The following is a 142,809-nucleotide window of genomic DNA, read 5'->3' as shown; positions in this document are numbered from 1 at the left end:
ATTCAGGGATAGATAGTTTCCCAGTCTTTATTTCCTCATCTTAGCCATACGGATTGTGCTTCCCTCCATGTCTCGCGCTGCATGCCGTTCTGATCTGATTTGCATTGTTTGTTGTTGGTGGGCGCGCCCTTAACCTGCGTCCGCGTCCCACTTTGATTGACATGATCAAACAGCCCGCCCCGACCCCTGATGACAGCCCTCACTGCTTTCTCCAAACAGCCAGGGACGGACTGGGACCAAAAAAAGGCCCTGGACTTTTTCCCCCAAATAGGCCCACCCACCGACCGGGGTGCGCCAAGAGAATTCTAGTATATGGTTTTAAAATAATTAAAAACCCACACATACAGTTGTTTTCAGTGTTTATTTAAGAACTGTTTGAATGTATTGAGGACAGTATCAAGTATCAATGATCATTCGTTTTCAAAATTTTCAAATTAAAATCCCTCACACATTCTTTATTCTCTTCAAAAAAATAAAAGTTATAAAAAAAAATAACAATGACACTGATTAATCTTTCTGAATGTTGGATAATCAAGTTAGCTAGTGCTGGGGGAGTAGCAGTTTCTTCAAAAGATCACTGTTTTCTGCCACTCTGTCAATTACAGTGTCACTGTCCTACCGGTGTGATTGATTGACAAATGTTCGCTACAGCGCCATCTGCTGGTAGGCCGTTGTGTTACACTGCTATTACACTGACAGGGCCAGTCGACCGAAAAAAAAAAAAATCGGCCGTGAACTGGACGGCCGTTCTGGAGTTTGACAGAACGCACAGATTACCAGTCCGTCGCTGCAAACAGCGATTGGATAAATGCCAGATTATAAAACATGCATTTCAAAACTGGAGTCTGACTGTCAATAACAATGCGGGACAACGTCTCAATTTGCGGGACGTGTGAAAAGTAATGAAAATGCGGGACTGTCCCGCACAAAGCGGGACATCTGGTCACCCTAGCCACTGGTCAGTCTCATCTCACCTAGAATACCAAATTGCCCAAGGAAAAAGAACGGTTGAACTGTAATTCACTGTACGGCTTAGGTTTTGATTTTGATTTCGCCTCCTGCTGAATGCATGTGCTGTTTTAGGCCTTGCTGTGTTTAACTGATACCAGACATTTGTGAGGTACATAAATTATCCAACATGCCTTTTTTATCTGATCTGAGAAGGCCGTTTCTGTCCCCTTGGCAACATCATGGTTCTAAAAAAAAAAAATAAAAAAAACACACTTGAAGTTGAATCAACAATGTGATTATTTACAGTGCGTCTCCGACGTGTCTCAGATATCCTGCGTTTGTTGGCGCCTTTTATCTGAGATCCTGTCTTAAAAGTTGCCACAGGTTTGGCTATCCACAGTTCCTCCATGAATTGCTGCTTCCTGACAAGATGAGGCCTGGCATGTCAACAGTGCCCGGCAGGAAAACTTTGTGTCTGTTACTGTCCGGCTGTTAAGCTTTTCATTTCAAATCGAGTGCGTGTGCTTTTGTCCTATGACACAGGAGGAAGTTTACTGACGTCATCGTGTTGGACTGAGACTCAGGGCATCAAAGAGCTACTGAATGAGATTCTGAGAAGAGCAACATTGTGCTCGTGGCCTGCCGTGTACCGGAAAACACTGTTCATGATCCCATTAAAATGTTTTTGGCAGATTTATAGAGAGGCCGCACACAATGAGTCCAGGGAGGTCTTTATGGGTTATGGGTGTTCTCAGCTGTCAATGTAAATGCCACCAACTTGACTTTTCCTACTTTGCAGACAATTTGCTCAACATTAAATGCTCATGATTTATGAATGCATTCCTTAGATTATAATACAAATACAAAATATCTGTTTTTGTTCATGTCCAAGGAAAGTGAAATCTCAGGCTCAGCAAACATCTATGCTGGAGTGTGTGTGAGTAGGTGCAGGCATACTTTCAGTGTGTGTCTTGCCATGCATGGGGAGGGACAGCCAGGGACCAGGGAACTTTCCAGTGGAGGAGGAGACTGACACCAGGACCACTTCCCTTCATGGGAAATGTGTGGCCAGAGGAGGTTATAAATTCCTGCCCATGTTTATGCCTGTTCCACAGTCAATTCTCGTGTTATCAAGGCCGCAGAGAGGAAATGTCTAGGTCACATCTTGGGCTTTATTAGAGGAAAGGGCTGAAGCTTTTCAAGAAATTGACTGCGAAATCAGGAGGGTGGTCTGAAATACTTTGGCGCTGTTTCTTTGGTTTATTTTTCTTGCGGATTGTTGGTGTCTGGCCATGATATAGAGCACAGAACATTATTTGACCGTGGCAGATTGTAGTAATTCTCAAACCTCAGGCTACACTGTACTTACACCTTCTTTCCAACCATGTACAGCAGCGGTCTCTCCAAAGTTTCCAAATACGGACCACAGGCCCAAAACAAGATGTATCGCTCGAAAGGCCAGAGCTGCAGCTACTACATGCGCATCATCTTCTTCTTCTCGTCTCTCATTCAGTCTCTCATCATAGTCAGCCTCGTGCTCTTTCTGGTCTATGGTAAGACACAGGACTCGGCGTCAGAGGATCGCATCCTGGACCTGGAGCAGAGCTTCAGCCGGCTGTCCATGGAGAATGTTGCCCTAAAGCAGCAGAGGAAAAACCTGACCAACTTACTCAACGCCACCATGACTGCAAAGGCTAGCAATGATTTGGACCTGATCAAGCTGCGTCAGCTCTGCAACATGACAATTTTTTATGTCCAAGAATATGACAAGAGCCTGGTGAGAAACTGTGCTTTGGCTTATTTTTTTAATCAAAGGATGCTGTCTTTAGTATGACTGTGTTCCTGCTGTACCTGTGATTTAATTTCTAGATATTTTCAACAGCAAGAGAAAATAATCTTTTATCTTTTTTTGTTTTTTGGCAGGGCTCACTGACTAAGTAATTAGTTACAGACAAAGAGAAACAAATATCAGTATGCAATGCTTTACTAAATCATGATGAAAATGGCTATAAAAGCTTTAGTCATCTAAGGAGGTGTAATGGTCTCATGCTGGTTTCAAATACTCAATTCACACCACTGATTGCTTCAGTGCAAGTGAACTGCACTTCACCATTATTACCAGTTTTAGAACAAGAGGCAACGCAACTGGTTATTTGAATTTAAGAAAGGATTAATATATAACAATGTATGACAAATGCTTATGTTTGTGAATGATATGATGTTTTCCCAAATCACACAACTGGTCGAGAACAAATCACTGAAACAGAGATGTTTCTTTTCTTTCTGTGAACAGCAAATGTGTAAAAGCGCGTTGGACTCTTGCAATAACAGATATGTCAACAATCCCAACTGCCAAACGCCGCGTAAGTATGATATTTCTTTAGTGCTAACCCAAAAAATAATCAAACAAATCAATGAAACATTTGGGTTATTCTCCCTAATACTCACATTTGAAGCAGTTGCCTCATTTTTTTTTATTTGAAATTGTTTTTGTTTTCTTCTTTTTTCTGTGTGTGTGAAACAGAGCGATATCCACCCTGTAACTGTGGGGCTGAGGCTGAACGTCTGAAAGCCAAGCTTGACCTTGTGGAGTCCAACTTCACCCAAACAACTCAGAGGATGAGGATGGAAACGGACCAGATTGCTAAAGACAGGGACCGCCTTAACTTGGATGTCATTCAACTGAGGAGGGAGAAGTCAATACAAGAAAAGGAGTTGCAGCTCTACAAGGAAAAATCAAGAGAGGAGTTTTCCAACTCTGTGAATTCTGTCTCCAGTGTCTCCAGGGCTTTCCTACAGAAGATCGAGTCTCTCTTCCCTTCCCACTTAGCCTTCCAGCTTACTTGTTCAAAGCAGAGGGAACACCTGGAGCAGATCCGCTCCAACTGCACCAGCCTATCCAGAGAAGTGGAGGACAAGCTTCAGCATTACCTCAACACTGTGGGGAACCAGGTCTCGGACATCCAGACTGAGAACAACCGCTTGAAAGCAGAAAACTGGCGACTCTCTGAAGATTACCGCTGGTGCAGCCAGAACCGCACTGGCCTGATTGAGCAGCATAGACGGAAAATGGAAGAGCTTCAGCTGAAACATGATCAGGAAAAAGAGGGACTCCTGCTGGAAAAGATGAAACTGATTGGACAGGTAGACGTCCTGGAAAACACTGTCAAATATAAAAATAAAGAGATTGATCATCTAATGGAGAAAATTAAGCTTCTCAACATGTCATGCGTACCAAAGGTAGGAAAAACATACTCAGTTGTGTTTTCCATTCATCTTTTAATTATCAAGTGTATACGCAGATTACTCAAGATACTGATGGAAAATGCATGTGAAAAATGTTGCCAGAAAATAATGATCAAGAATCTGCTTTTTACCTTCATTAACGCTGGTCTCATTTTATTTCAGACAGCAAGTCAGTTTCCGTGGGGCTCATCCAGCTCCTCCAGTGTTGGCGGTCTTGGTAGGACAGGGCAAGGAGCGTTAGGTTCCACTGGGTCAGCATTTAATAGGCCTGCATCAACTGGAATAGGCTCCTCAAGTTCATTCTCTTCCCCTGGGTCAGGTCCAAGCCTGGGCTCAACTGGGTCAGTATTTAATAAGCCTGCATCAACTGGAATGGGCTCCTCAAGTTCCTTCTCTTCCCTTGGGTCAAGCCCAGGCCTGGGCTCCTCTGGAACAGCACTCAATAAGCCAGGATCTGGAGGAGCTTTCTCAATCTTTGGATCAACAGGGTCAAATCCAAATTTGAGCTCAGGTGGGTTAGGTTTGAATCAGCCAGCACAGAATGCAAGAGGCTCCTTTGGCCTGGGATCTTCCGATAGGTCAATAGGATCAGGTCTAAACCTTGGCTCAACCTCGTTAGGCTCAAACAAGCCAACAGGCTTTGGATTAGCCTCATCGTCTGCTGGGACAAATGGGGCAACTGGGGCAAGTGGATCAGCTGGGTCAACGAGTAAAAGTGGATCACCCAGCTCTGGATTCTCTTTGTTTGGATTTGGGAGCAGTAACTCAGGACAAAGTAAGACAGGAAGTGTACCAGGGAGAGGAACGTCAAGTGGACCTGGATCTTCATTTAGTACAGGAAGGACGAATGGAGTGGCAAATGTTCAAAGTAAGAATCAGTACATTCAGTAGTTGCAGTAGTTTGTCTGCAGTTTATCATTCTTATTCCAGGATAAAGGTTTGATATATTCTCAGATACATGTGGTGGTATCAAACCATGCAGATAATTGTAGTTTTATTTGCCCCAATTAGAGATCCCAGTGTTTTTAGAAATTGTAAAGATTCTGCAGCAACACGTCGTTCCAGAAACCATGTGTATTCTGGATAGATTTAAGAGAAGTTGGTGGATTATCTCGGGTATCTATTCGGTCACGTGGCCTTTTAAGAAAACACGAAATACAATGAGCATGAATGCATATTATAGTAATTCCTTCATCACACTTCAAATGATTGTCATGTTTTGATTTTGTGTGATTTATCAGAAAGTTGCTGCAGTTCTTTAATGACAAATCAATGTTTTCTAATGTTTAACCAACAGCGAGCTTGAGTCAGCACCTTCAAGATATGCAACGCCTGCTCAACGGCCCTGGTAAAGAGTAAGTACGCAGTCACTTTAGTCGTGGTTTTTAAATGTTTGATGTGAAGTTTTCCTGCTGTTTTTGTCATGTAAGAAGGCTTTAATCTATATTTATATCACTGAGAGAGTGAGAAAAAAGACAAGTTATATCAACCTTTGCCTCCATAGACAATATTTGTTCGTAGAATCAGATCATTTATTGATTATAGCGGTTTTGGTCCCTTAATTGGAAAAAATACTGTGTAATAATTTCTTTCTTTCTTTCTTTCTTTCTTTCTTTTTTTCTTTCTTTCTTTCTTCTGTAGGGACAAAGAAAGCCTCACAAGAATAATGGGTTAGACCTTATGGGAATGACATGTATTTTTATTTTTCAAAATATTCCATTTCATCTGTCTGTCTTAATGCAAACTTTTCTCACTGAGTTAGTGTCCAGCAATAAATGTACTGATTAACATGCACCGGCAGTTATGACAGTTAATACAGTATACCAATATGCATGTATGGAAGTAATTTGAATAACTTTTGCACTTTTGAATTTGAAATGTGAAGTTTTTGGCTCATGCATGATTTTACACTTTAATTAACCAAAGAAAAAATAAAATCTTTGTTTGAACTTGATCACACCAACTGTCCCTGTCTCTTCTTGTTCTTTATAAACAAAGCTATTTAAAATATTACTCTATTCAAACCCGGAAATAACTGTTTGTCCCTGCGTGCGTCACCTATTGTGTGGCTAATTGTCTTCAAATGACTCCTCGACCCCCCCCGAGACAATTTACTGGCAGCACGATTTAATCCGTCCAGCATGTTTATGTTTACCTCCCAACCTGTCAGTAGGCCTGCTAATGCATGTGGGAGGATCCTTTGAAAAAGCTCTTGTATGTAACAGTGAGAAAGCTCTTCACTGCTGAAAACACGGATTTCCATTGCCTAAATAAAATCTAAAAATATCTCTAATGAAGAATATGTGAAGGAAGAACAATGGAACTTGTCATGGTGTCTTATGACCGATCCCAAAGCAATACTAAAAACAACAGCCAGATCATGTCTTCAGTCTTCGCTGAATAAATACTCCAGTCTTTGAACTATTGTGAGATATGAACGACATTTCCCTTACAACATCAGTAATTAGTCAAATGTTTAGCATTGTGTTACTGACATGCAGGATCACAGCCTCACTTCAGGACAAACGACATGTCATTTTGTTTAGCTTCACACATCACGATGCCAAAATGGAACGGGGAAAATAAACCATCATGAGAACAAACATCCTGTTCATTTTTATTGTGAGCGCATGGGAACATACTGTTAATTTAAGAGTATTTGTGCTGGCGCCAATTAATAAATAGGGCACTTGAGCACTTAAGTGAAGGGGTAGCTTTCCTGTCTAAAGGATATCCTTTGTTGAGCATCAAGTGTTTTTCCACGTTTTGGATGTGCACCTCACTGCTGGAGTAGCTGTGATGGTATCAAAGGTCAAGTGCTTCTGGGAGACGTGTTATAGGATGGACTGAAACACAGGATCTGTTGAAATTGCTTTGCTGAAGATTCATCCCATTGACACTGGTCTGCACAAACACGTTTCCATGCCATCATTTTCCTGACGACTCATGTCATATCTGTATTCCCCGTGTGCACATGACACAGATCCCCACTGCTATTGTTGAAACTGGAGCAACAGACAATAGCAATAACTGCTGAATGGAGAGGGAGATGAACTTCTACACCTTCCCTTAACTTACATCTGGTTTAAAGGTTCCATATCCGTCAGTTGTGAACATTTACTTATTTACATATTATTAATACTGTTATAGAATCATCATAAATAAGCATTTAGTGATTTGTTTAGTGCTAAGAATTGGTTGGTTTTAAAGCAGTAATGTGATCCTAATATAAAATGTCTCTCATTCCAAAGTTTTGTGGCCACTAATCTTGTGCTTGATCAACTAGACCTAATGTACCCTTACGTTTCATCATATGAAACAAATAAACATGAAGTTTATATCTGAGATATTATCAATGCCACACTTTTGGGTAGAAAAGTCAAGCTTCATAAAAAAGGACTTCAACCCAAAGGGTTTGTGTTGTTTAAAAGTTATTTAGATGGTGTCTGTTTAATGAACTTTTAAACATTTAAACAGTCGTTTGTCTTTGTCTTATTTCTCTTGTGCTAATTATTCAAGCGGAAGCAAGCTCTTTCAAAGAATTGTAATGTTAAGTCTAAATGACTACCTCATGCTATTAAACTCAGTGCGGGCTGCTCTTTGGGGATCTTACCCTTCACCATAGTGGAGGGACAAATACGAAGAAGATCTGGGGCCGTTGTGCCTTAATGTACAGCCACCTCCCTCTCCCTCCGAAGGCAGGAAATAGAAAGGGAGGTTAAGATTACGACCTCCTTCCTCACCTGGGGCTGAAGCTCTATGACCTCTTTTGTCTCTGGCTGCTAATGTCCCCTCTTAACTGTGACTTCTAATTGCATTTCCTATCTGCTGGGCCTCCCTCACTGCCACATGACTGGTTAAGACATCATGGGGTGAAACTTTCGCTTATTTAAGCAGAAACTACAGTGTTGCTGCTGGAAACAGCTGGGATGGAAAATGTCCCCCAGCACTTGGCGTCCCTTTGTTTTGAAGTCCTTCAGTGTAACCCTGACCTTCACCTCGACCCCTTTTCAGAATAATTGTTTTGCAAAGGAAAACATGGATCATTTTAATTGCTTCAAGAGAATGGACTGGCTTTATTTAAACACTGCTTGAGCAGCTAATGTAAGCTCGCTTTTGCAAATAAACATACAACGTATGTCTGAGGTCAGCATCACAGTATTCTGCAGCTTCAACGTTTTTGGGTTTACTACGGTACCGAATAAACCCTGGCATATACGCGTACATATGTGTATAACCCTAAGATTGGAAAGTAACAGCCCTGGCTTGTGCTCATTCAGTATGTTTAACCCTATCCATTGCATGCAGAAAATAATATACATGATTACCAAAAACTACTACAAACTAAAAAAAATACTTTCCCGCTGCAACATGGGATGGGAAGGGACCCACTATCACAAGTACATCAATGATGGATGATTTTTTTATGTATTTGGACTACAAAACCTTTTATCATTTTGAAACAGTAACGGTGTCTTGAGATAAATGTTGTACACTGGAACAACACCATAAGGAAAATTATCCTTTTCTATCGTTTATTCAACAGAAACACCAGTAGATTTAACATTTTTATGTGGAAAATCAAATGTTTGACCATGCTTCCATCAACATTCCTTCAAAGCCAAGATGTTTGAAAGTTTTCTAATAAATTACCCCAACAGCATTTTGATAGGATTCAAGTCTGGGTTTTGATTACTGAATGCTATTAACTTCAGTTTTTGAACTATTCCAGCTACTAGTGTCATTGAAAAAAAGTTGAAATCAAACCTGTTTGTATTTTTCTGAGTATAGTGTACAGAGTGGCAATGAAACATTTTTTTATGTTGTCTGCGTACGCACAGTGAGTCAAGGTTTACGCTCTAGAAACAAGAGGCACACCCAAACCCACTTGAAACAGTGTCCTGTTTATCTGTCATTGATTATCCATCACATGCAGAGGTCCCTAATCCCACAGGCAGGGATATAGAGAAGATTACTGATGAACTAGTTTGCTAAGAGTTACAGCGCTTAAGCCACGGCAGTCATTTGATTTGATCCCTCACACCCATCAGTCATCGCACAAAGAGACGTCAGTCATTGCACAAAGCAAATCTAAAAACAAGTGGTCTGGAGACATGTGAAATGCAAGAAGTGAGCTTATCAGTTCTGTTGAACAGAAAGTAAAACCAGGAGATGTGAACTGTAGGAAACACCTTGAGCTCATGTCAAAAGACGTGATAAAGTCTTAAATGATAGAGGATCTTTTGGAAGGTCTACTGACTCTTGTAGTTTCCCCATATAAATTATTATGACAAGTTTTGGCAGAGCACTATCATATCAAACAATAAAAAAATGAGGAGGGAAATTTGGTGGATTTTATCTGCATGTATGTTTCCATTTGTCTTTTTATCTGCATTTCCTACTGACCACTTGTTATCTGTTACCTGCTCTATAATATCAAAACTATAGAATAATTGGTATTTGTTTGTTGGTGTAATTTAGAAAAACTGGAACTTTGACTATAAACCTTAGGCATCCTAATACCTCACTTCTTCCCCATTTTGAAATGACTACTGGTTTTGAAGACACAAGAATAAATACAAAGTGTACATACTCTAAAACCATCAGAGACTAATTTGTCTTTTGGGACTCATTTGGGCGATGTCTGAATAACATTTAAATAATGTATCAGTAGCTGGAGCCATCCCGAGGCATCAAACTGTCTACTGCTTCCATCTAGTGCCCATAGCCATGTATTGCTCATCTGGGATGTCTCTTGAATCTACGTCAATCGCATTTCTTTTTGATTTAATTTCTTTTTACAGGTCTGAAGGGTGCAGCAATGTAAAACGTAGGAGGTAAATATATTCTATAGAGGTAAATTTACTGGATTATTTCCTGTCCACCTACGGACAATTTAGAATCACCAATTAACCTAACCAGCATGTCTTTGGACGGTGGGAGGAAGCCAGAGTACCTGGAGAGAACCCACGCAGACACAGGGAGAACATGTAAACTCCACACAGAAAGCCCCCAGTCGCCCGTGTTTACATTCAAAGAATAAGTAATTATTTAGAAGCATATTAATTATCTCCTCTCTTGTTTTCCCTTAACTCATCTTTCCCAACTCACTGTTACTTGTGCGTCTTTCTCATTTTGCTCTGTGCAGTGAAACACAGATGCAAAACATCTTCCAAAGGGACGGAGCTGAGGGAATAATTTGTCCCGTCCACGTGTCGATACTGAGACACAGACCGATGTGCCTTTGGATGACAACACCAGCAGAAGGTGTTAATAAATAATTGATCCAAATAAATCTAATTAGTGAATCCCCGACTCTGTTGGACTGAACAATTCTATACATTTCATTTGACAATGAAAATGCACATTTAAATACAGTACCATAAGGCACTATCATGCAGTCTTACGGAACTGGCCAGACTGTTTACCTATCAGTATTTTAGGTTCAGAACAAAGCATGCTGAGTAATTCTGGTTAAAGGGCAAGGGCTCTCTGGGGTTATAAAAAATTTAAAAATATGGGTTACTGAAGCTATACTGTAAATTCCGTCCTTCTGTGAGAATTATAAGCAACCATGGATTACAAAACAGCCAAAGTACGCAGTTACCCTTGTTCACATAAAACAGTTACTTAATTAATTAATTAATTACGAATGCATTCAAGAGTTTTAAAACAATCTGCATATTATTGTTACTTCGGTTAATGGACTGATGGACTCTGGATTGTATTCAATTTATTGCCTGACAATGACATTGTGTCGCTTTTATTATATCTATAGTAAGATAATGGTGAATATGAGGTTAGCTTGAATCTGGTTACCTCAGTTTAGCACAATGACTGAAAACAACAGATAAGAGCATTTGATTTTAAAATGTTCTGTGCTGGTCCGAGGGTATTTTAGGAGATATTTCTAAGCATCTGGATGAAGATATACTTCATTCACTGCATAAAATGTTTGCTTTTTAAAGTCTGTGACGTGTCACGTGATGTGTGTCTGGGCCGCCATCTTTGTTTTAATTAGGGAAGCTGTCACTTGGGAAAAGCAATTAAGAAAGTTGTATTCTGATTTTTTTCCTCTCTCATAGGAAGGCTGTTTGAGGAAATACTTTTGAAATGTGGTAAGTCATTTTAAACACCTGTGTAAATGAATTTAATAGAAAAAAAGATAAATAAAAACAAAAACCTGTGCTTCCCGAAAGAATCTATGGTAATAGCTAGCTACCTTGTTAACCCACCTGTCAATTACAAGTATATGTAGTTACATATGTCATATGTAACAACTGATGGTTATGTATTAATTTATTTTGTATTATCGACATCAGTCACTGCGCAGCAATGCATATACAGAGAGCATTTGTGACAAAACGTATTTTAAACATTTCTGTACTAGCCTGACCTCATAAAGCTATATAAGTAATTGAAAGGACGGTGAATTTAAATATGTAAAAAGTCACGGGGGAACATGTGCAGTGAACCTTTAGCTCCGCATTTTGTGAATCTACCAAACACATGTGTAATTGTTCATGGACCTGTAGGCAGCTAGGTGTCCCCCTAAACTCTGTCGTCATCCTGTCACGACTGGTACACGTAGTGTGTAGATGCCATGATCATGTCCCTCCTCCCCCTACTCTTCCTCCTCATCTTTCTGATACACTAGGGTTTTCCTTTTACACACAGTGGCCATGCAGTAACAAGAGTCCTGAGTCCTCCGTGCAGTGCTGTCCTCCAGCCCCCTTCAGCACCTGGTGTATTTGTGCACCACCATGCAGGCGGCAGGCTCCGCAGCAGCTGATACGGACGCTACTGTAAACAGTAGCAGCAGCTCCGCAGACGTCGACGACAGAGACGGGGCAGGGGAGAGGATGGAGAGGACGGTGGCAAGCGAGCAGCAGGACAGTACCAACAACCAGCAGAAGCAAATGTCCTTAACGCCGTCCGGTGTGCTCGGTGAGTATCAGCGAAGATCCGTAAAATGTGTTCTGTCCGTGTGCAGTGGAGATCAGAGGAAGCTGGGTATTTGTACTCATTCACCGAGAAAAAAAAAAAAAAAAAAGGAGGACGATGGAGATAAGGCTACTGTGCACGGGCAATATGGTGCAGCCAGTGATGCTTGATAGACTTCACTGAATGACTCACTGGAGACATGAGGGGTCAGTTGTGATTGGGTTTTGATCTCGGTGCCTCTTTCCCGCTACCCGGTGCGCATTCCGATTGAGACAGGCCGGGGAAGAGGCAGGCTTTGTGGTCCACAGGTGCATGCCGGAGTCATATGCAGAGGAGGTGCATGTCCCGGCGGGCTCTGTCACACTATACTTTGGAGAGAAGAAAGACTGTGTTGCAGGCTCAGGTGTCAGCTGTGTCCGTTTTGTCTCAGCTCGTGAGAACGTGAGCACTGTAAATACCTACAGTGGTGAGTAAGCAAATGGTTGGTGTTGCATTATGAGGATTATTAAGCAGCACTTAATTGTAACTGTGTTCACTGGTGGTTTATGTTACTTTGGGGGCCTCTATGGATGCCTTGTTGCAGGGCCTCTTTTCATCTTTGAATATCCTACCTGCGTCTACCTGTATTTGCACAATCACTCTAAGTACAGGCTTTCAACTTAGTTATTGCACATCAATGATCATATTACCGACTGCCACATCATTTTTACCAACAGTGCCTTTTTACTGAGTTGTGTCCATTTGTTGGAAAACTGTCTGTTCACATCTAACTGCTGTGCACTTTTGTCTACACTATGCTGAGAGAAAAAACACCACAGAGCATGTTGATAATAGTAAGAATTGTCCAGAATCAATATGTGAATTGACAATTAACAGATATGTTGACCACTATCTTTTTTAAACTGTGTTTGAGCATTAAGCTGTTGTGTGATGAATATAGTGGACTGATCTATGCTGGGTGACATGACCAAAACTCCACTATCCAGACAGAGCACCAGATTTGACTTGATAACAACAATAATAATTATAACAGTATTTGTTTTACTAAGCTGTTTTCTTTCCTTTCTCATATATGTAGGTTACTAGTGTAGTCTTGTGGTGTGACCAGTGGTATTAGATGGTATGGTGACTAATAAACAGAATAAACAGTACCTGTAAATATACTGACTGACCCACATCAGGAAGCTTGAAACATGGAAGTGCACTATTTTAGGCTCACCACAAACTAAAAACACAAAGGCAAACATAGGCTGTGGTTGTTTGGTCTACATCAGCTCTGCTGCATTTTCACATGAAATGGAATTATGTCATGGTAATGTTTCTCTGAATAGTTAAAGTTGACAGAGATTTGCATGTTCGATAGAGCTACATGTCTTGTGGAAGATCCTTCATGGCTTTAATAAGTAATTACCACTGACAACCAGAGCCACTCTGAAGGACTCTGAAACAAACAGTCCATGAAGGACAAAGAAGAAGCAGCCAGTGTCAGTATGTGGACATGGACCGTATCCTTGCCCTCATCAGAAAGCCAGTCACATAGTCACACACAGATCTGATCAGTGATGTATTTATTTCATCATGTTTCTAACAAACGTATCAGAATAAACAGACTCCTTGATCAGCAGTGCTGCCTCACCTTATAATAACAGGAAACAAAATGTTTGTCTTATGGGTACAGCGAGTGTTTAATTACAGCCGCTGAGTTTGAACGTAGGCCTAAAACAAAATGTTGTAACACAGAAGTGACAGCAGAAGCGGTGAGTCTCTGTGAGAGTGATGATATTTGCTGAAAGTAGGTGATGTTGTAATTCGGAAATCCTCATAACAGACACATACTGAGGCAGTGTCACAGCATAATTCAGTGAACAATGAAGAGATCTGTCAGTCACTGCGGCTACTGTCCTTGTGTGACACAAAGTGTGAGTGTGTGAAAACCAGTGTGTTACAGAAGAGGCAACAAAAATGATGACTTCAGCTTCACTATATTGTTAAAATGCACAAATGAGATAACACTGCTGAGTAAACGCAGGCCTGTTGCTTTGTTTGCATTTAGTGGAGGCAGACTCTGTTAGTGACTATTTACCCAGTTTACAGATCATCTGTTTGTTCGGTGCTTAAAGTTGCATGACAAATGCGGCTCAGTTAACATCATGTGGGCTGTGTTTTGGATATTTTGGTCATTTTGTCAACATGACAGAGCAAAAATATGTTGGAGAAGTAATGTCAGCGCTGAGCGTCAGAGTGATACTAATGACTTACCTGTCATCTGCGTCCATGATCACCCTGATGAGAAGATATTGCCATCTGTTTCCCTTTCTCTCTCTTTGCACACACACGCTACCAAGCCCCGTTTCTATTTAAAGATTATTAACCCACATGCACATTATCCTTTCTTCCGTTTAGATAAATTGTTTGGGAAGCGACTTCTGCAGGCCCGACACTACATCATGTCTCGGAAGTCTTGGTTAAAGATGGTTCCCACCGAAAACTGTGATATCCTGATGACATTCCCAGGTATGACCTGTCGTCTTTGTTTGCTCTGTGGTGGAGACCTTGCAATAGTGCAGGAAGGAGGTAGGTTGCTTACACGAGAGCTTAATCTATTTGTCAATCCTATTTGTCGATCCTAAACAGTGTATACAGGATGCCATACTTAGGTTCTCTTGTCTTTAGTTGTCACATCTTTGGCATATGTAGTCTTAATTTTTGAGATGATTTGTTTTAGAGATGCACATTTTACAAAATATGTGCAGTAAACAAAAATGTCAAGACCAACCTTAAAGTGTAACTACCATTTTTTTTACAACCTGGACCATATTTCTGGCATATAATATGATAATTTACTCACCCATATGACTTTTGTGTCATTTTTAGTTCTTCGGAAGATATTTAGCTCCAGTGGAGCACCGCGTATATCCATATAGTTGGAGTGACTGGGGCACCGAAACGCAGCCTCTAAATAATGCATTATCTGACGTGAAACTCGTTAATTTCATCAAGTTTTTGTTACGATACGCTAATGCTGTTTCCCGTTGAGTCCGGAGTTACCTGTCATCTAGATAGACTAGTGCAGTGCCCGTCGGAAGTATGTATTCCTATAGTGGGAGCCTACAGGTGCTGTGTATGAGGATTAGTGGAAATATTAGAGCGGAGAAAACCTATTTTACCGATATATTTGACATTTCTTATCCAAACAACGTCAAACTTAGCAATGCACATCTTCGTGCCCGTAGCGAGACACCTGCCCAGTTTCAAATCAATCGGGCCAGCGGTTCGAGAGATATGCGTGCCACAGACAGACACACACACACACACACACACACACACACACACACACACACACACACACACACACACAGACGCTTCTTGATTTATAGATAGATGGCGGACTACATGCTAGTTTTCCTGCCGGAGAAGATATTGAGCCTATTAGGGTTACCAGGGCAAAATATCATTTCTCCTTGAGTTTGGTTTCTTCTAAAGCCGATTTGTAAACAGTGCTCAAGATTTGTGCGCATGCTCCGCCTCTTCCTCTCATAACATAATGTCCCATACCGTATCAGTCTCAGAAGATGATTGGGGATGAAGAACGTTTTTTGAGGAGTATCGGGATGTAGAGGACATTTTTAAAAGGCGCGGGTTATGTGAGCAGCGCTGTGTGTGGTGTCCGTCTCTAGGCAACAGTGACAGGGGGAGTGGCTACAGTCAGACGGAGCAGAAGAACGGTAAATGAGTAAATGCTTGTTTTAACGATATCTTTAGTGTTTATGGTCCAAAAACCACAAAACTTTGCACTGCACTCCCGCGAACCATTGGGAAGTTACATAGCAAATTTGAGGTGGATCGGATAAGTGGTTCGAGAGTTATGCGTGGAACAGACAAACAGAGTGACACACAGACAGACGCTCCTTGCATTATTAGATAGATTAGATTAGATAGATACTTTATTGATCCCGAAGGAAATTCAAGCATCCAGTAGCAGTAACATACATTGAACATACATTAGAGTTAACTTATAACACAGTAACCATACGCTGAAATTGACCTGAGATAAATATAAATTTAAATGTGTACAGAGAAATCAAAGAAATTAAACATAAGTAGTAAAATTAAACATTTGCATAGAATTTAAATATGTACAGAGAAATTAAATATGTGGAGGAGTTACAACTCTGAAAGTTAAAAAATGTGCAGAGGAATTAAACATTTGCATAGAAAATAAATATATAACTGTGTTAAGTTAACCCGTGCTAATCGTCTATACAAAAACTATATATAACAAATAGAAAGTAACTAGAAATAAAAATGTGTTATACAACTATAAACTATATTAAAAACGTGCAGCGGTTTGTTGTTCTTTGGCCAGCTGTTCCCCTCTCTGCCTCCGCATTCTTTGACTCAAAACGGTAAGGACGTCCATCATAAACAAAGTCGTTGTCCACAACCTCAGAATCGGAAAAATATGCAGCCATGTTGCAAAAACCTAGCAGTAGCAAATTACAGGTAAACAAGCTGTGTGGGGTGTGCGCGACACTCAGAGATGACATCATCCAGGTCAGAAGTTAGTAGGTCAATCTACAGACCCCGGATGATGATAACAGGTAACTTTGGACTCAACAGGGAATAGCACTAGCGTATCATAACAAAATATTGGTGAAATGAATGAGTTTCGCGGAAGATAATGTGTTATTTAGAGGCTGCGTTTCGGTGCCCTGATCACTTCCACTACATGAATATACGCGGCGCACTGCTGGAGCTAAATATCCTCCGAGAACGACTAAAAATGACACCAAAGTTATATAGGTGAGTAAACGATGGTATTATATGCCAGAAATAAGGTCCAGGTTGTAAAAAACAGTAGTTCCCCTTTAAAGAAGAGTTTTCACAACCATTGAAATGGAACTAAAATACCTCCCATAATGTGACCACAAAGAAGCACTCTTCAAATCCAGTTTAATTAACATGAAAAGGCATAAAAAGCTGACCTGAGAAATGTAATGTCTCATTTTTATGACTACTCAGACACAGACACTCCTTCAGTGCTTACATACAGTTCAACTGCTTAGAGGAGGAGGGGAGAAAAGATCTCATTGCAGGCTGTGTTACAGGTGGCAAAACATTTGCAGCAAGTTACTCAAGATTTTTATTATTAACATCCAGAGTGAATCCAAGTTCCTAAGGCTTACTAGTGATGTTCTGTTTTAGGTATATAAGGGTTTTATTAGTGTAAAATTAGGAATAAAAAGTGCTTAACTGAGACCCAATTTTGAAACCTGCAATCAGTCTGGAATCAGTCTGGGCTACAATCCTTTCAAGCTGCTGATTTTTTTTTCTGATATAAGTATATAGGAGTTTAATTGGAGCAACCTTTCATTTTCACCACCACCCCACAGCTCCGCAGCTTCTCTTACGGTAGCTGTGAGCAGTGGCTGAGGCTCAACATCTGCCTTTGGCAAACAGGTCACAAATCGTGCAAGAAATTCAAGTGAACGTATCCAGAGAAACATTTGGAAACATGTGTTTTGATGCTGATATTTACTGTGAATGTTTATGGTGAAAAGTATTCTGTGAAACTTAAAGTCAAACTGTGCTTTAATTCCCCCAGACACAATAGATGACCACACTCTGCTGTGGCTCCTGAATCAGATTCGTGTTGGAATCCCACAGGTCAGCATTCAGGTTCGACAGCATAAACACACCCAGGCAAATGCCTTCTTCATCACAACAACGTTTGAGAAGTAAGACTCTAAAAATCATACCGTGACTGCGTGTACTTGCATGTCTATCTTTGTGATGAGATATCTTACAGCATTTTGACATTGGTCATCATTATTTCACTGCATAATCTTCATACATCGCTAGTACGAAGTCCAACAAACTGGTTGTGAGCAAAACCCCACTTTTTCTGTTCATCTTAACCGCCTATTAGCAGTCAGTTCATTACTCAAGCTTAATGTCTGGATTTGTATAAAATGGGCTGCAATTTTTGTCAGAGAATAATATGTGTATTTGTATGAATGAACTGTATTTATTACTTAACGTACCAGATGGTTTGTTACGTAGATCCATCTGGAAAGTGCTGTATGGAAAAGGGCAGGCATTTTTTTCAAAAAATACTTGGCAAAAATACTTTAGAGGATGAACCATCTGTGTTTCACCATGACCTATATAATGTGCAGTAGGAAAGCACTGATAGCGAAACAGAAGCCACTGACTGGGGAGCTAGCATTTAGTCAGTGTAGCTAGGTAAGTCTATCAACATGTGTATGAAAATTTCTGCACCCACATATGTTTTTTTTTTTTTTCGTATAAATATTTATGGTTTTGATCTCATCTTACAACACAAATACACCAAGTCGGCACCAAAAAAAAAAAAAGGTCACACACTGTTGGACTGCCTTTAGCTTTGATCACAGCATGCATTTGCTGTGGCATTGTTCTGATAAACGTCTGCAGTGTCTCCAGATTTATTTCCATCCAGTGTGTGTTCATTTTTCACCAAGATCTTGTACTGATGATGGGAGAGTCTGACCACTGTGCAAAGCCTTCTCCTGCACATCCCAAAGATTCTCAATGGGGTTAAGGTCTGGACTCCGTGGTGGCCAATCCATGTGTGAAAATGATGTCTCATGCTCCCTGAACAAATCTGATAAATCCTGGCATTGTCATCTTGGAATATGCCCGTGCCATCACGGAAGAAAAAATCCATTGATGGAATAACCTGGTCATTCAGTATATTCAGGTAGTCAGCTGACCTCATTCTTTGGGCACATAATGTTGCTGAACCTAGATCTGAGCAACTGCTGCAACCCCAGATCATAGCACTGCCCCCACAGGCTTGTACAGTAGGCACTAGGCATGATGGGTGCATCACTTAATCTGCCTCTCTTCTTACCCTGATGCGCTGGTTCCCCACTATCCTTCCAGTTTTTAATGATACGTTGGACAGTTCTTAACCCAATTTTTGTAGTTTCTACAATCTCCTTAGATGTTTTCTCTGCTTGATGCATGCCAGTGATTTGACCCTTCTCAAACAGACTAACATCTTTTCCACGACCACAGGATCTGTCTTTCAACAAATAACTTGTTGTCAGCTGAAGGATAATCACCTATGCAGTAATTATCCAATAGGAGGCTCGTATCTATTTGCTTAGTGAAATCCAGGTGGCGACTTGTTTTTTTGGCCAGGCAGTGTAGTTTGACATTTTGGGAGTTGTCTATTTGCTTACTCTGTGACAAATAGTCTGTACATTTATCATGAAGTTAGGGAGGCAGAGCGGAAAGCTGTCCAGGCTCTGTTCAAAAACAAAAAGCGTAATTTAAAAACTACAAGTCAGTCTTATGTGCTGGCCTATTTTGGCTGGCTGCCTCCAGGAAGTGGTTGTGTACAAAGTGAAACTTAACCCAGTAAAACCACAAAGTATTGTGTCTGTTATTTTTAACAAACAAGGTAAGGCATGTTGCAAGTGAGAGTTTCAGATGTTCTGGTAAGCAAATTTATTTTAACTTCTTTTTACATCTAACCCTCTGTCCTCACCCTCAGCTTACTGCGAGGAGCGGAGCAGATGGGCATGCACAAGACCGTTAAACCACAGTTTGGTGGTGGCATGCGGCGCTTTTCCTGTGAAGAAGATAACATCTATGAGAACATAGAGAGCGAGTTCTGCTTTTTTACGTCACAGGTAAACAACTGTTGTGGGTTTAAATATGGATGAAATATTACACAGTTTGTAAATCTATAATCTAACTGTTATGTGTCACTTTTCCCCTTGTACTTGTAAATATGTTTAGGAGCGTCAGAGCATTATTAAATACTGGCTGGACAACCTGCGAGCCAAACAGGGGGAGGTGCTTCACAACATTCACTTCCTGGAAGGACAACCAATCAGTATGTTGTTACTAATACTCCTAAATGCTTCTTAAATGACTTGAATATTGCACCACTGCTTTCTGAAGTAGATTTTATATGACTTATTTTATTAATACTAGTTTAAACTGATTGCAGATGAGATGTTCATTAAGTACATCTGTTTATAAATCAGTCAACTTTAGCCCTGTTTGATTTTAATTTGACCTTTTATAGCTAATTCAGTGTAATTATTTTGATGCAGCATCATATCGGGGATGAGTCATAGTGTTTTTACGTTTTTCCAACACTGACCAAATACCACCTAGAAACCATGGGTAAGTGGTTGTGTCCTCTCTAGTTCCAGAGCTGGTGGCTCGGGGAGTGATCCAGCAAATGTTTCCTCTTCATGAACAGAGGATACTCAACCAGTTGATGACATCTTGGGTCCAAGCTGTATGTGAAAGGCAGCCCCTTGGTAGGAAATGTCCCAATTTTATTTTGAAGAACATTTGACTGGATAGTAACCAACATAATCTACCTGTATAATATGTAAATTGTTTAAAACCTGCTGCTCCTTCTCACCAAGGCTTGTCAAGGTTTGTTGTTTTTCAATTTCTTCTGATTTGTAGATGATATCTGTGACTACTTTGGAGTGAAGATCGGGATGTATTTTGCCTGGCTGGGTTTCTACACCAACTCCATGCTTTACCCTGCAGTCATTGGCTTTCTGCTCTGGATACTAGCAGAGGCTGACCAGGTACCTGATACCTTTTTGTAAACAATATATTTTTTTCTTCTTTAAAACACCCTTTAAATCTCAAAGTACTGTTTTGTGTAGTGTAGTGTAGTGATTACTGTGGGTTTGTATTTCATAGATTTTTTCATTATTTCCTTTGGTTGTTTTGACAAATGTCATTTTGCCTTTTATGTATTTCTTAAAGGGCTTAAAGAGAATGTGGAAGCAACATTCTCTGCAAAAACAAAATCAGGAGTGTTTTATGAGACAACTAAACACTGCATGGCATATTTTCAGAAGTAACAATAAATGTGTGTCTTATGCTCCTGCACAGACCAGTCAGGATATCTGCTGTGTGGTTTTTGCCCTCTTCAACGTTGTGTGGGCAACTCTGTTTCTGGAGCGCTGGAAGAGGCGAGAGGCAGAGTTGGCTTTCAGGTGGGGCACTCTGGACACCCCCGCAGAGTCCTTGGAGGAGCCCAGGCCTCAGTTCAGGGTGAGGATTGTTGCCGTAGCCTGATCTTGCACACATACTTTTTCAATCTTTGTCAAAAGATTGTTGTGTGAATCAACAATCAGATCTTGTGAGTGCTTTCTTTTTAGTGCAACAACTCAAGTAGCAAATGGATTGGCTCACACCACCAGGAAATGTGATCAACATGTGTTCCGGAGTGTGTCTTTCACACTCCACGTGCTCTCAGAGGAGTGGGGAGTCTTTCTCACTGCCTCCTGATGTAAAGACTGAATAGAGGATACAGGGGAGGGGATGTGGGGACCCCCCCTTTGCAACGCATTGGGGGAAGAGCTGTCTCATGCCCGGCTAGCTCAGTCGGTAGAGCATGAGACTCTTAATCTCAGGGTCGTGGGTTCGAGCCCCACGTTGGGCGTAACTTTTGGCGAGGAACATGAAAATACTTGCTATACAAATATCATAATATAAACAAGGATGTTGCAGGCATTATGGAGCACATTTTCATTTCCAATGTATTCCCAAGTTAAGGTGATTTAAGTCACAAAAAATTCTCTAATACTCTCTCTGACCTGCCTGTTTCCATCTTTGTCTGCTGTCTCTGCAGGGAGTGAAGCGCTGCAGCCCCATCACAGGCTGTGAGGAGTTCTACTACCCTCCCTGGAAGAGAGCTCTGTTTAGATGGCTGGTCAGCCTGCCCATCTGCATCCTCTGCCTCTGTTTTGTCTTCCTCGCTATGCTCCTCTGCCTGGAACTGCAGGTTTGAGCAAGATAATACATTGTGTGAGAAGAAATGGAATTATAGTTGTATAGTCCCTAAAAAGTCAATAATAAAACAGTTAAACTGTAAGAAAGACAGAGAAGCTTTCCATTAAATTTTTTTTTTTTGTGTGCCATGACAACAGCGTAGTCGGTATAATTTTCAATAATAAGTTAAGTAGAATTCAAATGTACTTCTTGGCAGATTCAGATTTATTCAATATCCTTCTAAAAATAGCCATGGGACTTCAGATATGAATGAATAGACCTTATTAAAAATGTATTATGCTTCTAATTCACCTGGCAGGAAGTGGTGATGGAGATTCAGGAGCTACCGAGTATTACAAGATTCATTCCTAAAATACTTCTGGCCATTACTGTAACCATATGTGATGAAGTGTATAAGAAGATTGCCTACTGGCTCAACGACATGGGTAAGAGACACAAAATGAAGGATCTGGGCAAAATAATGATTTAGTATCTCTTTGAGTGTAATAGAGGATTTAGTTTATAACAAATTACATTAAATGGAATGTCTTTGCCGATAACTGTAAGTTGGGTTTCTTATTATTATTTACTTGTCTGGGTCCTGTTTGGGTATTTTCTGTTATGGCACTATGAGACAGTTAAAGTAAAAACTGAGTAATTATTTTCTTGTTTATTATTTCTTCATCCAGAGAACTATAGACTTCAGAGTGCCTATGAGAATAATCTCATCATCAAGATGGTTTTTGTAAGTCATACTTCCTCTTCTATTTGGGCTTAAAATCAGACTGTTTATTTTGACTGAGTTCTTGTAATGTTTATTTTTTTTTTTTAATTGTTTCACAGTTTGAATTCATCAATTCTTACCTTAGCCTTTTCTACATTGGATTCTACCTCAAGGACATGGAACGGCTGAAGGAGGTAACATCAGCTTTTGATAGTATTGCAAACAAAGAGCAAAAATACTGAGTGGCAGTTTTGCCAAAAGTGACAATTGAATGTTATCTAATTCCTTTTGAGTAATTGTCAAACTTCCCATTCTTGCATGGCACATAATACCATTAATGAAGACAATTACCACATTAAATTCTTACAAAACAGTGGTATTTTCGTTTCATTTTAGCTAAAATAATCACAATGAATGTTATCAGCTTTAGCGAGCTAGCGTTAGCTCTCTAAGTTGGTCAAACTTTGCACTGCCAAAACCTAACCCATTTTTAAAGTATTAACCTAACGTAGTTAATACTGTAAAAATGTAAAGTTGTGCCTGTCTACCACGCTTGATGTCGGGAATTTCAATTTGCTGATTGAAGTCATTCAATAAGTCAGTTGCATTAATAGTCAGTGGCAGAATATTGTAGCCTTTAATTAGCAACCATTAGCTGTTGGTAATACCAGACCAAGGAGTCTTTGTATTAAAACTTTAAATTAAACTTTAAATTTGTCAGAATGTCTTTTATTTCCTATGTAAATCGTGTAAATAGATCATTTTAGAAAGTGAAGTTAATTTTTACCTTCGGTGACAATAAATATGTACATGCACTTTCAACATTCTTTTTTGCACTTCTTAAATTCAGTGCATCTTGTCTGTCTCTTTCTCCTCACAGATGCTAGCCACTCTTCTGATTTTCCGCCAGTTCCTACAGAACATCAAAGAGGTCCTCCAGCCTTACCTGTATGAGCAAAACAAGCTGGGTGTCTTCACCCCGAAGGTGCTGTGGGAGCTGCTCCAGGCCATCATGCTCAAGTACGGCCGCCTCGCTCTGGGAAAGGCCCAAGCCTCAATGACGTCCTATTCCTTTTTGGGTCCCAAAGGGATCCCTGTCAGCCACGCTGCAAACGGTAACCCAGAGCCAAAGAGAAGAGGGGATCTGAAGGCTGGGTTCAGGCTGACAGAGGAAGAGTGGGACATGAGTGACAGTGCCATGAAGCACCGTAAAGTCAGCTTCACAGAGAAGGTCGACTACCAAGATGTCACGAAAGAAACGCAGGCAGTGGATGACAGCTACCTGGAAGACAGTCCCACACTAGTAGAGGAGGGGATGGATCCTTGCAGCATTTTTGACAGCTGTGATGAGGACAGTGATTGTGAATTGCTGGTTCAAGTATGTGCTCTGCTTATTTCAGTTGTTTTTCATCCCTTACTGCAGCTTCATGGTCTTTTTTCTTCGTTCCACTGCAGAAATGTTCATCTCAACAAGCTTGTTTGTCTAAAACCACCATATCAGCTTTGCTTTCTTCATCAAGTCACAAAAATCTCTCATTATTAATTCATGCCACTTTATGAACCACGTTATATAACGTCTGCATAGATTCATTCCTCTACGTAGTACGCAGCTAAACTATCAACAACAATTAATACATCCCCTGCAATACTGCAGAATATAAGTTTTAGTAGTTACTAGTGAATGTATCGTAGTCTTGGTGTTTACTTTAGCAGGACACCAAGGAGAATGCTACTGTGTCCTCTCCAAAGGAATCTGACTCTCTCTGTCAGAGAAGAAAGAATGTAGGCGAGGGAAAAGACGACAAGAAGTCATGGATCGATCCACCAGAAGAACCCAAAACTGTCACTCTGACCCAGGCAGAGATTGAGAGCTGTATGCAGACATATGAGGTAGGACTCCTTAGAATTTATTTATTATTTATTAAATCATACTGTATGTACACAGACTCATAACAGTGTGACTGAAGGTATTGGTACAATAGTTCCGCTTCATGATATTTGATCCCAACAGGACACGCTTCAGGACTACCAGGAGATGTTCATTCAGTTTGGCTATGTGGTGCTCTTCTCCTCCGCGTTTCCCCTGGCGGCTATGTGTGCCCTTATCAACAACATCATCGAGATTCGTAGTGATGCCCTGAAGTTGTGCACCGGCCTGCAGAGACCCTTCGGACAGAGGGTGGAGAACATCGGACAATGGCAGGTCAGCGTGTTTTGTTTTGGAAAATGTCAGCAAAGCCTTGCAGCACTCCGTGTACTATGTACGTAGCAGGGGTCATCTGATGGCCTGGAAATTTATCTCGCTGTGTTTCTCTTAACAGACTGCAATGGAAGCCATGGGCTTGATAGCCATTATAGTTAACTGTTACCTGATTGGCCAGTGTGGCCAGCTCCAGCGTCTGTTCCCCTGGCTGAGTCCTGAGATGACCATCATTTCCATCGTCTTACTGGAGGTACTTGTAGTGTGTGCAAAAAAACGTACCTTTGTATTTTTTTAAGTAGAAATTCCCTAAAGGGTGCATCTTAATATTACAAAACATTTACAAATGTGCATGTCTTTGTGTTATTGTGATCGTGTAATTTCTCATTTTCAGTCCAGGTTCATTGATGAACACAAAACCTCACAAGAGTTTTTGGTATATGTATGAGATGTCATGTTGAAGTCACACAAAGGATGTGATTGTGCCTTGATGTAACTGTGTGATGAGCCTGTCCCTCTGTGGTCTTGGTGGTTTACAGCACTTTGCAATCCTCCTAAAGTACGTCATCCATGTTGCCATCCCTGATATCCCTGGCTGGGTAGCAGAAGAGATGGCCAAGCTAGAGTACCGACGAAGGGAAGCTTTCAAGGTATAGCTGTGTGATAGCTTGAAAGACCTTCTGCCAACGTAGGGCTTGCTGTTGGCTGCAGTTTTTGTAGTTTGTATCATATTTCTGTATGTCCTTTTATGTCCCTTTGTCTCCTGGTGTGTATTATCCTAAAATATACACTGGTGCTGCCTTTTCTGATTTTCAATAAGAGGTAACTATGTGTTTGTCTGTGGCCTGTAAAGAGTCACATCAGTGGCCCTTTGTGTTGATGATTTCTTAGATCAGTCTTTTTATATAGGAACAAATACAGCTATTAGCAAAGATCAGAATAGTTAGTGTAAATATCTCCAACTGATTCTTTTATTAAAGTTTAATCTTTCAGTTGCTAAATTGCTAGTACTGTATGCCCTTTGCACCAATATCCTTTTTCATTCTTTCTCTATTCACTGTATCTTTCTATGTGCCTCCATTTTAAAATGGCATCCCTTTCAGAAGCATGAGCTGCAGGCCCAACAGCACTTCCAACAGCAGCTAAGACGCCGGCGTGAAGAAGAGGAGCTTCAGCGTCAGGCTGAGCTGCAGGCTGAGGCCCGTCAGGAGAGTGACTACCATAAGGCAGACACACAGCACCAGCACCACCATGACAAAGCACAGGGGAGCAAGCAAGGGGACAAGCCCAAACGACCTAGCTCTCTTCTGGGAAACAACAATGTAATGAAGCTAAAGCAGATCATTCCTCTCCAGGGGAAGTTCTCCTCTGGTACCTCACGCTCACCAGCCCAGTCCCCAACAGGGGGTGAAGCAAAGCTCCCTGGATTTCTCAAGTTCTTGAAGTCACCTGAGGTGAAAAAAGAACCAGCAGTGGCAGCTGGGGCAACGCCGGGGTCAACAGTGACCTCTTCAGTTCCCCCTAGTGGCCAGGATAGGTCACAATCCCCCAACAGGACTTTTAGTCCTGGGAAGCTGTTCAGTTTTAGCAAGTCAGAGGGAACTGTGGTGTGTTCAAATGGGACGCAGCCACCAACCCAGGCTGCTAATGTACAACCCAACAGGTCTGACACAACCCCTGAGGAATTACCCTCTAATGAGTCAGATAAAGGAGAATCAAGACAACTGACTGATTTAGACAACTCAAAGACTTAATAAATCCTCAACCTTACCAGTATATTATTCAATGAAGATCAATGTACAGATGTTCAGGCAACACTGAAAGAAACTGAGTACGAGAACATGTAAGTCACAAGGACCACAAGTAAGGTCAGCGAGTATTGACACTATTGATGCAACTTCTCACAAAGCATTACCACTGTATCTATTAACACTTTATTATCTAGCTTTCATGTAAAAATGTACAGAAAGCCTAACTCCTTAGACAGGGCTTGGGTAACCTTTACTGAAGGTTCAACTACTGCATGACTGCCTGGTTTTCAACAAGACAAGAACAAGTTAAGTTGATGTGAAGGATCTTTTTTCTAGACCTGCTCACCAATGAGCCCTTTTATCAAAAGGACATGAACAGCAGCTTCTCATTCCAGGTTGGTTTATCTCATTTTGGTGTCTGTATTAAATGCATGTTGCGTCACGAGCATGCATTACACGTCCATCACGTCTTTTCAGTTGTGAAGCACTCCTCAAAGCCACTGTATTCTTCCGCAATAGGTCAGATATATTCACTGTGACCATAAAAAAAATAATTCTATTTTTCTTAACTTTGATTTTCTATGAATTATTTTACTACATAAATTAGTGAATGTACTTCTACAATGCAAATAATTCTCACTTAAATAAATATCCATCAAGAGATGATGCACTGGCTACGTTAATAAATATCACTGTATTAATCTGTTTGACCATGCTGCTGGGGCGATATGTTTCCTGGATTAAAAATGTAATTCCAAATTATGATCTAATATACTTATTTGCAAATACATACATAAAAAACAATATGGGAAGGGGGAATTTTCTTGACAATCAGCCAAACAAAATGTTGTAGTTTACTATGAGTTATTATCTTTACTGTATGTTACAGTTGAATGTATACAGGGACAAACCACATTTATACAATAAACTCAAAATAAACACAGTCCAAACTTCATCAGAACTAATCATATGACAAAAGTAGAAATTGCACACTCTTCTCTGAAGAGCCAGGAAAAAAAACACTTGATGTCTCTGTTTTAAAGTCACATTTGAGAAGTTTACAGTGTGTGTTTTCCTTGTTTCAACTTGGATAAGGAGCCAGTGTGAACATATGCTGAACACATAAATGGAAACTTACAATTTGTGACAAATGCACAATAATTGACTCAACTTTCATCTGGGGCAAATACAACAGCAGGTTATATTTTGTAAAGGTGCAAATATTCAGGCTTCAGCAAATTAAGTGAAAATCCTTTGATCAGACACAGAGTAGTATCCCTCCAGCATTACAAGAAAAGTTGGCTAAACAATATGGCTCACTTGGGAAAGACAAGAGCAGAATCTTTGTCTTGTTACCTGATGAAAAGGTCAGGACAATCACAATATGCACACTGTACAAATATACAAGATATGTGGAGCGTTATAAAGAGCTTCACGCTTTACATGCAGCAAACACACTGTGTGTACTCAGCTCTGTTGTCAAAAGCTTGTTAATCCAAACACACATTCCCTCAGTATGATCCAGATGGCCGACCTGCTTAGGCAAATTTGAATGGCAAATTTATAGCAAGGACTGACAGCCGTCCTTAAGTGTAGCCTGCACATTAGTACATTAGTACTAAAGTGTAAATGTACACATACCTGTTCTATAAAATATTGTGCTAACATTGCCACTACAAAAACACAATCACTGCTTATGGTATTCTGTACTGAGCATTGAACTGAGAATATGGCTACAGAATCTGCAGGTCTCTCTGTAAAAAAAAAAAAAATTTGAATTTGCATCCTCTAGTGTGAGTGTTGGCTTCGGCGAACATCCATTCAACTCAACAGTAATTCATCTTCCTGAAACAACTATGTAAACCCGGGGGCTTTCAGAGACACAGTGGAAACACTCACTTCTTTTTAAGGCAAGAAATCATTATTCATCAGGAGAAAACAAACATCTCTATGGGCACTCGTGTCTTTTTCTGTAACACAGCCCCTAACAAACCCTGAATCGATAATTCAGTCTAAGCCACAAATACAATGCAGCGTCACTGTGACAGAAATCACATAAGAAGAACATTTAACAGACCACTGTCATTACCTCAGTTAAAACTAAAAAATGGATGGAGCAAGAGCCCCAAATCATGCCACAGAACATGCATATCTCGGAGACTGTCTGAATTACTGCGAATGTAAACTCTTAAATGGGAGCAGAGGAGCAGTGGCCCTATCCGTCTTAAAAGAAAACTGTGAATGTAATCCAAAGGGACTGCGGAATAAGGAGGTAGACATACGGAGTTTTCAAGACCACAAATACTAAAAACTCTGAGGCAGAGATGTGGTTTCTTGGAAGGAAAGGAAACGCTGTGAAATCAGTAGTTAAACTGAGAGTAAAAGGTTTTTGGTTAAGGAGGAAATCTGGAGTGAAATGCAAACCTTAAGACCAGCGTGACAGCTGTGGTCTAAAATCTATCGAATCGTGCGTGCTTCAGTGCCAGGTTCTGGAAACATAAATCCCACATCGATGTGTGCATTTTTGTTTTAGTCGGTCAGTCTCTACTGGGCATACATTGATAGCACAGCAATTTATGCATCATCATTCTGCTCCCTGCGGTCTGTTCTGGCGATTTTCCGCGGTGGCGCCGTGTTCTCCCCCTCTGCTTGTTCTTGTTCTCGCTTTTTAGTTGCATTCTGATGTAGTAAGAAAGAAAGACACTTTATCAAACAAGGAACCACAACGTTTAAGATTTCTACTTATAGGCATCAACTTTCTCCTCCATTGGGTGAGCCGTCTTTAAAATTACCTTTTTGTCGCACTGTTGATGAAGATATCGCAGTAGGATGTTTGTCTTCTCTGTGACTATGACTGAAGAGAAACAAAGGCTGATTGAATCATTAAAAAACACAAAGGTAAGGGGCACAAACGTAAGAATGTAACTTAAATCCTCAACGTCAATCAAAGTTCCCACACCGATTAATAACATATTATTTAACTAGATTATACTCTACTTACTCTGCTCTGATGGATATTCTCGAGTTGGCAGATACACCGAGGGTCTGCGGTTCTAAGACAGTATAGAAAACAAATCATCACACTCAGTTGCCAGTTCATTAGGTACACTAGCGAATGCTTTCTAATATAAATCTAATATATCATTTCTAATTGAACTAAATCTCAGCTTCATGAAGGTTATGGTATTCACCACTTGTTTAAAAACTGAGCGAGCTGTTTGAGGCTGTGGTTTGTAGTACTATTAAACTGTATTATTTGTACTGACACGTTTCTTTGTTGTTTCATTCAATCCAGTTTAACAGCACACAAACTACATGCTCCAGAATGATCACAACGTTGAATTACCACCTCTGATGCTTTTTAGACAAGGAGGCTTCTGTTTGTAGTACCTCTTAGTTTAAGACACAAAGCATCTTGAGCATTTTGAGAAAAGACAGCTATGACTTACTGATGCTTTACACACGGAGTCTGAATGGAACCTGCTGAAGTTGTTTTTGTTGTACACGGGCAGCCCCTTCAGGAACTCTACCTGTGAACGAAACAGTAAAATAAGAACAGCTATTGTTGCAACACACGTAATAACGCCCCGGCTGGTAAAGTAAACACATGGCATGAGCAGCCAGTATAAACAAGCCCTACCCATTAGGTTCATCTTGATAACGCGTTAGTAATGTGGTATTAAGTGACAGAGAGCACTAATAAAACAAGCTAAAAAAAAACAACAACAGCTATTTAACTTGAAACTTTAATTAAAGGAATCAACAAAGAACCCGTTATGAACCTACCTTCTCCATTTCTGTCCGAGTCACGCTCCTTTTCGTTAACTACCGGTAGCTAAGCACCGTGAAACGAGCAGATGCTACTGTTTCTGCTAGCTAGCTAATAAGCCTTGTTGTCGCAGCCAAGATACCGGCTTGTTTATCGGCTCGACGGCCTCTTGACGCTGCTACAAAATGCGAACGACGTGCGATATGATCACATCACGTCTCTCTAATCAACCGGATAAATAACCACTCTTGTAATTACGCAGAAATTTCGAAGGTGAGCGTCCTCTCGGTGGCTAACTTGCTACTACTTCACAACTCCATTTTTGTTGTTTGTCTGTCTGGGGGCGGTTACCTTCGTATATCTCGCGTTTCTGATTGGTTGAAGGACTGTAGGCGCTTGGAGAGATGGCAAGGGCAGGACGCTGATTGGCTACAACAGGTTTACGTAACCGACCAATTCCCCCCAACGTGAGGCGGGTTGTAGCGTGAAGCCTCGTGAAAACAACGCTCGGACCTTCTACTGTGTCCATAAAGTAGGTACTTTGGATTCTCTACTGTCGTTGTCACTGTTATCAGTGGGGACATGAGCAGAAGTTACGTGCAGACTTGACACCTCTATATAAAAGTAATTAACGATTTAGCTGTTCACTAGTGTATTTTATCCAACATTAATCCTAAAATTTGTTTTCCATGCAGAGCAGAAATTAATTACACAAGGTTATTAGGATGTGGAAACAGAGCAGTTATATGAATGAAAATATTAAAGATTACTTTTAACTCATGCTGAACCACCGAACTGCTGTGTTACTGTTTCTGCATAATAATCTCAATTTTAGTCAAAACTTTTCATTTTTTTCTAACATTTTCTTGGATTATAAATGAAAGGCTGCAGGTGGATCTTTATGTTGACCTTCCTAATATAAATCATAACCACATAGACCTTCTCTCTACACTGTGTGACAAAGTAATCACAAATGGTAGTGGGCATTATTTGTTTGTCCACAAACTCTCTCTGGGATTTTTCATTGAAAGTCTTGTAATTTCTTTTACTGGTGATTGCATTTAAGAACAACCGCACTGATACTGCAAAATCCTTTCATTAGAGAAATTTTATTTTTGAAATAAATGATTTCACACTGATGAAACACATACATCTGCTGACATTTAATGATTTGGATTAAAACTTTATGGTGGGTGGGTGAAACTACCAGGCCTCATTTCTGCTCAAGACAAAATGCATCTCATCTGCCAAAGGCCACTTTTCTTTCTCCCCTCAGTATTAATAGTCTGGGCCTGCCAAACCCAAACCACACCCAGTATCACCATTAACCCAATGCACAAGTTCTTTGCTACACACTGAGGACCTCCAACATTTCTGAACCAATGTCTGTTTCTTGAAAGTCTTGTTTTCCCAACAGGAACGTTCAGTGTGACAGCGATTTCCGTCCCTTTAACATGCGACGTAGAATCACTTCGATGCCTCCTTGTGTGCTGAGCCTCTTGATCCAGCCGTGGGTTCTTTTGCGTTTTATGTTCTTGGGCTGATACTCATTGCCTCTTTTCCTGGTCCGTACCTGCTGGTATTGCCAGGGAAGCTGCTGGAACACTCCCGAACCCTCAGCTTGTGAAGAAAGCACGCATGGCGATCTGGAAATCCCAGGTCTTTCAGCAGCTCTGGGCACCATCCAGTTGCTGAATGACCTAAGGTGAGTGGTGCCACTTACTGGAAGGTTCCCCGTAGCAATGCTATAGAAAGAGCACAATTTCAGATGCAACAAACAAATGTCATGTCAACATTATGCCAACACACTGCTGTGAGTACACCCAAATTAAGACTATCTATATGAAAAATCTTGTAGTCCTTCATAAACACGAGAAATATGCACACAAACATTGAAAGTAAACTTTAAATTACAACAATGTACAGTAATATAAATTATGCTTAAATAGATTTGGTTTTATTGTGAACATTGTTGATCCCTTACAAGTTGGTCTTAGCATTAGTTTCTGTAAACCTTGTGCTTCTTTCCCTGAGGTTTGAACAGGGACAGATAATATGTGATCGAGTAGTGTAGGGATCACTCTGCTAGCTATCAGCTAATACCTCCTGCACATGTAAATCAGCACTGTTGTTTACATTATCTGCATATTCCCGTTGCGTTAATTCGCTGCCATTAGCCAAAATCATGTTATTTCCACTCATCACAATGTAGCCATCCTACCTGCATTGATAACTAGCCATGCTGCTAACGTAATGCTAAGATAGCTTCACGGTGTTAGCTAACCCAGGGTTATCCGTCCTGTGTGTCTGACATTCAAATACCTGAACTCTCTTACCTACTACGTGTTATTCCACCAAGTCTGGAAAAAGACGACAGTATAATATTCATTTTGAGATATTTAACGACATACAGTTGACATGCGAACAGTGAATGTCACACAGCTCAGCGGCCAGCCTCCCTATAAGAAGCAAAGTCATTGGTTCAGACTTCAGCCAATTGAAATGCTTCTTGCTGGAGGACTCATTTATTGTGTCCCTGACATTGGTCCCTGAGTGGCGCTTTCACCAAGAAAAAAATGTTTAATGCCAAGATTAACGACTGGTTTAGGATTAAAGGTTAAATTATGTCATCTGTCAGACGCTAAACAACCTAAAAAGACACATGTTGGGATGATTTATTTATTTTTTTATTATATTTATTACTTCTGCAATAACATGTAAATATATAATCCCTGTAATTCATGTTTACATTTGCACTTTATTCACTATACTCTTACAGTCATGTTTACATCCTGGACAGTTTTGGATAGTTAATACATTTATAGCATACTTTTTTTCTATTTTGTGTATTCTTTGTATTGTTCTATTTTTTGTTCCTTAAAAGTGTCTTGTACTTACACGTCATGCTGCTCACTTGTGCCTTAAATATGTTAATAATAATGTTTTCTGAATCTGAATCGGAAGCTGAAGTATTTGATCTACCTGATGGAAAACACTTCCGGAGAGGTTCGTTACGTGATATGTTTCATGTAATAACGTGATTACTTGCTGTCAGACTTAAGTTTTGTCAAGTTGTATAGATGCAAAGGCTCCAGGCTCAGAGTCTGAAACCACTGAGGGGCAACAGATAACTTAAATGTATGCCTTTATAATGGACTCACTAAAGAATAGGATATAACAATGAGATAAGTTCTTTATCATGGTACCGTGTTTCAAAATGTGCAAGTGTGTGTTGGTGTAGTTTTCCTTTACCAATACCAAATCATTTTATTTCTTTAACAACAGGGCTTTCAACACTATACTTAACATTTTCTAAGGAATCCAAACAGTGTGGTGTGTCTGTGTAATGGGCCATTGTGATGTCACAGAACTTGGAGTCCATCTCCACCTGAGACCAACTTATCCACCATTATAAGTTATAACGTGATAGCAAGTTATCACGTTATAACATGAAACCTATCCGGTTGTACTTATCGATAAAATGTGAAACTTATCCATTTTTTTCTGAAGTGGCAGTAATGCACTTCTGTACATTATAGACCTTTTCAGACACACATTCACCTGCCAGTTCATTAGGTAAATTAGTGAAATGTATTCTAATATAAGAATCCTGCACTAAATCTTGGCTTCATGAAGGTTATGATATTTATCATGTATTCAAAATAACTGAGAGCTGTTGATTTAACTTAGTTTTAATTCTGGTGGCTATGGTTGTACTATATATTTTTTTCTATTATTTTGACAACCCCATTTTAGTCAGTGGGCTCGGCTATATAACAGAAACACTTTAGTGTTTGATTCAATCCAGTTTAACAGCACCACAGACTGCATCCTCCAAAATGATCGTACAGCTGAATCACCGGCTTTCTACTTTAACACCCCAAGCATATTGAGCATTTTGAGAAAGCTATGACTCACTGATGCTTTACAAACGGAGTCTGAATGGAACCTGCTTAATTTAACACTGACAGTGCCATTAGGAACTCTCCTGCAAACAGTAAAACAGGAACATATTGATTAGTCCGTTTCAACATGAACTGAACATGATAACAGTGATGAAGGGGAATTTAGTGCAGGACTCTTATATTAGAAAGCATTCATATTCACTAGTGTAGCTAATGTTTTGGCAAGTAAGTGCATTGACCTGTCATAGTATTAATGATGGTTCAGTTCCATTAACGGTATAAATAAGCCACGGCACTACCAGCAATAACAAGCAGGCCAAATGGAATGCTATTGCACATACAGTATTTGCATAGTACTTTAAGCAGTGTGTAATTACTGCACAGTATGCTTCAGTTGTTTAACCATTCAAAATGAAAATAGCTGCCTGAGTGTCTGCTGTGTCTGTTGGAACTGTCATTTTTCTATCCATCAAAATCCTTACAAACAGCAAAGTGTTCAATTGTTCTTTGATTTTTGACAAATGTTACTATATACTATAATGTAATATAATATACCATCTCCTACCTCTGCACTGAGATGCACACAATAGTTTGGACACATTATTTATATTATGAGGATTTAAATGATGTGCATGTTGACAAGATAGGTAAGTCTGGGCAATCTGCAGATATCTGTGTCAGTACTTGTAGTTCAGACATTTGAATGTCAGTATGGAGACTATGTGAACGTGAGGCGTTAGAATATGAAGCCTCCTGTTTTGGAATGATGGTTGTCATTTGATGATCAGTCGATGCAGCTGCTCCTCTACTATTAAAACAATGCAAGATTGAGCTACATTTGAAAGCTGTTTGATTGCCAATAATAAAATAGTCCTTTCATGTTGACATGTTAATTGGCCCAACTGATTTTATAATGCTGGTATTTCTCATCAGACTGCTAAACAGTAACCGAAAGTTGGCTCCTAGACTGTCCACCCCATGAACGTCATGTAGGCTGTTCAGTGACTGGCACTAGGCAGAACCAGCAGCTCCAGTGAGCTGATGAGGGTTCTAACAGAGGGGGGCAACACTTCTTCATCTATTGGATTAAAAACCAAAGGTCACTTTTCCCTTGAGAGGAGCCGCAGCTGCAACAACGCGCGTCCATGTGTCAGTGATGCTGTTGAGATGGTCTAAAATCCAAATTTGAAATGGGGTCACACATGCATGTCTGATCACGGTCATGTCTCAGCCTGTCCAGATGATTAGCTGGACCATCATTTCATGTTTGTGTCACTCTCTCTGGCCGCAGGCACGGACAGGCACGCACGCGTTTTGCTTCTCTGCCAGCCTTAGCAACAAGGAAACGCGCGTCTCCCATTGGCCTCCTCCCGGTCTGAGCTGTCTTCTATTCGCCCTCCTCGCTGCCACTCAGCGGAGAAAATGCCCGAAGTTTTACTGTGGCTGCTGCGGATTCAAGGGCAGTAGGGCTGGGTAGGGTTTGGCCTGGATGCGCAGTGGATGCTGTAAGGACAAAAACACATTTGTTTGTTATCGTAATGGGTATCTTATTCAAACGCAATTGGCACACTTTTACGCATGCACGCTTTATCTCCAGCTCAAGCCCCTCTGTGTCCTGCAACGGCAGTGTAATGAGGCTAATCGGCAGCTTTTACTCTTTTGCAGCATCTCTAGCGTAGACAAATTGTTGCGCCAAATGCTACGTTTTTCTCAGTTCAGTATCTTCGGCCCTTGACTGTCTGTCTTCTGGTGCAGGTTTCATCATCACCCCTATCACCAGTAATCCTGCCGGTAAGGAGTCGATTTTTATTGCATTATATCGTCTAGTTAGATGTTGTTTACTGTGCTGCATATTGTCATCAGCGTCAATAAAGGGCTGCACGGTGATTGCATGTGTTTGTCCTGTGACAGCGCAAAAATAATACATTATCAATAATATACGCACTATAGCGCAAAAGACAGACACAGATTTAGATCTTTTGCAAAAATACAGTTTTAAAAAACGATGTTGTTATGCAACGCAGTTAATTGCACACTTGCAAATATGTTCCTATTTCTATAAATATATATGTATATATATATAAAATATGCGAGCATAAAGCCGTATGCAAGTTAAATAAAATATACAGCCTGTATTGCGGTTTGTGTCTTGATGTTTTGAAGTCACGTGCATGAAAAACCAGCTAGACCCCTTGACATTTACGCAATTGGCAGAAAGTAGGCTATAATATTCTCAGTTTGGTAAAATACGCATTTCACGTGAAGCCCATGTCAGACTGCGCCGTACTGTAAGTCCTTGTGGAGATACAGCTGCACACAGTGTACCAAATGTGTGTTACTAGAAGACTTGGCAGACATGTCAACCTATATATTCTGCAATGCAGACAAAAACACAAACATGGCTGAGTAGCCTTCAGTCTGTTTGATTATGGATTTCAAAAACCAGTACACCTGCTCTCCACCCATCCCTGTCTGGTTCATATTACTGAGATAGACAGACAGATAGATAGATAGATAGATAGATAGATAGATAGATAGATAGCCTCCGTTCTGCAGGCTGTTGTGTTCTCTTGCTTCTTGTGTTGATGCTCCGTTTCGATGTTTGTGGAAACACATGTCAGCTAGCACTGACTTGGGTCCATGCTGTAACTAGATAACACTTGATGCACTGACCTTCAGACCATCCTGCTACCAACAACAATGTGCACACGCACACAGATGCATGCACACGTGAGCCCTCCTGTGCAAGTCTTTTTCAGTAATTTACCTTAGCTGTGCTCCTTAACATCGTTTACTTTGTTTTTAACCAAATGCACAGTGACAGTATTTGAATGATAGGTACCCGAAGAATGTAAATTTGCATTTGAGGAGATTAGAAGAACAGATTTGTTTCGGTATATACACCTCATTTGACTTAATGATAGAGAAGAGTTTTACTGTCAAACAGGGAATCCACCCATCCACAGGGACAATCAATGAACATGAATAGTTGCATAGTTGCATGATATAAACTACATGTTACATAAAATATAGTGCGCAGTAGTGTCTGGCCTGTAGGCTGTAATGTGCATCTGTGCTCAGTTTCACTGTCTCTTTAACCAGGAAACAATAAAGCATTGCTATATACTCTAGATGTGACAGTCTGCGCTCTGTTTCCTGGAGATAACCAGCCTGTGTTGGTGTCAAAAGTGAAAACTAATAACGCTGTGTTTGCACTGCACTGCGACTAGATCGGAGCAGGAACATTCTATTTTTCTCTCATCTCCACTGGAAACACTGAAAAAAATACAGTGTGGAAATGTGCTGTCTTACTGTCACAACATGTACAGCTTGCAGACATGGACACAGTCATGCCTTATGACCGGTGTTTTCTATTTATAAATGTCCTGACTCTGACCACGTGAAAAGGAAGAGTTATTAATAGCAAACATTTAAGCTGGATTGTGACTGGTCAGTCTTTAATGACATTGAAGCTCTTGTGCGCAACCAGTATTGTTTTCGTGGCGTTTGCTTAAGAAGGTGGGCTCTCTGAATGTTGAGCTGCTGTGTCACACAGGTGAGTGTGTTAGTAGAGCTGTACAGCAGCTATTGGAACTAATATGCCTGGTATTAAGCTGAACGCATCCTTGTTCCTGTTGTGTTTCACTCAACACTGGCTGTGAACTGATGAAATGATAAAGAAAACCATTTCATTGTAACTCTGTTGCTAGGAAACAGCTTGGGTCCAATTATGCAGGAATCAAGCTGGGCCCACTTACTGTTAGTTGAGCAGCTCACATTGGCAAACACTGCGACTGAACCCATTTTTACTGCGTAATATGTTTGAAACTATGAGAAGAAAAATAAATGAGTGGTGAAAAATAAGATAACCCCTATAGTGTCCACACACATCTGTTTTATATTTGCTTTCAAATAAAGCACTCTTGTGATGATCCCTTTTTATCTGTGTGATGTTGTTTATGCAGGGAAGCGCCATGCTGACCAGTATCACAGAGGGAATACTGTGCTGTCTGACTGGGAAGGCTGCCAGTCTGGTTTTGCCTCTGGAGTCGTCAGAACCCTCTGATGGTTTCGAGTTTGTGGAGGTAAAACCTGGGAGAGTACTGCGAGTACGGCATATCATCCCTGAGCGTCAGCCCATAGAAACCGAAAAGCAGGTTGAAGAAAAGGAGAAGACGGATGCTGACCATGAGGATGACAGCTCTCTAGGGTATCCTAATGATCGCAGTGATGCTGGCAGCAGCGTCCACTGCAAGAGGAAGATTACAGTGTACCGCAACGGCCAGTTGGTGATTGAGAATCTCGGGGATGTTTTGCACTCTGAAATCCTGCAGTGTCAGGATGGGGATTTGGAGCCCTGTAGCACTGTAGAGGTTGAACTGGCAGACTACAAGGAAATGCCCTCTTCTCCAGACCCTAACCCTGTCTCTCCTCCAGTCCCTCCTCCTACTGGAGAACAGAAACCTGCACCGCCTCCTCGCCGCCGCCGCCGCAAGCCCAAGCGCACGGTCCTAATTGACTCAAAGAGGGTGATCTCAAGCTGTAAAGGGACACACTCGGATGTAGCGCTGTTCTTCGTGCATGGAGTGGGAGGCTCTCTGGACATTTGGGGCAGCCAGCTGGACTTCTTCTCTCGGCTGGGCTATGAGGTCATTGCGCCGGACCTTGCAGGGCATGGAGCCAGCACTGCCCCACAGATTGCAGCAGCGTATACCTTTTATGCCCTGGCGGAGGACCTTCGCGCCATCTTTAAGAGATATGCTCGCAAACGCAACATTCTCATTGGCCACTCGTATGGGTGAGTGAGGATTTATGAGATGTCTAAGTGCTATTCGACCGGTGACGATCAAAGTTACTTTGACCAACCTGATTTTAACATGCTCTACCCATTCCATTATATCTTTTCCAGAGTGTCATTTTGCACCTTCCTGGCACATGAATATCCAGATCTGGTCCATAAGGTGGTGATGATAAATGGAGGGGGGCCAACAGCTCTGGAGCCCAGCCTCTGCTCCATCTTCCAGCTGCCATCTTGCGTCCTTCACTGTCTGTCACCTTGTCTGGCCTGGAGCTTCCTCAAGTAAGAAATGCATTTGTATGATGTAAAAAGAGTGACACGCACTGTAATGCATTGTCTGATAGAAGATAAATGGAATTTCAAAACATTTGAGCCAGCCAGTAAACTGTCCTCTCTGTTTCTTACCTTTAGAGCTGGATTTGCCCGTCAGGGTGCCAAAGAAAAGCAGCTGTTGAAGCAGGGCAATGCCTTTAATGTGTCTCCATTTGTCCTGCGAGCCATGATGAGTGGTCAGTACTGGCCTGAGGGGGATGAGGTCTACCATGCAGAGCTCACTGTGCCTATCCTTCTGGTTCACGGCATGTGTGACAAGTTTGTGCCCATGGATGAGGACCAGCGCATGGCAGAGGTATAGAACGACTTCACCTATGGTCTGTTATATTTTTTTAAGTGATTTTTTTTGTAATATTAATTGTAATATTCTTTCCTTTTTGTTTCTGTTTCTAGATCCTCCTGTTTGCATTCCTAAAAGTCATTGAGGAAGGAAGTCACATGGTCATGATGGAGTGTCCTGACACCGTCAACACCCTCCTCCACGAGTTCTTTCTATGGGAGCCTGACATGTCTAGAAAAGACAGCAGCAAGACAGACACAGTTGCTGTCAGTGACACTCTTCACACACTGAGAATCAATAAGTCTGTGGACAAATAACCAACAAGGAGTCTTAGAGCTTTCCACAGAACCAAGCAGAAGGCCTTTTTCGGCAGGTGGCATGTCTTCTTAAGGCTCCCGGGCTGAGGGCTGTTATAAACAGGGCCACATCTTAAGGATGTGGACGACCACTGGTGCTTCAAGATAAAGCAGGAAAGAACATGTGTTCAGAGGAATGGATGCAAATACACAGCCAGTTTCTTCTTCGCTTTTTGATACCGGTTTGTGATCCATCGCACCGTGTTTGCAAAAATGTATGTGGTGACAAAGTAACTACTACACAATGCAAAAGGCATAAAATCCATGAAATGGTGTTGGATTTTCCTCGCGTTTATCTTAAATATTCTGTGAAGTGCTGCAGAGCTTCTGTTCTACCCTTCTAAAATGGTGAGCTTATGGTTGAGTCCATTTTTCGTTGGGAAACCGGCTAAGATGCTACATAATAAACTGAGGATTCAGAGATCTGATTTGCCAGTGACTGGCGGTCACGGACAGCTTTGAACAAAGTTCACGTCTTGATAATAAGGGTTTAATATCAGATACGGACTGGATGCTGGTGGGAAATGGGTTAAGACATTAAATATATGTACATGCAAAATATTAATAAATAACTGCATCACACGCGTACATACAATTATACTGAAGGAGAAACAAAAAAGAAAAATCATTGCAATCACTTGCAATCTGGTCACCTATTAACCTCATTAACTATTCAGCGTATTACACCATCTCAAAGATGAAGACTCACAGGCACATCTAAACTAAAATCGGTTACTAGATTTAAAAATGACAGCAATTTATTTTTCATATACTGAACTCTAATATAAAACCTAATTCAAAAAAGCTATGTGTCAGTGTTAAGCACAATGTAACCAGCTCATCAGTTCATAGTTGCATGGAAATTAAATAACATTCAGTAATAAGAGATTAATGAGAACTGGTTGCCAAAATCGGTTTACCTTCTTGATCCTTCAATACAATATATTATCCTAAGGATACAAAGTACTGAGGCCCTGCATGAGTTCAGAATATGAAAAGATATGAGGGTTGTTTCAGATAGCTGCAATATATTGTCAAATAGAAACATTCCCAGACCCCTCCTCTTAAGTGTTCCTCTCAGTGTGTATTATTTATTTTTATTTATTCCGAAATAACAGCAACTGCCAGAACAAATTGTTGTTGTATTGACCGCTTTAAGCTGTCGCGTCTCAAGCTGATAAATACAAACAAGAGTGTGTTCCTCTACTAATCCGGTCCATCCTGTTTATCTCTTTGTGTCAGCGTGAAAGAACAGCTGCAAAACATTCATTCATGGGTGTTGCTTTGTCTCATAGTGGGACAGTAAGGTGCGAGTAAAAAAGCACAGTCTGATATGCTCCCTGGCAGTGCTTATCTGTTGACTGGATAATTTACTGTTTTGAGTGGTGGAAGGGGGGAATTGTTTGGTTTGAAACTGGATATCCAGTGCTTAAAATCAAATGCGAGTCAGCCGAAGGACAAAGTAAGGGGGACATTTATGCTCGCCATGCTGGTCTGTTAAATATGCATTTTGAAACGACATGACTTGCTTTTATGCAACTGGATAGGGAGAGATAAAGTGGAAATAACCAGACCTGAGACGGCTGACGGCTCTTAAACGTTATATATTCTCTATGGACTTTCCAAAAACCAACAAGTGCTGCTGATGCAATGTACTGTATGTCTCCTTTGGTGTAAAAGGTCAGTAAAACTGTATGGACTACAGGGTGCACATGTACTTCCTACTCCTATATGCTAAGTGTGCATATACAACTCGTCAGTGCTCATATGTGCTATATCTTTTTGTGGCTAACAAAATGTGTTAATGTTATTCTTGCATTTATTCATGGGACTCATAATATATGCACTGCCTGAATGTAGATGCATATAACATTATATAGCCTATGGAAACAGTTGGATTCGGTGTATGAATGTGCCTTTCCTGGCATGAAATAAAACAGATGTTCACAGCTGAAAGGTGTTTGTGCTGGTTTGTTTGCTTGCAGACTGTTTTTCTTCAGAGAGTGCTGGATGCACTAACTTAAGAATTCATCACAAAGTAGAAAATGGAAGATAGCAACAATGACACACACATGTACACACACACACACACACACACACACACACACACACAGGTAGGAGATAGATAGATAGATAGATAGATAGATAGATAGATAGATAGATTGTATTAATCCCTATCCTCTATAGTCCAACTTTTATTATCTGCTCCTATCAGTGCAAGAGTCACTAAAATTAAATTTTAAACAGATTACGTTGTGATTTCTACCGTATTTAAATCTGAAAAAAATTAGAGTTCATAATATTGCATCAATAAAACTAGATATGTAGGTTAATCGAGTTAATATTGACTAAATGATGTTTTCATCTCTCATTAGACGCGCCAGCAGAGCCGCCCTCTGATTGGCTGAGCGTGTCCCATGCGTGTTGTGGTAAACAAAATCCGAGGTGCGTGTACATGCGTAGTGGTGGTAATGGAGGATAGTGTTGTACTCACAGGGGGTTTAGTTAGCAAGCTGGCTTTTCACTGCTGTGTTCTCAGCCCCTGTTTCGATTGATTGCGAGGTTTTTACAACACGAGGGACGACTTCTGAGACAACAGAGAGCAGGCGGTGAGTATTTACATGCCGAAGTCGCTTCTTGGCTGAATGTTAACTTGTTAACTCTCAATGCTAATCCGGTTGCTACACTGGCCGGAACTGCTCTGCAGCTGGGTCGGGTGCAGGCTATTTCCTGACATAGATATCATTGACTTGGCGAACGATAGTTTCACTGTTTGCGTTGTCTGTTTAACTCAAACAGTCGTTCAACGGCGCTTTTACGAATGCGGGCGCTGTAATGCTAATTTTATCATTTGAAATTGTACGATGAAAAAATGCTAAAGCTAGCTCTGTCCAAGTTTGCTAACAGTGCACTGTACGAATGAGCTGGATGGGATGTAACCAAGCCATGGTGGAAGCTGTGATACAGAGAATAGTCTCATTCTGGCATGGTGTAAACGTGAACTATTAGTTTATCCATTGACTGTTTGCTTTTTGTTCCCTTTTAGATTAAAAGTTTAGACTTAAAGCCCACTTCAGTTGAATACGTTGTTAAGTGTCACGGACGTGAAACTTGACAACCAGAGCTATGCTATCAGACAAGCTAATGCTAATGTCATGTTATGTGCTGCTCTATGGTCGTTACTTCCATTGGCTCTTGTATCATAGGCAAGTTAGCGATGAGCTAATGCTAGCTAGCGGTGCTAGGAGAGTCGGGCTAAATTAAAGAGACATGGGCTTTAACCAATCAGGGGCTCTTATAGCTTTCCCCAGCACTGTCCGGGCTAGCTCGTCCCGCGCCATAGTGAGAAAACAAAACTTATAAACGCGACATGATATTGAGAGTATAATACCAGTAGTGGGCGTGATCTGACTCGCAATGGTAGTAGAAATGTGTAACAGTTGTTGAGAGAAATCAGATGTGAAAGCTTTGACTGCTATGTAACCTTTTGATTCTAACATTAGATACCACAATAGTAGGGTTTGAACATATAATCACATAACAGGGAAATGGACACAGCCATCTGGCATCTAATTGACAAGAACAGCACACAGAGCCAATCAGACCATATATGGAATTGTTATGCTTTTTTAAAAATGTACAGGATATTAAGAGCGGACATAATTGTGACAAGCAGTGGATGACAATGTGTTCTACTACTGAGTTTAAGGTCTATGTCCAGAAACAGTTATTATCAGGTAAAAACCTGGTACTGCTAGACACGGTTATATCCAGAGGTGAAGGTACTGTATTTTTTGGCTGTGTCCAGCCATATATATTAATGAGGCACCAACCACTATAAAAACTGATGCGCGACGCCATTAGATCAGTCTGAACTTGCGTTGCTCCCAGAATCAGACTCGGGTTTGTATCTTTTTGAAGAATACACTCTGTCTGCATCAAACTTTGACCTTCTCCAGTGATCCTTTTGACTTTGAAGATACTCCAGATACCAGTAGACTCCAAGAACCTCGATTGCGTGTTGAAGTAAAGAGGTACAGGGCTACAGGCTATTACTTGGCCCAGCTCTGTGCCTCACATTTTTCTTCAACACAAATACAGCTCAGTTTAAGATTTATTGAGTGTTTATCACTCAGGTGCTACAGTGAAATCTTGCAACTACTTAATTTACTTAAGTATACAGTCTATATGTAAGTTATATAATTACATCTACTACAAATATGTATTATTGTTATGTCACTGAGCAGTTATTCATTTGAACAGTGCTAAGGATGCAGGGCAAATGACATGATCCAGTTAGAGGTGTTTGTCTTAAGGTAGATGATGGTATATTTTGTTTAAAATAATACTGCTTCAAAGTATCACATTTTAAAATCACAATTTCTCCACATTCTATGTCCAGGGGCTGCCACTGAGTTGGGAGATGGCATCAGACGTGGTTTCCCCAAACCGTGGTTCCAAGGGGATCATGACTTTTTACCCCACTCCTGAGGAATTCAAGAATTTCACCCGCTACATTGCATATATAGAGTCACAGGGAGCACACAGGGCTGGCCTGGCTAAAGTAAGTACGAATATAGTGTGGGTTTTCACACAGAGCACATTGACTTATAGGGTCCTATTTATTAGAAAAAAAGATAGTAAGCAAATATAAAATTAACCCAAAATCACTGCTTCCTTATAATTGTTTTTTTTATTTGTTTTTTGCCTCCACTTAAACTGTTCAAACAAATTAAGTCAGAATGCTTTTGTGTCAATAATAACCGGGAAGCCAGTCTGAACTTCCCGCCACACAAAAGTTGGTCTGCAGTTGCTCCAAACTGATTATGCCCTGTCAAAGATCTCCTGAGCCAAGCAAATCGTTATGGCAGGTTTTATGCAGCGATGGACAGAAGAGTAACAGTGACGTAATCATACACATCATCTTAGTGCTGTTGAGTTGCATTTGTTTACAACACCATGGCTCTGATTGGTTGTAGGACAATCATATTGCGTGCAGAGCTATTTTTTTCTTTGTACCGGTTGAAACATGACCCATAATGAAAACCAGTGACATGTTGCCAGACTCGTACTCTGATAAGAATTAAATCTAGCTATGCCAGGAAAGGTAAATTATTTAAGAAGAAAAAACTGTTAACCATCACTGTATGTCCACTCTCTTCCTCTCAGATTGTTCCACCAAAGGAATGGAAGCCTAGAAGTTCGTATGACGACATAGACGACTTGGTGATACCTGCACCCATTCAGCAAGTGGTGACGGGCCAGTCGGGCCTTTTCACACAGTATAACATGCAGAAGAAGTCCATGACTGTCAGAGAGTTTCGCAAGATTGCCAACAGTGACAAGTAAGAAGTGCATAAATAAATTAATTTTTTTATGTCTGTTCTGTTTTAATACCATCCAATGAATGTCTTATCTTCATGCTGTTGTTTTTGCTGCTGGTACTAATTAACCACCGTTAACACCTTTTTATAGGTTCTGTAGTCCACATTATGATGACTTTGAAGAGCTTGAAAGGAAGTACTGGAAGAACGTGACATTTAACCCTCCCATATACGGAGCAGATGTAAACGGATCCTTATATGATCCAGTGAGTTGACGTTCCCTGGATCTTGTTAATAGTGAATATTCATTGATACTGGCAATCTGTATAACTGTTGGGAAAGGATGCTGATAACCTCCTAATGACCATTTCAATTTGCTGTACTCTGGCAGGATATCAAAGAGTGGAATATTCATCACCTGAACACCATTTTGGACACTGTGGAATGTGAGAGTGGCATCACTATTGAGGGTGTTAACACACCCTACTTGTATTTTGGCATGTGGAAGACCACCTTTGCATGGCACACTGAGGACATGGACCTCTACAGTATCAATTACTTGCATTTCGGAGAGCCCAAATCATGGTAAAGACACCTGCAAATACCTTGCTGGGTCAGATGCATAGATGAAGCATAAAAATGATTCTGCATATTTAGTACATAGTAGCAGTTAACTCATGTGGCTGTTTGCAGGTACTGTGTTCCTCCAGAGCATGGGAAAAGACTTGAGCGTCTGGCTAAAGGTGAGAATCACTGTAGTATATTCTGTAGCTATACTGTCTACTTAAGTATCGTGCTGTCTAGTACTTTGTAGCTATACAGCATCATTTATTTGAATTTCTATTTATTCTCTCTTCTAGGGTTCTTTCCTGGTAGTGCTCAAAACTGTGAGGCCTTTTTAAGGCACAAGATGACCCTTATCTCGCCTTCAATACTGAAGAAATATGGCATTCCGTTTGAAAAGGTATTTGTTGATTTGTGTATTCGACAATAGCCAAATGCTTGAAATGCAGGGTTTTAAACTATTTTGTTACATTTCCCTAAGATCACTCAGGAGGCTGGTGAGTTCATGGTAACTTTCCCCTATGCCTATCATGCTGGATTCAACCACGGTTTCAACTGTGCAGAATCCACCAACTTTGCCACAGAGAGATGGATTGAGTATGGCAAGCAGGCCGTTTTGGTGAGGACTACGAATGTCTAGGAATACACACATAATTAGATAATAATTAGATTTTTACCTCATGCTATAAAACATTAACACGGAACATTGTTACGGTAATACATTGTGGTCTTATTTGTGCCTTTTTCACCCGTTAGTGTTCTTGCCGTAAAGACATGGTGAAGATCTCCATGGACGTATTTGTGAGGAAATTCCAGCCAGATCGTTACGAGCAGTGGCTGGCAGGGCGAGACGTGGTACCCATCGACCACTCACGGCCCACCCCGGAGGCTAAGGAGTTCTTGAACGAGTCCTTTAATGACATCACCAGCAGCAGTAACAGTAGCTTCATGGAGAGCAGTGGGGAGGATGGAGAGCGGAAGAGGTGGGTCATCTACTGCAGAGAAGCATATCTGAGAATTAGTTGTGTTTTTCTTTATTGTTTCTTATTATGTTCTCTTTGTTGGGATCATCTTGGGGTGTGTCTGTCATGGAAAGGCCAGCTCATTATTCCTATGAGCTTGACTGCGCATCTTTGTTGCCTGTCTTCCATTAGTGCTAGTGGAGTCTCTTATTATTTGGTACCTATAGGAATTCCTTGATGTTTTACATTTGCAACACATAGTGGGTGCACAGTTACTCTTTTCCCAGAGCAACTTTAAAGGGTTGGTCAGTATCAGTTCTGTACTGCAGTCAGATTATCAGTAAACACTAGCCCCCTTTCTATTCTTGACATTCATGAATAGTTTTCACCTTTTGGTGAACCCTCTGTGTTTGCTATTACAAAGTTGTTTTTTTTTTTAGTAGACTTTAGTAGACCTCCTGCAGAGTTATTCACTTTTTTTTTTTAACATGGAAAGAATCCTGAGATCATCCGTTTTTTTTCTTCCCTGGATGTCTAGACCTTTTTGTGTCACAGAGCTCACATAATTATTATGTCTTTCTCTGAATGTACCAGACCGTTAATGTGGCCTCTCCTAATTTTCCTACAACCTCTCTGGTGGATTTGTTTGTTTTGTTTTTGCAGCCTTAGGATGGTCTGTTTCACTTGCATTTAGAGCTCATTGAACACATGTTGTGGTGTCATAAAAACAGTTTCCAAATGCAAATGACAGACTTAAAATAGGCATGAACTTCTGCTTGCCTAACTGGTAAAGAAATAATGAAGTTTATCACACATCTGCCCACGAGACAGCTTTTGAGTTCCTGAAACCAGGTATCTGTGAAACATATTCAGCTACAACTTTCCTACAGCATTTATAAACCTGGAAGCTGAATATGTTTTGATAAGACAGCTAACATTACAATTTGTCAGTGTCCAAATATATATGGATTTATTGAGTTTAATGAGAAGATCACATTAAGACACACATTTAACACATAACGCAATATCTTAAGTGCCCTCCAACACTTTTGGTTTGGGCAAACTAGTTCATATGACTTCCCAACAGATTTGATTTGTACTTTGGAACAGTTAACTGTATTGCAGCTGCCTGTGTAAGGCAGTGCAAATCAGGACGAGTTATTGCAAAAAGGAAGAGTTACAAATCCTGTTGAATCCCTGAAATTGACTATATAAGAAATTGACTATACAAGACATTTTTACTAAGTGCTACTTGAGGATCTTGAGGAAATTTGATTTAAGATCTAATTTATTCATTCATTTTCTGTAACCGCTTGTCGTTTGGAGGGTCATCTGTGGGCTGGAGCCTACCCCGGCTGTCATTGGGCGAGAGGCAGAGTACACCCTGGACAGGTCGCCAGTCTACACAGAGAGAGACAGACAGATCTAAATCATAGTAAAGCAAACAAGAGACAAAACAAATTACTTTTCATATTTTTTAAAATATCAAGTATCACTGCTCTTTGAAACGTCCGCTAGTGCAGTTGGTGTTCCACGCTCAAGGGAACTCATCTCATGTTATATCTCATGTCGATAATGAATACATTCTCTTAGCTCAGGGTATCTGCTGATACTGATTCTTCATCTGACACCAGCAATTTTTTTTTGTTGCCAGATTTAACATCAGTATACCGCACAGAAGCTGGACTGTGGGGGTTGGAGACAGGAAGGAGAATTTTACATAGTGTTATTCATGTTTAAATAGCAGGTGCCTGATTCCCTGGAGTAAATTAACAAAAACAGAACACGGAGACAGAGCTGTCTTGAAAATAGCATTTTGTGTTAGTATCATAATAGCTTTTTTTTTTAACCTGTTGTTATGTTACTTATTTATTATATTTATTTTGCGTTTGGTTTTGAAATGCGGATTGTTTCATTTTTATTTAGTTTAGAAAATATATTGTTGTTATATGTCGTCTATAATCTGTTTAATCTGGTAAATTCTCAGCACTAAACAGAGGATAGAGACCAAGAGGCACCGGGTGTGCCTGGAAGTGCCTGAAGAGGTCGTTCCCAAGGATGAAGATGATGAAGATGTGGAGCTGTATGGAAAGCGCCCCAGGCTAAGTCTAATACCTCCACGTACAATGGCACAAGATGGCAAAAGAAATAAAGGTATCGTGATCACAACACCATTTTACTGCTTTCCCTTATGGCAGCCACGACTTAAGGTAACAATTTATTTGTGAAGATATAAAGTAAGTGTCATTTTTCTCCTCTGATTTCATTTACAGGCCCACCAAAGTTGGTTGTCACACCAACCAAGCTCACTTTAATGGATCCGTTTCACAGGGGCTTGAACCAAAGTAGCATTGACCGAGGCCGTCCTCCTCATTATACCAAGACTCGTGCACCTGCAATCTCATCTCAGTCCAGAAACGGTCATCTATCGGTTTCAGTGTCACCTACATGGACAGAAGTTACAACTCAACCTGCCCGCAAAATGGGGGTTGCCAGCCTGCTTTTCCACAAGACTCTGAGTCCAAAAGACGCGCTACAAGTTCACAGCTATAATCTAGAAAAGCAGCGGCAGCCTCACACGCAGCTACAGGTGCACAGCTATGCCAGAGAGCACCAGCCCCGTCATCTCCTGCACAAAGCCTGTACACTATCACACACGCAAGTTCAACCCTCATCCCGGACACCAATCTGTGAGACAATGGAGCCAAAGGCAGAACCTAAAACTATTCTTACCAAAGTAGCACAGAATGAACCAGAAGCACAGAAACCTGTGGTGCAGGACCAAGTGGAAAGCAAACCCCAAATGTTGATACCCATTGAGGATCAGGCTGAAACAAAGAAGGCTGAAGTCAAGAGCACCGTAAAGTCTGTTCCATCTCAGAGTGAAACACAGCCCCAAGACTTGATCAAAGTGAACATGGAGGCTTCCAAGAACAGCAAACGAAAGGTCTGTGTTTTTAATTTTAAAGACATAAAAAGATGTGTACGTACAGGTGAAGATGTAACTGCTCAGTGCATGTTTGAACACAGGTATGCTACAGTGCATGCGTTGTGATCTTTGTTAACAGCAACAGCATTAACAGCATGCGAAGTAGCTTTTAGTCACATCCTTGCTTTGTAGTACAGAAGCCTTTTCTAGAAAGCATGTTTAACGTACACTGAACCTCACCCTGAACCCTGAGCAGACTAACCCCGAGATGGAAACTTAACGGACAGTGATCATGTATCTTTAAAAGGTGTAACAGCCTCAGTGTGTGTTCCTGAGCCTCAGTGTATGTTCCTGAGTGGGACTGATAAAAAAATTATAAAAAAAAGTTAATACTAATACATTTTATGCAGCATAGCATTTATCATTTAGCAGACTTTATACTATAGATGAAGTATTTCATTATTTTTATTCAGCTGTAACCTGACGGGACAGAAAGCTTGTACTCAAAAACTATTTTAAACTATATTTAGTCATTCATGAGTCACTCATTTTATAATCTCTCACCACACTCTGAAATATTCTTATAATCCCCAGTAGGCCATTATAAAATGAGATAAATAATCCTTTAATTTATCCCACAGTGAGAAAACTAACATCCTACAAGGCTTTGTTTGTCTGCTTCATCTAATATTTACTCGTACAAGTCGATGACCTTTCAAGGTTTGGCATGTTTGGCAAAGACAGAAAGAAAACTTGGGCTAGCAGGCTAGGTTAATTCAAAGATTTTTTTCACAGTAACTGACCCCGAGTTATCAGGCATAACATTATGACCACCTGCCTAATATTGTGCAGGTCTCCCTTGTGCCTCCAAAATAGTTGTGACTCATCAGAGAACAGACATAATAATAATAATAATAATAAATTTTATTTATAATGCACTTTACATCAAAGATCTCAAAGTGCTACAGGTTAAAAAGAAGAAGAAGAAAAGGTTTAAAAAAAACATCTAAAGGGGACCAAAAGCTTTGCTAAAAAGAAATGTCTTAAGACCTTTTTTTAAAACAGTCAGTGGATTGTGGTGCCCTCAAGGTGTCAGGGAGGGCATTCCACAGACGTGGGGCAGCAGCACAGAAGGCCCTATCTCCCATGGTCCTCCGTCTGGTTCTGGGTATGTGGAGGAAGTTTGAGTGAGTGGAGCGGAGGGAGCGTGTTGTGTTTTGTGGATTGATCATTTCTTTGAGATAGGGGGGTGCGTGTCCATGGATGCATTGGTGAGTGAGGAGGGAAACCTTGTACTCAATCCTGGTGGAGACGGGAAGCCAGTGGAGTGAGTGGAGAATGGGGGTAATGTGCTCATGTTTCCGCACTCTCATCAGGATCCTAGCTGCAGAGTTTTGGACGTACTGAAGCCTCTGCAGACTCTTGCTAGGAATCCCGATGAGAAGTGCGTTACAGTAGTCCAGTCTGGAGGAGACAAAGGCATGAACCAGCTTTTCAGCATCTGAGAGGGAGAGAATGGGGCGGAGTTTGGAAATGTTACGGAGGTGGTAGAAGGAAGTCTTGCAGAGGTGATTTATATGGGCTTCAAACGTGAGTTGAGAGTCCATTTTTACACCAAGATTAGTGACTGTTGATGAAAGGGGGATGTTGGAGGGTGCCTGTGTGTCTTCTGAGGGTGTCCTGTTGGTGTCTGGTGACAGAATGTTGTTAGTGGGGACCTATGGGTTGAGGGGAGGGGCCTCTTGATCAGTTTGGGGATCTAGTGAATATGGAGGCCAGGTCAACACCCTGTGCTGCAGGTCTAGGTGGGTGGTACATGTCTAAGTAACATCCACACAAATGCCAGGTCCAAAAGTTTCCCATTGCATGGTCACAAGATGGTCAATGTTATGTTATGTTATCATAATGTTATTCCTGATCACTGTATGATCTCTGTTTCTGGACTTGAAGAACTGATTTTATTCCACATCTCAGGCCTAGAAAATTCAGAAACAACAGCAAGACCTTTTGGTGGCTCTGTACTGGGGCGTTTTCCTTGCATGATGTTTACATACTAACCTCTAAAAACTCTGCATCCCTTACTAATCCCACTAACAAAACAATTCATGTTGATTCTGCTGGCAGAGTGTACATATAACATACATTAGCCCAAACTCTGCCATGAATGTTCAATGTTATTCATCCTATTTAAACTACAGAGTAACCAATGTCCCCTTGCGGATAATGGCATTGTCATCCTGAAAGACACCATTCCTGTCAGTGAACCAAAACTCGATGAGAAGAAGGTGATTCCTCAGAATCATCACGTAAGTAGCTACTACCTGTGACCAAATTCTCAAAGCTATAGCTGGACCTGATTTTATTGGGGAAATTTATGCAAACCAGTACAGAGCTCCCAATGTACCTCATGGAAACCAGTGTTCTCTGTTGTTCATTGCAACAGGTACAATATACAGTTGTTCATCTTTCTTTCTTCGTTCATCAATTTCTGCCTTGTTATACATGTGTTTCTCCAGCAGGTGTCAGAAGAGCAGTCGTATTGCAAGTCAATGGTGGATACACAGCAGCAGGAAGCACAGCTGTGTAAGCTGCCTCGCCATCACCCTCTAATCAGAGAGCTATACAGTGATGACGGTATGTAGTTCATTGGGATCATTTAGTTGCACGCTAGCACACAACTCTGTTATTTTAAACAAATTCTGAATCCCCTAACCTCCATGAAGCTCAGATTTATTGCAAAATGTTTGTTAAAATGGATTTGGTTTTCAAGTGAGTGTATTTTATAATGATACTTTAACTACCCCGTGTCTTTATTGTCTTGTCACCCCATTTCTCTTATACCACAACCTTTCATTCGCATGACCTTTTTGTTCATCCCATCATCTTATCTACAGATTTGTATATTGATGTTGAGGTCGAGCAAGAGGAGAAGGAGGAGTGGGCAAAACCACTAACCCAGCTGTGGCAGTCTCGGCCATATAACCCCCAGGCAGAGAGGGAATACAACAAAAGCATGGGTCAGCAAGCCCCCTACTGCTGCATCTGCCTGCTCTTCCATACTTACCAACAGGTAAGAGCTAAAAATGTTTTTTCCACTTTTGCAGTTTATTGTATTACTTATTTGTCTTGTTTAACCTTTAATCAGTGCTGACAAAGTTATCTATTAAGGCATTTATGACAACAAACCATTGAAGCTTATGTGATCAAGTATCAGGATCACATATCAAGATCAATGATGGGGATGGATGGGGTCAGGGAGGTGTAGGAGTTATCTTTTATAGATAAACCAATACAGTCACTGTTTGGCCGTGCTGGGAAGGAGAAGTAAACATTACACATGGTGACCTAGTGGCTAGTGCTTGATGTTCTCTCTGAAAGTGTAAGGAGAAGTGGTTAAAAGCTTCCTTATGACCTCATGCCATCATTGCTAAAGCTGCAGCTATGGGCACGCATTCTAGCGTCACTTCAATACGGAAGTTAAAAAAATAAGTTTCGGCTGACTGGGTCTTTTTGTGTGGAGTTTGCATGTTCTCCCTGTGTCTGCGTGGGTTCTCTCCGGGTACTCTGGCTTCCTCCCACTGTCCAAAGACATGCTGGTCAGGTTCATTGGTGATTCTAAATTGGCCGTAGGTGTGAATGTGAGTGTGAATAGTTGTCTGTCTCTCTGTGTTAGCCCTGTGATAGACTGGAGACCTGTCCAGGGTGTGCCTCGCCTCTCTCCCGATGACAGCTGGGATAGGCTCCAGCAGACCCCGCGACCCTTAACAGGAATAAGCAGTTACAGAAGATGAATGAATGAATTGATGGCTTGTATCTGCTGTAGAAAGACCAGTTATATATCATTTTCAAATTAATTAAGTATATTTATAATTAACATGGTTAATTATGGAATGAACACAGTTTTGGGGGGTTTCCAGTCACCTCTGAGTGCTGGATCAGATTTTCCTCAAATAAATGTCTACACTAATACATTAACAAACCTTTCAACTTTGCTTTCTTTCAAGTCCGAGTCCAGTAACGAGAGTTCCAGTGTAACGTTGGTGAACCGTCCGGGGGGTCGTCAGTGGTCCAAACCGCTCATCCCTGAAATGTGTTTCAACACCCAGTCCAGTAAGACAAGCGACGGCGGCGAGGGACAGCTATCCAACCCTCATGTAGCAGAGGACGGGACCAGCCGGCTGGTCAGCTGTGCTCAGTGCTGCGTGCGTGTACATACAAGTAAGCCTCTCGTCTCTGATGAACCTGTGTTTATTAAAAATATGATATGAGAAAGTATGAGTGAAATCTGTTGTACACAGTAACTGTATGTCCATTTTTATTATCCTTTTGTATTCTTTGGGAAACCACCACTTACCACTTAATTCTTAAAACTCCTTTAACAAACCAGCTATAACTAAAGGCCACAAATGAACTATTGATGAATACACACACACCTCTGGGGCATAGTAAATAATTCAGACAGTACACAAAAAGCTCAGATCTCTCAGGTCAAATCTCAAATAAATATTTCTGCTGAATGAAGTTCTGGTAATGAAATCAAAATTTAGTTGAATCATAATGGATGGACCCTGTGACCCCTCACAGGACACACGGTTACAGAAGATGAATGAACATGATGGATGGATGTCATGGAAATAATGTATAACACCATACTGTCTATACTACTGACTCTTCATAGTGTGGGAGTACAGTAGTCCCTCGCTATAACGCGGTTCACCTTTCGCGGCCTCGCAGTTTCGCGGATTTTTTTAGTGCAATTTTGCATCCTTTTTCTTTTTTTTTTTTTACAGCGCATTGTTTTCTGCGTCCTGATTGGCTAAGGGAGAGCCCGCGTGTCGTCTTTTGCGTCCTGATTGGCTAAGGGACTGTAGACCATTGTCAATCAATCTCCTCCGTACGGTGTCTCTTGTACAGTACAGAATGCGTTCAGCTTGCCAAATTTACATATATAGTATCTTTGATCCCTGGCAGTGTGACTGAAGTGCAGTATGTTTGCAAGTTATTGAGAAAAGTGTATAAAGTGTGTAGTGAGGGGTTTTGCAATCTTAAAACATTTATAATCATTGTAAAAAATAAAGCTGACTACTTCGCGGATATCGCGGGTTATTTTTAGAACGTAACTCCCGCGATAAACAAGGGACTACTGTACTGTATGTAAAAAGTAAAAAATACTATTTGATGAACTTCAATAATATATAATTAATTTCATCTTTAAGGCAAGTCCCTGCTTGACTCATGTTTCATATTTTCAGTGCCAAATAACTTTCCAGTTACTCACCTTACAATACAAATAAGCAAGGTTTTGAAATGATGTCTGTGAGAAATGAATGCGTGACTATTTATTTTCTGTTCCTGTTTAGGTTGCTATGGTGTGTCTGGGGATGAAGCAGAGCTAGATGACTGGCTGTGTGCTCGCTGTGAGGCTGATGCTGTCACTGAGGTTTGTCACTTTGTCTTAAATACCTGGTAGCAGATCTGGTTTTCAAGGCAAATTATGTCATACTTATGATGTAAAAAACCCACAAGTAAAACCAGGCGCCTCTGCATTCACGATCATCACACGTCATCCACAAAGTTATGTTTTACTATAGTTTAATACAAACCAATTTTTACCACACTGACACAGACTTGGTTCCTGTTCCACCACTTCCTTTGTGTACAACAGTGAGAGGAAAGTGATCTCGCCCTGCGTGTGTTATTCTTTGTTTTTCCCCACCTTTGTTTGAATAATTTATCATTAAAGTTCCTTTGCATTCAATATTCCCGTTGGGTCAAATCAGTAGATGGCTGTGAAAACATTCTGGGAATGTGACCGATATTTATTGTGGCATGAACCCCTTTCACCACCAGTGGGCAGTGTGCCACTTTATAGCTTGTTTAGACACATAAAAGGACCTTTGATTTTATACTCTTTCAGCTTTCGCTAGAATCTCTGAGCTCAAACATTTTTCCTCATTTAATAAATTGAGTCATTTATTTTTAGGTTATTTATTAAAAGTTATGTAGCCACAGATTATATCAGTAGTGTTCCTCCACTTCATCTCATTCAGATGTCCTCTTCGAGTAGATACTATCAGCATTTTATAGGGGTGTAACAATATTCAAAATGAACGGAAAAAATCATGTTACACAGCCCATGGTACGTACCACGACTTGCATTTGTTAAGTGCGTGGGAACGTTAGAGGCCAGATATCCGCTACCGAGCCGACAACATCTGAGCCACAATGTGTTGCCTCAACTTTACAACAGATTAAAACCTAAAGTGGTGGAGGACTTGAGTAGTTCACAGTTCATTCCTTAAACTACAGACCACTGGACCTCCCCTGCAACAGAGACCTTTATTACACCACATTACATTTTAACCTCCAGACTTTTCTGTGACAGTCACAAAAGTGAACATTGGTCTGAAATGATACAGTTATTTCCTTGCTAAGCCAATTTTTATTTTAAGAGATATTTAGTTATGTCAAAGCAACACACAATATTAATAAAGTTAATCACAGCAATTATTATTATTATTAAAAGTGAAGCTAGTGTTTACATTAGTGAGGTTTTACCACAATCTCCACCCCCGTAGGAAACCAAACCGTGGGGCTGGTGTATTGTACAGCCCTAGTACTTGAGTTTCTAATTAGTCTAAACGTCGTCCTTGAAAGGGTTTCCTGGAATATTTTGTATATTATGTTTTTAAACATATACATTCATTTGCCGATTTATTTTACTAATGCATTCTAATACAGTACTGTATTATATCTTGTCTTCATGAAGGTTATGGTGTTCAGCATTCTGCCTCATCCTTTCAGTTTGGCTTTGTATTTCCAATTTACGGTTATTTGCTTGTTTAACTAGTGGCAAGTATTGGCTACTAGAGGCCAATAGTTGTCTAGCACCGATGTTCTCATGACTGATGTTACCACTTGAGTTGTTGGGTGTCTTGTGTACACAACTTCACAAGTAACGTTTGAAGACAGCAAGAGAAAATGTTGTTTTTTTTCTTAAACAGTCCAGCTGGGTTCACTCCCTGCTAGTGTCCTTGCTTATCCAGTTGGCTTCTGTTTATTTATTAGTGCCACTGGTTCACTTACTTTGAGCGTTGTATGTTAGCAGTAAGCTGTTCCCGACAGCTGCACCATCAGATGCACAATGGGTTCGTGAGAAACAAAGGATCAGCAATAGATTAAGCTTCATATAGCTGATATGCAACAATGTAATCCAGTTGCAGAGATACGTTTATCCTCAGTTTGAGTTTTAATAAAACACAATATAGTTTAGATACGAGAAGATATACCATAACACACTGTTTTATGTTTCCTCCACTAGGACTGCTGTCTGTGTTCATTAAGAGGTGGAGCTCTGCAGAGAGCCAACAATGACAAGTAAGTAGTACCAGCAGTGACTATTGTTGAGCAAAAGATAGAATGACTGAACATTTTAGACCAAGTAGTGCGGCATGGGGACACCATTGAAGGTCTACTGTTTTCCAGGAGTGCCTTGACACATTATTTCTGCTCATGAGTTCAAGATGTAGAATGTTGAAACATTTTCTTAGAAACTATCTAAGAAAACGATCGGTACAAGAAACGATCTTGTACCTTAAATTTAAATTTTTAGAGGCCACGGACATAATATTATGAAAAAAATGGGTCTGAAAAAGAACTAGTGATGGACTGAAAGCAGGTATAAGTCTGACTGTTTCTCCAGTCGGTTACTGTTGAAATCTATCTGCTGGATCAAGATAAACAAAATGTTCAAATGCAAATATTTACATAGATAGTATATGTGTTTTTTCGAAAGATTATTACAAGCCCCCGGCCTGCGCTCAGTGTCAGTTTAAATAACAGGAAATGCCTATAAATAGAGACATTTTCTTGTTAGCAGTGTCTAATGGTGGATCTCCTTGTGGCTTCTTATTATTATGGGATTCTAATGAAGCCTGTGAGATGCAGTTGAAAGCTTGAAGCATGAAGTAAATTGACTTTGAGTCAATATTAATTTTTGTCAAAATACTGTTTTAAGGATGAAGAATTGTCTTCGGTCTGAAGTTATAAACTTGTTTTTTGGTGATTTCCTGAACACGATTCAGGATCATTTCAGTAATTTCATGATTTAGTAGTTGCACTGCATCTGTAAATCTCATTGTTTGAGAACTTTAAAATAAAATGTACGTGTCCGTGCACGCTGTCATGATGTAGGAAATCCACCAGTGTTGCCTCTATTTTCTCCAGCTGCGCCCATCTGTGACTCATATTTTCATTGGCGTGGCTCCAAATCCTCCAGGTATGACGTTATGTCCGTGCAGAGCCAGACCATGAGCACGCGTCAGTGACAGTGCTGGGTGTAAATTACCTAAATTTAAAAATGTAAATTAGGGCAGTAGTAGCTTGCCCTCAGTGTTAATCTGTTAAAGTGATTAACAGGTTAACAGACCCTTTGAAGGACACAATATTTACTTATTTTACGTTGTGGTAATGTTTATTTGTACTGTTGAGAGTTAATTTCATGTTTCACTCAGGTGGGTTCATGTGCTGTGTGCCATCACTGTACTGGAAGCTCGCTTTGTCAACATCACTGAGCGGAGCCCCATTGATCTTTCTGCCATCCCACTGCCACGCTTCCGACTGGTAAGTCAGGACATGACTGTGGTGATTTTGGTAAGAGGAACTTTCTGGGTGTAAAGGCGTTTCCTGTCAATGTGTCAAAGTCTTGAAATGAAACTATTTGCCCTACCCGTATTTCTTATCTTTGTTCTTTTCTAAATGTTGTTGGTATGTGTACAGTTATTTGAGTTGTCATGATTCAGTTCCCTCTGTCTCATACACGGGTTTGATTCTTGATAAACAGAGCTGTCTTCTTGGTAGCATCCGTTTTTAAGTTCCCACACGTCAGTTTGAACTGGCGTGGCGCCACTTGTCTGTCGAACAGTCTCACTTCTCGTTCTAGGGCCTGGGTGTTTGTGTAAATTAGATGCTGCTCAACTTTGTAAAGGAAATGTGACATTCTGACAACATCTGACTGTACTGATTCAGCTAACCTTTTACCTTAACACCACAGTGCCGCTGGAGTTTTTGAATCCTTCAAAATGTACTCTCAGTCTGAATAGAAATTACTTGAAACATCAGTGCATGCTGAAAGTAGACAAATGAAACCTAATCAAACAGAAGTGTTATACTTGAGCATGTATAATTTAAGAAATAAATCATTTGTACAGCAAGAACAACAACTAAACATTGCTGATCAGTCCTCTACGGCGGCTTGGAGGAATTTTAGCCCATTCCTCACTACAGAACCGCTTCAGTTCTGAGATGTTGGTGGGTTTTCTCTCATGAACTGTTTGGTTCAGGTCTTTCCACAACATAAATACAATAAAGAAATCAGGGCACTGACAAACACCGGGGTCTCATTACATTAATTGGAAACACTTCTGAACAGATGGACTCTTATCTGGCCTTGAAATTAACTCACAGATATGGAATATTGGCTCATTTTCCTGTATAAACAAATATGCCAGTGTAATATTTCTGTTTCATTTGATTAACTAAGTTCTTTTTGTCTTCTTTCAAGAGATGAAAATCTGTTCAAGTTTTGAGTCATTTTTATGCAGAAATGTTGAAAATTCTGGAGGACACCAACACATTTAAGCTGCACAGTCACTATGGTTAGCCTTGGCCTCTTTGTTACAGGCCTTGATCTCAAAGGAACGTTTTTAAATTTTAGAAATAAAATTTGAAAAAGTTTTAAAATGAGTGATGTCAGGGCGTCATTAAATTATCGAAGGGAACTTGAGTAAATTCCCTCTAAATATCTATGTTCCAGTTTGTGTCCGGGTTTGTCTATCTTTATTTTTTATCATCCTAATGTGTGTTGTTTCCCTTCTCCTCCTTCCCTTCCCCTGTATTTCCTTTACTTTAACTTGCCACTTGTAACTTGTGACCCTTATTCAGCCTTGACACTCGTGTCTTTATCACTCCAACAGAAGTGTGCGTATTGCAGGAAACGGATGAAGAGGGAGGTGAAGGGTTGCTGTGTCCAGTGCTCCCATGGGCGTTGCTCCACGGCATTTCACCCCACTTGTGCTCAGGCAGCTGGTATCCTCATGCACCCAGACGACTGGCCGTTCATCGTCTTCATTACCTGCCACAGACATCGGGTGCCCACCATGCCTGAGGTAACCTAGTGGAATCACAGTCAGACCAGTGGTAATAAATGAGGTTACAATGGTGATATGGTTTCTGAGTATCGCTAGAAACCCAATGGTTTTGTGTGTTTTCTTATTATTATTCCTCATCTTCCGCCATGGGAGTCTATGGCAGCCCATAGAACTGTATGGTAAAAAGTTGCGAAATTTTGCACATAGCTTAAGGACAGTCTCAATATTACTTTGACTGAGTTACATGTAAGCACTAAGCACGGTCTAGCGCCACCAACTGGTCAAAGTTTGAAGTACATTTGTGCATGTAACTTTTGAACCGTATGTCAGATTTTTGAAAACAAGGTATCGTTGGAATCCTTGGATCATGACGATTTCAACGCACTCTATGACGTCATTATGCATCATAATAGATTTTTCGCAATTTACGATTTTGATGAAAAACGAAACTAATTTTCAGCGGTCACAAATTTTGTCCGATTCTCACGAAACTTGGCACAGACCGTCTTCTGAGCAATGCACACAAAAGTTACTTTAAGGCGTCTTCAGCTTTGAAACCGTTTGGCCGCTACAGCCAATCAAAATTGGCGGCGAAGGCAGCATTTTCCATTTGAGCTCATATCTTGGCAACGCTTTGGTGCAATGAAACCAAATGTGGTAGCACGCTTCCAGACGCTGTCCCAGGTGCACGAAAAAAATCTGGTGTCATGTGGCCACTAGGGGCGCTATAATTAGCAAAACATTGTTTTTGCTCATATCTCTTGATGCGTTTTTATTTGAAATGAAATTGTGATATCCGCAGATACCGTGGGTTGCCCCAGTGACAGTTCATGCCAACTTTTTGTGTTAGCCAATCACAGTCGGTGGCGAAGCCGCCAAACAGGAAGTTTGCTTATATCTCGGTGACGCTTTGACTTCCGAAGACCAAACTTGGTCACACGCTTCGACGTTCCCTTAGAAGTGCGCAATAAAAATGTGGTGTCATTCGGCCACTAGGGGGCGATGTAATTGGCAAAATTGCGTTTTTGCTTTTAACTTTTGACCCGTATGCCTGATATTCATAAACATGGTACTGTTGGACTCCTTGGATCATGCCGAGATCAACGATACGATGTTAATTTCGCCCCATTGGATTCTCCGCCATATTGGATTTTGTTGAAAGCAAAATTTTCAGCGGTAACAAATTTTGTCCGATTCTCACCAAAATCAGCACAGACCGTCTTCTGACCAATGCGCACAAAAGTTACTATCAGGCTTCTTCAGCTTCGAAACCGTTTGGCCGCTACAGCCAATCAAAATCGGCGGCGAAGGCAGCAAACGGGATACAAGCTCATATCTCGGGAACGGTGTGACGTATCAAAACTAAATTTGGAAGTATGTTCAGAGACCCCGTCCCGAGGGGACATGCCAAATTTGGTGCTGCAATTAGCGAAAGTCTCTTTTTGGCACCAAATAGTGTGTCATTCGGCCACTAGGGGGCGATTTAATTGGCAAAATTGCGTTTTTGCTTATAACTTCTGACCCGTATGCCTGATATTCAAAAACATGGTACTGTTGGACTCCTTGGATCATGCCGGTGCTATCAGTACTATTGCAGCTCTATCCCAAACGACCTGCTTGGACCCCTCATTGCTGCTTGCAGCTATATTCTTATGAAGGTTTATTATTTTGGTCTAAAGTAGAGCATTTTTTGTGAGAAGAATCTAAAAGCCAAACTCACTTGTAGCTTGTTGTCTGAAATCCCTTCTCGGCTTATGTCGTTTAGTTGGCAGAGTAACTGAAAATGCAGCACTGAATCATTTTTATACAAACACTTCCTCTTGTGAACTGGCAGGCATGTTGTGAAAAAAGAGCCAAGTTTATTCTAATCTAAATTTTCAGTGCCTTTGTCTACCAGAAGACAGCACCTCCCTTTTTAATTCTCTCTCGAATGCTTCCATCATATTTTATTTCAGCGACTTTCAAAGGTCCTTTGTAAAGAAGATTTCCTTCTGTGAATTCAGTAGACCACATCCACAAACGGCTAATGTTCAGTCAGTGTCATTATCCACCTCTTTGTGTTCCCTAGCAGTTAAAATAACCCTTTTCTGTCATAAAACACAAAACGTGATTAAAATTCTTTGCATATCAGAATATAATAAATGCATTTATCTAGCATCGTGCATGCACTTAAATGCTTCTGCCCGTTTGGGAGTAATTTGCAAGTAAACATAACACAGACAAAGCTCTGTGTGTGGCATAATAATAAAAATAAAAAAAAATAGTGTCACAGGTGACTTTATCTTGAAGTGACACTTTATTAGCCACATGATCCACCGGGCCAATAAAATCGCTTGGGTGTCGTTTGTATGGTCGTGGACAGAAGAGTAACAGCCACGTAGTTTTCATCTGAGCGCTGTGGAGTTGTATTTGTTTTCAAAAAAAAAGGCTCTGATTCGTTGGAGGACTATCCAATCGCATGCAGGGATATTTCGTTTCTCTGCGTCATTTGAAACACGGCCCTGAGTGAAATCCAAATGCCATGTTATCGAACTCATATAGCGAGAGGAATTGAGTCTAGCGAATGTTGATGTGCAACATGTGATCTAATGTCCCGCTAATGTGCCAGTATCCACATTGTACAATGAGTGCTATCACAAGCAACTCAAATGTACCTTTCAAACCTGAAATCTTAGTTCTCAGCCCTGGTTTAGTCAGCTATGCAGCACAATAATAGCTTAGAAAGTACCACTGGAGGTTATTACTTTTAGACATGTTCATGCAGCTTCGATTGACTAACTGGGGGAGCAAACATCTGTTTGGTTCTGTCAAGAAATATGCAGCAACAAAATTTCTGTCCAGTGAATGAACTAGTAAGATATCGTTGTCGTGTAAGGAGCCATGCATGTTTGTCTACATCGTCAGCTGATTTGATTAAAATCTATTTTATATAACAGAGCAGAGGGAGCAGCACCATTTCTTGGTTACACATTGATGTCAAATATTGATTTAGTGGGTGGCTAATATTTTCTGAGTCAATTTTATGAACTTCTACTGTATAGTGTTGTGAAGTGATGATCTATTGAAATGAATTATTAATTTCTCTCCTTTAGCGCAACAAAGCTTCCATGCGGGAGTTAGCAGTGGGCCAGAAGGTGATCTGTAAATACAAAAATGGACGCTACTACCACAGCGACGTGGTGGAGCTGACCACAGCTACATTCTACGAAGTGGTGTTCGACGACGGGTCATACAGCGACAACCTCTTCCCTGAGGACATTGAGGTTAAAATTTGTTGGCCTAGTGTAGCGAATAACTAATAAAGCTAATGACAGGTGCAAGCTAATAGCTATGACATCCTGTTCAGTTTCCTGATCGAGATAAGTTTCCTTATTATATTCAGAGCTGTATTTCCCTATTTGCTTTGGTGTGTTTGCAGAACCGTGACTGTGTGCGACTCGGTCCACCTTCCAAAGGTGAGGCTGTTCAAGTGCGATGGACAGATGGGTTGATATATGGAGCCAAGTTTGTCGCGTCACACTCCATCCCTATGTACCTGGTAAATATTATTTTTTTTTTGCCTCTCTTCCTGTCTGGCCCTGATCCCACCAAACTGTTTACACTCTGTTCAGACCACATGATTTCGATACAGTCCCTCAACCGCAGACTTTATTGTCAGGAATTTCCCCATCGGATGATAAGGTGTAACTGACTAATTATAAGAAAAAAGTAGGAGATACACCGTAGATAAGACACAACTATCTATAGTCTGTTATGTTGTGTTATGTTATTATATTATGACACAACTGCGTGCATAGTGTTTATTAAAAAGTGTTAAGCGCTTACTACATGCTTGTGTGTGTGTGTGGGTTTAGGTGGAGTTTGAGGATGGATCTCAAATCACAGTCAAGAGGGAAGACATCTACACTCTAGACGAGGATCTGCCCAAACGAGTCAAGTCACGAATGGTAAATTAAGAATCTGAGAAAGTGTAATGACATGTGATTGTTGTGACTTTTGATCAGTAGGTTAAGACCCATCTGACGCAGCAGGGCACGTTTGTTAACCCTATATCTGATGTGTCGTGTTCTGTCCTCAGTCGGTGGCGTCAGACATGCGCTTTGAGCTCTTCACGCAGAGCGAAGTCAAACAGAACTCCAAAAGGCAACGGGTCATCAACTCTCGATACAGAGAGGACTACATCGAGCCTGTCATCTACCGAGCCATCATGGAGTGACGTTCATTTCTTTCCGTCGCTTTCCACTTCATCAGATATCATCAAATCACCACAGAGAGCTCCAGGTCTTTATTTCTTGGCTATAGGAACGACCCCCTCCTCCTGTTCTTCCACGCCCTGTCGGGCTCCATCTTTCTAAACTACGGCTGGGACTTTAAATGACTTTTGTGTGAATAATATTCTTTGAGCTCTGTTTCCCATTACTCTCTGTAGCTCATATTTTCTTCCTCAAGTTCATTATTATTTTTTCCTTTGTCTCAGGAAGAAGCCATCAGTGAATTATTAAATCTAGAAAAGGTTGGACTGTTTTCTTTTTCTGTAACACCGCAATTACTAGCTGTCAAGTGTGAATCGTCTACAATGGACAGTTTTTCTAGTAATATTTCTCTATAAATGGAGATTCACCTTTCACTTAACGAAATTATTTCCATAAGGATAATTGGGAAGAAGGTTTTTAATGAAGCGTAACTGAGTCTGTTTTTCCACTGGTACATTTTAACAGTCATCAAGCTAGAGTCCATCCTTTGATTCATCGATTTGACTAAGACTTGTGTTGCAACCTGAAACATGAAATATCTCGACATCACTTCTTTTTAACAAATCTTTTTGATGGTACTTTTCACATCACGCTAATCATGTAACACAGTACATGATTAGGAAGTATGTTGTAGTTCTCCTGTATGGAGGTATTTCATCGTGCAACTACTGTGAAGACAGAAGACATGTTTTATAGGCCCAAGCCTTACATTTCCAAGGGCCAAGCGCAGGTTTTGGTTTTCCTTGGTTGATTATATCTATTGTAATTAATGTTATTATTACACTTTATTTATGCGAGCGCGTTATGTTTGAGAGCAAAGCTATTTTTGTCATGTCCTTTTCACAATCTGTAGAAAACCTCAGATGTATTTATATTTATTATATAGATAGGTTTTCAGACATGCTGTTTAAATTCAGAAGCTCGATTTTCATTTTTGCAGGGATTGGAAGGTGACGATGATCTGGCTCACTCATTGTTGGATATTTAGCATTTTCTAGACTCCTGTCTTCAACAAAGTTTAGATATTTTTGTGTTTTTGGTAAAAGCTAGCTCTAGAGATCCCTAAAAATGTAAAAAAGAAAAAAAAAAGACAATTTTAGGATTGTTGAGTCCTTTGTACCTGCTTTAAAAGTAGTCTTGTGTATAGTATCCTGAAAAGTTGCTGGCCTCTCTGTAGGAGGAGGTGTGCAGTTACCTTTTAGCTATGCCCATTTCATGGCTGCTGTTGTCCATTTGGTTTCTTTTGCATCTGTCTACAAGGCTGCATTAAATCTCTTCACTCTTTGTAAACATCAACTGTTTGAGTAAAGTTTTGGCTAAGAAAAAAGAACCTGGTTTAATTTGCTTTCCTGCAGTCACATGCACTCTTTTCTGTTTTGGAGCTCCTGGTTTTGGATGTGTCAGCCAGGGGGGGCTGTGCCATAGCGGGATCAGTCTTGTGAAGTGGGAGAACATGGCTGCAGTTTGATGGATGGTTCCTGGATTTTGAACTCGTCGAACTCTGTGAACTGCAGGTTGTTGGATGTGTCACATTTACCGCTTCATATTTCAGTTTTGCTGTGTTGGAGTCACACACAAGTGTTTAAACGTAATTGACTGGCGCATAATAATAAGCAGCGTCCACCCTGGAGATATACACTGATCAGCCACAACATTAAAACCAGGAGAAGTAATTAACATAAGATACAAAAAGACAATCCAATGTTCTGCTGGAAAACGTTTGGACCTGGTATTTATGTGGATGTTACTTAGACATGTACCACCCACCTAGACCAGACCAGGCACCCCCACCCCATAGCAATGACACTCCTTGATGGAACAACTAAAAAGAAAACCAAAGGCCCCCACAAACAACATCCTGTTTCCAGACACCACAGGACAGAAGGCCCATGTCCATTCTCTGATGAATCACAACTGTTTTGAAGGCACAAGGGAGACCTACACAATATTAGGAAGGTGGTCATAATTTTATGGAATATATCAGTGGGGAGATAGAGCTTTAAGTTTTATTGCCAGGCATTCAAACGTTTCAGACACTTGCATCTGGAAAAAAAAACAAAAAAAAAACAGGACACCGCAAATAAAATCACCAACTTCTCTGAAATAGCTTTCACAAACAGCTGGCTTTGTGAAAGTGGTAAAAAGTTTCACATCCGTACCGTCCAGTTATCGGTCCACAACAATATAATCATCGTTTTTAATACACCTTTCATTTAACTGGCCACAGTAAACGGTGTGGAATGTCTTTACACCCCCTTTACCTGTCTGTCAGGCCTCACGCTCCAGATGTATTAGTCTGCCTGAGGGAAGGAGGTGGAACTGAATAGCATACCATGCACAAAATGAATTATGGAGTCTGTCACTTCATTTCTTGCCCCTACCAGAAAGTCTTGCTTAATTCTATCCCCACACTTTGTTGGGATTGAACATGTTGAGTAATTTAAAAGTGTATCATGTTACATCTTAAGCAACTTGTTAAAACGTTTTGTTTCCTCAAGTGTAGTGCTTACAAGCAGTATTTAGACATACACGATCAGGTATAACATTATGACCACCTTCCTAATATTGTGTAGGTCTCCCTTGTGCCTCCAAAACAGTTGTGACTCATCAGAGAATGGACATGGGCCTTCTGAGGGTGTCCTGTGGTGTCTGGCAACAGAATGTTGTTAGTGGGGGTCTTTGGGTCCTATGGGTTGAGGGGAGGGGCCTCTGTGGATCATCCCACAGATACTTGATCAGTTTGGGATCTAGTGAATTTGGAGGCCAAGTCAACACCTTGTGCTGTTCTTCATGTTTTCTGAGTTGTTCCTAAACTGTTTTTGTGTGTGTGTCTGTGTCAGGCTGCATCCTGCTGGGGATGGCTGCTGCCATCAAGGAGTGTCATTGCTATGGGGTGGGGGTGCCTGGTCTGGTCTAGGTGGGTGCTACATGTCCAAGTAACATCCACATGAATGCCAGGTCCAAAAGTGTCCCAGCAGAACGTTGTATTGTCACAAGATGGTCAATGTTATTTACTTCTACTGTCAGTGGTTTTAATGTTGTGGCTGATTGCTGTAAAAGACTCATATAAGACTTTATTAAGTGTTTGTGACTTCTTCTAGGCTTCTAGATGCATTAATGATCCTATGAAGTCATACTTAATAATATACAATTATACATAATGGAATCCTTAGTGTGTTTAGAGAACATCGAGCACACTAACTCCAGGCCCACTCACTAGACTTCTTCCAGAGCTCTTAGATGCATCCCATGACCTTCGTTAATGGGAGGAGTTCTTTATTTGCTATAAGAGTATTAATTTTCAATTATTAAATATAATAATTTAATAAGAAGTTTATATTTCCTACTCATATAGATTAAGACCTACTTTTTTCAGTATTCATTATTGCTTTCAGAAGTTTCCCAAGAAAGGTTGTTAAAAACACATTAAACACTAATAAAAATCCTTTCTATTTTCTTGTAATGTGCCGTGACCCAGTAATTAAACTTTTATGCACTGCTTATGAATGTATTCATATCCATTTGAGCAGGAGATTTAGCTTCAAGGCTGAATACCTGCCTTGACTAGACAGGAGGCATGGTTCGGCTTACATTTCTAACCGGTTCTCTCACCTACAGGCACAGACATGCAGGTAAGTTCTATCTGATTAACATTCGTCATATTCATGACATGCAGTCACAGTGCGCCGGAGTGTCGTCAATACTTTGTGTGCCTATAGTGTGTCAGCAGTTTCATTAACCATGCCATCTGCAAGTTTCAGCTGAAGGTCTCTGGGAATTTTTCTTCTGTCTGAGAGTGCCATTTCACCTAACACTCCTGATGTTAAAGGCCAGGCGTCACGTATGATTCTGCCTAAGCTTCTGCTGGATGTGGTCATACAGGTGTAGGCTGGTACTGTGGTACTGAGAAATGAAACCAACATCCTGCATTTTCGATTTCCCTCACTGTTTTTTACCCAGTTGTGACTTCCCCAAATGAAAAAAAAAAAAAAAAAGAACCTTTGTTACGTTTCAGTTATTCCCCACCAAAAAACCATTAACTCTCACCACCATTAACTCTCACGACATGGTGAGAGTTAACGATTTTTTGGAGTCATGGTTTCAGGTGGTTCCCCTTTATCTTGTTCATTCCTGAATGCTTGGTATTTGTGCTGCCAGTTAACGGGCAGCATTGTTCTTCTGTGGAATTCATGACTCATGAGTGAATGTTATGGAAGCTCATTTATACAGAAAAAAAGTAGATGAAGAAAAGTATACTTAATGCATATTAGGATAGGGACAATATTAGGAAGGTGGTCATAATGTTACACTTGATGTTGTTGGCTTGGTGGTCTACTCAGTCTTAAGTATTTCAGCTGTTGGCACAGGTAGTTATGGTCCCCAGAGGATGAAACAAGTTTTTTTTTTTTTTTCTTGGCTTTTCCTCTTGTCTCATGAACAGGACCAAAATGTCACTTCATTTAAGAACAATAATTAATTAACTCACCAACTAGGAGGTGGATTGTCACAACGTTTGATGCAGGCTTTCATTTCCATGTTAGAATCATCTGTAATGACTTTGGTGATGCCCTCAGTTTTCATCTCATCCCACCAACAGCTCAAAATAATCCATTTTCCCCAAACTGATTCCTATCAGTGTCTAATAGACTCAGTATTTATTGCTGATTAACCAGTTTTAGTGTATTAACACTCCAAAGGACTGTATATGGAGAACATCATGAACAAACCGTCCAGCTAACATCAGCATGTTAACATTTAACTTAAAGCTCTACAGTTTAGAGCTCGGTGTTTCTTTGAGATGGCAGACGTATTGAGTCAGAACTACAACATTAATCGAACATTTTGATTCCACTATCTGTCACAATTTTGAATCTGTTGGGGCACACTGGACTTGATCACGGCCAACAGAGCTGGGCACGCTGCTCTGCTAGAAAAGTTAATTAATATTAACCATCAAATAAGGAACAAATGAAATAATGTGACACTAGTGGAAGTTATTTTGTTCAAACATCTCCCCCCTATAATTAAGGCGAGACTAGCAGCGTACAGTTAGCAATTTGGTGTTGTTGTTGATTATCTGCCTGTCTTACCAATATCTTTCTTTCTTTTCTCCTATTCCTGTTTTTTTTTTTTTTTCCCTCACTCCCAGAGGGATAACTTCTTTTTATTTTGAACTGGGTACGGTCGTACTTAACTACCTCGTATTGTCCTCCCATTGACCACTCAACCTTTGTCCTCCCTGGGTCAAAATCACATGGTCTGTTAAATAAAATGTATCGCCTAATTCTGTGTTAAAGATTTTTTGCCAACTTCTTCTCAACTAATTACTATATACTGTAAACGTCTTTTCAGAATGTATGGGCCGTGATGTAGAAACAGGTGAGATGAGTCACATTTGACCCGGAGGACAATAGGAAAGTTAAAGAGTCACGATGTGTAACGGGATTGAAAGAGCAGAGTTATGTCCGGGGGGAGCCAGTTGGGCAGTTTCTTCTGTTGTCATTAAAAACTCAACACACTGCAACCGCTTTAATTTAAAATTTGTCATCCCTTGTAGGCCCCTAAAGGTTTGTCAACAGCCTGCTTTGCCTGTTGAGAAGCTGCACGTCTGATCTTTAGAGCTCCCTGATGGAATTTGTCCAAATTTGGCACAAACGTTCATTTGGATTCGAGGACGAAATGATCAGATGTTTCTGGTCAAAGGTCACGTGTCCATTCTTATGAATGCCATTTTTCAGGAGCGCCTGGAGGTAATGTCATTCTGGTGCAACATTCACTTGGACTCATTAAACTGAGTAGAATTTGATGGTCAAAGGTCACTGTGACCTCCAGTTTTAGCTGGAGTCCGTCATCTTTACTTCCTCTCTCTGGCTGCCTCCTCTTCCTCTGGATGTCCAATACAAGCTCTGTGGTTGGTGTAATCTCCTTCTAATTATATCATTTGTAACTTCAGAATGATTTGACATACACTATATTGCCAAAAGTATTCACTCATCTTCCTTTACACGCATATGAACTTAAGTGACATCCCATTCTTAATCCATAGGGTTTAATATGACGTCGGCCCACCCTTTACAGCTAGAACAGCTTCAACTCTTCTTGGAAGCCCTGGCTCACAGTCTGCGCTCTAATTCATCTCAAAGGTGATCTATCGGGTTGAGGTCAGGACTCTGTGAAGGCCAGTCATGTTCTTCCACACCAAACTCTCTCATTTATGTCTTTATGGACCTTGCTTTGTGCACTGGTGCTCAGTCACGTTGGAACAGGAAGGGGCCATACCCAAACTGTTCCCACAAAGTTGAGAGCATGGATTTGTCCAAAGCTGAAGCATTCGCAGTTCCTTTCACCTGAACTAAGGGGCCAAGTGCAGCTCCTGAAAAACAACCCCACACCATAACCCCACCTCCACCAAACTTAACACAATGCAGTCAGACAAGTAACCGTTCTCCTGGCAACCGCCAAACCCAGATTTCCATCTGATTACCAGATGGAGAAGCGTGATTCATCACTCCAGAGATCACGTCTCCACTCCTCTAGAGTTCAGTGGTGGCGTGCTTTTACACCACTGCATCCAACACTTTGCATTGCACTTGGTGATGTATGGCTTGGATGCAGCTGCTCAGCCATGGAAACCCATTCCATGAAGCTCTCTACACTGTTCTTGAGCTAATCTGAAGGCCACATGAAGTCATTTTACATGGCCTGTCACTTCACGGCTGAGTTGCTGTCGTTACAGTCGCTTCTGCTTTGTTATAACACCACTGACAGTTGACTGTGGAATATTTAGTTGCAAGGAAATTTCATGACTGGACTTGTTGCACAGATGGCATCTATCACAGTACCACGCTGGAATTCACTGAGCTCCTTAGAGCGACACATTTTTTCACAAATGTTTGTAGAAGCAGTCTGCATGCCTAGGCGCTTGATTTATACACCTATGGACATGGAAGTGATTGGAACACATGAATTCAATTATTTATTTCAAACATTTGGATGGGCGAGTGAATACTTTTGGCAATATAGTTTCATTTCATTTGATTAATGTACATGTGCAGTGTACTCATTTAATTCAATGAAGTGAGGTAACAGGAGGACAAGTCCCACTGTCGCGAATGACGTCAGTGTAAAGATCTCATCACTAAAACGGAAATCATGGTGAAATGAGGTCGATACAGCTGCCATTCATATATACACCCACATTTAACATTATCAGGAAACCACACGCAGCAACTGCTGCCGCACATACCCAAGATGTGAAGCGTCACAGCAGCGTCTGTCTGTGAGCAGAGAGGCACCGAAGAGGTGCAATGAGGTTGCTCTAAAAAGAATGCATAAAATTCGAGATACACATGTGACGTCATAGTCCTCTTTGGAGGGAGTAAAAGAAGGTTCACATAGTAGAAACAACAGTTGTTCATGGGTTATCAAAACTCTTAAGCAAATCACTCGGCTTCCTAAACTAATGCCCCCTTATCATAGTCAAATCTGTCACTCTCAAATCAGGATTTTGAGGGTTTATCTGTATTGTACTATACAGAGTTGTTTAACCGCTTTGCATTTCCGTCTCATTACTTTCCATCACAGATTTCACAGAGACCGTGGGAGAGCAAATGCAATGAAAGAGCTTCTGTGTGGCTCACTACTGTGATGTTGATCATCACAAAGAACAGTGATTTTTATAGATTCTTATGTGGGCTAAGAGAGAAGGGCGCATCACGACTGAATACACCCTGGTCATGTGAATTCATCTGAGCCAGTTTCCATGAAACAGCCTTTTCTATTTGACTTATTAAGTAACTCAGCTCAGGGGACATAGATTGCATCTATTTGTTGTAATAATGCAAATCATGCAGATGAAAAAAACAAAAGAGCTCAGCAGTCAGTAATGAGAGCGTTTTTTTAAATTCTTTTCTCTACTATATTTTAGCTTGGGGCAATGCTTGTTTCATTTTACTTGAAAACTGTAAACTTTTTTATTTTTTCAACGGTATCTAGAGGCTGGTATCTAAAGCAAAAGTTGTTCCCAGTGAGTAACACACAGAGAAATATTACCAGCATGTGTGTTCATGGGGTGACGTGGGAGGCTAGTGTCTGGGGATCCACCTATGAAAATTTAATTCTACTTCTCAAGTAGATTCATTTCTCAGTTCCTCATCTCTTAATGTTGTTCTTCTCTGTCTGTTGGCCTATCGTTCCCATGCCGTTTCCCCCCTCCTTTCTCTCAACAGCTTCCTCCTATCCAGATTTCAGCATTTTCTTGAAAAATAAAAAAAATAAAAAATGAAGATATTTTTGAAGTGTAATATCAGTCCAAATTCTTTTGAGCTACAATAGTCAAGATGTGAAAGGGTCTGGTTAAAATTCCTGTTTCACATGAAACTGAAGGGATGAGTATCACACCTTTTTTCCCCCCTCTCAGGCAGAAACTGCATCTAAACGGAAGATTTTCTCTGCATTTCTTATGCATAATAGTGAACATATATTTTACAGTTTTGTAGTTTGAAAACCCTCCCTGTAGGACCACCCCCTGATCAACTGTCTCTTAGCTCCACAGAGCATTTTGTCTTTCAGTTCATTGACTCCTGCTTAAATATAAACCAGCTTTGATGTTTGTTCTCTGCATTCAACCCGTCCATTTGCACACACTGAGAGTAGTGAGCACACTATGGACAGTCACACAAGATGCCCAGGGAGCAGTTATTGGTAGTTAAGCCAAAGATGTAAAGAGGATTTGAAGTAGTGTGTAGTAGTCACCTTCCCTGGCCCCTTGTTCTCTCCTACTTGTGTCACTGTAGATCAGCATCCACAGTTTTTGTCCGCATCATTCTGCTATGTAAACAAAAAGATTGACTTAACTCTCGGTAAGCCAGGCACAGAACAGCCGCTAAAGTGCATTTTATTTATTGTTGCATCATTTATTTATATAACATCAATAACAATCCAGATTGTCTCCAGACGTGTTGCAGAACCAGGAGCCTGAAACTCCTGGAGCAAACACTTAGAGGATGGTGGCAAGAAAAAAACTCCCTTTTAGAAAGCTTGAGCAGAACCCAGCTCAGAGGAGAAGAGAGCAGGAGGAATGAGATGAGTTACTGCAAACACCTGGATAAAGCATACATGCAGCATACACTGATCAGGCATAACATTATGACCACCTTCCTAATATTGTGTAGGTCTCCCTTGTGCCTCCAAAACAGTTGTGACTCATCAGTGAATAGACATGGGCCTTCTGAGGGTGTCCTGAGGTGTCTGGCAACAGAATGTTTTTGGGTCCCCTGGGTTGATGGGAGGGGCCTCTGTGGACCAGGCTTGTTCCAGTGCATCCCACAGATACTTGATCAGTTTGGGATCTAGGGAACATGGAGGCCAGGTCAACACATTGTGCTGTTTTTCATGTTTTTTTAGTTGTTTGCAACGCATGAATGCATAGTGTGAGAGCGGAAATGATAAAACGTGTGCTCGGTATGAGAGAGATTATACGAGAGCATACGTGCACGGTGCATGGGAAGTCCCCCAGCAGCCTAGGCCTATAGCAGCATAACATGGTTATGGTTCAGAGTCAGCCGTTTTTAAGCCTGGCTATGTCGGCAACAAGCTAGTGAACATGGTGGAGCAGTTTTGGAGCTTCTAAAGATCCACAGCCAGATATTTGCTTCTGATTTTTTAAGGAAAGAGCTTAAAAAAGTGTCAATATTAGATTAGTGCTCATCGGCTGCCAGAAGCATTTATATAAATAAATGCTAATGATGATTCTTTATATTGGATATGTAACAGGTTTAGCATGTTAGCTTAAAAAAGGTGTGGTGTGGTGTCATGCTTACATCTTCTCCTCCACTTCCCCAGAGAGGCCCAGAATATCTACTGTTGCAACATTTATGCAAAAGTGATTTTCGTTAGCGTGCCTCCATATCATAACATCATCTCTCACTCCTGCCTGCGACTCCGCAGCAGCTGTGACTGCCTCAGGTTCCTCTCTTAGTCGGGCAGGCTATTGTCTGCAGCTGCCTCGGACCAGTCACATGGTGGTCAAGTGATAAAGCTCAAGTTACTTTGTGCTATTGATGTCTGACTAGTTTCCGTAATCTGGCACAACTATTGACAATAACTTCAGTGTGTTTTGCTGTTCACGTTTAAAGTTCACAGAGCTCACAATACTGAGATTGCACAATATGTGTCTGTTGCAGCGTGACCCTCTGAAGGTTCACAGTCATCCACGGCACGGTGAGTAGCTTCTTCAGTTCTAAAAGACTGGTGGGGAGTTGGGGTTTAAAAGGGAACATCTGTGGGTGTTTCCCAACTGAAACTGGCGTGACTAGGTTCTGTTAACGACCTGATACTTGCCTGTAATTGTAAGAATCTGTTTCGACCCCGTTTTCCTTCCTCAGTGAATGTCCCATTATGGGCCAGAGACTCTGACTTGATCATTGTACCAACAGGGACTTCACATGAACAGAGAACACGCTTAATCCTCGCACTCTTTTATGACGGAGAAAAGAATTGCTTTTTGCATTGCATCTTAACAATTAACATTATCATTGTTATTTCCCGCTAAACTGTCTGCTTTTCTGATCAGGGCTGAGGAATTAGAAACGGTGACATAAGTGACAGCTGGATTCAGGTCCTTGGGAAAAGCATTAGAGCAAAATAAATAGTGTTTGACAGTAAACATTTACTGAACTGCTTGTGCTTTAGGGCGATAAGTGAGGAAAAACTGGAGACCAGGTGACTGAGAATCTCTTCATCCGTCTTTGAAACCCCAGGAAATATCTTTTGGAGGAATGTTTGTCCGTCCCATCCAGCAAGGTTCCAGAGATTTTCAGAATCGTGCTGAAGTTAGTCGAAGCTGCTCCGACAGAGCATCGTGCACCAAAACCTTAGCTAAGACTTTTTTTTTGACTTGGATGCTGCATGTAGTGATAACTGGATCCATCCTGTGAGGTCTCATGTCTGAATGTGTGCGGACAATCGTGCCGCAACTGCGCAAGATGCGGCCACAACGCTTAAAAAGTAGCTGAAATGAAAGAGAGGGCTGACGGAGGAACCCTCCCGACCCTCCTCAGTGTGGTGTCTCCAGCTGACATTTGCACTGACTCACTGTGCTTCCATGCTGGCTTCATATTTCAGCCCCAGAGGTGGCAGCTTGGTACTCACCCATGCATGTCGACATGCTGACAGATTTTCCCTTTGTTTTTTTTGCTGATGTTTGTGAGATGTGTGCTGACAGGTAGAACTCGTTACCTGAGGCATTCTGGGGGTTTTCTTTTCTTGGTATTCCTGAAATAAATGTACAAATGTTAAGCCGTGCTTTAGAGATAAACTACTCTGTACTGACAAAGGCTCTTGATACCTTCAGGTTTTATTAAATTCCTTCCACTGGTGCCTGACCTTTAAATGACTGGGATGAAGACCACTGCTGTACAACTCCTCTACTGCTCTGTTGAAGCAAAATCAGATAAGGCCCTGTATACATAAATAGAAAAGCTCATTTTTGTGCTGATGAGTTGCTGACTTGAATAAGAAATGTTATCTTTCTTCTCTGAATCTAGTTTAAAGCGCTGATGAGTTTAGGGCATGCTCTGTTGTGTCTTTTGCTTTTAAAGTAAGCCCCTCACTATTACAAGGATCTTCCCAGAGTCATACTTCCTTCTAACAATAGCTTCTCTTCATGTTTCCCTGGAAATTATTATTTCATTTATTTTTGCGAATATTAATTGATGAGTATTTCCATCTGTTCTCTGTATATAAAATACCCACCCTCATATTAATCATTACCACGCCAGAGACGGTGGTATTTTCTACCAAAAGTCCCCCGAGAGGTGAAAGTCAGACCTAAAGCTTTTGTGTATTAGCAGATTCGTACAGTGTTCCCCACCTCTAACGCTGTTGACAACTTCCGCTCGGTTCAGGGCTGTGAGAGCGCTGTCATGGTTACACAGCCTTGCAGGTGAACCGTGGGTCAGTGCAGATTTCTGTCAACCTCACTAAGTAAAAGTACCAGTCAGAGTATTTCTTGCTTCATAATGGCTACATTTTATCTGGCCCAAATTGCATCAGGGCTGCCTTACTGGAGTGAGGGAACGGGCGCAGCCTAGCCTAATTTAATCTGTGCTTGCTTTGATGCTTTTAATGTGAAGCACTTTGTGACTTCTGTTTTGAAAGGGGCTATACTTTATACTGCATGCTGCATATATGTGCCTTAGGCTAATCACCTGTGTCTCACTGCATTGCGTGCACTTGCCACAACTTGCCTGCTAGTAAAGTGTCACTTTCCACTGCATGCACACACACACGAGGCTGCAGACCAGAGTGTGTGTGTGGTTGAATTAGTGACAGCGTCAGAAAGTCTGGATACGTGCGCATGTGAAAGCACAAGCTGAAAAATAAATTGATAGACTTCCTGTTGATTGGTTTCGTATTTGCGGCGCATGAGCTGTAAGCCGCAATGACTATGTACTGTTTATCCTAATGTTTGTTTTTGTTGTTGTTGTAAAGTACATGTTTTAAACTGTGCTACATATTTTAAGAACATTGTGCGGTCTTTATTTCTCTGCCCTACAAAGCAGCCAGTGATCTAATGCATCCTGTGTCATCATACAAACACGCTGAGATCATGTGCTGCAGTTGAGGCTATGTTCAGCAATGGTCCACTTCATTCTAAAGAGACCTTCCCGCTGTTGCCACCTCATTAAGCAGCAGACTGCAGAAATCTAAGCCTACGCTTTCCCCCAAGGCTCGACTCTGGTCCAGCTTTGTCACATGATGGATCCGAGCGTTAATCGTCTGAGCAATCTTGTGCTTGCAAGCACGCAAGCTTTCTCAATTCCACAGCCTCCAGCTCAGGTCTGGTGTGACAGGTGATGTAATCTACGGTTCCTTCCACAAATGAAATACCAACATTTTCATGTCGTGGTTGTTTGAAATTAAGGCTGAAACAATGAGCTTTCATTCAGGGATATTGAACTAAAACCAATGCAGTTAAAGGTTAGCATGACCCACAATCCTGACCTCATGCTTACTGTTGTGCTTCTGCCGTTATAGAGTCATGGCTGGGGGTAAATATTTACAGTGAAAATGTCATGTGATATTGTGGATGGGAGTACTGTCTGAATCAATGAGAATAATACTCTCATGGTTCCAGATTTATTAAAGAATCAGTAATGTGATTAGAGATGGTAAAAGTGTCTGTGCTCATATTAATGATACTGACTATTAACATTTTTACACATAAAAGCCATATATACCTAATGTATTAGGCAGAAGGATCAAATGGTAACATAGTAGAGCTCACAAAGAGCATTTTTTTATATATATATATTTGTACCTTCTTATTATATTCTCTAGTTGTTGTTTTTTCCTACAAAACCTTGTTGTTTGGACTAATATCACCGTTAGTAAAAATGTTCCAAATTCCATTGAATATCTAAATAGATTAAAACAAGCTTGCAGCAAGTATTCCAAAGGTCCTTTTTTCACTTTCTGCTATATCTGCTCTTGAAACAAATAATACTTAATACATAAAAAATAACACTTGACATCCAAAAAAGAGTTCATTCTTGTAATATTGTGTCAGACTAGTTTGCTGCACATTTAAAGTGTAACGGGCCTGTTTTTTTTTGTTTTTTTTTTAACTCGCCCTGTCATTGGTTAACAAATGTTTACAGAGACCACAACCATACTGCAGTGCTTGTGTTTCATTGGGATTATCTATGGCCCCGTGTTCTGTTATTTAAATTATGTTATCGGTTAACTAATGTTTGCAGAGAGCTGAGAGGACAGTGAGCAAATAAAATTTGACTCGTCTCTCCAGGTGTTGCCTCTCTGCTCTGTGGAAATACCTCTGTATGTGAGCATTTATTCATCAGGACGTGTCCAGTTCATGCTGGATTAAAGACTTAACAGCTGCAGCTGAGAAGGTAATGTCCCGCTCCGAATGAAAGAACATAAAACATTAGTAAAGAGGATTTTTGTCTTTTTTTTTTTTGTTTGTTTACACAACTTAAGAGTAGAGTGACGTCTCATCAACATCCCTAACTCGGAGGCACATATCGTAGCATGATATGATAGTATAGTTGTACATTTTCTCACAGGATTAAAAAAAGGGGAAGTGTGAGAACATTTCTAAGTGGTGCAGACTGTATTACTAAAAATGTCATGAATGCAGACGTCGCTTTTCGACTTGCGTGGGAACCAGAGCGGTTTCATTTTTCATTTATTTATTTTTTTCAATATAACCATCATAGCACCTTAGATAAGAGAATGAAACAAAGCCAGAATTATTTGTGGGCCAAGGCTGAGCCCTTGACCCTGGCCCAGTGGTTGGGCTTAAAATAACCTCCCTTGATAACTCTGGGAAGGTAGAATGAGACTGCAAAAAGGCATGCACATAGTTTTCTTTTTAGTCATTTTACAATTTGCAAATATTTTTTTGGTGAGATTTAGAGAAGCTGCAGATTTATAAAACTTTTTTTAAAAAAAAAACAAAAAAACATCTCATCTGAGATCACTGAGGAAAAACATGAACCATGAATAGCTGAATTTTCTCACCATCTATAAACTTCTTATTAGATCTTATTAGATCTAGTGCTGGACTTCTGGACGGGATTACAAATATAGAATGAGCTATTAGTATACCTTTCGCGAGCGCTTTTTTCCCCCCACTGTCTTCCCACTGGAGCAAAAGTCACACTATTCAGCAGACTGTTCATCTATGATTTACATTGTTATGAATTATTTATTTTGCCACAGCTAAACTTGGCTGTGCTCGTATAAGAAGTTCACTCGGAAATAACCCTTGTTGGATGAGAGGAAACACGGAAAAGATGTTTTTATGTGGCGTTTTTTTACCTTTTGGTACTCAAAGTGCTTTGCAGTCGCAAAGACATCTACCCACAACCACAACCGCACTACTGAGCCACAGCCACCATTGTTAAGTGATTTTGTTTGGAAGTGAGTCCTTGTTTATGGTGTTGCATTCGCATTCTTTGTTAGATAATGCGCGGTATGTTGTGATAATTTAGATTATCAGATTAAATTCCTTCAGAGGGATTTGGTTTTCATAGGTACCAATGGCTGAGGTTACAGTAGCAGCAGATTTTACCAAGAGGTTTTAAATCTCCAGCGAAATCCCTGAGGTTGAGCCTTTGTGTGGGTGTCATTCATTCATTCATCTTCTGTACCCGCTTATTCCTGTCAAGGGTCGCGGGGTCTGCTGGAGCCTATCCCAGCTGTCATCAGGCGAGAGACGGGGTACACCCTGGACAGGTCGCCAGTCTATCGCAGGGCTAACACAGAGAGACAGACAACCATTCACACTCACATTCACACCTACGGCCAATTTAGAATTACCAGTTAACCTAACCAGCATGTCTTTGGACGGTGGGAGGAAGCCGGAGTACCCGGAGAGAACCCACGCAGACTCAGGGAGAACATTGCGCGGGTGTCCTACTACTCTAATTTCCAATTATATTAACACCTGAATGATAGTATCTGTGGATGGACTTGGATTAGGACATAAAGGTATAAAATAAATGGTGCCACTTTAAGAACACAGCTCATTAATGGGAGACAAATGGAAGATGGTCTGTTTCCCAAAATTAGCTAGAGATTGGTACACTTTCATCCCCTTGGATTGTTCTCTCTGGTCATTGATTGTCGCCTTTTAGAAGTGTGATGTAAATGAATGATCGGTGTGCCAAAGGCAGTGAAGTGTTGAAAACTCACCGAGGAGTTCCACGCCAGCCCTGACAAAGCATGTGATCCTGGGAAGCTTTGAAAGTGTTTGTGTATTGTATGTGTGTGCATGCCTCAGTGTTTCCTTGTGTATATTATCCAACCTCCTGCTAATCTCCTGGCCCCAGATGGAGAACAGTGGGAGAGCAGATTCTATTTCCCGCTTGATTCAATATTAATAGATTGGCGTGCTACTCTGCCACACTCTTTGCATGGCAAATACGGATGTCTCCCACCCTGATGTACCTTGGCTCCCATCCCAGCGACTGCTTATGTATAATAGTAGGCCTCGCGAATGTCAGGGCACAAATAAGATGCAAGATCTGCAAGGAAAACAGAATAAACAGGGTAACCCGAGAAGCTGTGAAGGACAGGACTATGGATCGGTTGCTACATAATTATCAGCCGTGAGCAGCCACATGGTAGGGAAAAACTGGGATTTAGGATACCATAAAAAGTCTGCAAGATATTTTATGAAGTGTATAACTGGGGATGATTTGAGTTAGATAAAATGTTTTAGATATTTTAATCCTTAAAAGAATGTAGTACAGAAAATATAGAATTGTTTCAATGCTTATTTCAAGCAAACTGGATTTATATGGAGAAAAAAATGACACTGCCAAAAGAGACCAATTGGTTAAATATAAAAATGTTTACATTATGACCAGCTTCCTAATATTGTGTAGGTCTCCCTTGACGTCCAAAACAGTTGTGACTCATCAGAGAATGGACATGGGCCTTCTGAGGGTGTCCTGTGGTGTCTGGCAACAGAATGTTGTTAGTGGGGGCCTTTGGGTCCAATGGGTTGAGGGGAGGGGCCTCCGTGGATCATCCCATAGATACTGGATCAGTTTGGGATCTAGTGAATATGGAGGCATAGTCAACACATTGTGCTGTTTTTCATGTTTTTTGAGTTATTGTGTGTGTACCTGTGTCAGGCTGCATCCTGCTGGGGATGACTGCTGCCATCAAGGTGTGTCATTGCTTTGGGGTGGGGGTGCCTGGTCTGGTCTAGGTGGGTGGTACATGTCCAAGTAACATCCACATGAATGCCAGGTCCAAACGTTTCCCAGCAGAGCACTGAATTGTCACAAGATGGTCAATGTTATTTACTTCTCCTGTCAGTGGTTTTAATGTTGTAGCTGATCGGTGTATGTCCACAAAAACAAAGACAATAAAAAATGCCTTTGTTTTAGCTGTGTTTTTTGGTTTGACCAACTTCCCAAGACAGGAAGTCTGTAGAATAATACACCCACTTGCAAAGATCATTAGGAACACTAGTGAAAACAAATACATTGTAATGTCCTAGTCTAAAGTTCCAGGTCAACCATCCTGGTATCCAGGTGCATCCAAAAAACAAGCTGAAACTAGGGTTTCTTGAAGATGTTTTGCTACTCATCCATGTAGCTTCTTCAGTTGTAAAAGGCTGATGTTGGGGTTTAATAGGGAGCATCTGTGAAAGGTGGTAACTCAACTGGACGGTCATTTTGGAGGATGTAGACTGTGGTGCTGTTTAAACAGGACTGAATTAAAGTGTTTCTGTTATTTAGCCTGGCCCACGGACAAAAATGGGGTTGACGAAATTTAGAAACACTAGTTATTGCAAAACACAGTCCAACTGAAATATAGACCACAGCCTCCAAAATGAAAACACACCTAACTCAACAGTTCTCTCTGTAATTTTACACTAATGAATACCGTGAATGCAATAGTTTTAGTATAGTGTATTTAACTGAAAGACCAAAATATCCCAAATGCATAAAAGCTGAACCAATCTAGATGTCCCTTTGCTGAAAATACCTTTACACCACTAATAACCGCACTGTGGGATGTAAACATGCCTCCTACCTAGTCAATCAAATAACAGTGCTTGCCTAGCACATACCATTATAGTAGTGGGGGGCAGGCAGGTCAACAACTTCTATACATTACTGGATCTCTATTATTACTGCTGAGCGGGGACTGCTACAGCTGATTGGGGGAGTGGGGGGGTCTGTAGGCTACAAATGCCTAAAAGCGAAGCCTGGTCCGACACTTTACAGCTGACGAGCAGAGAGACGCACCACGCGAAGAGCCAGATGAAAAGGTACATTCATCATAGCTCCCCTAAACCACAAGGCATCGCAGTAGTCGAAGATCCCTCATGTGACTTGTCGGTGGCAGCCTGTGGACCTGTAGTAAAGCTGCCGCTCGTGTTGATGGAAGGGGTTGCTTTTTCTTCCTCCTGCCAGTCCTGATGCGAACTAGAGCTGCTGAGACACGAGTGGAAAGAGGCAGTCAAGCTGGTCGTCTCGCAGATTTCACCAAGATGGCTTGGAGAGGAGGAAGGACACGGTCGTTGTGTCGACCAGTTCGCTATTTATTCTAGAGCTGGTGTTGTTTCTGACCAGAGGACTCGAAGGACGAGAAAAGGTAATGTCTCCAGTTATGTTAACGCGCTGGAAATGGACATGAGACGCGCCGCTACGCCGTGTTTTAGTCGACGGTGGTGATGGTGGTGGTTAATTTGGGTAAACCAGTGGTCGACTGTTCACCCAGCAGCAACCCGATCCACCTCGGGATTATTCTCCACACTTTGGTACGCTCGCTGCTGTTTTTAATCCGTCATGTGTGGACTGTTTCGGCCACCCTACTGCGACTGCTGCGGCACTTAAGCCAGTTGTCTGGCCGCAAAATCTCCTAACCCGTGTTGTGTTGATCCGCTGCAGGCCTGCGGACGCATCAAGGCGATTTTCCCCACTATGCCAACGTAGCGTTGTTAGCATAGCGACCGGGCTAACCGATGCTAACGAAAACAGTTAGCCTCGGTTTATTCTCTACCGTCACTTCTTCTCTTATTAATCACTCTTATTGTAAATACTCAAAGCCCCTTTACATGTCTGTGGTTTTATTTAAGGTCGCCAGCGTAAATGGAGACTTAAAACTAAGACAAACCCCAGGTAAGCTGTGAGCAGGCTGCATCAACTCAGGGGTTATATTATCGAACAAGTTCCGTTATGTTTGTTTAGCTAGTTACGGAGCTCGGTGTAAAGCAGCCAGCCAGGTGTGCTGGTGAAGTAGTCCGCTTACAGGTGTGAGTAAAGACACACAACTTTAGGTATGTGACAGTCGCTGCTCCGTTACTCAGGGATGTAGTCACCACTGTGGGACTGATGCCAACCACCGCCATAACGTTTCCCGTTTTCTCTATTAATATGTGGATGTTACCAAGTCTGGACTGAAATCTCCATTCACTAGGATTTATATACACTAACTGGCCACTTCATTAGGTACACACATAAAATATATTCTAATATGACAGTCCTGAACTAATGAAGGTTATGTTTTTGTTTTAATTTTTGCTGCTTGTGGTTTGTAGTACTACGTGGTTTGTAATACTAGTTTTAACGACAACCCTGGTTTAGTCAGTGGGCAAGTCTAAAGAGACACTTTAGTGTTTAATTTAATCCAGTCTAACTGCCCTCCCCCCAAAATGAGCATACAGTTGAACTACCGCTCCGTTTCAACACTATAACAATAATGAAACTAAAATTTAGTGCAACTCCGTTGTATTATAAAGCATTTGTTTTCACTGGTGTGTTTGTTGCCATATCATGTAAATGCTCTTAAAAAAATAAAAATAAAAAATTCACTATGTGGTCGACCTGTTGTCTGGTGGATTGCTACCTCCATGTGCTCACTAATCTGTGTGTACAAATGGATTTGTTGGAATACAACAAGAATCGTCCACAAGAATACCCAACAGTATAACATCTTAAAAGTAGAATATAAAATACATGCATGTAATATAAAATAAGTAGTTCACAAATACATGTGCAGTTTAAAAATGTAGATGTTAGTCCATATATTACTGGTACAGACTGCTGCTTTCTTTTTCAACATGGAGGAGAGAGCTTCTGCCTCATGGGGATTATGAACTTTTGAAATAATGCTTTTTTCCGAGGTATTACAGTCTTATCTGAGCCGAGCTCAGCCCAGACACCTGCCTGTGCTAATGATTTACAGAATTCAGTTGGAGGAAATAACGATGCCCCAGATTGAATTTGGTACAGATAGTTTTAAGCTTGTCGCATCAGAGTAACTCTGCACAGCACATGGCATTTTAGTGAGGCTCCCTTTTAACAAAAGCCGTTGATCATGGTTAAATATCAAAATGTGCCTGGGGTTGAAAGTGGCTGCAGGATTGCTGTGTTATAGGTTGTTTGGTGGTGAGAGGATTAGCAGCGTGTGTTCAAAAGTGAAACCAAGCCACAGAGGCAGATCTCTTCTGGCTCGTGACCTCTTGACTGAATATGATCCGTTGCATGTAGTATGGCATGTTTTATGTTGTTCGATAATACAATAAACTACTGGGAAATACGGATGTCCATTTACCGTGCAGCTGCCATGCTTTGAGCTGCAGTTTGGGCGTGGTTTCCTGTAGACTAGTAACATTACTGTTTTGGGGACTGTTCAGCAGTTGCTTTGACACTAGATAAGAAGCGGGGTGTTGCTTCTCTCATCTCTTTTGTGGTTTATCCAACATGTCGCTAAAATACCTTGTTTTTACCTTCCTACTTCCACTTCCTGTGCTATTTGTCAGGGTTCCCCTCTCCCATAGAAAAAATCTGTTAATGTTTGAATAATTTTGTTCTTCTAATTATTGAATTGCCTTTGGAAACAGGACTACATTATGCTTGACAGGAAGGACAGGTTTGTGGGCAAAGATGGAGATTTGAGTTAGGCTCGGTTGAGGCTGTCTTCATATCTTGATGAACCTTGCTATCGTTTTTTTCTATGCTGTGTTTTTGTAGTCATTTTCCTCTCTTGCCACTCCCCCATTGGCTTACTGGGTTATTTACAGCTGACTGAACAAATTTCCCTTTCTGGTATTGATGTATAAATAGAACATCCCACACTGCTCTTGTCATTTTCAGGTGATGACCTGGATGGTGCCATGTGAATGACTGAAGACCATGAAGCCCACACACAAGCTGCTGTTCATCTTCTGCCCCATGCTGGTCCTGGGCTTTATTTACTACTCTTCTGGCAAGCTGCATCTACCCGTATGGGGCCAGAAGCCTCGTAAGTGACACCTCCAGTCTGACTGGCTATTTATTCTTCACATCATCATCCATCTGTCATAGTCCTTTTTAAAACAAAAAACAAACCTAGCGTGTTTTGTCTGTTTGTACTAAGAAAACCACTTTGTAATCTGTTTAGCTGTCTGCTTCTCTGTGCCAGTTACTTGTCTGTTTATTTCAGTCTGTTTTTGTTTCATTGTATAGACAATCTGCTGTGTCCATTTGTGTGTTTGTGTCTCAAAACCTGTATGTCTCTGACATGAAATTATTATTTCCATTCACACCATGGGAGTGGTGGTTGTTGTGGGGACAGTCTGACCAGATCTTCTTGAAGAGCCATTGTAGAAGCCGCAGATATAAACCGTCGCCTTGGTAGGCAGCGTTAAAAAAAAAAAAGCAAACAAAAAAAACAAAATGAATCTATTGTTTTTTTTTAGTTCCAGTTTGAAACAACCTTCTATTGTCTCATCTGCCTTGGTAGTTGGGAGGAAATGACATGAGATTTCCACGCTGCGATGATGAAAGGCCCATTACACCATACTCAGAAGGCACGTCTTCTGTTTTACATTTAGTCATACTCTTGGTTTGTCTGGGAGTGGGCCGTGCTGACCCCGTGTGAATTCCTTGTGGTGCTTCCGGGAAAATTCATGTCATTGTGTGGTCTTCCTGAAACAGCTGTCCACGTCCAGCAGAGGGGGCTAGAAGATTTCTCTTTAAAAAAATTTAAAAATCAATAATAAAAAAATGCCCATGCCTCCTACATACAGTTAAAGGAAATCAATCTAAAGCAGTCTGCGATTTGAAGCAGATTAAGATCCTAGTTAGAGGGACAACATATTGTGTAAAGTGTAAGGCTTTAAAGTGGAAAATATTAATCTCTCTCATGTTCTGTCTTTGAGATATTTGCTGTGGTGTAAATTTTGATAGTGGAATAGGTTTAGTTTATTTATTTATTTATTTTTTTTATTTTTTTTTACATTAATCTAAGGTCCCATGGTGCCCATGGTTGTGTGTGGACTAGTCGGTTCACAAATAATCTATATTCAGATGTAAACACTGATTTTATCCCTGTAACGGCACTGGATTGGAACATGGAGTTTACATTACATGAAAGGCAAAATATAATTCAGCAATTCCACTTTTGCCTGAAAGGGCTATTGACCTTCGTCTGTGATAGGGCTTTGCTGGATCTTTTCATAAAATATTAAATCTGCCAAATCACACAATTGCTTAATTTCTTGCCTTTTCCCCACCTATGTTTAGTCCCGGTCTTGCAACACCCAGCAAGCTGAAAGAGTCTTGACCTATCCAGTGTGCATGAATCGTTGTCAACCTGGGCATTTCGGTCTTTACCGTTAAACGTAACCTTGCTCTGCTGCTCTTCCTGATAGTGTGTGATATACAGTTGCAATTTACCATTTCGTGATGGCTGTGGCAAAGTGCTTGACTCCAAATGCCACTGTAAATGTCTACATATTGTCGGTTACATCAGTTATATAGGTTTTTGTCTTTGTTTTCTCGCATTACTGGATTAGCTGAAGTCAAATATTGCAAGATAACTTGTATGGTTTGTGTGTTGCATCACACTTGAGGTGAATGTCTCTGTGTAACGAGGCTCCAGTTTTCTGTTGCAACACCTCATGTATTCTTGAAATGATGAAAAGTCCCCCGGCTTTGGTGGTGCATTTAAATCTGCACAATAGCCTCCGATAATAATAATAATAAAAAAAAAAAACGCCAACGTACAGTCAGCAGTGCAACAAAGAGTAGAGAGGTTTGATTTCTGTGCACAAGGTTGGTTTTCTGCAGCACTGTGGTGCCAGATGTTAGGCTTAAAGAGGGTCAAGGGGGGAAGATGAACATGTCCTAGCCTCTGCCTAGGTTAGCTAAACTATGCTGTCTCACTGAGAAGGTCTAATCTCAATAATCTCTCCTCTTCGTTCTTGACTTTTAGTGCTGACTGCCCCAGGGACAAATATAATATAGAGGCATTTACACTGCTCATCACATACGTCATCATCATGTGCATCTGTGCGGTTATTCTCTGCATTTATTTTTTGCTTGATAACACTAGTGTACACAGACGTATCTTGAAGAAGATGATTTGGGATGCACTGGTGTATGATAAGATGAGAATGGGGGCTCACTGCAGAATATTAGTGAAGGAAGGAAAGTGATGTGGCTTATTGATTAGGTCGCTTTCTCAGACGAGCTGGCTTCCTGTAGGAAGTGCGTGTTGTGTGTGTTAGTTTCGACCAGCTGCTGTATGAACATATCCACCAGATGGCCACTGCATTCAAAAGATTTACACCCTTCTGTTGTACCTAGTCTCTGTTTTGTGATTTATCCATCGGATAGTATCAGATCAATTGTGCATTTTTATTTATTTATTTATTTTTCATTTTGTATTGGATTGTTTTTCAACCAACAGCCAAAGGCAGCGTTTTCTGTCGCTATTTCTCATACGGCGTCTGCCAGTCCTGATGCTTGTGATGTTTGAGTGGTTCGAGGCCTCGCTTTCAACAGTAAAGTCTTCCTTTTTCCCCTTAATAAAGGCTGGCTATAATATTCACTAAGCTGTAATGTAATTTAAAAGTCATCAGTTGCAGGATGTGAATGACACACAGGGACCCATTTGCTTCTCTTGTGTGCGTTATTTTTTTACGTAACTCAGAAACCACCAACAGAGATCACAGTGCTATGGTGAAATAAACTCAGTTGGCTCTAATATCCGTGTTCAAACCACACATTATTATTGTGTGTGGATACTTTGCAAATACACAAGTAATGCACTGATGTGTGACAGCACAAACACGAGATACTCTCGTTGTTAGTATTTCTGTGATGCTGTGCGTTTTAAGAACTTGTTGTAAAAAAGGTCTTGTATCTAAATGATGGTTTCAGATGTAACGTGTTGAACCCCAAATGCTAAAAGTGAACCGATTGTTAAAGACAGTATTGTCAGTATTGTGTTGCACAAGTCAACAGCAGGGTCATGCATAATTGGTTAGCTTTGCTAGTATCCAGGTGTTACACTGGAAATGAACACTCCCAGGGTGTTAAAAAAACAGGTGTGCCACCAGCCAAGCAGCTAACATGTCTTTCTCTACTTGTAGTAGCCAGCTGCCCCAACTTTAACCCTCTTTATTTCAAATGTATACCACTGTTGTTAAAGACAACCCCTGAAATGGCTCATAAAAAATGTTGTCATTGGACAATTCTTGCCTTTTTTAAGGAACGTTTTTACATGCTACTCACGAATCTATAATAATACACTGTATATTGTTCCAAAGCCATTCCCTTTTCCACTTCCAGTCCTTCTTTGGCGTTGAGGTCAGCAGATGCTCAAGGATCGTGCTCTAAATATTCTTGGTCCCAGCTTGGGTTTCAATATCAGGGGTTCCCTTCTCTTGTCTCAGCTATAGTGATACACCTATACAGTTTCAACTGGACAGAGTGTGGAGTTAACTAATTGGAGAATTTTCATATGGAGAGGCTTTGTTGCATTTTATAGTTGCCTTTTGTCACAAGGAGCACTTTTTGTCCTTGTTCGGTATTGAATATGGCTTTGTAATTTTGTCGTGCTTAATTATTGGCATGCTGGCCTCTGGTTATTTTGATAGAGAAGAGATGGACACTTATTTATGTTTGACATAAACCATGTTAAACAAAGGTTCCCAGTCTTTACCTGGTTGCAACTAATTATAATGATTAATCAAAGTGGAAAATGGGAATCGGCTTTTTCCAAAATCTTCACAGCATAATAAACAAGCAGGTCATTAACTGCAAATCTATTAGTGTTAGTTTAAAACAAAAAAAACAACTCAACTTTTTGTCTCTGTCTGTGCCTTTTGTCTGTGTGCAGCCGCTCTCTGTTTTGTTAAAGCTGCTCTGTTTGTTTGTATCATCTTCTTCGTGCTTTGGTCTTGGTTGCTGGTGTTGTTGTTAATAGTTGCTTCCACAGCTCTCCACTGATGGTGATCTCATTTCAGTGTGTTAACCCCTTTTGTTTACAGAGAGGAATGCAGAAGAGCCCACTCTAACCCAGACTAAAGGTGCTGAAGTGAAAAGAATTACAGGTAGAGGCACTTGGACTTTGCCCATACTACACTGGGTGACTGTTACAATTCGGGTGATTTTTAGATTGTGCTGCTGAGTGTCTTTTTTCCCACGGTCTACAAGTCTTTGCTAACAACTTAATAGCTTTCCATATTTGCCTTCATATTGACTGTCGTTACCTGCCCTAATTTTTATTGTTTTATTGCCAGACATGTTTGTTCTCCTTCACTCATTCCATCTTTATGGGTATCTCTCAATGTACCGCTGTCATAATATTCACATAAACACAACGGGGGCTTCATGCAGTTAATTTTCTGCTTCATCAAGCTTTCTGTCTTTGAATAAAGATTGCGAATCGTAATACTGCCTACTGGGATTAAATCCACTAACTTCTCTTTATCCTCCTCCTCCTCCTCCTTCTGGCTCTGTAATAGCTGGCGTTTGCGGTTGGCTTTATTTTCAAATCCAATGCTGCTGTTGAAAGACTGGCCTCATATGATGTTAACAAGCCCTTTTGTGTTTCAGAGTTGGAAACAGACTTCACCGGTGGACGAATAGTAGGCTCAGGTATATCTGCAGCCCCAATTGCCAAACCACATCCTTATTTTCCCACTGTTAAAATAAAATAACCAACCTTTCAAATACTGTAATATTTTCTAGTTGGGGAAACAAGCAAAAAATCCAAATTTGCAAATCAGATGTATTCCTTATAGGAAAGCATTGTATTTGACCTTAATAAATTACAGATTCCAGCTGAAGTGAACATCTGCTTAGTTGACAGCCTCCATTAAAAGGCTGCAGTGTAATACAACACTGCCCTCTGTTGTCTCTGCTTGGTAAGAAATAGCAGTGAAGCAGTCTGTTGGAAATTTGGCGCATAATACTGTAAGAATCCTGTAAGGCTGGCTTTTTGTGTTTATTTAGTTCTTTTTTTGCTGCTATGAACCCGCAGCTTTAATTCCTCCTCCGTCTGCCTTATGCTTCTCAACAGAAACATAACGCACATACACACACACATGTTACACTCATCTTGGCTTCTGTGTTCCCATCCTCCAGGGCAATGCTTGGATCCTTCCCTAACCAGTTGTCGCACATTCCCATTGTCCTTTTGTTTATCTTTATTCTCCAGCTTCTCTGTGAAGACCAGATCTGCAACTGCAGGAGTAATAATGCTCTATTCCTGCTTTCAACTAATGCCAATGCTTATTAGATTAATATACTAAATGTTTTGTGAAACCTGCAATTGTTCTTCTAGAAGACTGCAATAGAAACTCAAATGCCATATTTCAAGACAAATGTTTTTAATTTCGCCTTAAATATTTTCCTCTTGGTTTTCTGTGCTTCACTGTCGTCTACCTCAACGCTTCACCAGGCACCTATTGACTGTCCCTTTGGTTGGCCATAGGTGATCTCTGACTTTGTTTTCTAACTTTATTTTAAACTCAACAGATTGTTTTGGCTGGCCTGTCCCTAACCTTGCTTGTTTGTCTCAACTCCTTAATCCTAATGCTCTTACATTTGCCATTTGTGTTCCTTGTTAAAGCTGCACAGGTTTTTTACAACTATAGCCACTAAGCTGATAGTTGAAATCATGTAGACTGGATGACCATTTACTGTTGCCGCCAAAGATTCCATACTTTTTATCCACGTGTCTTTGGACTCGTGCTAATGGCTGATTTCCATCTCTGTTTTTGTCCTCATTTTTCAGTGTATGATAAGCAGGGCTTCCTGCTGCAACTGGACACAAAACTGTGAGTAAAGTCCTTTTTTACTAATGTAATTTAATGTAACATGTATAGGCATTCTCCATAGTATACTGTGTCTTTCAAACGGCTCACTGTTCAACGTTAATGTCATTAAGTTAGATGTTTTACATCTATTTTTGTGAAATACTTACTCATGCAGGTTGTGGTTGCTCAGTGGGTAAACATGAAAATGTACACGTTCATCCAATTAATCTAAATTGATTATTTCTCATGCATAGCTTAGAACAAATCTGTTCGGTGGTCTGAGTAATAACTTTAGAAGTGTGTGTGACGTGGACATGTTCTCGGTTTATTTCAGAATGTCTGTGGTTTGTCAGGGTGAGAACATGCCACAGTAAATCAGTGTGCAGCTGTCATTGTGTCAGTGTGTCGATTAATATGTGTATAGTTCCCTGAATTGGTTTGACATTTGTGGTGAGGTCCTTTCTCTGCCCCGTGTTACCATGCAGGCAGTTATCACATGCTGCCATCGCCACCTTGGCTCTCATGTCCGTCCACACAGCCACGTCGACACACACTTTAAGGGGGATTTTGTATGGGTTCAGTTTATGTTACACTGCTTCGTACTTTATACACCGATCAGGCATAACATTATGACCACTGACAGGAGAAGTAAATAACGTTGACCATCTTGTGACAATACACTGTTCTGCTGGGAAACTTTTGGACCTGGCATTCATGTGGATGTTACTTGGACATGTACCACCCACCTAGACCAGACCAGGCACCCACACCCCATAGCAATGACACTTCTTGATGGCAACAGCCAGGTGTTGACCTGTTCTCCAAATTCACTAGATCCCAAACTGATCTAGTATCTGTGGGATGCACTGGAACAAGGACCCAAACGCCCCAAACATCCTGTTGCCAGACACCACAGGACACCCTCAGAAGGTCCATGTCTGTTCTCTGATGAGTCACAACTGTTTTGGAGGCACAAGGGAGACCTACACAATATTAGGAAGGTGGTCATAATGTTATGTCTGATATTTAAATCTATATAAAATATCTGTTGGTATAGAAAGGCTTCAAATCAAGTGAGCTCCAGTCAACTCATTAATCCTGTCGACTTTGATTTTGGACCTCACATAGTGCAAAGTCCTGGGCCTCTCTCCCTTCTCCCTGTTTATTTGAACTAGAATCATGGCGTACATCAGATTATTAATGATCAAGTCGTAGTAATCGGGAGGTTCTAGTTTTAGCACTGCCAGTGTGATTATTTAAACAAGGCCTCTCGGCTTTGTCTTGCCACACACAGGTTGCTGAGTTCTCCAGCTTTCTAAGAAACGTTTCCCTATCTCTCTAGCACATTGTTTGACAAGCTGGGTTTTTGAGCCTTTGAATTAGTGAGTGTAATTGATAATCCGTTATCATGATGTGGCTGATTAATGTCTCCCTGTGTTCTTTTGATGCACAGGCCACCGGAGTTGGCATACAAGTATGGCAACCTCAGCGAAGGAGTGTGCAAGCCAGGTTACGCAGCAGCCAAGATGACCGCCATCTATCCTAAGTGAGAAGGATTTCTTTATCTTTTACACATCATTTTCTACAAGTGTTGTTGTGATGCACTGGTTGTCTTCCAATTTTACTTCCAACGTTTTAAGAACTGTTTAAGAACACAGGCAGGGACTTCACAGACAAATCGTTTTAATTACATGTCAGTAGGAGAAAAGCTGTTACTCAAGCATACAACATGCATGATGTCACTCCTCAATCCAACTATGCCTTAAGGGTTTTGAGTCAGGAACAGAGAAGCCCCTACATTCCTATCCAATCTTCCCCAGTTTTAATCACGTTGCTATCATCTTCTCCCCCGCCACAAAAACTCAACTGTGTCCTTGTGATCCCAGCGTCACACAGAAGAACCTTTGTTACCCGAGTACAAGGTCTCCCATCTTTCCCCTGTCATATCACAGCGCCTTAGAGGCTTTCTCTATGAACGCCACCAACCAACTTCCTGTCCTGACTCACCATGAGCTTCCTGGTACCCAGCCCACACAGTCCACACGATCCTCCACGGCCCTCTTGATGTCATTGGCTCTTTTGAGTTTTCTCTGGGCCTCTATTTGCCGCCGATCTCGGCTCGATCTATAGGACATTGTTCCATTAGCATTCTTGAAGCTAAGCAAGGGTAATTTTCCGCATTGCTGAACAATAGCCAGTGGCACTTCAATCAGTTCTTGACCTAGTTATGAGACAAATTCACCAGCCCCATTTCCAAGCAAGTATTGAACTCGATTTATCATTTGCCTGAAGGGACCCAGTGATACAAAATGTAATATTCCCATTCAACAATAGATGCTGATGTATTACAAAACTTGTTGTTTTTTTTAAAGTGTATTTTAGATTATTTTTGGGGCAATTTGCCTTTAAGGAGAAAGGAAAAGTGTAGGCAGAAGGGGTATGACGGCTACTTAACAAGGTAGACAAAGCACTTTTGTGGAACTGCCCTCAACCTATATAAGAGGCTATGTGTTAACAATGTCCTCCCTCGTAATGACTTCCTCTAATCAGCCGCACGTGTCGGATCAAAGTTCTGTAAAACACAAAACACTCCTGGGAGCCCACTGATTACTACCACCTTCAACCCAGTCACATACAGGTCAATGAGAACAATTAATGCTGCACTTCTGTGTAAGTTTGTGTGTGTTTGTATTCATGAGTGTAAAGTTAAATGTACACAAATGTTGGTCCACGTGTTGGTTGTGATTTATTGTGACCTGTGTGGAACAGTCGACCACTTAACATCTTATTTGTTAGTTTTAACTTTAACTAATTTCTGCCTGTTTTGCCAGGAAAAAACTAATCGATTCAAAAATTCATGTTAACATTTAGTTCTTAATAGGTGTGGCCTACAGTTCAGCTGTTAGAGAAAACCTACTTAACCTCTGGCAGTGAGGTCCTCTAGCTCTCCTTCTAATCATCTCCTGCTTCCTCCGTGTTTGTCTTCTCTAAAGCCCCTTGCCCTGCAGAATCCAATTTATTTTCCACACCTCCCCTCCCCTCTGCTTTACCCAAAACTGTTTGTATTGGAGCCCTAAATCAAGTGTTGGCGGTGAACTTGAAGTGGCACGGTTATGAAAATATTGCCTGTGAGAGATGGACCCAGCAAAGGAAATGAGCACAATGCATCCCTGCCTGTTGGCTGTTTTGGGAGCCCTTAGTTTTTATTTAACAACAAGCAGGCCCCTGTCTCTCTGCTTTGTCAGGATGTCAGTGACTGACTGCTGGTCAGGGCCCAATGACTCGTAATGGTCCCGTGTTATTTATAGCCCCCTTTGGCCTCGGACGTCTTGGGTTTAATGAATCTCCATTTGTTTTGGCAGGACAGAAGTCCCTGAGTATGTGTGCACTTGTCAGGTGATGTGAGGAAAAGAGAAAGCCATACATACCTGCCTCATCTGTGTCTCTTTGTATTCTCACGCTTTAAAGCTGCAGAATAATGAGGGCATAAATGACTGATTATGTTGCTTGAAAAGGGTTGAAACTAACCGGAAGGTCTGCCTAATAATGTCAGCCATGTTTGGTCATTGTGTCTCAGATATGCACGTATTTCTTGTGAACTCAAGGCAGCGTTACGGTAACAGTCTAGCCAAGATTCCTGCTGAGAAACATAGGAGTGTGTTCGTGCTTGTGTGTCCTCTTGATTCCACAGCTTAAATGCCTTGGCTAGTTAGTGTGGTCTGTCGTCTGTGGGAGCCGTAATTTATGGTTGCTGAGAAAGAACAACCGCCAGTGTGTGTGTATGTGAATGTGTGTGTGTATATTTATAGGGCAGCGCCAACGATCAGCTCATCAGCAACATGCAATAGTTATGTTGCTGGTGGTCTGGTTCTGGCTATGAGGACAGTGCAACAATCTTTAATGTCATCTCTGTATGTCTGCAATTATAAACAAAATAGACCAGTACAACGCCATAATAGATCTACTTTGAGCACTTAGAGTATTGTCTTTATTAGAGATGTGTTCTGATTATCATTCAGTTCTGACATGAGAATGTTCACAGTGTCTCGTAGAAGCACATCCATAGACTTCCATCCATGTAAACAGCAAAAAAAAGAAACCTCAAGAACCGCCGTCTCTCTCTTCTCGCATCCCTTGAGCCTGACAGCAGGTCATAAAAACACACATCCATCCTGAAGCCACACTCACGGCAATGGCACATAGCCCGACACTCGGGTCACAGGCGTGACTTAGAGGAAATGGCTCCTTTTGATTTTGGGGCTGCTATTAATCAAAGAAAGACACACTTATTAAGACGCACAGGATAAGGAAGAGGCGATGCTGGAAGTAGCAGTTCATGGGGCATTAAAAACAGGCGTGTTTTTGAATATCGGACTCAGTTTGGTTCTTAATGTGACTGGTACAGGTATTTACTTTCAGGCACACATCTCTGAATTTTCTGGTTTTATAATTTATGTCGTGTTCCCTCTAAACTCTCTGACAGTGGGAAACAATTTCCTCTACTGTAATTCAGTTTGTAGAAGCAGCACCACTCCAGGTCATTTGAGAAAAAGCATTCTGGCTGGAGTATGTTGTCTGAGCAGAGCACTGAGTGTCAGCTCTGATTTAGGTGGAGAGGTCATGTTGATGTGTTATGCAGTGCAGCCGCCTGCAGTGTCTCCCCAGACTCCCAGTTACAGTTACCAACATTGTTTTTGGCTGCTTTACTTATTTAGCGAACATTTAACAGGGCACAACGGGCAGATTAATTTAATGACAGTGGAACAATCAAATTTCTTTTTTATTAATTTTTCCCATGACATTGACACTACTGTCCCAGTTGTAGCAGAGGTTATGAGCAGCTGTAGGTCTTTCTATAGAGAGGAGAGAAGCCATAGAGGGAGAACAGTAATTCATGATCATAGGAGGTTGGTTACAGGAGTACGCATACTAATAGTTACTATGACAACATAGTCCTTTTTTGTTTATCTCGCCTTATGAAAACTTTCTCTCCTTTTTTTATTTTTTTTATTTCTCTCTTGCAGGTTCATGAAAGCAGCACCCATGTTTCTTGATCGGAACTTCAGACGTCTAGCAAAAGTCAGCAATTACTTTCCTCCATTTGGTTTCAAGACACAAGGTAAAAATATTCAGCTTACTTTTTTACTTACAGTATGAATCTTCAAGAACTCCTACTTTTTGATTTGGTAAATATAGATTTTCTTTGGATATTTCATAATATGTGGGGACTCGCAAGAGACGGATAAAACTGTCAAAAGTTGCTCAAGCAGGGATACCCTGACTTGTAGCTCATATTGTGGTTCAGGGTCTTCCCATGTTTCACATAACACAACTTGATCTTTCTTGAGACACTCCTACCTTCCAGGGACCTCCTTCTTTCCAACTCCATATTAAGGTTAAAAGTCCAATCATTTGAATGTTAGGTGGGAGCTTGATAGCAGCTACATTTTGTTATGTTGTTGGTATGTCAAATGTAAGCACACAAGCAAGCTTTGCATTTTTAAGCATTGGTCAGTTTTGTTCTGGTGTGTTTTCACTTCACTGCCTCTAATAACTAATGTGTAATGCTAGGTACGATTTGACAGCATTCTTCAATTATCAGTCGGCTCCTTGTACTGTATGTACTTGTGGCATCATTGATTGAGACTGTAGAACCAGTGAAGAAACTGTGTATTGATATTCAGTTTCTGCTGATCAATCTGAGTTTCTCAACAGTGTGGAAAAGGGATTTTTAGGGTGACATCATCCATGTATGGCAATTGTTTTACTTCTAAGAATGACTGGAGAAAACCCCAGGTCCTTTAAGCTCTGACATTAAACAAATTTCTTGTTAAACCTTGTATCTTTCCTTTCTCTTTTTTTGGATTAGTCAAGGGCAGTGGACTGGGACTGTGTGTTTGTGAAGTCCAACAGGGTTCAGTCTTTTCTCTCCTTCATGAATTCATGAATCTGCCACTTTCTCAAATCACATTATTATACTTTTTATAATTTCTTTTCTAGACAATCTGTAGGCATCTCTGTTTGTCACATTGAGCTTTTAAGTGTTGGGCATTTGTTTGCTGGATGAATTCTATATTGGGACCGGATAAAATGTCTCCAAACACTCCAGCATTAATGTCTCCACACACAGTGGTTGCTCTTGTTCCCTGACCTTAACACACTCCTGCACTTCAGATATCGAACCAGTACACAGTACCATGGGAACTGAAGAGATAACGTTAATCTGGCTACGCTGACATGCTCTGTCACATATTTTCCAATACTTACAAGCAGAAGGTACAGTGAATGTTACCTTTGTGCTCTGGCAAGTTCTCCGCTGTCATTTGAACGCACACACACAACCAGTATCAAAAGAGCTCTCCCTCTGTGAGTGTTACACCTGGTTTCTGTTTTCTCCACGGACTATGATGGCACTAGGGTTTCCCTTTTAACGCTACTCATGTGGAGAGATGATACGTGTGGATCTTGAATAGAACGCCACAAAGGATTCCAAATTGAGAACATGGAGTGGTGGCGGCGGGTGGGAGTTTTATTTTTACTTTTTCATTCTGCCAAGAAGTATCTTTGGCACACATCAGCTATGGCATAAGAACAAAACAATAAGAAGTCTGCCTTTGCTTTGCACTGATAGCGTTTGGCTCTGTCTGAGCAGCAAGTGGCAACATTGGGACTCTGTCTTTCTGTGTTGGCTGACTGGTTTTAACTTTAACACCATCAGCAGTGTTCATTATGTATGTCTTATTTTTAGTTGTATTTTTAGCAGTTCTAAAAATATCAGTAGTTTTAAAGCATGGTTGGGGAACAAAGCTTATTGGACAAGTGTTGCACGCTCTGACCAGCCACAACATTAAAACCAAAGTTGGGGGAAAACAACATATTGTAAATAAATGCAACAAAGACTTGAGTCATAGGCTTAAATACACACACAATAGTATTAATTTCTGTTTTGTTCTTTCGAGCTGGTTTGGGGTTGGCTGGGAGTAGGTTCTCCTTTATGAGGAGAAGTACAAAATGTTGTTGTGATTGTGGTCACTTTCTGTTTGTGGAGTTCTGACAGAGTGCCTGCAGGCAGTCTATTCCTCCTCCCACAACCTTTTTGAATAAATCAGACAATGGGAATGTCGGCCTTATTGATTTCACCTCAGTTGTGGAATCAAGATTTAACCAGGACCACTTCCAACTACACTTGCATTCTGTAAATGAATAGAGAGTTGATTTCTTTTAGCACAACATCATGATGACCAAGTTAAGATTCAGATTCAGAAAACTTTGTTTGTCCCCGGGGGGCAATTTAAGGCACAAGTTACCTAATATTAGATTAGATTTCACTGTAACGCTACATGGCCACTTGTTTGTAAAATTCACAGATCAGACATAACATTACGACCACCTTCCTAATATTGTGTAGCTCTCCCTTGTGCCTCCAAAACAGTTGTGACTCATCAGAGAATGGACATGGGCCTTCTGAGGCTGTCCTGTGGTGTCTGGCAACAGAACGTTGTTAGTGGGTCCTTTGGGTCCTATGGGTTGAGGGGAGGGGCCTCTGTGGATCATCCCACAGATACTTGGCCACCTTGTGCTGTTTTTCATGTTTTTTTGAGTTGTTCATAAACCGTTTTTGTGTGTGTGCCTGTGTCAGGCTGCATCCTGCTGGGATGGCTGCTGCCGTCAAGGAGTGTCATTGCTATGGGGTTGGGGTGCCTGGTCTGGTCTAGGTGGGTGGTACATGTCTAAGTAACATCCACACGAATGCCTGGTCCAAATGTTTCCCAGCAGAACATTGGATTGTCACAAGATGGTCAATGTTATTTACTTCTCCTGTCAGTCTACATCATTGTCAAAAAAACAACAGTTTTTTACAGAGATATTTGTATATTAAAGTTTCTTGTGTTCCTATCACAGCATATAAATGAATAATATGAATGTACCAATGGGTACTGCTTTCATTCCCAGCATGCCAGCCAAATGAAAGCACACAGGCTCTTATGCAACTGCACATGAAACATGATTCAGCCAGAAAGACGACGCCAATGATTTGAACATTCATCAGACTTGCAGTCTACCGTGGCCAGTCTTCAGCAATTGCAGATTTTATAATTTTTCAAATGTCAGTGTCCTTCATAAATTGGTTAAAGTAAAAAATATAGCAAAAAATAAATGAATGTAAAACAAATATAATATTTTTTTTCTTTTGTGATCTCATGTTGAGTCAAGAGCTGACTTAAGTCCAGGTCTAAGAAATGCCATTCTCTCATAACAGAAATCTTTATATGTTTATGCTACACTCTTCCCAACAGTGCGTCTGTGTTTATGTGTTACGTGAAGCTTCTGCTCTTCCTTTGTTTTGCCAGTAAAGATTTTTGTCATTTCAAGCGTTCCATATTGGACTAATGTCTGAACCTACGGCCATCCGTCTTTGGCTCGGCCACGAGACATACTTTGCTGAAATGTTTACTCTGGGTACTTATAACAATTAGCTTCCATGTCGTCTTCTGGATAGAGCATTGCCCATTGTGATTTTTCACATTTCACTAGCTTGGATCCAGGTGTGGTCCTCGGCCTTGTGTTTATGCTGCTTGGGGTGATGCTTGACGCCAGACATCGACACCACATCCAAACAATGGGCTGAGGCTCTGCTCGCCTCTCCTCAGCAGGTTAATCATTAGGATCGTTAGCCAGGGTGAATGGGCTGTAATATGTCTTACAAACTGCTTTGAGGCCCCAGTCTAAACTCTTCTCCTCGCTTTCCATTTACTCTCACTTTTTCTGTTTCTCTTGGCCCCTCTTTGTAGACAACCAGTGTATGGTGATTATATTAAGTGAAGTACAGGGCAATGAAAATGCCTGACATTTTTTAACAATGCAGTGCAGGTCATCTGTTTCCTTATCATGGCTGTGAATAAAGGAAATAAAGTATAGGAGTAGTCAAATTCTAGTAGTCCTTCTATGGTGATACGCTGTTACTAGAAAAGCAAAATGGGCCAAAGACGGTTCCAACAGAAATTGAAACGGAATTGGCACATTTTGAAATGTTATGGAAGATGAATTACAAGTACGAGAGGTCTAAAAATGGTCAGGAGAGGAAATATAATGTATTGTCTAATACTGAAAGCATGATCCAAGCGGAATACCCCGTAGAACATGGCAAGAATGCATGCTATGGCTAAACATCCCCGTTTCTCAAGCCGCGATCAGAGAGGTGCTAGCCACGCAAGGAGACAAGCTCAGCATCGCCCACTTAACCGGGAGAATGTGCTTGTTTGAAAACAGCATTCCTCTCTGAGTGCTTTTATGGGAGAGTTTCTACATACACACGCATACCGTCCTGAACTCTGCATGTCTGGTTCTCTCAAATTCACTCCTCTCCAGAATACAACAGCTTTTTTCCCTCTCTGATCCCATCGCCAGTATTTCTGAAGGCTGATCGGTTTCTCCTTATCTGTAACTGAATAAACGAAGAGAGGTGTTCTCTCCTCCTGTCTTAAGACCACCTAGATTGCCATGTCTCTTGTGGTATGCTGCGTTACTTAGCAGTTAGTTCATCTTTTAAAGGAGTATTTCCCTCACTTCCTTAATTATTCATTTTAATTATTGGAGAACATCTAAACTATGACTTGGAGCTGCTGCTCCATGAGGAGTGACTGACCCTGATATACAGTTCTTTGGATGTAAAGTATTTGATGCCAAAAGTCCCATTAGTAGCTAATTAGTAGCCAAGTTTTGATATTTAATATGCTCCTCTAAAATGTTTAATATTCATTTACTGTAAGGTTTTGCAACTTAATGTTGTCCTCTTCATGTTTGTTTTCCTCTACAGAAAGAATAATAGACAGCATTTTAACTACCACGAAATATTACGGCCTCGGAGAGGAGCTGGACAGGTACCCCCATCCACCCGTACAGATCAACATGAACTCCCTTTGCCTGTCCATCAGTTCTTAATATGTCGGTCTCTCCTTGCCTTCCAGTCTCAGCTGTAAAAGATGCATTATTGTGGGGAACGGTGGAATCCTGTTCAACAAGTCTCTGGGCTCCCGCATAGATGACTACGATGTGGTAGTGAGGTAAGATGACGATCATGAGGAACTTCTCCCTCAAAACAACAGTATTTAGTTTAAACCATGCCAAGGCAAAATAATATGAACATGTCATCAATAAAAGTTTTGATATTTCTTTAATTTTGCATTTAAAGTTTAATGTAAAGCTGGACACATTCTAGTCCTAGTTGACAAGTGAAACAAAGTAAATACAACCTTTGCGTCAAATAGACATTAAAAATGATCCTTTCCTCCGCTGTTTAAAGTACGCTATCCTTTTCATGAGTTAAAAATAAAAACAGCGCATGGTAACATGCCTTTTTGCAGACATCATTGTTCTTTAGAAATCAACCTCCTTAGTTTCACTTTCTTGATTAACTGCATTACATTTGCATCCAGACTTGGCAGATTTCTTTGCAGTGTAACGTGTACCACTGCTGCAGAATCAGAGAGATATTTCCACCCCTTCTTTTCATCAAATGCTGCTCCTGATGTTCTCCAAACATACCTCTGGTGATTTTGGCCAAAGAGCTCAGTTTGACCTTCATCTGCCTGCAGCGCTTGTTTCTAAAACAACACTGGTTTATCCAGATGTTACTTTGCAGACTTTAGACGTTGATTTTTATAATGAGGTCACAAGTGAGGTTGCTTCTGGTGATATTTCCATGTCAGCCACGTTTTACATCAGTACCTCACAGTGGAATGAAGCACCAGCACTCCTGTGTTGACTAAACCTTACTGCAGCTTCTTTGCAGTCGTGTGGGAGTTTTGGTTTGCCTCTCTACCCTGCAATTGTACTTGAACAAAGTGTTTTTTTTTTTTTTTTTGACTTCAACAATTCCCTGAGCTATTAGACCCTGATAATTACAAAACAATTAGATATATTTTTATTGTAGTTTCATTTTCAGATGTTCATTAATTTCCTTAGAGGAGCCGATCATTTGAGTAAAAGGTTTGTGAATTTATTAAACTCTTGAGTTGTCATCAGGGGACAATTCTTGGTGACTTTTCTGAGTTGAGTGCATAAATTAAGGCTGGACAAGTCAATAAAGTTTTGAGAAGATCAAAAAAGTTCTGACCATCCATTAACACTTTCTCATTTTTAAAGTTTGCTGAAAGGTTGTTTATATTTGGCTTCTCTTCAAAACGTAACTAAATATGAAATGTTCATGCAGTGGTAGTAGACTAAGTGTCGTATAAAATAAACAAAGATATTTAATTAAATTCTGTGCCAAGGGCTTTTTCCTAAACCCAAATTTCTCTCACTAGCTCTTTTTTTTCTGTGTGTGTGTGTGTGTGTGTGTGTGTGTGTGTGTGTGCGCGCTGGCAGGTTAAATGAAGCCCCAGTAAGAAATTATCGCAAAGACGTGGGGACCAAAACCACCTTAAGGATTACCTATCCAGAGGGAGCCATGCAAAAGCCTGAAAACTACGAAAAAGACTCCCTTTTTGTTTTATCTGCTTTCAAACCACTTGATTTCAAGTGGCTCAGGCACATGGTCTTCAAGGAGAAACTGGTAAGTTTATGCTTAAATAATTGTTAAGGTATGAAATTTAAGATCTTGAACTTAATGAACGCGCACGGCTGTGGTACGGCTCAGGTACACGGACAACTCTGAAACACTGAGTGGGTGTCGAAGTATAAACAGTTCCAAAAAGAGAACAGTGTTTGCTGAATAAAACTCTGTAAGTTTTTTCTTTTACAGCAATCTTAAGTTTGACCGTCACTCAAGTGATTTAAAACTTTCTACCTCTTTGGGAGTCTAAATGTGTCTGAATAACTGATTTATGTGGTTTGTTTTTAGCAACACATAGCATTCCTACCTCTGATCACATTCTGAACATTCCTTCCTGGAGAAATGTAAGCTATTTCTATAAAGGGGTTAAGAGAACACCACAGATCTCGACTGTATAGTTTAAATACTTTAGATTGTTTAATACTCAAAGTAGAATGAACAGTTGAGAAAAAACACACACTTCATTTCTCTTTCTTTTGCTTCGTAACAAATGCATCTCCAATACGCATCTCCTCTGGAATATTAAATGACAGGTTATGAATTGGCTCCTTAATCACATGGATCAGACTGAATGACAGAATTGTCCTTTCATATCTGAGCTGAAGACAGCTATTTTTAATGGCTCCCCTGTCCTTTATATTCCTTGATACAAAAGAAAGCTCCCATCAGCATTTTCATTCTGAGCAGTCTCTAGTATCTCTTTGACTGGGGTTATATTGAGTCCACTCAGCTCCAGGACAAAGAGACTACTGAGTGAAAGCTCTTGATGGAATTATTAAAATAAAGCCAGTCATATTTAAAGGAATACACTAGTGTTTTTATATATTTTGGCATGTTTTGCCAAGTCAGTGCATGGTGATTGCTTGATGCTCAATGTTCAAATTACTGTTGGAGTTACTGTTGCTGGCAGTGTCAGAAAAACAAACACAGTGGTTTGCACGCATTTCATTCTTTGGTACATGAAAGTAATACTGTCTGCTTATAGAGTACATACTTGTAAAACAAGTAATAGACTGGACAGAATGTGAAAGAATCTGTATGATAATTTAATTCATATTCTACACTGGCAGTATACCACTTTTTAGTGAGTGATATTTCTGTCTAATCAGGAAACACTGCTTTATTTCCTCACACAGCTGTGGGACTTTCAGGGAGCAGCTGTCACAAGGTGACACTTGTCAGTGAGAAATTGGAGATAAAAATAAAGGAGACAGCGCTATAAAGTCATAATAGGGGATGGAAAGGGCATAAAAGCAAGCTGAAACTAAGTAATGGTGTGCATTTGGATTAAAGGATGAGAAAGGGATAGATGGAAAGGACAAACTGAAATAGGGTAAAGGGATAATTGCGGGGGAAAAGAAAATGAGCAGTGGAAGGTAACTGTAAAGTAAAATGGAGGAAAATAGCTTGCCTGGCTGGCTGATGGCCCCATCAGCCTTTGATAGGGCCCAGATTTGTGTGGTGTGTCGGAGAGAGAGAGGACAGTGGAAATGGCTGCCTGGGATAATTGATCTGGCCCCTGGCGTCTGACTCAGCCCTCTTTGATCTGCTGAGGAAGGAAGAATGTTTCTCATGTTAATAATCAGGGAACAAAAAAAATGATGAGTGTCTTTTAGTCTGAGCGTTGATGATAATATGGTTGATGTGCAAAGGCCTGTGTTTGACCTCTTGATAGACACTATACATTTGCAGTTTTTGCTTTACTGTCGTATAAATATTCTGCATCATTCTGTGTTCATGTTTCCCGGACAGTTTACCCCACTGTTGGACTGGAACACAGTTTACAATGTGTGGAACATTGTACATGTAAGATGTAAGCTGTCACACAAAAAAACGGCAGTGTTTTATTATATTATATATAATTACATAAAAAAGAAACCCCTTTTAGCCTTGCTAGAGCTCAGGCTCTGAAAAAGTCAGTGTTGGTCAGCTGCTTAATCATTTACTTCAGACCCCTGTGGTCTAAATAAAATCTACTTGCTTATGAGCATTTGCTATGGTCATTTTAGACTCGAAGTATTAGGTGTTAGGATCATTGTTACTGATTTTCAGAATCAATTTATTTTTGGTTCCCAATTCATTTAGAGACGTTTCACTTCTGTAATTATTTTTCTTAGCTATGAAAGAGCTTTTTACAAAACCAATGTTTTGTCATTGATGTCAGAGACTTGTGGCATTTCCACAATGTTTTTACCTCCAGCTGGCACGTCTTGCATGTGGCTTTGCTTTTGTGCAACTCTTTTTAAATCCAAAATGCTGCCAACACATCATCTTTCAGGCTTGGTGGTGCTCTCAGACTTGTCACTGTCACTGTGCGTTCCCGCAAGACTAGTCATGTGAAACCAGTCTGATGAGACCGCGTTGAGGTTTCTAATGAAGATGCAGGAAATGCCATATTTTTTAAAAATTCATGAAAAGATTATGGGTTGTGGATCGATATCTGATCTTTCAAATAAAAAAATATGATATGAATATATTAATTTGAAGCTGTAAAAACCTTATAGGTAGGGTAAGTTACATTTATGAACTTGGATTGATGGATAGATCATTTTAATGTTAATATCATGTCTTTTAAACATTTTAATTATGCTTATTAGAAATATTTAGTAATTTAACTTCTTTCCACAAACATCTCAGCATCCATAAGTACTATGGGTACTAGTGGATTTTAGGTCTTGGCAAGGAAATGAAAAGAACTCAAGTCCTGTTTAAAGACTGTTCCCCTATCTTCATTATATCTGACTCAGCAAAGACCAATGCAGTGGGTGCAGTAAATACAGTTTTAATGTTATTTTTTGCTTAATACCAGATTGTAAGTATTTAAACCAATAGAAGGGAACTCTCAGACATTTTGTTATGGAAAGCAACTCCCCAAACTGTAGAAAAGGAACAATGTGGCTAGTAGAGGCAAGCTGCCCTCCTTTTCCTCCGTTTTGTCTTTCACAGAGAGAAGCATAATGTCGCTTTGGACAGTTGTCCTTCGGGAGCTTTTACATCTGTTGGTCCGGCAGCAGATTTCTTTGTGTAACCTGCACTCTAGCAGCGGGAGGGGCTTCAAAACCTTTTCACTCGCCTTCTGCGGTTATGAAACCAAGTTATTTCTTCTCTTTTTTTTTTTTCTAAAAGGTTAGTGGGTGGTACATAGTGTTACAGTCGCAAGTGACTCATTTAGCCAGTGCTCAGCACGCTTGACTGTCCTGCACTATAGTAGCTTTTTCAAATGCCTAGAATGCGTTCTGGGTTGGCTTAACAGAATACAAATTAGTGAGGCAATTTCCCAATCTGTTATTTAGTGAGCATATGGGTGTGTGTTTGTAAAACACACACCCATATGCTCCCACTCACACACGCACAGACTCGTGAGCTTCAGGGAGAAAGTCCTGATTTGTAAACCTGACCTTGATCGGCTCTCTACATGTGTCTGTCTTCTACTACGTATACAATCACAGCACTGCAGCATCGCAAGGCTTCCAACGTCCCTAATCCCTCATTACTACAGGTCTATGTGATTACTGCTCAACTTTATCACCCTGCTTGAAAATCTAACCCCACATATGCAACAGTCTGGTTGATTGCTGTGTTACATGCTGTTTACAAATGTGCTCAAACATGATTTGTGGATATTTTCTTTTTTCTTGTGTCTAATTTCGTTTTTTCCCTCATGCACAGCGCGCACTCATGGTTCGTGCACACACAGCCGCAGTTGTTTGTATATTTGGGGATATTTTTAAACAGAACCAGTGAAGGATATACAGCCGGTGGTAAACACTGGGTTTGAAGGTGGAGTGTCGGTGTTCTATCTCTCCTGTTTGTTTACAGGAGCTTTCGCTGCTCGCTGCAGGGCAGAGAGATAAATAACGGATACAGACAATTTGAACGAGAAAGAACTTCTCCTTTAATAGAAATACTGTCAGGTGTTCTTACATAGAAGCATCAAAATATTGTAGTGAAGCCGGTATTTTGAAATAATGACACACCTCTTAGACACTTCCAAAAATTGGTTAAATAAGCTGTTGTGTCCCATCATTGCCAAATTACCAAAATGAACACCTTCCTGATGGAATGTTGTTATGAAGCATTTAGTCTTGTTACTCTCTGAGTAATTCCCAGTTTAGTTTTTTTCACTTCATAGACATTTCCTAAAGAGTTTATTGTAACTCTATCACTGAGCACTCTAAGCAGCTATAGGGCTATCTCTTAAAGCCCAAACATCTGCAGGGAAGCCCCAAGTAGCATGCATACATGCATTCATAAACATTTACATACTTGTAAACACGGATTTTGAACATGAACCAAGTGACTAACATAGTGTCCGGATGTCACTGATTACCATGAGGGTTGTGTTTCAAGAATGAGTCACCTACCTAGCCAGCCATGATTAACACTCTGACCGGTATAGCAGCTCCCTTTAGTAGTTTGTTCTGATGCAGTGGATCTTGGGCATTTCCTTATTTATGCAAGTTAAAGTAAAACTTGGATTTGTAGTCACTAGCGGGTCACTAGAAGGAGTCATTTGTTTTTGTTTTAACCAGATTCCAGTAGGTCCTTGTGATGTTCCAAAATGTCACCTGTTATTTCCCAGAGACCCCGCTGAACATACAAGTCTTAAGGGCCATCATGTTGTCAAGTGTTGGCACTGTTTTCACATTTGTCGTCATGGGAGTGTGGAGACGAGCATTTCTCACACCGGTTAACCTCACAGAACTGGAGGAACTGAGAAACCACCGTGACCTCAGTGGGAGCAGAGGTTGTGGTATGTGTCAAGGGAAGCAAAAAGACAAATTGGTGAATGCTTCAAATTCCTGGCTAACAAAAGAGAATAAAATGACTAAATATGTGTAGATTTCCACCTCTCCAGATGTTACTAATTGTAATCCCCGCCCACCGCCCACCGCCATTCACCTCACCTTTTGCCGCCTACCTCTGTCCTTTTCAAACATTCTTTCCGAAATGGTTCCTCTTCAGTGGAGCACTTATGTGGTGAGACACAGCATCTTGTAAACTCAAAGGCCCAACATGTACACAGTGCTAATGATCTCCAGACAACCTTAATTGTGATTGTTTGTAGTTTGGTGCTGCCGTTTGTGGAATGGGCCAGTCACACCAGTTGGAACGTATTCAGAAAGACCGACTTATAGCAATTTAAAAACGCAACCACATCCTCATCCTAAGAAACCCAGATGAGCCAAATTGTATGATGGCTGACTATCAAAATTCCTTCATGAGCTTATTCAAAAGAAAAAATGGGTAGAAAGTTTGAAAACAGCTGTATAATGTATCTGGCAACAAGATGGTCTGGCTTCACTACTTGCAGTCGACAAGAACCTGAAGTTTGTTTGTGTTCATTTATATGGAAGCGCTTTAAAGCCACCTGTAATAACCAAGCATATGGGAAACACTTTGTCCTTCTCTTACCCCTCATATTTCACTCTCGTTCAGTGCGTCTACACTTCTCACTCAGGAGCTATAAAATGAGCTGTCTGCTTCATTCAACGCAGAATAACGTTTCAGTTTAAAGGTGAGTAGTTTCATTGGCTTGTGCTTGAAGCCACAAAGAAACCAACCCACATTGAGAACTATAAAGTCAAGAATCTAAACCAAGCTGTTTCTTATTTGGGAAATTGTGGAGAAAAGTTCAGCTGAGGTGTATTTTTATTTTTAACATGACTGGAAAAGTATACATGTCATCATGGTTATATCCCGTCTGATTTGAGTATTTCATTGACACTAGCTCACAGTTCCTTTTATTTTGAAGCCTTTTCCCGTCATTGGTCTGAACCTTTGTATCTTTCAATCTGCATCACTTTTTCCATCTGTTTGATCCCTCTCTTTTTTTGGCTCACGGTATATCTTCTTCTCACTCCCTGGAATTGTCTTCCTCTAATCCCCTGCTTTAAACTCTGTTTTTGGATGGATCACTAATTTTCCTACAGCTGTGAAATCACAAGACACCATGGTCTTGGAGGACTTTTTACATTTGTGTTCAAAATAATAGCAGTGTGTTTAAAAAAGCGAGTAAAGCTCAAAATCCTAATAATAGCTTTTATTTCCATAAACGCAAATGTATTGGGAACATCGCACATTCTATTTCAAATCAAAAGATGAAGAAATATTCATCAAATTTGATTCTATTTTACAGAAAGTGAAGAAAAGGCTGTTCAAAAAATAACAGTGTCTGTACTTTTCTTTAAAAATTCATACATTTACTGTATAAACTGTAAAATGCTTAAATATTTAGCTTTCTTGTGAATCACTGAACTAATATTTAGTTGTATAACCACTGTTTGTGAGAACCACTTCAGATCTGTGTTGCTTGGAATTAACCAAGTCTGGCACACGTGACCAGGTATACCAGTCCAGGACCATTGGACTACGTTCCACAATTCCTCTGCATTTCTTGGTTTTTCCTCAGAAACAGCATGGGGATTGTCACTCCATAATATTTTTCTTGTTGGTCTGGAACCAAGATACTGGTCCCTTGCAGCTATGTGTGGGGCCGTGGTCTTGTTGAAACACCTGGGCATTTCCTCTTTGGCACAGGGCAACATGACTTCTTCAAGTATTTTTATCTATCATTATCCATGATCCCTGGTATGCGATAAATAGCCCCAACACCGTGTACCACCATGTAGCATTCCCATATCATGATGCTCACGCCACCATGCTTCAGTGTACTGTGACTTGTATTCAGTGTTTGGGGGTCATCTGACAAACTGTCTGTGGCCCATAGACCCAAAACGAACGATATTGCTTTCATCAGTCCACAAAATGTTGCACCATTTCTCTTTAAGCCAGTTGATACTTTCTTTCTCAAATTGTAACCTCTTCAGCACATGATGTTTTTCCAACAATGGGACTTTGTGAGGACTTCCTGCCGATAGCTTGGCTTCACATAGGTGTCTTCTAATTGTTGCAGTACTCACAAGTAACTTTAGACCTTCTTTGATCTCCCTGAAGCTGATTATTGGCTGAGTCTTTTCTATTTTGGGTATTCTTCGATCCATTGGAATGGTAGCTTTCTGTTTTCTTCCACGTCTTTCTGGTTTTGGTTGCCATTTTAGCTTGGTAGCATTTCATTTTCTACACTTCTCTATTTTTGATCAACTTTTTGATCAAAGTGCGCTTTTCTTGTGAGCAATGTCTGGAACGACCCATTTTTCTCAGATATTCAGAGAGAAATGCAGCATAAGAGCCACCTGTTTGACACCTGTTTTTTCACAGAATGAATGACCTCACTTACTGAACTCCACACTTCCTTTATTGTGAACAGGCCCCTTTCAAATAATGATTAAATTGCACAGAATCCGCAGCATGCATGTCATGACTATTGGGGCTTTTGGTTTTCTATTACTCTACTACACCTACTAGTAAATTATTTTCCATGTAGAAATATGATTTCTACCAAAAACAGCGATTGATCTGGTTGGACTGCTATTATTTTGAACACAACTGTATATACTCAACCATACATTTATGATACATACTGATACGTCACCAGTGTCAAAGATATTTTCTGCAGTACATTCTCGTTGAAGCACAGTTATTACCCAGCTTCCCCAGTTGCTGCGTTGCGTGGGAAACTGTGTTTACACTTAGTTCTCAGCAAACACTGTTAAGGTTACTGTAGTGGATAACGACTAGCCACTCGGATATTAAGTAGGCGTACTGAAAACTTACAAATTAGGCTTCCCTTCCACTTTTAAATGCACTCAAGCAGTCTTAACCACAGTCTCTCCCAACGCTTGCTTGTACTTAAGCTGTTAGGCTTTACGTGGTGCTGTTCAACCTTTGCTGGACTATACAGTCAGTGCCTGCACCACAGGAGTTTGGAGACCTGACTATCACTCTGTTGTCAGGTCAAGTTTTGCATTAATGTATAAATGTTAAGAGACTCTTAAGTGTTATTCTATTGTGTCCTCATTGACGCTTAATCTCAGAAGATTTATTAAGAAATCCCTTTATTATGGGATTATGGCAACAAACTCGCCTTCACTACAGTGGTTACCTCAACTTGGTACAGTGTAATCAGCTTGTGCGATGTGAGTTATAGAGGCAGGGAAATGCCACCTTGGTACCCATGCAGGATCAGCTGCTTCAGCTAGAATGGTGAAAATGTTACTAAAATGTAAAACACAACATACTCAATAAAAATAGGTTTGGTGATGAGTCATGATGAACTGGAAGCACGTGACTTAGGTCGTAATCACTAGGAAAAGTTGCCTGGTACCTTGCCTGAGTCCGATTGTTCCCAGTCCCAGACTAGCCTGTTCCGCTCCTGAGTGCACTTACGTAATAATGACTCATTTTTTGTTTTTTGTTGAAGAAAAGGGCTTTCGCGTGACACAGTGGAGTTCACGAGGCTGTTTACCTTGTGGTTTATTAGCAAGTCCAAGCCATATGCATACCATACTCGGGTCTCTTCAATGCTTCAAGCGGGCCAAAGCACAGACACTGAAATTTCACCAACTTTAAACGTTCCCTGGTATGGTACCGATTGCCTGAGTAAACCCTTAAATGTCTACTGAAGAGACAAAAGAAAAAATGGTGGCAGAAATTAAACTGTAAATGTTATATTTCCTTTTTTTTTTTTTTTTTCACCTTTTGTTTTACTTGAGGTTTGACTGGCTTTCCTTTAATTACATCATCTCATTCCGCAGTGGCACTCGACTGACTTTAAGTCCTTTTTACTGACTGATGTCGACATACCTACAGTCTATCTTCTCGCAGAGCAAATAATGAACTCTCCCAGTTCAAGTATGTTTTAACAGGTGCTTTATTGGAGCACACAGCCTTGTGCACACACTTAAATCTAATAATCCAGACCAATTTAACCATAAAGCTGTCGCAGGGGAAGGGAAACAGTCATTTCCTCTCTGACCACAGCCCAGCGACAGCCCAACCAGCCAAAGCTACTCACCTCTGTGCACCTTAGAGCGTGTGTGTGTCAGGCCTTGTTGAGTAAGTGGTGTAGGACCACTCCACAGCTTCCTGTTCTGTTCTGTCCGTGTTCAGATGCAAGCGGTGCAGCGATTTGTCTTGACAAACTAATATGCACTCACACAGGGGTTAGCGGTCAGTCCACAGTGGAAGCCACATCCTGTTCCCTTGAGGCTATTTGCAGGAGCTTAAAGTGCCAATTTTACCGTGTTCCCATTGATAGTGCACCCTTTCAAACACTTATTTAAGTACTTATTTTAACCTTTATTCACCCAAATAAGGCTAAGTTAAATCTTATTGAAACTCACCTTATGCCAAAGACGCACAGTTTAAAAGTCACACCCAGCAGACACTGCTAAATACATTTTATCATTGCTGTCATTTTACATGGAATAGTTTGAGAGCCGTGGAGGGTGGGGTGTTAACTTTCCCTGGTCATCCTGGTGTTGATTTAGTTCTTTTAATCTAAGCAACTTTCCACATTCCTAAAGTCAACAGCACCCACAACCTCCTCCTTCCTAAGCGTCCTCAATCCTTACATACTAATTGCTCATACATTTCTCAAAGCCACCTGTACTTGTATGAAGATCTTCAAAGAGATCCCCACCCTGTGACATTTGTGTCTATGTACATGTCAGGTCGTTGCTGTGTATAGCGAGGGGGTGTGTGTTTTTTTGTGTCATTAGCTACTCTCCTTCCTAGAATAAAGAGAAAATGCATCACTCTCTTTATTCAGCGTACACAGACGTGCACACATCCAAACAGCGCCGCTAAATAGATTCCTGGCAAACACAAGCTGTGTTGACAGGAGAGATGAGCTGCTGTTCCTGTTGCAGCTTGCAGAAGGCACAGAGCCGGGCCCACGTTCAAAAAGAGCCGCTGCTGTTGAATCCACAAAGCCAGCGGACTTGTTGCTACTGCCTCTGCCAACACACAGAGAAAGACGCACACAAACACACAGAGTCGTGCATGGCTGTATCAAAGGAGGCCGGGCGGGTGCTTGGCTATTTGAACAGGTGATTCCCATTTACATCTGCTGACCCTGTTGGATTCTTTTAGGAAGTCACACTGCCAGGCAGGTCAATCGCACACTTTTAGTTTGCTTCATGTTCATTTAGTTGGATGCTCAAACTTATTCTGTAGATCGGGTCAATTAGTTTGTTAGAGTTAGGTATTTACTTTCATCATGTTGAGCCTTTTTCCGGGGCAGCCTTTTGTCAGTGTCTCAGTTTTCTTATATCCAGTGTCTGTTCTGGCTGACAGACTACAACAAGTGCATTTCATTAGCTATATAATTTATTCAGATGCGGTGCTGGCCTGACAGGTTGTCCTAGCGACTGATGGTGATTGCCTTGTGTAAAAAGACCTGAGGTCTCAAAGAACACCCTCAGGTCAAAGTGTGATTTGAGCCATTTCCTTTGTAATGTCATGTTTAACCACAGATGTTGGCTAGGGGTACAGTTTTGGAGCTGGAGCTGCACATCGGAAAAACTGATTCATGTAGACTTGATACAATTTAGAAATGCACAACTTCTGTCCTGATATGAAAGTCATTGATTTGGGAAAACAATGGAGAAGATCCTGCTCCAGAGTATATGTGCTGTAAATACTTCATAAAGTTACATTATCTTCATAAGCCTCGTCTTCATGTCATTCTGCGCTTTTCGTCAAGAGTTTGTGAAGTAACATAGACGTCATCTGCAGATTCTTGGATTTTCATTCTCATTATAAAGTAGTACACCGTGTGTTAACGTCAGTTTGTGTCTTAAATGGAGCCAAGTAAATGTAATTCCAAATGTTTAGCTTCTGTAAGAGTTTATCCCATTTACCAGAATTTCCCATGAGTGTCTCTTCTCTATATAACGTCTAGAAGGGCGTTACTGTTAGACTCGCCTTCTGATGAGTCGTAATTACTGATGTCTTGCGAGCCCCTTTACCCCTTACTTCATCCATTAAGGCCCATAGGCCGTTTCCCTAATCAGAGGAAGAAAGAGTCTGGCTTCTGGTGGGCTTCTGTGTTTTATGTCAGTGTTGCAGAGGATAATCTCTCTTTGAAGTCTGGTTGGGAAACGTCAGATGGCCGTCCACAGCAGACACGTCCTCATGTGTCACTTTGTGATTTATAGTCAGAAATACAACTTATCTTCCAGGGATAAAAGTGACCACTTTTCATTTTAATAATGACTAATGTGCATCTTTCCGTTTGTCTTTCCTCAGAGGGGCACAGAGGGCTTTTGGAAGTCTGTGGCTCACTATGTGCCTCGGGAGCCAACCGAGATGAGAATCCTCAACCCTTACTTCATCCAGGAGGCTGCTTTCCAGTTCATGGGCCTGCCCTTAAACAACGGTCAGATGGGCAGAGGGGTAAGACACACAGAGACACATTCACAACCTCATTATTTACCAGACTTTGCAGCATGACGAGCACTCTGTCTGAAGGGACTTATAAGTCACTTATTAGAACGGCCCTTTAACATTGCACTGACTTTTCATACATTTGCTGAGAATATTCACATTTTCAAGGAAATAAGTAATCAGACATAAAGTCAAATTTAATTTCTTTAATGAGCAAATAAGAGCCAAATATCTTGAAAGTAAAGAAAAATATGAAAGAAGGCATAATCCCAACATTTGACATTAAGACATTGGTTTCTGAACTTAATCATTACCATTCCCACTACACTGTGCCCTGCATGCACGATAGTCTCTCTCTTTTTTTTTTTAATAACTGAGGGAAAAAAAATATTACATAATGCACCGCTTCTGGATTCATTCAAGGACTTCCCTTTTATTATTATGAGGAATATTATTCACTCACGTAACGGAGGCTTTAATTAGGGGACCGTTGTTTAAATGGCCATAGAATTCATTAATGTCAAGGTAGATTTAAACGACCTGCTCTTCAGCTCTTAAATCGCTGGTTGTTCCCCTCACAATCTGCATTCAATAAACAGAGAGGGAGAAAGTTTGAACATGAAGAGATAACATTAAGATATGCCTAATAATTTGTCACAGTTGCCACCCCGGCCAAACTGAATGTATTTGGTTCTCGAATCATGTCTGATCTCCCTCAGGAGACGCGATGTAACAGAGGATATTTTGTTGTGGAAATAAAGTGAAGACATTTTAGTTGGTGGCCACGAAACGGCACAGAGCAGCAAATGTACAAACCTCCCAGAGCGTTCAACATTAAATACTAGTGTGCATGTATGACGCAGTTGTGTATGCACGCGCTGTTTGTGTGTGCTGTTGGTATGTGCAGCGGGAATATTGTTAGAGAATTGGAGGGGACATGGGGAGTGTATCAACCTAACTGGGGCCACCAGAACACCCCTGCATGAACTCAAACCTGCAACATGTGTTGAACATGTGGGCATCTGGTGGCGTGTGTGTGTGTGTCTATCTATGTGTGCGTGTGTATAAGAGAGCGAGTGAGTGCGTGGTGATTTGTGTGTGAACATTTGTGTTCGTGTCTGGCTGTTTGCTGTCTAATACAATACATGTTGCAGAGTTGTATGATTTGGCACATTCTTTCCCTGGAACACTTTACTGTTTTTCTTCTGACTGTCGCAGTGTATGTTTATGTACATGGAAATTAATGAGGAGGCCTATTTGTTATACCAGTGTTTATGTTGGGAGTGCGTGGGTGCATGTGTGTAAAATAATCTGTATTAGAGTACGCAGTAGGGGGTTGGCCAGCTGCTGGTTCAGCTCCACCTACCCCGAGGGCTTCAAATCAGGGTAATGATTTAAATGGGGCCTCCATCCACTCTTTCTTCTGCACCCGCTCTTTTTCCAGCTCCCTTGTTCTGCAACGTCCACATTCACATACACACACAGCCCCTATACCCCCCAGATCTCCTGCAGCCCAGGGCATTTAGGAAGCATGGCTCAGCCCTGTAGATCAGTGTGTCATAGCAGGGGTCTGCAGGGGTCGCGTCTTAAAGGTAATAGTTAATCACCAAGTGCTCAAAGTCGGTTAGCAGCAGTGGAGAAGAACAAAGACAGAAGTATAAAGGAGGGTTGGAAGTAAATACATGAGTGACAGGGGGCATCTGTCTCTGAAGCAGTGATTAATATATTCAGTCAAAATCCTGCATGTTTTAATTCATCTTCTTTATCAGTCATAAGATGACTTGGTCTGTGTGTGTGTGTTATAACCGTGTCTCTGTTCCTGTTGCAGAACATTCCAACTTTAGGTACAGTTGCTATAACGATGGCACTTCACAACTGTGACGAGGTGGCGGTGGCTGGTTTCGGCTACGACATGAACACGCCACACGCACCTCTGCACTACTACGAGGCCATCAAGATGTCCGCCATTAAAGACGTGGGTGTTTGAACATGAGCGCTTATTTCACTACAGTTATCGAATGACCAGTGCACACTCTCAGAAGAAGAATGGTACGAGTTTAGTTTCAGTGCTAATGAGAACAATATATTCTGGCTTCTCCCTGCCGGCCCCGGCCTCCGAAGAATAACTGAAGAAACAAATAACTGTAGTGTTTGATTAGCAGCGACCACCACTCCTGTGAAGGAGGGCAAGAGGGGATTTGAACTGGCCTACAGCCAATATGCATTCACTACAAAGCGTTTACTATTTGGCCTGATGGTAATATTCATCGAGGAATTTAGCTGGAGTTCAACAAATACGGCACCCTTTTGCCTTATGACAACTCCTCTTTGGTGCGGTTAAATATATGAAGATGGAAAGTAAACATCTGGAGTGTGTTATACATGTGATAAAACACATTTTCTATGTGGTTATTAGACCATCAGCGAAAATATGCTTGTTGGATGCTGATGCCGGTCTTTAAATAGTCAGGACATTCACATATATGCGCAAGGATTTTCATGTAGCTTTATATTCCACTTAACTTTGGTGAAGTGTGTTATTCATGTATCATGTTCATGCAGTGGTATCATATCAGAAGCCTTTTTGTCAATAAATGTTGAATGACAACATCAGTCCAAGCATGCAAGTAAAGCTCCAATAAAAATAATTAAAAGTTATGTAGTAAAACACAAAACCTCAAGTTATCTAAAACAGTCTTATATTTCTGTCGATCGAAGCCACGCTGATCTTTCATCTGGCACTGCAGCAACAACGGTTTTCTAAACGCTCTCTTGACCGATCTCGCTCTGCTCCATCAGTCAAGTCTTCGTCTCGGTGTTTACACTGAAGCCCAGTGGAGTCAGAGATGTCACCCCACGTGCTGACGTGTGTAAACCATGAGCTCAGTATGATGATAACCTTTGTCTAAACTCCCAGTGAACCTTTGGCATTTATTATCATCATCTTCATCAACAGTGTCATCATCAGCCACACATGGCTAATTAATGGGAATACTTTGGGCTTTTTTGTTTGGAACACTTAACCACTGCCAGTCCCCGAGGTTATTTGATGTACTGGAACCACACAGCCGTGAAACCGTCCTCCTAGTCTTCCACTGCTGTGGAGGAAGAGATTGTTTTCTATCTGGGTGGATTCTTAAAATCTCCACAGTAAATGTAGAGATTTTGACATTAAAACGTCAGATATGTCAGTCGGTTAAAGCTGCTGTGATCAAAATGATTATATTAAGAATGGATGAAATTACAACTTGAATGTGAAATGACGTGAAATGAGACTGAGCCGCTTAAATCTTTCATTTTATACTTGGAAGATAGCCAAAGGCAGGATTTCAAATTAAAGCTAACTTTGCATCTGTTTAATGTGTGAACAGCCTCTTGTTTTGCTGCAGATATGCACTGAATCCTACTTCAATTTTGACTCACTTGCATTGCGTTAAAATCCCTACACAAACCTGGAGGAATCTGTGTTTTTGTCTTCATGACGCCGCTGCCTTTCTGTGCACACTCCAATCAAAATGTTCTCCTTTATATTCCTGTCTGGGCACTTACATTCTTTTATTCACCTTATTTGCAAGCCACAAACTATCAGCTGCAAACCACATTAGCTTTTTAGCTAAAGCCTGCTTCTCCTCAGTCAAACCAGGACATGTCTTGCGTTGTACGTTGGTGTTTTTTTTTTGAACAGCCCTCAAAGCAACAGCCGCTTGGAGAAAAATACAGTACTAATAGAATTTTTCAGAAGTATTGGCTAATTTACTACCAAGCGATTTTAAAACTTAACTGTAAATATAGATGCTCTGTTGTATTTATTTTTTTGAGCACTGCTGCTACCAAAATTATTTTATTCTTTATTCTTGCACTCCAGTTGTGTACATCGTGTGTTTGTGAGCCCGCTGGCTCAGCTGTCAATCATATTCTTTCCCTGCTGCTCGATTAAAAGACTGAAGGCTAAAGGAGCCTCGAAAACTGTAGCTTATTGTTCCCTGAGGTTGTGGTGGCTCAGGAGGTTTGACCCAGACGCTCCTTTAGTAGAGTCCTAAAGGGCCCAACCTGCTGGAGCTCTCCACTTCTTCCTCCTCCTAATCCCTCCTGTATGTTTCTTCCTCCACCCTGTGCCTCCTTTATTAGCTCTCTGGCCGTCCCTTTGACCGTTCATCCCATAGCACCACACAGGAAGCGCCGGCTCTGGTTACATATCAGCTCTCTGGACAGCGGGGAGGAAAACTGACCAAGCGTGGCTTTACATATATTTACACATTTGAACACCCACTCGTACAGATGCAGGGAATATAAAAAGATTAGTGGACTAGTGGATCACTGGATACAGCAGTGTGTTTGAAAGAGGTGCATTTAAAATGGTCACCACAGTTAGCTTCCTTCTTCATCTAGAACTCCTAATTTATTTCTTCCTCTGTTTCTCCACAGTCTTGGACACATAACATAGCCAAGGAGAAGGAGTTCCTCCGCAAGCTGGTGAGGGCCAACGTCATTACAGACCTGACCAACGGTATCTGAGTTTACACCCACCCACTCTCCCTCTGCCATTCCCTAAGGACTGCAAAAACAGAAAAATGGGAAATGGACTGACTTGTGGAGAAAAGAGAAACCCTTAGAATCCGGGTGGCCTGCACACTGCCGTTTCTTTTTTGTTTGTTTGTTTTGTTTTATATTGAAGGAGATTATATAAAAGAAACACAGGATGGTTTCTGTGGAGAGATGCACACGCGTGCCTTCTGAACCAAAGACTCCTGCTGATGGAAGCATGGGGTGGACTGGGTCTGCCTGGTTCCTGTCTTATTAAAAGACAGTCGCTGGAAAGCTTCAGCGTTTACCACTTCATACGTCTGTATCACAGGAATGAACAGTATGAGCAGAGGTGACATGGTGACCCAGAGAAGTTCGGGACAACCTGATGACGGGACAGTAGACAAAGGGATGAACTGTAACAGTGTGTTTGGATGGGCGTTAGTGTTCGCAGTGCCAAACGTACCTCGTACAGGGGAGAGGTCATCCCCCTCTCCTTTTGCTACCTGAATGTATTCACTTTACTCAGTGTAAATATCAAAGATTTTTACTGTGCTTTGTTACGAGCTGCAGCACCTCCCCCACCTGTCAACTGTCCATTCATTTATTTATTCCTTCATTCATTCTTCAACTCTGAATGAACGCTGTCCAAGCCAGAAGACATCCATAGAAGGTCACCTGCCACTTGCTTTGAGACACTAATGCCCAGAGCAGCAAAGATGCAGCTCTAAGCTCTAAATATTGTTGTGTTATTCATGAATCCAGCCTTGTAAGATTCTCTACACTAAATAAGTCTGAGAGCACCTATCGGGACAAAGGTGCGTGTTAATTCTCATCACTCTAAATTATTTTGTGTTGTAAGGCTTTATTTTTGTCTGGAAAGTGAAGTAAAATTTGGACACCGCATTACTTCCTCTCTGTATCGTTCCTGCACACGGTACTGTTGTCATCACTTCATCAGCTGTGAGCCTTGAGGCTGCAGCACAGACAAACGGCGCAGCGTCACGCTCTGCCCCGATCAGGGACCGCGTGTCGGATCCCTGTACCAGCCTCCTGTTGCTGCTCCTGAGTTTCCTTGTTCTTCAGTAAATGATGAAATCTTGGATTGTAGAATATAAATATATATATATTTTTGTTTTAGGGTTAATTTTAATTATTTATTTTGTTACAAAAATCCCAGCATTTTGGCTACAGGCGGGCCTGCTTACTGTTGCAGACAAAAGTTTGCATTTGTGTTTTAGACTTTTAGACATGTGCTTCCTCTGAGACTGCACCTGCAAGTTTGTGGCAGAAGCAGCGTTCTGGTCTCGATCGGCTTAATGGTAAATGTCAGAATTTTTGTGGTTTATGCGTCGTCCGTTACTTTCTTACATGTTCTGTTTCTTGATGTTCTGTATCAAACACAACAGATATTTTGTAAAGTTTCAGAGAATCGGTGGCTTACAGTAGCTCGGTCTGAAGTCGGTGTTAGATGCGCTGATTTCAGATCTTTGCACTTTGCACATGATGGTTCTGCCACATGCTTTACAGTATTTGAACATTGGAAGAGTTCTTTATTACGCTATTGAACACTTTCCTTCTTTATTTTCTACAACCTTAAAAAAAAAACTTTTTGAGAATTTTACATATGTTTGTTGTATTATCATATGAATGCGATAATCAGCTTTATCTAGTGATGGTGCATTTTAGATTTTGCTTTACCAAAAGAGGAATTTTCTTTGTTTTTCTTTAACTTTATGCATTTTTTTTCTCTGATTTTTTTTCTGTTTTTACTTCTTCTTTACTCTACACACGTATGCTGAAACATATTACTCTGAATCAGTAACCTACTATTGTTGCTTGTTTCTTAGTCTACGCAGTTGCTGCTGGTATCATGTAGCAACAATTACCTTCAGAACGCTTCTGCTGGTTATGAAGGAAAGGAACATTTCTTGGACAACTAGGTCCTGCGTGGGACTTTTTTCTTTTGAGCGTAAAGGCAGTGGGAAGAGCTGATCATTGCACTATCACGGGTGGCTATCACGAGGCGCTGTCAGTGCCTTACACCTCATCACCTGAAAACTGTAACCAGGAGTGTGACACAGGATAGCGACTGCAGCTGATCCAGTGTGTCAGCTTGGCCCTAGGACAGGACTCCTCATTTCTGTGATTCGGGACCAGTCCATTTCATGCACATACTGTATGCGCTTTAATTACATTCGAGGAAGACTTGAACCCTCGTACTGGTGATCTGGTATGTTTTGGCCCGTAAGCTTTACAAATTGAACTTTTCTTTTGTCCCAGACTCCGCTCCTCTCCTTCTGTTACCATCCCTGTCGTGTATTTCTTCTCTTTTCACCTGCTCGACGCTGACGTGGATCTTGTTTCACTGGAAGCCACAAGGGACCCATTTGAGACTTGTTGCACACACAATAAACACACAGGACTATTCAGCTGCAGCGCTGACACTCTCACCGCCCGACAACACGGACATAAACACAAAAACCACCACAGGCGAGGAGGGAGGTCTCTGCATGAAATCATCATTAATAATACAAAATAAAGACAATTTAAACTCTAAAACACACCAAACCACCAGTATGGGTTTAAAGCTTTCAGGTTAAGCAGACATTCTTTTTTTTTTTTTTTTTTTTGTTTTTAATTATTATTTTAAGGAATGATGGAGGAGCTCAAATGGATTGGACCCAAATCACCCCTTGTACTAACCATTTCACAATGAAACAGAATGTATGTGCTTTCATCGTTCATATCGCCATCAGTGGTACATGATCAAAAGTGTTTCTTTTTTATATACAACTATAAATGGATTCAATAAATACATTTGTAATGGATATTTGCCTGTGCATGTTGTTTACTGTGGAGCATCAGGATATGTTCTTCCCAAACGGCTCATCAGTTGTTGTTTTGTTTTTGTCTTATTGTATATACGTGTTTCTGTACACTGTGTATTTCCAGTATATATATATATACATATAGTAAATATTTTTGATGTATTTAATCTACTGTCTGTTTTATGTCAGTGGACACATTTTGCTTTTCATCCTTGCTTTTGTCACACTGTGACAGCGGGTGGCTTCTTTGTAGATGGCGCGGCTTTAAGTGTCCCAGTCTGCTATACTTACAGTGGAGGGGGCCTCGTGATACGCAGCGCCCATCAGGTAGTGTAGTGTCAGTGTGCTTCAGAGGTTACAAACTGCAGGAAGCTCTGTGAAGATGAAGGAGGGATGGGATGGAGCAGCGTGGAGAAGGGGATTTCCTCTGCTGCTCTGTACTCTGTATCTTCAACCTGCAGAGCCAGGGGAAATCATTTTTCAATCCTCCATCGACTGGACTTCCTCCCTAATGTACTCTCCTTTTCTCTGGAGTGTTTATGTCTGCCCCACTCTCTGACTCACTCTTCTCCCAACTCCACTCCTGACTCCTCTCTGTTCTGTGCTCTGTTCCCATCTCTGTGTTGTATATTTCTTTCTCTTCACCTGCTCAACGCTGATGAGGATCCTGTTTCACTAAAAGGCACAAGGGACCCATTTGAGACTTGTTGCACGCACACAATAAACACACGGGGCTATTCAGCTGCAGCCCTGAAACTCTCACCGCCCGGCAACATCGCCATAAACCAGAGGAGCAAGCCATCCAGCTGTAGGGCTGCTGTAAGTCGGTGCTGGTGTGGGGTGAAAGGACAAGTCGCCGAGGGCCCTTAAAGCTCCTCTGGACCGTCCCATCCTGCTGTTAATGGGGTGCCAGAAACTTTCAGCCCCCACAAAGTCACGCCTCGCCGGTCACCAAAACCACCGGGCTCCGGCTACTCCGACTCCACAGATTTCCTCACCTCCTCAGGGTGGGATCGGATGCTCGCTCCCCGCAGCAGGAGAATATACGCCACCTGGGATCTCCCCGAGGCAGCTGGCTGGCCGGCTGGCTGGAGGCGGCCGTTCCTGTTCGTCCGGCAGACAGGGGTATGAGCGCGCCTGCACCTCTTCAGCCGGCGGGCCTTTTATTCTCAGCGACAGGTTCCCCCCGCCCCACCTCCTCTCTGCGGGGTTGGAACGGAGAGGCCACGACCTCCGGGCCTGAAATTTAAACTCCTCGTAAAAGAGAGTTGGAAAGGGGAGCGAAAACACCCTTTCAGACATCCAGTTTTTTTCTTCTGTTTACTTAATGACGGGTCAGCTGAGATGAGGGAAAACAACATTCCCTTCTTGGCACCGTGTCCCACATGTTGTCACTTTACCTTTGTCTCTGGATGTGACGCACCTACAGGCCTGACATGTTGCTGTAGCACTGATGGAGAAATATTTCTTCCAGTCCTGTCAGCTCCTGAACTTTTACTGTGCAGTGATTATTCCTGGATATTCAGTATAAATTTAACAAGGAGTTCTGAAGATGAGAGATTTGACATTTAAGACAGAAACACAAGCAGAGATGAGGAACAAGTCAAGTGCATCTGTAGGTCTTGAAAATGGGCCTTTTGTGTGAAGGAGGACGAGGAGAGTGTGAAAATACATTCTATACAGAATCTAGCATTTGCCATTTGCAGTCCCTGAGGTTTTGTCATGCTTTACTGTGTTCAGGAGCTCCTCAGCCTCACGGAGCTGCTCTGTCTTCAAACTCTTAACATATGGCTTAATTGTCGCCTTTCAATTTTTGGTTATTCCGCTCTTCATTTCTGCTACTCTTCCTTGAGATAGGGCCGAGGTCTAAAGTTTCACCGCTGCTTACTTCTGTAGCGCCTCTGCTGTTTACTTTCCTCAGCCTCCATCCATCCTCGTAACAGCCTCCACTGAGCCATATGTGGACGCTTTGCTTTATGATTTGTTTGTATAAACAATGAGACAACAAATCTGGAGGACGCCGGCAGGAGATCAGCTTTGAAACGCTGTGATGAAGCGTAATGACTGCAGATTTATCTCCGTTACGTTCACTTGTTGAGTTAATGTGGAAACACGTTGTTATGGAGTTCGCTGTTTTGCTGCCGGAGCTACAGACTGACTTCTCGCCGCAGATTTTGCCCGGGGGCCTCGTGTTGTGCGCCGGTCGAGGGGAGTTCCCACTTGAAAAGTGAAAACAAACTTGGAAGTTGGAAGAGGCCCAAGAAAAGAAGGTCACCTTTGGATGGAGAGGAAGGGCAGGCAGTGAGGGCAGCGACCTGTGCCTCCAGAAGAAACCAGAGAAACCTTGGAGGGAATAAAAGAAATAACCTTTAGCTCTCCTTCACATCACATCTGGCAAATCGCAACCACTCTCTTCTCTGTCTGTCTCCCTCCAGCATCACCACCCAAACCCCAAACCGCCCACCCTCTCTCACAGCCGGTCCTGAACTTGGATGGACTCAGGAGCTCCAGAGGCCCAAACCTGCACCTTGTATCCATGGAAACCAATATGCACATCCCTCAGAGAGAGAAAACCTTTTGGATCAGAAAGAGTTGAGTCTCACTGGACACAAAAATGATTGAACTTAAAAAAAATAATAATTGTATTTTGATGTTAAAAAAAAATGTCCTCGTAAATTCAGTTTTATATTCTTACAAGGAAATGAAAAATTCCACTACAGCCGTCACGTTCCCCTCGCTTGCCAGAGAGGAGGTCTGCAACTAATCCCGTGTGTGTGTGTGTGTGTGTGTGTGTGTGTGTGTGTGTGCGGCGTGCACCTTAGATATCTGTGTGTTTTGCTTGCATGGGGTTTAACTGCGGGTGCACAAACAGTGTCACGCTGCAAATCCCTTTTACAAAGCCGAACAAGTTCACCGGCATCGCTCACAGTGATGGATGATGTAGACACACTTCTTGAATTTGCGTTGCCCGCTGTGGAAACTCTGCCACCTGCTCGCTGTCTTGGTTTACTCTGTGGCTGACTTCACTGAGGACATTTTCTCTCACTTTATGATGTCATGTTTTTAAGAAGAGAGCATTATTTGGCAGCCAGGTCACTTTGACGTGGATGATAATGATCTGTGTGTGTAACTAGCAAGTGTTGTGGACGATAGCCTACTGAAAAAGCAGTTCTAAACTTTTTGTGACGCCTTTGATTTGGAGCTTAGCGAGCCACAAATAATAGACTTTTATGATCCTAGCTGACCTCTTTCTTCTGCTTTGCCTCTTATTGAGCTCATCCTTACTATCTGATGGTACATTCCTACATGCCAGGCAACTCAGCTGTGTGCATTGTTGCCTTGATGGTGGCTACTATTAATAGTGGCTTAGCAGAGACCATGGATCCTCCCTGCATTTGTCTCTGCCTCTGCAGGGAGAGTGGGCCTGGAGAAGAAAGCTAAGGAGCTGTTTACCCAGCCTTTGTGCTCGACGGGCCTCGGTGTTTGCCCTGCAGGGAGTGCCTCACCTTCAGGGCCTTTCCCTGCTTCGGTGGGTGGGTAGGTGGAGTGGAGTGGGGTGGCAAGGATGAATGGGACAAACATGTTGGGTGGAAAGGGAAAGGGAATGGTGCTTGATTTGTGGAGCAATGATTACAGGTGTGTGGCACTTGCTGGCTTCACTCCCTTTTTGCCATCTTTCAGACTTGACAGCAGGTGACACAGTCTGCTGAAGAGGCCAGGGCAGGACAAATACATGCATCAGCATGGCAAACATCTGCCACTGTGTGTACAGAATGACGTTCTACAGGTGGCTGCGTTCAATCATGCGTGTGTGCATGGAAATACTATAGAACGGGCCTACTGCACACAAGCATAAAGGGTCAGGAGAGGAACAGACCACAGGAGATGACTACAAGCTGACGCAAAACGACCACAAACCTGGGTTATCCAGTGTAGGAGGGGTGGTGTCCCACATGTGCCCAGGGAGCCACCCTCTCACAGTGCATCTTTATGTGTCCATGTGTGTGCACTGTCTGAGCGTGCGCCTTCAAGTGGAATATAGAAACACTCGACATTTATCAGCCTGGAAGTGTAAACACTAAGGGACAGATGTCTCTTGCCGGGATTCTTCCACTGGAGCTCTTTTTCCAGAAATCCTCCATGACCATACTGTGTGACAATCGCTCCCCTTCTCTCTCCTTCCCTCCCTCCCTCCCTCCCTCGCTGCTCCCAGCGCAGGAACAAAAAGATATCTGAGACATGTGGATGGGGAAGAAAACTCGCAGCACTTTGTGCAGCCGCCACCGCGCTCCGGTTTCACAAACCCACTGACAGGCGGAGCGGCGCGCTGTTTTTACGCACAGCCTCCTGTCCTGCGGGGCATTGTAGACATTGTTTAGTAGCTGTGTAGTAGACTCCTGAGAAGACACAGGAGCGAGACAGTCTCTGATAATTGGATACCGGAGTCCAAAGTAAAAGAGTTTTTTTTGTTTTTTTTTTTTTATAAACTCAAGAGACGAGCCTTCTTGGAGATGCGGAGTTTAGCTGCGTAAAGCTGTGACGCATGGACCTTTTTATTTTGATATTTCGGCGGACAGTTTTTTGTTTCTCAATTTGAACTTCAGATTCTAAGCCAGCTGACACGCAAAGGAAGAAGAAAATAAGACTTCTTTTTGGTTTCTTAATTGCCCCGAGCGATCGCGCAGTCTCTTCTGGGACATTCAAATAAACTAGCGACTTCTTTAAAAAGAGACGCAAAGCGTATTTGTGAGATAGATTTTTTTTTCCCCTCGTGGTGTTATTTACTGATTAACCATAGGAACTATTTGGAGGCAAGACTGAACAGGTTACTGGAGGTAAGTAGAGGAGAGTCATGCCTGAAAAACTGGCTTCATTTTATTAAACGATGGTTGGACGTGAGTCAGAGACGCGGTGCAAGTAGCAGATATAGGGCAAACATTTCGTACACTTCTGAATGTCCCCCTCTCTCTGGGTGTGCTGTTTATGTCACCGCAAACAAACTCCTGCCTAATTAAATTTTATATAGGGTGCACCCTGCCTCCACGAGTCAGCTGTAAAGTTTATTTTCCTCGTCCTGGATATCCCAAACCGCCTGCAAAATGTCCACCTAAACAAGTCATCTGGTCTCGTATTCCTCCCTGAATAGATTTATCTTACAACTAAAAATACTTTTAGTAACTTCACTTACTTCCAGAAGCCTAATTTCAGAATCCAAATGTCATTAAACAAGGCAGAAGGTGATAGAAGCGGAAGATAATTCAATTCAGACAGAAATTGCAATGAAATGTTTTTAAAAGTGTCTCATACGGTGGTTAAATTTGACGCACTGTCAAATGACATTCAAATACTTATTTTATATTTACAATATATTTTATATTGAATTTTATTAGCCCCTTCTCAATATCTGGTCTGTTTTTGTCCAGGGTGCAGAGCAAGAAGCTGTGTCAGGACACCGGCCCAGAGTAGGGGCATTTTGGCCGCGTACAAAGGAGGAGGAGGAGGCGCCTCTCGCGTAGAAGCTGAGCCGCCTTTAGATGGATCCTTCATGTTTGTTTCAGCCTCAGAGGAGACAGCCCGCTTTGAGCACTTGGAAGCCGTGACAACACGTTGTGAGACATGACACATCGCCGCGTATGGACAGCAAAAAACATGAGCTGCGCCCAGCGTGGAAGAAGCGCATATCCTGTCCCCTCCGGTGCGCACTTGGAGCGGAATGCGCACAGGCCAGCGGGTAAGGCGACTCTCAGATTCTCTAAAGTTGTCTAAAAGGTGTTTTGAGAGAATATCATAGTAGTTTGGAATAACAGCGCTGGATGTCTTGTATGCGTTAATGTCGCTGTGAAAGCAGTCCCGGGCTCTTGTCTTTATGTTTGCTGTGACAACACTGACATTGTTTGATGTTTGAATTCCTTTCACTTCAGTGGCTTTTTGCTGAGCACTAAACCCTCCCGCACGCACCTGCCAGCTGCTTGGGGCTCCTTCTTACTCTCGAGGCCACTGCGACCTGGACCGAGAGTTGGTCTTAATTTGTGGTTTATAGTGGGTGTTTGTGAAAAGCAGACAGAGGGGAGGACTGTGTAGGTACTTGTTCCATGTGGTTTATGAAGTGAGGTTTTATGATTTATGTGTTTACAAGGTGCAATGAGGCAACAGTGCATTGTGGGAAATTTTATTTTAAATCAAATGGAGTGTGAAATTATATGAATGTATGTGTGTGTTCTTCTGGCTGAGGAGGAAACGGTGGCAGTCAGGAAGTCTTCCAGTGTGACCCTCTTCTGTGGTGGGCTGCAAATCTAAATATCAACGTGCTGGTCACACACAGACACACACATACACGGCATACGTTTCCCTCCTCTCCTCTGAGGGGATCAGGGCAGGCTGAAGTCTTTTAAGCTTCAGGTGTTTTGACATCCTGGAAGTCAAGCACATTTCTTTTCAGTCTCAGCTGAAACACTGTTGATGGCTTCGGCCCTCTGAGGTCTGTGGCCGAGATGCTGCTTCAGGATATTTGTCAGCAGGTTTTTTCATTTTTTCCTTCATCGCAGTCACAGTTTCAGCTCAGGGGGGGTTCTATCCCCAACTGTCAAGATTTGTCTGCTCATAGATGTAAGAGAAACTAGATGATGATGTCTCTCTGACTCATACGTTTGTAGCTGAACTTTCGTACTTGTTCACTGACTCAGTGACCCGCTGACTCACACAGCCATGTACTTACAATGTCACACACAATCACAGATCAGGATCAGTTGGAGGGAGTCAGGTCTCTCAGACTTGAATCGTGCTCCGGTGTTTTAGCCCTCTCCTCATCTCTTGTTTGTTCCTCAAAGCCGTCGCACTTGATGAATCCCTGTGTGTGTCTGAGAGCTTTGCCATCACCTGAGACATGTCGCACATCTCCAACAGGCACCCCTCACTAAATGCCTGTAAAATGTGTGAAAACATGTCGTGAAACAGCCTTGTTTTTCTTTACTCTAGGTGTTTGAAAAACCCCAGTTTGATCTCAAGCCGAACATGAGCGTATTCCCTCCGCTCCAGGCATCTCACACTCCCCCGTCACGCTGCCACAGCTTTCTCTTCCTCCAGTCAAAGGTCGCGGGGTCGGCGGCCCCGCCGAGGGTCAGGTACAGCGGGCTGGCATGTTCTCTTTACCAGCAGCCTGCCGATGTGTGGTCTGGTTTGTTTTAACTGGCTTGTGGTTTTACGAGAGTCAGCGTGCTGTTTGCTTGTGTTATGGGTTTAACTCTTACTTGCTCAGATGCTGTTTTGTGTCACTAGTCGGACTCACAGAGAGCCTTGCAGTTAAAATGTCATATCATAATTCCCAATCCTACACAAAGAGCCTTCCTCACAAATAGATTTGGAGCAGCTGAGGCTGCAAACAAGCTATGACACTGTTTGTCTTCCTCTCCCAGTGGTCTTCATTACTCACTAAGCTTCCAGCTGCAGAGTCTGATACTTCAAATATTACTTTCATGTATTTAATTTAATACTGTAGGACATATTGGAGATAATAACTTCATTTTTAGAAAGGAAGATTGCATCTTTCTCATCAGATTTGCCAAGGAAAACAGAACATCCACTTCACCTGACAACCAAGGAGACGGAGGCAGAGAAACAGCTGAAAGTCAGAACAAATTCAGCCAATATTTAGCTTTTTTTTTTTCCTGCTGACCTTTCTTTCGAAGAAGAAACCAGATTCTCATCATTTATATCTGCTCACATTCATCATTTTCAGGGCCAACTTTTTGTAGCAGACTTAAACAACTTTTCAACTTATTAAAAAAGGTATTTAATGGGCCTGAAAACCCAGGCTTCTGTTTAGCTCTAAACCAACATTATCCTCAAATCATAAAATGGTATTTCTTTGACAGAGAAAATCTTACAAACCACCTCCTGCAAAAATACACCACAAACCAAGTACAGTTTTAACATTTGCTTCCAATTGCTTCATTTTTTATAATCTTGCAATACAAAGTAGCTAATGTGAAAGCAGCTAAAATAAATGTTCACATTTCGCCCCAAGATCTTTCAACTACCTCCGATGCTGCATATGTGTATTAAATTCAACTGCTGTACATAAAATTACATTTTTAAATGATTGCAAATTACACGTTTGTTTCTAAGTTAGCTCCTCCCCGTTAGTGTCACAGTGGAGTCATTCCAGTGTTCCCTAGATTTAACATAGCAGATAATGGGAACGTGACAAAGGCTCCTATGTTACACGGCTCTATACAGCACAAAAAGGGAACTTGAAAAACATGTTGTCCAGTTCTGTAGTGGCTTAACATGACACACGGGCTGTCGTGGGAACTCGTCAAAGGGATGTTCTGTTCCCCAGCACTTCTGTACGACTGAGAGGAAACCCGAACAGAACAAGAGTCTGTGTCAGTTTTGGCTAAAATTACTGTATATCAACAGAACCAGCCAGACTCTCAAATACAATCTGTCATGTCAGATTAGAGCCGAACATACACATCTCCAAACTCGAAGTTGACCCAGACACAGTTGGAGTGTGTTTTCATCAAATTTATCTTGGGATCGTAGGGCTCTGGGAACATACTGCTGATATGTTTCCATTTAGAACTAGCTAGCTAACTAGCTAGCATGATTCTGATGCAGTATTATTTCATTAAAACACATAGTGCTTTACTAAAAACACAAAAAACATCAAAATAATATTAGGTTCAAAAAATATTATTTAATTGGCAAGAATGTATATGTTTGTAGTTTCTTTTCTTTGTTTACTCTGGTTAGCATAAACTGCCTAGCGTAAAATGCTACTACTATGAATTGGCCTCAACTTGATTTGAATGTGTTCAGTAAGTATGTCTGTTATGGGATTTTCTACGTTTTCATCTGAACAAATCATAAAGCTGTTATACTGGTTTTAATGTCTGTTATTTTTCTGTTGCCTATGTAGTCCTGTAACCAAGTTCAACATAATGCATAATTCCTTAATCTCATAATGGATAGTGCTATAAATATTCGGGAACAGCCCTACAACTCTTTATAGAGATAGTTTAGAGACATTAAAAGGCCGAGATAAAGGCCAGAGACTTGTTTTATCACTTTATTTGTTGCTAGAGAAAGAGCTGACTCCAGACACAAACAGAAAGTTGGAAGAGACTTACAGTAAATGCATGAAATGCTGATTGCTCACTTGGCACAAAGCATCATTAAACACAGTGACGGGCTGCAAAACTACAGGGAACAGATTAAAGCGTTTTTAGTCATTACTCAGCAACTCTGGTGCAGTATCACCTCAACATTAAAGCTAGGGCCCAATCTTTTCAGATGAATGAAACTCTGTCCGTAAAAGATGGATGTGTGCTCTGTGCAGGGAGCCTTGTCTTCAGCTGCATCTCAGCGTCGGTGTGTAACGTTACTCTGGCTGTTTTGTCCCAGCGCTAATGGAGAGAGTGCGGTGAGAGAGATTGATTATGCAACCTGAAGTGCCACAGGGCAACTCCAATCTGGAAGTGCTTAGAGTATGCAACGAACCACAGTGATTCCTTCAGGCCAAATTGAAGGAGGCATGATCTGACAAAAAGGAATTTCAATTTGTTAGATGTATTCCTACAGACAAATGCTTCCCATGCTACTTCTGTTTTCTGGGTCTTTGCTTTTGTAGCGCTGGACAATCTTGTGTAAGTGCGCAAGGGGAATTGTTCCCTTCTCTGATCTTGAATTGTTTTGTTGTTGTTCAGCACTTTGACTTCTTCAAGTTCAAACAGCTTAAATTATTTAGAACAAAGCAGCGGTTAATACTTTCGGAGCCGCTGATGAAACATAAAGCTAACTCCTGTCCTTATCGGAAAATCTCCCTCTTTAAAACAACTTTTTCTCAAAATACAGAAGAATGTTAACTAGCCCGGTGCGGCATTTGTGTCTGTGAGAGCGCTTTTTGATACAATAAGCTGTATTCTTCTGAAATTAGCAGGTCAGATTCATTAATCATAGCGTCTGAGGGCTGCTTTGAACTATCAGGCCAGGTCATTAAACCCAGCCAGTCTGGGGCGCGAGCGGGCGACACGGAAACACTTTGGAGAGTGCTGGTTCACCCAGACACAAGACACACTAATAATGACAAGGGGGGGGGTGTGTATGCGTGTGTCACTGATGGCCACTTGTGGGAGTGCTACTTTCAGGCTCAGTGCGAGCTTAATTTGGAGAAAAAAAACAACACGAGACGGGAGCATGAAAAGGTTGTGAGGGTTTGGGGTTGGGGTCAGGAGAGAGGGAATTTCAGTGTGTTTGCATGTGTGTGTGAACCTGTGTTTAGTGGAAATATGAGTTTTACACAATGTGTTTGGCAGATAATAAGCAGCCCTGTGCTAAGTGTGTGTGTTTCCTATCTATTGCTCCTTATCCCTCCCCATTATCCCCATCTGTTCTCTCTGCGGTCTTTTAACCGTCCCCACAAACACCGGAAAGTGAAATCCTACCCTCTGATCATCGCTCCAGCATAGCTAAAATGTGTTCCCATTTAAGGTGAGGCTCACCCAACCGCTCTCTGTGTGGCTTCCTTTTAAAACCAACTTAATCAGGCTGGAATTTGGGTTATTAGGGTCAGGGACGCTGGGAAACAGCCATAGCGAGAAACAGAGTGAAGGGAAGCGAGACGGTGAGGACACAGATGTGTCACATTAGGAGGCTTAATGTCAGCGCTCATGGGAAAACGGACCTTGCGCAGTGGATGACAGTGTCCCCTCTAATTTACCTGATCGGGTCACAAGACGCTAAGTCCATAGCATTGTATGTTTCTGTATGGGTAATTAGTGCTAACTGCACGTTAGCTAAACTTTCCAGTGACCCTGCACGCTTAATCTTGTCTTGAGGCTGTTGTACATTGTGGAAGCTACAGCTGTTGTGGAAAATCCTTGCTGGTTCATTACACTTCCTTACTTTACTAGAAATCACCTTCTCTCGTTGCTTTGCAAGTTTGCAACTTCTAAGACGGGTGCTTTGCTTTTATATCAGTAGTTTTAACAGTGTACTTACAGATGCTGAGATTTAGGAACACTGTAATTTCTAAAACGGCATCAAACACAAGCAGTCTGATGGTCATGATGAAGGTTATAGAGCAGCACTGGGTTGACTGATTCCTTTGCAGCAGCATGTTGTAAATGCAGATGTAAACTGAACATACAACAGGTGTGAGGAATCAGTCATGTTTGTGTCTAAATCAAAAATCCAGCATTCACTCTTCTTTTAATTCAGTTTTGGTCTCCACCATCTCATAAGGGGCGTTCAGGAGCTACCTCAGTCAGTTACCTGCTAGATGCTAACTTTCTCTGCTGTATGGTGATTGGCAGAGAGTACAGGGGGCTTATCATAGTGTTTGTGGTGAAAACAGCTGCTGTCTGTGTCTTAAAACAAGGCCAAGAGAGCAGTGAGAGTGAACCTAATAGGAGAGGTGCAGCCCCTCAGGAAATGAAGCTAAGACGCTTTTGGTTTTACTTCCAAATGGAATTGTCAGTTTGCAAAAAGCTCTATTATTATTTTTCATGTTTAGTAGTGCCATTGTTCAGAGATCAACACTCACTTTGGTTAATATCAGAGCATTTGCAAACATGCAAAAATAAAACCCGTTTTAACCCAAATCGTTTTTAATTTTTTAAATTAAGTGCCATTTACGCATTACCAGGAAACCACTGGGTTACTTAGTGACTAGTTTCACTTTTCTTTTCTTTTTTCTTTTTTTCTCCTAATGAAATGTTACTGACAGATTAATTGAACCAAACACAAAGTCAGAGGAGTCAGAAATCCTGGCAGGAGTTGGTAGTGTGCCCATCACAACAGTAAACACTATTATGTGACAAATGTATCAGACATTAAGGCACACGGAAATATGTAGTCACAAACGGAAGAGCTTAATTTGCATGCTTGAAACCTGTTGCCTGGATATATGAGCAGCTAAATCAACACACTGTGTGCCAAAACTCAGATGTTGTTTATTTACAAATTATATTTCTAGATGCCTGTGGCGTTGTTATGCTCCCAACTTGGCTTGGTTGCAGAATGCCTGCTTAGTTCCCGTATATATACCTGTTCATTTCCTCTGCTGTGAACTGCTGTTACAGCCTCAGCTTTCTGCTTCCATTAGTGGAGGCAGGCGGTTTTGGTGGTTCTCCGTCCGCCGTAATGATGCCGTCAGGCCTGCAGCTCGAGGTTAATGTGCCGATCATGGGTGAAGCTTTTATGACCCATGGAAAAATGCATTTTATCGTGCTTGTTGTGACCCACTGATCCCAGCGCTTTTATGACCTGCAGTTACTCTTCTTTTGGCATCCCTGGAGCTGAACGTGTAAGGGCGTTAATCCAGAACGGTTACACTTCAAACACATGGTTCTCCTGTAAAAGTGCTTCATTTATCTCACCACAGAATCATTAGACATGTGTCTTCTGAGCTTCTCTCTTTGGTGTGGAGAGGAAACTGCGGGGCCAGTGGAGTAAATCACTTATCAGTCAGGTGTACCATGAGGCAGCCAATAAGTTTACCTCTAATAGGTACTTTTTAATGAGCTCCAGGTTGTGCTGTTTAGCCTTGCGCATCAAGCTTGAAAGAAGTACTGTTCTCCATGATGTGTAGCTAGTTAGCCAGGGCACAAGCAGATAATTCACTGTATAATAATGAATATGTAATTTAACGCTTTTTTGTTGCTACCTGGGGGAAAACAAGCTGAAAACACCTCATTGTCTGTCATGTTATAAAGTCATGTGGCGAATATCTTAGAGAGACTGCAAATATAGCTTCCGTGCAACTGATGAACACTGATGAACACACAATATTCAATCAGACTCTGTTTTCTCCTCATTAGCTCTTTAGCTAGCTCTTCAACGTTCATAAAGTCGTTGTTTGGTGCTGAGGTTCAGTTTGAGGTTTAACCCCCAAAAACAGTTTCCTGCGGTGGCTGAACACGAGGCTGATGAGAGTAAACAATCTCTTCCACATCACACGTCAATCATTTACGTGAATATGTCAATTAAAGCGTCAGTTTAGGTGTTAAATACAACAGTTACGTGGAACCAGCAAATGTTACACAGTCCACCATCGATTTTTTCAGGATTAAAAATGTAGTGAACAGCACCTGTCTCATCCATCTTAATTGTGGCCATTTCCAGCAATTAAACCCATCCCTGTCTGGCTCACGTTGTTCACAGCCAGTCACCCTGCCCGTAGCAGATTATCCAGCCTCCCCTGTGTCTCTCTGTGTCCAGCTTTACCGTCCAAAAGACTCTACAGATGTTGTTAGTCAGTTAATGAAAAGCGATGAGAGAAAGGCAGTGAGGTCACACAGATTCACTCCTCTCCTCGCCATCCTCCTCCAGGCGCTGTAGTGTCCACACCTCTGATGAAGGCCCCCCTCCCCCGTGTGTGGGCTGAAACTGTGTTAGGAATTAACAAAAAATATGGCCTATCTCATGTTTCTGTGGCCGAGAAAGGATTAGACACGGAGTGTGTGTGCACATATGTGTGTGTTTTAGGCGGCGGTGGCGGTGGGGTTGGGGTTGGGTTGGGGCCCTAGCCGCGTATCTGAACCGAGGCATGGGACCTGCTATCTGTTTCTCATTTTGGCGGCGGTCTGTGGTTTTCCAGCAGTGACAGGCCTCAGAGTGGAAACTGGCACTAACGAGCAATTACATCCTGCCTGGCTGCCAGGGATTATGGGATTACAGACTGACCGGGCTTCAGTCCTCGCTGCCTTTCTGCACTCTCACTTTGTCATTCCCTCACTACCCCGTGTTCACCCTTATCTCCCATGCAGTGGTTTAATTATCTTTTTCCCATTTTTCTTTTCCCTGGACGGTAACCCAGTCTCTATTTTTAATTCTCCTTTCTCTTATCTTGTTATTTTATTATTATTCTCTTCATCGCTCCTCCTCTTGCTTTTTCCTCCTTTGACTCTGTGGCCAGCCTCACATAGTTAAGACATGCTGTAACTGTAACAGCTTAACTGCTGAAGAGTGAAATTGGTTTAGTTGCAAAGAGGAAGAAAGCACACTTAACAAGAGAATAATAGACTTAAACCTGTGTATGAATCTTTAAATCAGAAGATGAGAATCAAAACAAAGTTTAGTGCAGCGTAGCTCTTGGCCATCATTTTATTGTCTAAAAATGTTAAATAAAGTCTATTTCTATTTGTCTAAATCACACATTTGAAAATGAAGTTTCTTGAAGGTCACAGTAATGAAAAAAGTCAAGTCCCAAAACCAGTTTTCACACGGTCTGGATGCATATATGCAGAGCTTTGGGGCACAGGCAGATATCACCATGATACGTGTTGTGGGACCTCCCCAGGTTTCTCTGTGTCTGGTAGTGATCAGGCGGCTCTCCTGGTGTTCAGCCTCCCTCTCCTGCATCTCCTCTTACACCGCAGGTGTCTTTTATTGAGCCAGCGGTGATTTACTGTTCTCTTGTTTTTCTCCTCGCTCCCGCAATCAGGCACCACGGTAGTGACAGGTTAAAGCTGGAGGTCAGACCATTTTACGTACGAGCACGCGCACGTAGCAGTCTCTAATAGGAGGTCATTATCGGAGAACTTTGGTTTTTCCAAGCAGACGAAACACCAGAGAGCTTGGAGATTGGAGTTTTTTTTTTTTTTTTTTTTAACAAAGTGAGAGTTTATGGAGGCTCCGTGGACAAAGCTCAGGTCTGAGGATGTAATAGTATACAGTAGGCACATAGATCACTGAACACATTGATGTTATGGTCCTCTCTTGGAAATAGCAATACTAATAAAACTATAACATCTTTGTGAGTAATAGGCAGGAAATCACTGTTTTATTTATACTGACTTGCTAATGCAGGGAGCACGGGGAAGTTCAGAAAGCTGGAGCGTTTTAAGGCTCTTAGCCAAATGTGTGACAGATGTACAAGTTGTAAAAACCCTTAATTTTATGTGTTTCAGGTTGATTATTAATCACAGACGTCACGTAAAAATAGAGATAGAGATACAGCACACTTTGTTTGGGCACTCACATCCAGAAAGTCTAGGTTTATTTATGCCGCTTGGTTTTTAATTCAGCTTTTTAGCTGTAGCTGAGTTATTCTCCCAGAAAATTTCTTTTAATTGTATAATCTTCTATAGTAAAATTATTAGATTCTGGTCGTAAGTCAGAATCGACCAGTTATTGATGTGTTTTGATGGTTGTAAGATGAAGACTTCCACATCCACATTTCCAAGCACCTACACAGTATTTGTGACAGCAATTCAATGTTGCTCTGGTACTGGTAACTGGCTCTACATTTATGGGTTGTTCTTGCTTCTGGGGAGCTTACCCACTTAACTAACTGTGAACAACAACTGGAGTGCAGAGGACCAACAATGTAAATGGAAGGTGACAAGAACTCCGCTCTCCTGCTGCAGACATGCAGTCTGATGGACAAACCGAAGGCTTTAATCAGCCAAACGAGGAAGAAACACATGCTCTGCTTTCTAAATACACATAGGAACACACACACACACACACACACATACGGTGTTGGATCTGAAAGTGTAGACACACACATTCACACAGTCCATCAGCAGGCTTGTGTCAGTCTGGGGCTCCTCAGGACCAGTGTCCTGCTCCTTCTCTTCTTCCTCCTCTCTCCACCCCTCTATACTCCCCCCACCCACATCGTCTCCCGAAAGGCTGGAGGCGTCGGGCTGTAAACAGCTCCAGAGTGCTGCGCTGAAATGAACCAGCAGACAGGCCCAACGTAGACTCCCAGCTAGTTGATCTATAAGGGGCTAAACATTCCCAGCTGTGGTATTAGGGACTCAGAATGGCACCTCTCCGGTGAATATCTCCCCTGTCCCGCCTCAGCCTGACGTTTCAAGACAAGTCAGAAACAGAGGGAGATGGAGAGATGAGGAGAGGAGCCAGCACAGTTGCAGCTTTAGGTTGCAGCAGCGGCGTGTATTCCCTCTGTCAGTCTGAATAATGCTCAGATTGTCCCACCACATCCTCTTGTTCCTTCTCCAAACCCCTCAGTGTCTGCAACTTCGCTTTGCCCGGACTGGATCCTCACAGCTGGAACATGCAGGATTGTATAATTGCATCAACAGGTCTTATCGTGGTCCGTGATCCGTAACCTTTTGTCAGTCTTCCATCTCGTTGCACAGACAGAACTGCCAGGATTGTTTTTGATTGTTAAATAAACACGGCGCGCTATCAGTGAGATCTGCAGATACGTGAACGGTACGCGCTCGAATACGATACAGTGTGTGTGTGTGTGTGTGTGTGTGTGTGTGTGCCGTGGTGCCGCAGTTCAGTGCCAAGGTTACACAAAGAGATGACAGATGTGGTTTCAAAGATGCTGGAGGTAACTGTGGGCAGAATGTGGTGTCAAAAAAAATGATGATGTCTGATTTCAACAAGTCAGATGCTGAGCTGATAAATCGAGCTGACAAAAGTCATAGAAAAACAGAAGTCAGAAAGAAAGTTTTAGAAGAAAAATTATGAAAGACAAGAACGCTGACAAGACAGACAAAAAAACAACAACAACAGTTTGTATGAGTGAAGGGCGAACATTCAATGTCAGTGCAATACTAAACAGTATTTATTCAGGTTTTTTTTTTTTTTTGTCTGAACTATAATTATTTTTTTGAAACCATGCCAGGACCAGAGGCAGTAGATTTCCTGGTTGTATGGCTCATTTTCGAGATCACGATTTCTCAGGAACTGGACAGACTTTTCTTCAGATTTGGCATAAAAGCTGACTTGGACTCAAGGACGAACTGTTTTAGATTTAGCGGTCAAAAGGTCTCTGTGACCTCACAAGACGCATCGCTACTAATAACTCAACTCATGAGCTAAAAAAATGTGAAGGAGCACCTTGAAGGAATTTCTTCCAATTTGGCGCAAATGTCCACTTGAGGATGACCTGATCATTTGATGAATTTATGGGTCAAAGGTCACTCGTCAAAGTCTCATTGACATATCTCAAAAGCAGACTTCTGTAGTTCCTAGTGGATGAATCCTAAAAACTTTTATAATTCTCTTGTCATTCCTGCCAACCACCAGCGGATAAAAGTTTTCACTTTACCCGTGAAATATGTAAAAAAACCTACAAGATGAGCTGAGTTAATGACTTGGTGATCTCCTGACTTCCCTTCTAGCTTTAGAACAATACTTTTTTTGTTGTTGAACTCTACGTGAGATACACCTACGATTCCTACAGTGAAGGACAACCTCATGACCTCATGCTGGGGGCGCTCCGCAGCCGGCGCAATCCTCCGCACTGCACGTACTATATATAAACATCTGCATCCGTGACATTTCTTATCACCTGTCCTGCATCTCTGCGGTTTTTGTCTGGGACCTCCGTGAAGTGCTCTCGCCATGCCTGGTTCCCCCTGCTTGTACCTCTGCCACAGGAATAACCCCGTAGAATGCCTTTGACGAGTATATCTCAGATGCTGCCTTTTGTTGCCGGACTGTGGCTGTTTGCATGGATGTATGAACAGACAAGCCGACACTAGCCACGCAAGCTGGCAGCAAACACTGGTCTTTTACTGAGGCAGCAACAAAAACATTGTCCTCGTGAACTGAGGACGTGATATGTGTGACACGTCGGGCCACTCGGGGGCCCGCGGGAATGTTTTTTTTACAGTATCTGAACAACTGTGAATGTATAGACATCATTTGGCCCGCATGTTGTGCCTTTAGTTTATGTTACCCTTTTCAAAGGGAATGCTGGGAGGAGGAAAGCGGACTGTGTGAAGCCTTGTTCTTGATCTGACATTCCTCTCTCTTTCTTTTTCTCTTTCTCTCCAGGTGGAACCAGATGGAGGGTTCGGAAGAAGGATAGACAGGAGATTATTTCTGTAATGTCAGCAAAGGCCAAGGTTTGTCAGAAACATGCATTGCTGCAACAAAAGCGCCCCCACACTTTCCTTATTCTTCTGCTCTTTCTTCCTCTCCCATTCTCCATCCCTTCCACTTATACGAATGCATCCTCTCTGCAAATAGTCCAGACTTATAGCTGTTCATTTCCACTGTACACAGACCTCTAGGAACCAGAGGATGAGTTATATGTAGATATAAATTGTTAATGAAATCCATCCCCTCAGAGCTCAGACCTCAGCTCTTGGTGAAGCCCTGTCAGCACTGACGCTTTCATAGCTAAATTATGAGGCGGCGGACAGAGCTTGATCCAGGGCGGAAAGAAAGCAGAGTTATTTGACTTAAGTATTACTGAAGACCAAGTGAGATCATTTTTGATGAAAAGGGCTTAAGACAAAGTACTGCTGTTTCTCTTTTGAAGAGCATTTAAAGAGCTACGTGTATTAGGAGCTCTTCTCAGTATTATCTCATTTACTTCACTTTTATCTCGGTTAAGCTCTTTGTCAGCTTGGATTGGTTGTTAAATAGATAACTAAACAGACAATTCCTCTGGTGGCGACTGAATTATTTCTAAGTAAGCTTACCTGCAGACGTGTACACCAGCACCTTGGAAACCTTGGTCATGTTTTCTTTTTTTGGCTAAACTTAGAAGACTGATGTCATTCTCATGTAGAGTACAGTATTATGTAAAGTACAGTATTAGCAAGTGGCAGCTTAGCCTCGCATGAAGGCAGCCTAAAGGAAGATATGCGGAATAAAAATGCTTAATATGGCACAATGGCTATAACTACAGTAGAGACATGTGAAAGATATAACTCTAGCTGTACTCCTGCCATTTAATAGTATGTGTCACTGAAAATCTACTTAAAGCTGTCACTGTTAGGATGTGTCCTGTGAAAGAAGATGGAGGATTTTCTTTTTTTAGTTAAAGTAGCATCTTTCAGCCTGTTGTTTAATATCTCTGGTGATTTCTCTGCACCATTTCAACCACAAGCAACTCTTTCTAGGAAAAAAATCCACAACACCACTGTACAATATGTCCTTGGCAACATACAACTGGTTTAAAAATGCATTACTAAGAGACAGATTTCTCTTCAGGTTTCTCTGCAGCAGGTGGAGACCAAACAGAGCTAAAAGGAGACTAACTTTTGGACCTAATTTGAGCAAAAGGAAAAAAAAAAAAAAAGATTTAATTAATGTGGATTTATTTTGAGAAAATAAGCTAATGTTCCTTTTTTTATTATTTTAATATTAAATACAAAAAAATATAAATCTACTTGGTTATAACATTCAAATTTCCACTAATTTCCACTTTTCGCAAATCCTTCAAATGTCCTTGGCTCACACGTCGCCCTGTCTCCTTAGGTGCTGCTGTGGGTGCTCGTCTCTCTGCTGCCCCTAGTGGAAGGAGCTCATATGAAGGCTGGTGGTGCTGCTACTGGTGTGGGATCAGATTCAGGCCACGCTGTGGGCCTGCTGGGAGGGCAGGAGCAGAGAGAGCTTCCTGTGACGCTGCCAGAGGTGGTGGAGGACAAGGAGCAGGAAGACGACAGCGACCCTTACTCTACTTGGCATGCTCTATATGGTACTGAAGCTCTTCTGAACATTTAATTTGTAGCACATCAGCTTCACGGGGCAGTGTCAGAATGGATAGAGACTTGAGCATGTGCATCTGCTTTGTATCTCAGCCATCTGAGTGCATTTACGTGGGATGTAAAGTTAAAATGTAGAGGTGAAGCTGTAGATTATAAAAGTGAATGTGTAACTTTACTGCTCATAACTACACTGATGCTCCGTTGGTATTCTGACTGTCTACCACTCCCTCTCTTTCCTTTATATTTCAGACCCTTTTGTAATGGATGAGATGGATGACCATCCAAGTAGCCGCTGGGTGGGACGCTCTCCACGCTCGTCTGACCCCACAGAACCTCAACCCAAGGGATCACCAAAGAAAAAGAAGAAGAGGAAGAGGAAAGAAAAGGAGGAAGAGGAAGAGACGGGAAAGGGAGATAGAAAGGGTAAAGGTAAAAGCAGGCTCCCGAAACAGAGCAGCAGGGACTGCCGCGTGGAGAAGAGAGAGATGAGGGTTCGGGACCTGGGCTTGGGATTCGATTCGGATGAGATTGTCCTCTTCAAGTTTTGCGTAGGCTCCTGCCAATCCTCAAGAACAAACTATGACCTGGCACTGAAGGCGCTGCTGGAGAACGGCTCACTGCCTCGGCGCACCGCCCGCAAGGTCAGCAGCCACCCCTGCTGCCGCCCTGACCGGTACGAGCCGGTTTCCTTCATGGACGCCCAGACCACATGGAGGACCATCCAGTCACTGTCTGCCGCTAGCTGCATGTGTATGGGCTGAAGAGATCAACGAGGGAGAGGGTGAGGAAGAGTAGCGTCACCCGTCCTGAATAGAGAAGTGTCAAGAGGCTCAGGGTGGAGACTGTGTGCTGGTAGGCCAGAGAGGCGTGCTGTCACACAAACACACACACATAGCAGAGGAAGCGATAGAGGCCGCTTGTTTCCCTCCTGTGGCAAATTTCCTGTTGAGGTGAAGGTGGGCTGGATGCAGCTGGACGATTCAGGCCAAGGTCAACATAAGAGACTGAGGGGGAGGTCATCAGGGAATCCCTGTCTGAATTTATTGTTGCCTCATTAAAGAGTGAATTGTTTTTAAATTAATCACTGCCAACTAATGCAGAATACTCGAGGCCGGTTATTACTCATGTTTTGATTTTTAAATGGGCATGGAGGCTGAAGCTCAAGATATAGAGAGACAAAGCACAGTTAAAGGACTGACACTGTGTCTGACTCAAACACAACAGACGAATATAATGTCGACTACTTACAGTGAAGCCAGCTCTCTCCATGTCATTTTTTTTTTCCACACACAAACAGGGACATTGTATATTTTCTATGTTCAGGTGAACTCAGCCAAATGGATGCCATGCATCTTCATGTATTACTGTATAAAAGTAAAATATATTTATTTCAGATAAATTATTTATTTATTATGGCTTCATATGAGAGCTGTTTTTATGACCTGTATAATGTAGATATATATCTATTTATTGCCAAGATTCACATTTCATGTCGACAGTTACTTCTGCACACACACAATACGTACATGTATTCCCTTTCAAGGTGCTGATTTTCACATTTAGCCGATGCAGTAACTCAAACTTGGGCTGAACGCTTGATGGTGGGTAGGATTGGTCACAAAACATAAGATACCCTCCTAGAGCTCAGATTCTCTCCTTCGTATCATCCCCGACTAAAAACACATTGACCTACATTAAAATGATGTGATATAATTGATAAATATTTTTTTGTTGTTGTTGTTTTTCCCCTCTAGAGCACCTCACAAGTTTGACAAGTAATCTCTATTTTTGGTGTCGGGTATTGGAAATAGAAACTCTTGTTTTTTACATATCTAAACTAAACCATTAAACTAAAACTTCAACTTGTTTCAGAGCGCAATAATTCAGTTCAGTTACACTCGACAGATATTATTATTATTATTATTATTATTATTATTATAAAGTTTCCTTTATTTTTGTATGGCATTATCCTCTGAGGGAATAAAGTTGTTTTTTTTAAAAAAGAAAAAAAAATACGTCTTCTTATCAATGTCTTTGCTACTTTTGTCCAATTACCTCTTTCAGGGTTTCTGGTTTCCCAGCTCCGTTTTCACTGGACTTGTGTTGTAGCGCCATCTGCTGGTCCAAAATCAAAAGTCTGACTCGGATGTCCTCGGTTTGACACCTGCTTTAAAGAACTATTTCATTGATCTTTAATCTTAAAACTCACAAGTTTGCAGTCTTCAGAGTCATTTTATTTCTCTGCACAGATCCACCAACACCTCAGGTGGTACAGTTTGCAGTGTTTTCTTTTTTAGAGTTTGATATGTTCACATTGGTCGTTTACAGATGCAGTTATCAAAACATCACATTCAAATGT

The 142,809-nt window shown here is 41.4% G+C and overlaps 7 protein-coding genes across 14 annotated transcripts; 6 read left to right on the top strand and 1 right to left on the bottom strand.

Annotated features, from left to right (window-relative positions):
- The first annotated feature begins 1,880 nt into the window (after positions 1-1,880).
- Positions 1,881-6,151, top strand: plvapa (plasmalemma vesicle associated protein a). Of its 2 annotated transcripts, none has more exons than XM_084547437.1 (6): positions 1,881-2,728; positions 3,245-3,314; positions 3,476-4,095; positions 4,360-5,065; positions 5,495-5,552; positions 5,839-6,151. In XM_084547437.1, the coding sequence occupies exons 1-6, from the start codon at positions 2,336-2,338 to the stop codon at positions 5,870-5,872; spliced, it is 1,881 nt and encodes a 626-aa protein (XP_084403563.1). In that variant the 5' UTR covers positions 1,881-2,335; the 3' UTR covers positions 5,873-6,151. The 2 variants fall into 2 exon arrangements, with proteins under 2 accessions (XP_084403563.1, XP_084403562.1); XM_084547436.1 differs by having other exon boundaries at positions 3,476-4,191.
- Positions 6,152-11,867: 5,716 nt separating this feature from the next.
- Positions 11,868-27,303, top strand: LOC311489207 (anoctamin-8-like). Its single transcript, XM_084546165.1, has 18 exons — positions 11,868-12,144; positions 14,545-14,655; positions 17,747-17,879; positions 19,685-19,823; positions 19,933-20,029; positions 20,349-20,465; positions 20,620-20,747; positions 21,061-21,222; positions 21,803-21,955; positions 22,262-22,388; positions 22,632-22,687; positions 22,786-22,860; positions 23,547-24,044; positions 24,377-24,556; positions 24,678-24,869; positions 24,988-25,119; positions 25,406-25,516; positions 25,970-27,303. Exons 1-18 carry the CDS (start codon positions 11,961-11,963, stop codon positions 26,618-26,620), a joined length of 3,246 nt encoding a protein of 1,081 aa, XP_084402291.1. The 5' UTR covers positions 11,868-11,960; the 3' UTR covers positions 26,621-27,303.
- Positions 27,304-27,498: 195 nt separating this feature from the next.
- On the bottom strand, positions 27,499-30,724 carry LOC311489206 (DET1- and DDB1-associated protein 1-like). Its single transcript, XM_084546164.1, has 5 exons — positions 30,404-30,724; positions 30,067-30,147; positions 29,619-29,670; positions 29,410-29,471; positions 27,499-29,296 (listed from the first exon to the last, which is right to left on the bottom strand). Exons 1-5 carry the CDS (start codon positions 30,410-30,412, stop codon positions 29,192-29,194), a joined length of 309 nt encoding a protein of 102 aa, XP_084402290.1. The 5' UTR covers positions 30,413-30,724; the 3' UTR covers positions 27,499-29,191.
- Positions 30,725-37,926: 7,202 nt separating this feature from the next.
- Positions 37,927-42,161, top strand: abhd8a (abhydrolase domain containing 8a). The gene is made up of 4 exons (XM_084547461.1): positions 37,927-39,089; positions 39,201-39,371; positions 39,501-39,717; positions 39,816-42,161. The coding sequence occupies exons 1-4, from the start codon at positions 38,242-38,244 to the stop codon at positions 40,017-40,019; spliced, it is 1,440 nt and encodes a 479-aa protein (XP_084403587.1). The 5' UTR covers positions 37,927-38,241; the 3' UTR covers positions 40,020-42,161.
- Positions 42,162-42,363: 202 nt separating this feature from the next.
- Positions 42,364-65,854, top strand: kdm4ab (lysine (K)-specific demethylase 4A-b). Of its 4 annotated transcripts, none has more exons than XM_084546246.1 (23): positions 42,364-42,667; positions 44,461-44,622; positions 45,228-45,403; positions 45,534-45,648; positions 45,774-45,967; positions 46,076-46,125; positions 46,243-46,346; positions 46,428-46,565; positions 46,703-46,929; positions 48,896-49,062; positions 49,182-49,855; positions 52,036-52,143; positions 52,357-52,471; positions 52,732-52,907; positions 53,842-54,055; positions 55,198-55,277; positions 57,159-57,214; positions 58,351-58,459; positions 59,812-60,003; positions 63,078-63,248; positions 63,404-63,523; positions 63,840-63,932; positions 64,064-65,854. In XM_084546246.1, the coding sequence occupies exons 2-23, from the start codon at positions 44,482-44,484 to the stop codon at positions 64,199-64,201; spliced, it is 3,558 nt and encodes a 1,185-aa protein (XP_084402372.1). In that variant the 5' UTR covers positions 42,364-42,667; positions 44,461-44,481; the 3' UTR covers positions 64,202-65,854. The 4 variants fall into 4 exon arrangements, with proteins under 4 accessions (XP_084402372.1, XP_084402371.1, XP_084402374.1 ...); XM_084546245.1 differs by having other exon boundaries at positions 52,354-52,471; XM_084546248.1 differs by lacking the exon at positions 52,036-52,143.
- Positions 65,855-81,954: 16,100 nt separating this feature from the next.
- st3gal3b (ST3 beta-galactoside alpha-2,3-sialyltransferase 3b) lies at positions 81,955-121,182 on the top strand. Of its 4 annotated transcripts, none has more exons than XM_084546010.1 (13): positions 81,955-82,379; positions 84,884-85,031; positions 89,047-89,109; positions 89,615-89,656; positions 90,798-90,840; positions 92,273-92,365; positions 95,844-95,938; positions 100,637-100,700; positions 100,788-100,883; positions 102,187-102,373; positions 113,528-113,674; positions 115,494-115,640; positions 118,091-121,182. In XM_084546010.1, the coding sequence occupies exons 2-13, from the start codon at positions 84,923-84,925 to the stop codon at positions 118,178-118,180; spliced, it is 1,176 nt and encodes a 391-aa protein (XP_084402136.1). In that variant the 5' UTR covers positions 81,955-82,379; positions 84,884-84,922; the 3' UTR covers positions 118,181-121,182. The 4 variants fall into 4 exon arrangements, with proteins under 4 accessions (XP_084402136.1, XP_084402137.1, XP_084402138.1 ...); XM_084546012.1 differs by lacking the exon at positions 81,955-82,379 and adding an exon at positions 85,512-85,578 and having other exon boundaries at positions 84,929-85,402; XM_084546011.1 differs by lacking the exon at positions 81,955-82,379 and having other exon boundaries at positions 82,449-85,031.
- Positions 121,183-125,714: 4,532 nt separating this feature from the next.
- artnb (artemin b) lies at positions 125,715-142,453 on the top strand. The gene is made up of 5 exons (XM_084546116.1): positions 125,715-125,855; positions 126,444-126,751; positions 138,787-138,857; positions 140,221-140,440; positions 140,700-142,453. Exons 2-5 carry the CDS (start codon positions 126,637-126,639, stop codon positions 141,209-141,211), a joined length of 918 nt encoding a protein of 305 aa, XP_084402242.1. The 5' UTR covers positions 125,715-125,855; positions 126,444-126,636; the 3' UTR covers positions 141,212-142,453.
- The last annotated feature ends 356 nt before the right edge of the window (positions 142,454-142,809 follow it).

Source organism: Chelon labrosus (assembly GCF_963514085.1).
Source record: "Chelon labrosus genome assembly, chromosome: 6".
Classification (NCBI taxonomy): domain Eukaryota; kingdom Metazoa; phylum Chordata; class Actinopteri; order Mugiliformes; family Mugilidae; genus Chelon; species Chelon labrosus.
Note: the sequence above shows the minus strand (reverse complement) of the source record. Positions and strands in the feature narration are given on the sequence as shown.

Bases quoted from the DNA above. Each gene is read 5' to 3' on its own strand.
- st3gal3b (XM_084546010.1), top strand. From the start codon at position 84,923: ATGAAGCCCACACACAAGCTGCTGTTCATCTTCTGCCCCATGCTGGTC. The intron at 95,939-100,636 runs GTAAAAATATTC...TTTCCTCTACAG, and splicing joins ATTTGGTTTCAAGACACAAG to AAAGAATAATAGACAGCATT. The intron at 113,675-115,493 runs GTAAGACACACA...TTCCTGTTGCAG, and splicing joins ACGGTCAGATGGGCAGAGGG to AACATTCCAACTTTAGGTAC.
- artnb (XM_084546116.1), top strand. From the start codon at position 126,637: ATGACACATCGCCGCGTATGGACAGCAAAAAACATGAGCTGCGCCCAG. The intron at 126,752-138,786 runs GTAAGGCGACTC...CTTTCTCTCCAG, and splicing joins GAATGCGCACAGGCCAGCGG to GTGGAACCAGATGGAGGGTT. The intron at 140,441-140,699 runs GTACTGAAGCTC...TTTATATTTCAG, and splicing joins TACTTGGCATGCTCTATATG to ACCCTTTTGTAATGGATGAG.
- plvapa (XM_084547436.1), top strand. From the start codon at position 2,336: ATGTACAGCAGCGGTCTCTCCAAAGTTTCCAAATACGGACCACAGGCC. The intron at 4,192-4,359 runs GTAGGAAAAACA...ATTTTATTTCAG, and splicing joins ACATGTCATGCGTACCAAAG to ACAGCAAGTCAGTTTCCGTG. The intron at 5,066-5,494 runs GTAAGAATCAGT...TTTAACCAACAG, and splicing joins TGGAGTGGCAAATGTTCAAA to CGAGCTTGAGTCAGCACCTT.
- LOC311489206 (XM_084546164.1), bottom strand. The intron at 29,472-29,618 runs GTAAGTAGAGTA...GTTTCTCTTCAG, and splicing joins AGAATATCCATCAGAGCAGA to TCATAGTCACAGAGAAGACA. The intron at 29,297-29,409 runs GTAATTTTAAAG...TTACTACATCAG, and splicing joins ATCAACAGTGCGACAAAAAG to AATGCAACTAAAAAGCGAGA.
- kdm4ab (XM_084546245.1), top strand. From the start codon at position 44,482: ATGGCATCAGACGTGGTTTCCCCAAACCGTGGTTCCAAGGGGATCATG. The intron at 57,215-58,350 runs GTAAGTAGTACC...TGTTTCACTCAG, and splicing joins CAGAGAGCCAACAATGACAA to GTGGGTTCATGTGCTGTGTG. The intron at 63,933-64,063 runs GTAAATTAAGAA...TTCTGTCCTCAG, and splicing joins AACGAGTCAAGTCACGAATG to TCGGTGGCGTCAGACATGCG.
- abhd8a (XM_084547461.1), top strand. From the start codon at position 38,242: ATGTTGTTTATGCAGGGAAGCGCCATGCTGACCAGTATCACAGAGGGA. The intron at 39,090-39,200 runs GTGAGTGAGGAT...TATCTTTTCCAG, and splicing joins CTCATTGGCCACTCGTATGG to AGTGTCATTTTGCACCTTCC. The intron at 39,372-39,500 runs GTAAGAAATGCA...TCTTACCTTTAG, and splicing joins CTGGCCTGGAGCTTCCTCAA to AGCTGGATTTGCCCGTCAGG.
- LOC311489207 (XM_084546165.1), top strand. From the start codon at position 11,961: ATGCAGGCGGCAGGCTCCGCAGCAGCTGATACGGACGCTACTGTAAAC. The intron at 24,557-24,677 runs GTAGGACTCCTT...TGATCCCAACAG, and splicing joins GCTGTATGCAGACATATGAG to GACACGCTTCAGGACTACCA. The intron at 24,870-24,987 runs GTCAGCGTGTTT...TTCTCTTAACAG, and splicing joins AGAACATCGGACAATGGCAG to ACTGCAATGGAAGCCATGGG.